At 39.1% G+C, this 144179-nt stretch overlaps 1 long non-coding RNA gene across 1 annotated transcript; it reads right to left on the bottom strand.

The window, feature by feature from the left end:
• Positions 1-52643: 52643 nt before the first annotated feature.
• On the bottom strand, positions 52644-136370 carry LOC120539793. Its single transcript, XR_005635683.1, has 5 exons — positions 136189-136370; positions 128085-128369; positions 105993-106066; positions 53245-53382; positions 52644-52807 (listed from the first exon to the last, which is right to left on the bottom strand). It is a non-coding gene; the product is annotated as an uncharacterized LOC120539793 (long non-coding RNA).
• Between the last annotated feature and the right edge of the window lie 7809 nt (positions 136371-144179).

The following is a 144179-nucleotide window of genomic DNA, read 5'->3' as shown; positions in this document are numbered from 1 at the left end:
CGTAACTAAAGTAGCACGTTAAATGCTTTGTTTTGTATTTGATCTTCTATGTGCTCTATGTGTGTGAATCACTACGTGCTTCTGGGATTTCTCTTCCTTTGACGGGACACAGAATCCATTACATTATCCATATTACAGCTCTCTGAATAATTAACATTCTGGGATGTATAAGTGATATCATTTTCATGATGATAGGAGTTAAAGCACGTTATTAAACATGGGAACACAGTGGCGCAGTGATTGTTCATGCCTCACGCAAGATGCTTGCTGTGCCGTGCACAACCTTTGATGAAATAATTTATTGCAGCAGTACTGTCTCATTCAAACGTACTAACCCCCAATTCTCATCCTTCCTTTTCTTTCTCCAAATACACATTTAGCTCTGTAATAAATGTTAAGCCATCTGTAAGCTTAGAACGGTAATTCTTTAAAACTTTTAAGGAACATTGAAATATCTTCGTAGTACATGTTTAATTATCCTATCCATCTGTCCTTCCAGTGTCGAGCCAGCACCAGCAAGAATACAGTGCGAGGCAGGAACAATCCGTGAATGGATTACATCACCTTGTTCTCACATGTTTAATTATTAACAATATACAGGGTAGATTATTTAAATGAAGTTAAAAGTTTTATCTGTATAATATAATAAACATATTTTGTTGCATTTCATCTTAAAAATGATATCGTCATCATATGTAAATACGCGCTTTATAAAGTGGCTCAGGTTGTGCAATATTATAACTGTAGTGCAAGTTTACAGTGAGGTAATTGTACTTATAAGTACAAAGCATTCTACAAGGAGCACTTGATGGACTGATTGACTACATTTAGAGTTCTTGGGATGAAACTGTTTCAGAACCGCAAGGTCCGTACAGGAAAGGCTCTGAAGTGTTTGCCATATGAGAGCAGTTCAATAGACAGCATGGCTGAGGCAGTGTGTGCTTGATGCTGTATACTGATTATTCTCTTTCCAATCAGCTGATGAGCTGTGATTCCACACTCAGATACAGTGATATAAATACTCCGAGTGGTGCAGTGAGAGTAACATGGAAAAAGATGATCCACTGTGGCAACCCCTAACGGAAGCAGCTGAAAGAAGAAGAAGAAGGTGCAGTGAGATTAACAACGCTAAAGCAGTTATGATATTGGAATAGTTTGACCATTCTGTGGACCATTATATTGTTACTGGTTAATTACAATCAGATGCATTAAACTAATAAACAATATGTGGTTAATTTCAGTGTATTTATAAAGCCGCGTCAGGGATGTGGATCTAAAAAAGAAAGGGTAACCACACGGGAACAGTAGCACTGCTGTGATGCTGGGCGCCGCCAGTCTGCAAAACTGAGCGCAGAACTTGCGTACAACAGGGTATGAGCTACTATGGAAATGTGCGTGGCTTGACGTCAAGTTTAGGTTTTATACATCGCGATTTGAATGTGGAAATGTTTGTACGCAACATTGTTGTGCGTACACACCATTTATACATGAGGCCGCTGGTCCGTGGTGATTATTTTCCCTTTTTCGAGTAATAATTTCCATTTGTTTGCGCTACTACAATCTTTACTTTCTTTTTTTATACTTTCTAATTTTCCTACTTTCATATTCCTTAACTTTTTCCACATCTCTATTGCCCAATGTTTTTTTTTTGAGTCTTTCGAATTCCTCTGCTTTCATAATCTCTAACCTGCTCTGCATATGTATAGTGCCAACGTTTGTGAACATCTTTATGAAGTTCTACTTTGTCTTTTACTTTTTATCTTTTAATTCTGAGCCCAATTGGACGTGCTTTTTTTTCAATTCCACTTGCTCCGGATTGATAATTACTTTCCTTATTTTCTGAATTTGCACCTAGATTTTTTTTTTCTCTCCCATGCTTTTCAGTCTCTTTTCTTTATGCTGCTCTTTCTTCTTCGCTTAGTCGTTGACGTTTCATCTATAACGTATTGTCCTTATATGCTTTATATGTGTTAAGAGCCCTGGATCTGTGTGCTCAAAGCCTTTACACGACTGAGTGTTTTGCTTCCCGTGGTCTTCTTTGATATTGGGTGCAAGAAGGGCGTGTCTTGCAAGAATCTCATGTTCTTCGTCCCTGCGAGACGGTCCTGGGTCAAGCTCTTGACACAAAGTCTCATGTTTAAGGTCCCCATGAGACACTCCGTGGCCAATCTGTTTCATCTCACAGGTCTTTTAAGTGTCTTCCGTGATCTTCATGTGAAGATCATGTCTCTCGTCACCCTAGTATTTCTCTCCAAGATTTTTTTTTTTTTATAATAGACAGATAAGATCGTTTTGAATATTTCATTTTAATCATTTTGTTATTTTACCTGCATCTGATCATTTCTTCACTTGGACTGAATAACCATGCAACACAGCTGAAAAACAAGGGACTTAACTTGCTGAACTAAAGTGTATGCCCACAGGAGCATCCAATGGTGTACACATTGTATTTGGTTGTGACGTCACTGCACCTCTCAGTACATATTCAGTTCTTGCCTCTATTACAGTATAATCAGTGTAATTCAAATTAAGCTTAGACCAATGGCACATGGACGGGATTTGGCCTGTCTTGTTACTGTTATCGGGGTATCAACCTTTTTTTTTATGTTTCAACACCAGTATACACCATCTTTTCAACTTAAAACTTCTTTTTCTTCTTCCTCTTCAACTTTTCCTACTTCTGTGTGGGGTTGATATGCTTGATCTTCCTTCACTAAACAGCTTGGTCCTACACCTCCTTGCCAGTCAAATCGTCTTCCTTCAGATCTTCTTTTACTTTCTCCATCTACCTCTGCTTTGGACTCCTTTGTTTTCTCTTTTCCTGTACATACATTCTCATCACTCTTTAGCTCACATTTTCATTGTCTCTCCTCATAACATATCCATACAACTTCAACCTACTTACCTTACTTTCTTAGATAACTCTCCCATTTTTGTTATACCTCTGATTGGTCTTTTATCACATGACTCAACACATCCATAACCAGATCAAAGAGGTAGGACTTAATGAAGATCTCTGGTAAAGACGTACTCTAACTGGGATCTTGTCGGTTGCCCCAGCACAACTTTTACCTCTAGTGTTCTTTCCTTCATACTGTACATATCCTGGACAATCCTCACATACTTCTCTGGTACTCCTTTCTCTCTCATACACCTTCAGAATTCTCAATTTTGCACTCTCTATCATGAGCCTTCACCAAATCAATAAACCATATGCAATCTTTTCTGTTTTCCCCAATGATTCTCTATCAGCTGTCTCAATGTCTCTCTCTGATATAAAACCAAACAGCTCCTCCCCTATGGTGGTCTCTTTCCTAAGCCTTCTCTATATAACATTTTCCCAGTGTCTTGTATGTCTGTAGTACTAGGGTGTTGTACCATGTTAACCATTATGAATGCAGAGAAAAGCCAAGTTCAATGACCCCTTTTATTGGCTAACTAAAAAGATTACAATATGCAAGATTTCAAGGCAACTCAGGCCCCTTCTACAGTTTCCATAATGCTAAATATCACCTTTCTCCTTCATGAATGAGTACAATTACTGTACACTGTTCTTCCACTCCTCTGGTATTCTCTCCTGTTCACTGATCTTCTGAATTTCATCCCACAACACATCTGCTCCTTCTTCTTCTTCTAAACTCTTCCACACTTCTGCTATCTCATCTGGTTTTGTTGCCTTTCCACTTTTCATTCTTTTCAGTGCCTCTTTAACTTCCTAACTTCTTATTCTTAGTGGTAGCCCTTCATTTGGTACTCCATCCCCAAATACTATCCTAGGATTTTCTTCATTCAACAGCTTTTCAAAGTACCTCTTCTTTAATTTATTCTTGATCCCATCACACTTATTTAGGACCACACCAAGCTAATTTTTTATCTGATTTATCTGACTAAAATCCTTTCCAGCCTTGATCTTAGCCTTTGCTATCCCAGAAATCTTTCTCTCTCTCTCCTTTAGTCTCCAATTTTTCATACACCTCCTCCAAAGTTTGTACATTGGCTCTTGGTACTGCCCTCTTTGCCACCTTGTCTGTCTGCCTATACACTTCTCTGTCTGAGTGGTACCATGTCTTCTTTGACTCCTTCTTAGCCTTTATCACATCCTACACCTCTCTATTCCACCACCATGCCTCTTTGTCCCCAGTGGGCTCTCTCCTGTCATTCTACATGACACTTTTTCACCTGCTCTTAATACAGCTTTTCTATTTTTCTCCCACCATTCCTTCACACTCTCAGATGATTACACTTCTTTTAAATGTTTCTTCCTAAACATGTCCTTAAGCCTTTCCTCTTTTAATCACCTCCTTCTGTAAGTCACAAGTGAATTTACTTTCTTTTCAAAAAATGTTTTAACTACTACCAAATTAGATGCCATGGCAAAATCTATTATCCTCTCCCCTTTGGCATTTCTCTCCTGTACTCCCCACCATCTGTGTACCCTCTCTATCAACTGCCTACTCTTTAACATATGCTCATTTAGATCACCACAATCACCTTTTCTCCCTCTTGCACTGCTCCAAACTCTTCATCCATTTGTGCCCAGAAAATGTCTGTCCTTCTTCTCTTCCTCACAGCCCACTGGAGGAGCATATTCACAAATCACATTAACTACAGTCTGACCAAGGCCTAGCTTGACACTCATTACCCTATAACTTCTACTATTCACACTGACAAAGCTATCTTCTAGTAATCAGGGGTGGGCAAAGTCATTCCTGGAGGGCCCCCGTGGCCGTGGGTTTTTGTTCCAACCCAGTTGCTTAATTAGAAAACAATCCTTGCCAATAATTAAATATCTTGGCTTGTTAGTGCTTTAACTCTGCTATGTCAAGTCATTCTCATATCCTAGATTTTTTTTTTCCATTCTATGGATATCATCCAAATACTTTTCTTTTGTCATTTGCATCTTCTTGTTAATAAGGAGCAATTAAAAACCGAGACTGCAGCTGTTTAAGACTTAAATAAGCAATAAGGGTTCAAAATCTTAATGAGGGAGACAACTAAAATAAAGCAGAAGTGTTTCTAGAGCAATAAGTGCTTCTTATTAGCAATTGGGTTGGAACAAAAACCTGCAGCCACTGCGGCCCTCCAGGAATGACTTTGCCCACCCTTCATTGGATACTACTATATCTACACCTTTGAATTTAAAACATTTATGTTAATACATACTGTACAAATATGCTAAATGTGAGATTAATTAAACAAAATAAATATTCTGAACAGCAAATACAATGTTACATTATTTCAATGGACATTGCACTCTGTAGTTCACTGAATGTATAGTAAATATGCTGTATATTTTGGAGCTGAAGTGATCTTTCACTAGACCCAGTGGAAATGTAGAGATGTTCCAGTGCAGTGTGCTTTACATTCAAAGCCCTTATGAGGAAAATCTTGATGTGCATTCTATTGTCTTTTCTAAAGAACATCCAACTCCAACTAGTTTTATAATAATAATTCTAGCAAATCTATGTCTCATCTATGTAATTGTCACCATCTGAGTCAATATTCATGTGCTTCATATAAAGCACATAAAATTTAACCTATATATACGCAGAGTAACAGGTAAGCCATGTCTACTACATCACTATTGGTGTTAGAGGTGAGCGTCTGCCTCAGGCAACATTTTGCTATATTTGTTTTTTTGTAGCATTACGAAATAAAAATACTGAACTATCCAGGGAAGTTAGAAGTCTTCATTCAGTTATTTCAATGTTCAGAGGTAACGTTTACCCATATCTTAGTTATCCTGCTTGTCATACACAGAAGGATTCTGTAGTTGACTTGTTGTGTGGTGCGTGACTAAAGTATTCTGTATCCTGAGCTAGAGCAACGGGCTGTAAAGAGGTGTCTGAACAGCTACAATGTTTTGTGTCTGGGTTCTGGATACTTCACAGTTATTCAATAAAGGCTTCTTGATGGATATCTTTGTTGTGGGCCCACCTTATGTGAAAAAACATGGCAATACAAAAAATGAGAGTTAAGTAAGAATCATAAGAATTACCTACTCGTGTGGTTCCTTATTTATTATACTGCTTTTAAAAACAGAGAAATATTTTAATGCTACTAAAAACTGTCAGAAATAATTTCATTTGAAAAGTTTTGAATTTCACACAACTCAGTTTATAGCACCTTTCCTCATATACAGCTTTTAAGCATCAAACAAATGCATACACATTTTGATGAGAAATACTGATACATGTTACTGGCATTCATTTTTTATTTTCACATATCATAATGTGTATACTCTATACTGCCTATGTAACCTATTAAAATTGAACTAATCTCTGGAATGATAAGATATCAGTCACACGTTTGATAAATGTCACTTCAATTGCACTGCACAGATTTAGTTATTAAGGGCAGACGCCTTTTACAGAAATGTACAGGAGGAGTGAAAAAGCAGCATATTGTTTCACATTCAATTTTGCAATTGGAAATCTCAATAAAAATAGTTGTTTTTTAGAAGAGGCAAACATAAGCAGTAAAGAATTTATATGTTTGTTGTTTTTAATGCTTAATTTGTATGTTTTATCGTTTTTAAGTAACATTTTTCGCTGTTTCACATTGTTTTCAAATATTATTTACTTGTTGTTTTGTCTGTTATTCTGAGGATGTGCATATATATGTAGTGTCACACACGTGTGTTTAGGAGACAACGCCAGATCAGAGGAGGGTGATGTGCACTAATTTTCTTTCTCGATCTCTTACAGACCATTCTAAGGAAATTTTGCCCGGCTTTGGGACAGCCAACGCCGTCACTTCCAGTTCCAGTCCTGATGACATCACTTCCCTTACTGGCCTTTAAAGTTGCCATCTTGTCTTTACTTTTTCAGTTCTATTTTGGACTCAGTCGTGTGAACATGTCTGTGCTATTGCATCAGTTTTTCAGCCGGGAAAAATGATATAGGTGGCTGCCCCAAACCTTCGCAATGTCTACAGTGATCCCTCGCTATATCACGCTTCGACTTTCGCGGCTTCACTCTATCGCGATCTTTTTCTCATACACGATTACGTCACTATGCATGCGCTTTCTGAGAACTTTTATATAAGCCCTTCGATGGCTCCTAAACGTGCTGCTTTTTCTAAGCCTTCTGACAATAAAACTAAGCGCCGGAGGAAAATGCTTACTATCCAGGAGAAGGTGAAACTCTTGGATATGATCAAAGATGGCAATACACTACAAACGCCTCCTCACGCATATAAAAAGACAGCACCAGCAACTGCCTATCAAGATGTTCTTCAGCCGCACACCCAGACACCCACTGCCTACTCCTAGTACTCCTTCAGCGGAAGAAGACAACTACGCACCTGCTGAAGATACTGCATCACCTCTGAAGACTCTCCTACTGAGGTCGTGCCTTCATAGGTTAGTGGTTGTGTGCAATTAGATGTACAGTACAATAATTTACTATATAAAAGCATTCGGGATTGTCCTTCCGTCCCATGAGTGCAAAGCGTAGTGGTATTCCGCTTATTACATACTTACTACTTGCGACTTGAGGTACGAAGCGACGCGATGTGAGCAGAGTTCTGGTGCTCCCAGCGTACCCTTGCTTTTGTGCGCGATGCGCTGGAAAAATAGACAAAATGATGTCTCTGGAAATAATTAATGTTGATGGAGTACAAATGCCTCACCGCATAGTAAATATCAGGGGAGATGGTGCTTGCTTATTCTCATCTATAGCTTATTTAGTGCATGAAACTCCGTCTTTAGCGGTACATTGTACATTGGCTGACATTGTACGACTTTGGACAGGCACTTGAGGGGATAGAAAAAAAAACTTAGGTTTCCGGGAGATGTTATGAATGGGCACTTTGATGTTCTCATTCCCTACACTTACATGCCTGATGTACACATGGAGCACACAAAAATTGAGGATAAAAGTCGGTCGCCTTAAAAGGCGAGTGCGCCTAGTAATATGATATTTGTAACGTCTAATATGTCTTATTTTCTCTTATTTTGTCTAATATATTACGAGTGTACGAGTGTAATGGTGACTAAAGGGTGTTATTTCATGTCTAGAGGGCTCTAATAATGTTAAAAAACGTATTTAGAAGGTCGTAAACAGGTTTTCTATACTCTAACTGCGAAAATATTCGATTTATAAATAAAGAATCCTACCTCGCGAAAATTCATTTATCACGGTAGAGTCTGGAACGGATTAACCGTGATAAACGAGGGTTCACTGTATTGGTCATTGTTGTTACAGTAGATTAAGTGTATCATCTAAAGACTAGTAAGGGATATGGGGGAGAGGGAGGCAAAAATATGTCTTTCCTCAAGTGACACTATTTAACGTACCAGCTCTGCTTAATATAAAAGAAAACATACAACTCTAGCATGAATGTGCATTATTTAAAACAAGAAGCAACAGGAACAGGCATTATGTTAAGAAATGTCTGAAAGGAGCTTCCTTCAAGTTACGTATCCTTTAGGAAGGTAAAGAATTGGAGTAGCGGTGTTTGACACTTCAATATAACAAACATGCATTTGCTCAAGACACAAAACAAGGAGTGATAAAGCCGAAAGCCAGAAATGAAAGGATCCATAGATCACCAGATTCTGTAACTGAAGCAACTATGTCTTCCTTTTAATGAAATAACACAGTGTATGATATTGTAGCCGAGATCGCACTCATCTCAGGGCCCGTTTACAACTTTTAGCACCAGCAGCATGCCCACAAACTTAGATGAAACTACTTCTCATTCTCAGTTTTGCTGTGAACAATCATACAGTTTTTCTGCCCAAAAGCATATGAGCAATTGTAAGGACAACAGGCTATAAAGCACCACATTACTCATACAGAAATCCCTATTCACCTAACTTCTGTATAATTTCATCGAGATTTACAGGTTCCCAAAGTACTTCTATCTGCCACACAACTTGATAAGTTGATGTTCTGTAGTTGACATTGCTATTGTATATCACCACACCATCACTCTAAGTTCTTAAATCAGACACTGGTACTATATGCTGCCTATTGGTGAGTTAAGGTATTCTAAAATTGACTTTGAAACCACTGCTCAAAGAACAAAGGAGAAAATGACAACAAAGGAAGTCTTTCTCACTTGGCTTATTTCCACATGGCATGAAGCCAGCAGAGGCACATCTAGTATTTAAAATGTTGAGTAAGAGAACTGCTTGATTATCCACTAAGAAGCTGTAATCATAGCATGTCAAAGCTTGAAGCTACACAGACATGCACCAATATAGGCACAGCATTTGTGGAAGGTGGATTTGTGGGGAATCAAGCAACATGATGGAATTTAAGAATTGAATTATAACCTCAAAACACTGTCAATAATAGGTGATGACTTTTCAAGGACATTCTCATTCAGACTGAAGATACATTTATTCTAAAACATAACAATACATCATGAAAAACATTAGAGGATTCTAGAAAAACAGAATGCGTGAAGAACAATGTAAGCAGTAACAAAAAGGCATTAAAAACACATTTGAAAGAATACACAAGAAACTTAAACTACTGTACTACATATTCAAAAGGCTAAGAGTAAAAATATCAACATTACTTCAACAATTAAAAAAATACAAGACTTACAAGCTGAATACCAAGGCTTTAAAGGGTTACAAGTAGAATAGATTTTAAATGACTACAAAACATTTGCAGATCTGGATTAGCAGAAGTGGAAACAAACACAACAAAATGGTAAAATAAGTCAGTTTTAATAAATAAGTCTGTTGTCCAAAAAAATAGTCAAAATGGATCAGAAAATCACAAACACAAACAAAAATCACTAAAATGACAAAGGAGCTTTTGCAAAGATTAACAAGACCAATTATAAAGTGAATAGCCTCCATCAAGCTCCTCCTACTATGTAAATGCCTCCTGAATTAATGTTGCTTGGCAACAGATACCAGTAGGAGGAGTTACAAGCAAATTGTAGACAAAAGAAGCAACTAGTAGTGGAGCTCCAGTCACATTCTGACACAAGGTTTATTTTTTTAAGATAAAACATAAAAGGCATTAGATGAACAAAAGTAAAGTTAATATTGTAGCTGAAACACTGTGAGTAGCAAGTGTCTGGTTAAATGCATTGTTGGAAGTTTTATGAATTATTTGAATGTAAAGAAATAAGGTTATAAGATTTTTTTGTATTTGGTATTTGGGCAAAACCAGAAATCATAAGCAGAGAAGGCAGACAGTATATAAAATTTCTTTTTTGACTTTATTTTTTAAGTATTGACAATAAATTACTGTAGACATGTCATCAGTTGACATGTGTAACAGAAACACAGCAAAAGGAAAACATTTTTGAAGTAAAGCATGATATTACAAAATTATGTCATCTGAAAAATCAACATAAATCAATTAACAAAAAAAAAAAATTAAAATTAAACATGCAAAGTAAAAAATACAGCAAAAAATGTATGCCTACTGTTGCATTGGAAAAAAGGAAAAAGCAGCAATAAGCAACATGCCTTTAAAGCATTGTAGGTAAAATACTGTTTACTATGATACTTAACTGCTATATATCCACAAATAATGTATAATAAATATTTAAGTGTTAGTTTGTGTGACTGTGGTGGGTTGGCACCCTGCCCAGGATTGGTTCCTGCCTTGTGCCCTGTGTTGGCTGGGATTGGCTCCAGCAGACCCCCGTGACCCTGTGTTCGGATTCAGCAGGTTAGAAAATGGATGGGATGGATAGTTTGCGTGATTTTACGACATGATAGACAGCTGTTCTGTCTGTGCACAAGCTGCATATACTGTATTCACTATTATGCCAGGTTCTCTAGACAGTTACATGGTTATTGGCTGTTCCTCACTTTCAATAAGTATTATGACATTTATAAAATAACTGTTCCACACACCACACAGCATTTTCTGCCTATCAACTAAAGTCAATTGCAACCATGCAAAGCAGCTGAAAACTGCTGGCAGCTGTGAAAATGTATCTCTGTATCTTCAGGTGTTCTTGCCAACTTTGAGAAGAACGAAGACAATAGATTTCAGTTGAAGGTTTCAGACTTAAAATAAGAGCAGTACCAAGACTTCAGAACAAGGTGGGGTTACATTTTTCATGAACAGTGTAAAAGGCGCTATATAGCACCTGACTCGGCACAGACTGACGCAGTGGCACATGTAAAAACAAGCATGCTTTTTATTTTTCTTCACCCGTGGGGCTTCGTCTTCTCCGTGAACCCAACAGGCAATACACAGTCCCAAAAGCACGTAAATACGACACCAACAACTCTCCACCTTGCACCACCACTCCTCCCAGGCAACCTCGTCCTCTTTCTCCCGATTCTGGCTCCTTAGAGGTGGATGTTGGCCTTTTTTTATTGCCCCCCTGTGGCTAACTGCACTTCCGCGCAGGACTGTAGAGGGGTCCATAAAGGCTCCAGGGTCCATACAGCACCCCCTGGCGGCCACCCCTGATCCTCATAGGGTTGTGGAGAACTCCATCTCCCATGGAGCCCTGCGGGAAACTGAGGCACCCACATCACCCAGGGAGGCTGCCACCAAACATCCCAGGGGAGGTACTGAGGAGCCCATGGATGCTCCCCTAGAACATATACTGAAGGGGCGTCCCGGTCGGGTCCTGCCACAACAGACATAATGTTATTAAGTATACAATACTTACAAAAACAATTTTAAAAATCAACTTATACTGTTTTAACTAGGGGCGTCATTTTTTTTTTTGCAGTTCACTCTAATTTAAACCTATTTATAAATGATTGCCTCATAAAAATAAACTAACCACCTTTTGATTTGCTTCACATATGCCATGAACTTCCAGCTTCTGAAATCCATGATTGAATATGTCTTCAATTAAGTTATAAATGTTTATGCAGCCTTTTTTTACATGGGTCGCTCACTACTCAGGGTTTACTGTAATGGGAGTTGGGTGTACATTTATGTAAACTAAGAACTGATATACTATATCTTATCTAATTTAATAAACTTCAAAGCAGCTGAAATTCAAATTTAAATTCCTTTTTAAAAACTGCATTAATTGCATCTGAATAGGTAAAAAGTACGTAAATGGAAATAGCCAGAATCAGCAGCATAATGAACAGAAAGATGTCTCGCAAAACATGCTACACATTGAAAACAGCGCTGACCAAAGTCATATTTTGCCAATACTACATTCCATCCATGCCCTGTACCTGCCCAGCTTATTAGATATAATGAAGGTTAGAAGATTCTGTCTGTGGAGTTGGTAGCTCACCCATATTGAACAAATCCATGGCCTTGGCCGATTCTTCAAAAACAAAGTTCAGTGCACTCAGAAGAAGTAAATTTCAATGCCGGCTTTCGGCTCTGAAACATTTTTTGTTACCAGTCAATCTGACTGTGTGTTCATCCAGGCTTAGGGGGCAAACAAGAGATGCAATGTGCAGGAGGAGGACTTCTAGGTGAATAACATGAGTCGGATGCAGGTGCCAAAGTACTGCATGCAGCTGAACAGCCAAGAAGGCATGAGTCAGAAGCTATAAGGATTTATATGGGAAGAAAGTGGATTGCAACAATGTTGCTGCATGTCAGCATGTGTGTGACAGAGTATGGTCTATGATGAACAAGTGCGCTTGGAGACAGGACAAGGCCAGCGGTTGCAGAATGTGCATATTTACTACTTTTGTGGCATTCCCCATTGTCTGTAGCAGTGGAGATGTTTCCTTAGGCATGCTAAGGTTTAGCCATCTGTTGTTTTTTTTGTGAAGTAAAATAATGAACACATAAACAGGTAGGTGTCAAACCTGCTTGCCTTGTATGATTCCTCTCTCTCTGTGTCTCTTACTCTCTCCCATCTCCAGGCATATTATAATATTTTACATTTATTCTCTCAGCAGACGCTTTCACCTAAACAGACTTACAAAGGAGATCAACATAATCGAGTAAACATCAGTCTGGGAGACTGTTTGAGAGCAAGTGTTACAGGACAAGGTAACAAAATTCATCATCACAAGTGAAGTGCTTAGAACAAAATGCAAGCAAGTTGCACTTTCTTGGCTGCAAAAACATAACAAAGCCATTATCAATTAGGCAAATATTCATGAAAGTGTTTCTTAAACACATTGTGGGAGTCAGCAATTTGGATGGAAGTGGGCAGTCTCTTCCACCAGCTAGGAACTATACATGAAAAGAGATTGGATTGAGATGTGATGTCACTCAGAAGCTACATCACAAAATGACATTTATCAGCACACTTCATTGGGTGAGAAAGAGCATAGAACCTCACAAGTGTCTCCATATACAGTGCATCCGGAAAGTATTCACAGCGCATCACTTTTTCCACATTTTGTTATGTTACAGCCTTATTCCAAAATGGAGTAAATGCATTTTTTTCCTCAGAATTCTACACACAACACCCCATAATGACAACGTGAAAAAAGTTTACTTGAGGTTTTTGCAAATTTATTAAAAATAAAAACTGAGAAATCACATGTACATAAGTATTCACAGCCTTTGCTCAATACTTTGTCGATGCACCTTTGGCAGCAATTACAGCCTCAAGTCTTTTTGAATATGATGCCACAAGCTTGGCACACCTATCCTTGGCCAGTTTCGCCCTTTCCTCTTTGCAGCACCTCTCAAGCTCCATCAGGTTGGATGGGAAGCGTTGGTGCACAGCCATTTTAAGATCATCTTTCCCTTTATCCTGACTAGTCTCCCAATTCCTGCCGCTGAAAAACATCCCCACAGCATGATGCTGCCACCACCATGCTTCACTGTAGGGATGGTATTGGCCTGGTGATAAGCGGTGCCTGGTTTCCTCCAAACATGACGTCTGGCATTCACACCAAAGAATTCAATCTTTGTCTCATCAGACCAGAGAATTTTGTTTCTCATGGTCTGAGAGTCCTTCAGGTGCCTTTTGGCAAACTCCAGGCGGGCTGCCATGTGCCTTTTACTAAGGAGTGGCTTCCGTCTGGCCAATCTACCATATAGGCCTGATTGGTGGATTGCTGCAGAGATGGTTGTCCTTCTGGAAGGTTCTCAATTCTCCACAGATGACCTCTGGAGCTCTGACAGAGTCACCTCCCTGACTAAAGCCCTTCTCCCCCGATTGCTCAGTTTAGATGGCCGGCCAGCTCTAGGAAGAGTCCTGGTGGTTTCGAACTTCTTCCACTTACGGATGATGGAGGCCACTGTGCTCATTGGGACCTTCAAAGCAGCAGACATTTTTCTGTAATCTTCCCCAGATTTGTGCCTCGAGACAATCCTGTCCCGGAGGTCTACAGACAATTCCTTTGACTTCATGCTTGGTTTGTGCTCTGACATGAACTGTCAACTGTGGGACCTTATATAGACAGGTGTGTGCCTTTCAAAATCATGTCCAATCAACTGAATTTACCACAGGTGGACTCCAATGAAGCTGCAGAAACATCTCAAGGATGATCAGGGGAAACAAGATGCGCCTGAGCTCAATTTGGAGCTTCATGGCAAAGGCTGTGAATACTTAAGTACATGTGCTTTCTCAATTTTTTTATTTTTAATAAATTTGCAAAAACCTCAAGTAAACTGTTTTCATGTTTTCATTATGGGGTGTTGTATGTAGAATTCTGAGGAAAAAAATGGATTTAATCCATTTTGGAATAAGGCTGTAATATAACAAAATGTGGAAAAAGTGATGCGCTGTGAATACTTTCTGGATGCACTGTATATAGGTTTTAACCCATTAACTACTCTGGAGACAAGCATAAAGGATTTGAACTTAATAAGTGCTGCTACAGGAGCCAATATAAAAAGGAATGACATGTGCCCGCCTCGGATGGTTGAACATCAGATGTGCTGCTGCATTTTGAATTCAACTGCAGCTACTTGGTAACACATGCAGGTATTCCTGCCACTGATCTTAGGGGATGTTGTACAGAGTGAATGTGCAGGCCCGAGAGACCACAGCAATATGGTCAGTTTAGGACAGCTGATTACCATCTCATGGTTGCATACAGACTTGGTGGGTGTTAACAATAATGAGGTGGGCTGTTCAACAGTGATGTTGAAACGACAGACAACCTGGAATAAACAAGGTCTGCCTTTGCTAGGATGAGCTGGAGATGGTGTTCCTTGCAATATAAGTGAGATATGCTGAGATTCTAGCTCATACTGTTTGGTTCTGTGGAGGGAATGAATGACAGGTACAACTGTGTATCATTGGCATAGCACCAATATGAGAAATCAAGGTACTGAATGAGAGTGCCTAGTGAGGAGGTGTATAGGAAGAGAGGACCCAGCACTGATCTTTGGGGCAACCCAGTTCTAGATTAGTGTACCTTTGACATCTCAACTTGCCAGGAGGCACGGTAAGAGTTGCCCAAGAGGTGCGACTCAAACCACCTTAGGCCAGATGCAATAATGCCAAGGTCAGACATGGCAGCAAGGAATATTTCATGGTTGATGACCATGGGAGATGCATATTGAAATGTATGTAATACAAGCTCATTTTTGTCGGATAAAGAAAAAACAAAACAAATCTACAAAACAGTGTGGGCAAGTGAGTAAAATGTGTGCTAGGCCTACCTGAGCCCAATACTGGCACTATAACTGCTTGGAAGTACCAAGTTAGTCGCATCAGATTTCAAGATTTCAGAGGTGAGTCAGGTTTGGGCATTGTATCAACAACAAACTCTGAACAAAGTTCTTCTAAACTCAATTCAGTTAAGTCCAAACACAAAAACCTATATGGGCAAGAATGGCTTTCTGATCTTCTGATTCTGTCCTTAGAGAAGATTATCACTATTACCACAGATGAAGACACTGTAATCTATGAAAACACGGGATGCAAAAGGAAGATTTTACTATAAAACCCAAAAGCTGAAAACACCTAGAAAGCAAAACTGTATTTATTTATTTGTTTTTTGTTTTTATCACTAAGAAATGTTAATACATTTTGTATAAGTAAATTCATTTTACATTATACTCCAGGGTCCTGGGTCATTAAAATTTTACCTTTCCTTAGTAAAAGTTTAATGCCAAACTAAAAACTAATAGTCATATGTGGCAACAGATGATACATTCTAGTGGCTTTTTAAATATCTGACCCACAACAGTGACTTTATGGAGGAAAAACAATCTTTGATTTGATGTGCTACGATATCAGTTCTTGCTGTTAAGTTGGTGTAAGTGCTATGAAAGAAGGACGGGCATACTGGCCAGGATGGAGAATGATTTCATGCCCAGCCAGGAGGCCATAACGGATGGAGCTGGGAGCAGTGTTCCTCAAGGCTGAACCAAATTAGGACACCCACAGGGTGGCATGGAAATTGGAGTCCAGAAACACAGCCACGTCTGGGCTTTTTGATACCACCAGATGCAGCTGCCAGGGAAGGACTGCCCTGGTTTCCACATGACCTGGAATTGCTCTGGATGACCTGGGGATGACAGGGGAAGCAGTTCTTATGTCTAGTTGAATAGAAGCCCACAGCCTCACGTTGGCGTGTTGGAAGGCAGTGTGCGAGACACATCAGGAGGATGGAAGGAAGAAGAGAATCTTTAATTATACTTGTGTGTTTTGGCTGGTGCTTATTTGGAAACATGTTGGCTACCAATAAAAACCTTTTAATTGAACCTGGAATTGTGTTGGGTGGCATCATGTCTGTGGTTTGGGGCTCACTGGTGCCCCCTAGTGGTCACAATGGACAGAAACTGCATTTGCAGTTGGTAGTGGGGGTCTAGTTTCTTTTCTGATAATCTAACATAATCAGCAATCATTTTTTTTTTTGTTAAAGGTTGTGAATTTTACAATGTGCCTTAAGTTACTCCAAATCTTCGATGACATTAAAAAAACAAGGGAAAAAATGGGCACTATTTTGTACCCTTAATTAAATTGCAACAACATCTGTCCCACCAAGTGCCTCTTCTCTTTCCTTTGACCCATTGCCAACCTCAAAACTTAAAAATGCAAAGTGTATATTTTTTCAAGGAATAAAAACGAGTTAACCAAAATACGATATAAGATTAAAGGAGACCAAAAGGCAGAGGGGTCATTTAAACTTAAAGATTCCCAGTGTACATTACCGGTAGTGTAAGAGGATCCAGTTGCACTGAAGGAATTAAGTTTTACCCCAGTAGACTGAAGGGATTGACCTCTAATCTCCTACACAATAATAAGACCAAGAGGACAAAGTGCCAACATCTACAAAGTTACCTGCAAATGCTTTTAAAAAGTCCAGCTGAATAATAAAATGCAAACTTGCTGTCACTACTAGAGAATAAGTAGAAGTGGTGTGTTTATTAGGTACACCTCCCAGCTTCATGGAAATTCTATATATTAACACATCATACTGCACATGACAAGATATTAGTGTGTGGTATAAATCAGGCATACCACCATTTCTAGCACGAGTAGTGTTTAATTTAGCATTGAAGAGGCCAAAGTGGTAACCACAGTGACTATGAAAGTGTCAGGATAGTTGACATAAGATATGTGGGTTCTAGTATCTCCCTAACAGCTGTTTTCATGCCTTTTCACACAAAACCATTTCAAGGGTTTAAAAACTACCAGTGATAGGCGAGTGCATGAGTAAAAACAGCTTGTGGAACAGAGGGGTCAAGATAATGGTGAGAATTGTACACACAAATAGACAGGCCACAATCGGGAAAATCACAAATGAATAGAGCGTTGGTGACTGGAATGACATCTCAGAATTTATCACTTATTGGACTTTGCTTCAAATGGGCTGCAACAGCCAAAGAGCATATTGGGTGCTGATTCTGTCAGCAAAAAAAAATAAAGCATGTCTCCAAATGGCAGAAGCATCAAAACAGTGTTGAAGAACCGTGGAAAAAAAATGTCTTGCCAGACATGCTGATGGAAGTAGCGGAATTTGGTGCAAGCAACAAGAATTCATGTGGCCAACCTGTCAATAGCATAACCTACTGGTTGCAATATGATGGTGCGGGCAATGCTTTCCTGACATATGTTAGGATCTCCAAGGAACATCTGAATGGCAAGAAGAGTACATGAAAATTATTGCTGACACTTGCACACTTCAGTTGGATGGACATGTTGGTTGCAAGATGAATTCATGCTATTCTAAAACCAAAGGAGATGCAGCACTCTACTAGACAGTTGGAACTAATAAACTGACAACTGGTGGCATATTAAAAAAACAAAGTAAATCTGGAAAAAGTACCGGAAGCAGTGTCTAGTCTAGAAAAAAAATAAGCACAAATGGATCAGAACAGTGGAGGCAGAGCTCAGCGTCTTCCGTCTCCAGACAACTAGATCCCAACCAATCTGGAGATGCCTGAAGCAGAAATTGTTATACTGAGATGCAACTCCAAAATTATTTTGCTAACACCCAACCAACTGCTGAGAAGGTCATAGGGGCCTCCCTCCCTGTCATCGATCCAGGACATTTTTCAGGCAGGTGGCTGTCTGCGTAGGGCCTCTGCCATTGTGAAAGTCATCTCTCACCAATTACACATGCTACTTGACCTCCTGCCGTCGGGTAGAGGATACCGCAACATTAGGACCAGCACAGCCAGGTCCTTTAACTTCTGTGCACAAGTTGTCAGATTTCTGAACTCCTACATGTCACCCAGTGCCACATCCCTTTAACATTCTCCCAATTATGTACTGTCACTTTACACGCTGCACTTTACTATGGATAATGAACATTGTTCGAGCTTTATAGTTTTGTATCTTTTATTTTTTTACATAGTATTGTTGCACTGGTTTTGCAGTGTTACGGTGTATGTTAAATGTATGTTTTTTTGCCTATGCACTGGGGACTGTAACAGATGAAATTTCATTTGACCATATACCGTACTATATATGTGAATAAATGACAATAAAAGTTGACTCCAGAAGATACAAACCATACTCATGTATGAGACAGTGGATATCTGCCATTATTTCAAGGGTCACTGATGAAGATACTAGGCCATATTAACTTTTAGTTGATGGATGAAATGGAGTCCTTTTGTTTGGAATCTTGATGTCCTTCTCCTCTTTTGCAGTGCAACCTAAACAGAATGACTCTGCAAAACATGGTAATTCTAGTAATACTCACACACACATGTGATTTCACTTCTTCCTGTTCATTTTTTGAACTTGTTCTTCTTTTAGGAAGTTACTTCTATTTCATACGTTGTATTCCCCTTTTAATCATGTTTTTAGAGATCCTGTTTAAGGAAGACAACTTTGCATACAATTATGCAATCTGTTCATTTAGCATATTTTTTCAAAACACCTTTTGCTAAACTCATTTGCTTTAAATTACTCATTCAGTATACTCCTCTGTTTCTGAAATCTTTCTGCAGTGAAGCTTATGTAATTATTTTTTTTCTCTTTTTCAAGACCAGCATTATTCTCTACCTGCAGCCGCCTACGTTTAATATTGAAAGCCTCATTTTGGGATAAATCTCAGATTTCAGAGTTCACGAGCGACTTTAAGTGATTGGAATTAAAATTCTTGAAGTGTTAAGACATCTTCATGAAAGGGGATTTCATTCGTTTCTGGTATCCAAGGTAACGACACGATGATCCGAGGACACCTGAGGTCTGTCTGCATACCAACTTGGTGCTTTATTTCATATCACCTTGCATGTACAATGGGGCACCTAATTTGATGGAGGCTGAACTGCCATGCACAAAAGCAGTTGACCTCAGACACCAAGTGCTTAGGTCACACAGTGATTCTTGGAGGATCCTTAGCAGTCTGGTCACATAATCACAGTCCATTCCTACCTTTAACCAAAACACTCAAACCTGTTATTCTCGTGGAGTGTCATTTAAGTATGAATTCAAAATGTTTCCATAAGTTTTGTTCTGATTTTAATAATGTAATAACATACCTTTGAGGCTTTCTTTGTCTACTTCCCTAGTTTGAAGGTACATCAAGGATTTTTGATCCGTAACAGGGTAGTTTGGGTGAAATTGTGGTTACTCTCTTACTATTTTCATGCAATATTTGTTTAATTTTCATGGTTGATTACTTTTATTTAAATTTCATAAACATTTGATCACAAAATGAATTTAACAGCAGGAGGTAGGTTGTTGGTAGCTGCATTCTCAGTATTTACCATTCCTTATATTTTAATGACATTAGCCTTTCCAACCATTAGTGAAAAAGCATCAGAAAACTGCATTCTGTTTACTGGCAGTCACTGCTAAAAGTTATTTTGTGCCTAACTGCAAAATGAGTATGTCCTGTCCCAAAGCACAAGAAAATGCCTTGTGGTCTGCAAAACATTAACCGTCTTCTACTCCTGTTCATTAGATGCCTGAAAACTGGTGTATAAGTAGGACAATGACTGAGTAAAAATCTTGATGAAATTTTACACCACAAGTTTGTTAATTTGAGACTGAGGGCAATGGGATCCTTCAGCCAGTCTGCTGTTGAACTGCTTGAATGTCTAACTGTTGCTACAGGAAAGTTTTAACATCTAATGTTCATTGTAGCCGAGAATATGTTTCCAAATCGAGCCCAATGTTTAACAACAGCAATTGTATATTTAAATCAAAAATATATAAATTAGAGATAGCACAAAGAAAAATAAAGTGCATAACAAAGTAAAGCTTTCTATCCCACTTGTTGTTGCTAAATAGACTCATGCCGTGTTTAAAATCTGAGTAACTCACCCACTTTCATAATTCCTAATAGCAATCTTCTTCTCAACCCCAATCTTTCTCTCTTCCTTTCAAACCTTTGGCTTCCCTTCTTACCAGCCTGTTAGCCTTTGCCACACCTCATCTCCTGACCCATGGTGCATTGTCTCTCTGGTACATGCTACTCCTTGGGCCACAGCTAGATGAAGATCTACGTTCTTATGCCCTCTGGTGCATCCTTCAGATATTAAAGGCCGTAAGAATGTTCTGGCTTTTCTATGTCCTTGAATAGGCAACAGAGTCCAATCTTTGCCAACAGTCAGCTGTCCATTGCCACCAGCCATTAATAAGTGGAAATGCATGCTCTCTTGTCTTTGTTAGTGGGCCAAGTACCTTTAGTATGAGCTAGGCTTTCTGATCTGTTCATTGGCAGGGCATCTCAAATCCCAGGCTTAGGTTAGCTGCTGGCTACAGGACCCTGAGAATATCTTGCCATAGTTTTCACAGGGTGTCAAGATCTCCCTTCTTTCACTATTTGGAGTGCTGTAAAAGAAAGAACTTTCTTCTAGAGCTCTTCCTACAACATATGGGTCCTCTAACTCTAACAGCCCCTGTCTGCCCACAGTTACATACATCTTGTCATCTATCGAAGCTGGAGCACGCTTTGTGGAGGTTGGATGGGCCCTTTCTTTATCCCTGACAACACCTTGCCAGCTTGCCTCCAGCTGAATAATTTTCCACCATTTCCTGGTGTTTTCTTTTAAATGCGTCACACTTTTAAAATGTTATCTTTGAAAAAATAAATTCCAGGATAATGCAGCTGATAAAGCAGGTGGCTTATCATTACAGATAAATATACAGCAATGGGTTTTTGTTCCTAAGTATGAAGCACAAGGTAATCCGTAGTACAGGAAGGACTTTCTAATTATTTGCTGCAGGAAGACCCTCCAAACTCTAAGATGACCCACCTTCTATACACACATCCTAGTAAACTCACCTGTAATAGTCCAAGGCTGTTTTCTGCAGATGTTCACCTCTAAGACACTGCCAAACAAGAAGAAAAACAGTGCGTGTGCATCTCAGTGATGAGAATACTGCCTTTTACCCGAGTCTGCTGGGATATTTAAAGTGTCTTTCATTCTCTATGCCTCCAGCAACAAGGGCAAATTTAACAAAGAGGTTGGTTGACCATCTTGCTTTGTGCAATAACCAGAAATCATATATTTGACACAAATTTTGTTTAGTCTGGACAAACTAAAACTTGTCTTGTCAACACCTGCTGTCTTGTTTAGATTGGTTTGATTTTCCCAAGGTAAATACACTTGCTGAAATATGTTAAAAGAAATGACAAATTATTATTGGCTAGGCAACAAAATTACACTAGGAGCATTACATAGGAAATGTCTTAATACAATAGGCCCCAGTTATAGTGAAGTCAGTTAATCGATGTATCAGAAGTATATGGAGTACTTATCTGTATACCAGGGACTCATTTTGTTAGGTCACTGGAGCACCTTACTCTTGAACATGCTATATACAATTGCCCTTCAGTAAAACAATCCTGCCGTAGATTATTTCCTGTTTTTTCCTAGTGATTGACTTTGGCTTTGTTGATGATCATTAGAAAACACAATTTTACAGGTAATTGTATTTTTTTGCATTTAAACAGGTAATTAGTGGAAATAATGGGAGTTTTTGGTATAACTAGGATGTCACCCTGTAGCACATCTTGTAAAAATGTAACTTCAATCAGATTTGAATGTAATGCTTTGATCTGTAATCATGCACTGTTACAGAGTTTTGGAGGGTTTAGATCAAAGGTAATATACAAAACTGAAGTATGGAAGCAACAGCACACCCCAGTGAAACTGGGCAACTAAAAACTGTAACCAATAATAACTGAAATAAATCCTAAATAACTTACAAACTTGAAAATGATAGAAAGTCAAATAAATGTAGAGCAAAATAAAAATCTAACTTTGTACTGCGCACTGTGTAAGTATCACACAACAGTAGTGAGGCAACTGAGCTAAACATGGTGGTGGCAATTTCCAGTTCTATAGTACTATAATTATTTGTTTTATCTTATTAATATGGCATTACCCCAAAAGTCACGGCAGTCAGTAAAATTCTAACACTAAGTCATGATTTATTTTAACTTATTACAAGTAGCAATGATGTTTACAGGCTGAACATTTACACAGCTCATTTGGTGAATTGGATGTTTTAAGTGTTGTACAGAAATGAACAGGTGATAAGAAATAAAATTATGAACCATGTACAGTGTTGTCCCCCCTCTCTGGCCAAGGGTCACCTGTTAACTGAGCTGTGCTAGCATTTAAACTGACCAAAGGATATCATTGTTCCCGGCTTGTTTTGGACCTGAGGACACCACTTTCTTCTCTGCTTCTCTCACCCTCCCTTTTTGCTTCTGGTGATGTAACATCTAAGCTCACAGCCACAGCATGTGGCACCCACACTCAAGCTTTATAGCATATTTACAAACCATGTTTTCCCTTTTGCTGAACTTTGCTTCTTCCACTTTGCAGCTCACTGCCCACACCACATGACATTCCATCTCTTTTTCCTATCCAGGACACTTTCCCTCCTTCACTCATCCATCCAATCTATTGGTCAGTGACGCACTTTGTGTACTCCATTCATTTCTTCTGCCGGCAGTCTTCAATTGCAAAAACTGGAAAGCCCCAAACATTGCTTCTTGCAGTGGTTCATTCTCAGCACTTTGCTGAAAGGATAAGATGGGGAATTTGCATGGCCTGATAACTATAGTATTATTAATTTAAATAAAATCTGTTGAACAATTTTTAAGATTTTGGGATATTTAGTTTTTCTATTGCAGGGGTTGGTTTTACTCCTAAATATTTATATATCACAATGTCCTTTTTAATGCATTTACAGTGCATCCGGAAAGTATTCACAGCGCATCACTTTTTCCACATTTTGTTATGTTACAGCCTTAAAATGGATTAAATCCATTTTTTTCCTCAGAATTCTACACACAACACCCCATAATGACAACATGAAAAAAGTTTACTTGAGGTTTTTGCAAATTTATTAAAAATAAAAAAATTGAGAAATCACATGTACATAAGTATTCACAGCCTTTGCCATGAAGCTCAAAATTGAGCTCAGGTGCATCCTGTTTCCCCTGATCATCCTTGAGATGTTTCTGCAGCTTAATTGGAGTCCACCTGTGGTAAATTCAGATGATTGGACATGATTTGGAAAGGCACATACCTGTCTATATAAGGTCCCACAGTTGACAGTTCATGTCAGAGCACAAACCAAGCATGAAGTCAAAGAATTGTCTATAGACCTCCAAGACAGGATTGTCTCGAGGCACAAATCAGGGGAAGGTTACAGAAAAATTTCTGCTGCTTTGAAGGTCCTAATGAGCACAGTGGCCTCCATCATCCGTAAGTGGAAGAAGTTCAAAACCACCAGGACTCTTCCTAGAGCTGGCCGACAATCTAAACAGAGCGATCGTGGGAGAAGGGCCTTAGTTAGGAAGGTGACCAAGAACCCGGTGGTCACTCTGTCAGAGCTCCAGAGGTCCTCTATGGAGAGAGGAGAACCTTCCAGACGGACAACCATCTCTGCAGCAATCCACCAATCAGGCCTGTATGGTAGAGTGGCCAGACGGAAGCCACTCCTTAGTAAAAGGCACATGGCAGCCTGCCTGGAGTTTGCCAAAAGGCACCTGAAGGACTCTCAGACCATGAGAAACAAAATTCTCTGGTCTGATGAGACAAAGATTGAACTCTTTGGCGTGAATGCCAGGTGTCACGTTTGGAGGAAACCAGGCACCGCTCATCACCAGGCCAATACCATCCCTACAGTGAAGCATGGCGGTGGCAGCATCATGCTGTGGGGATGTTTTTCAGCGGCAAGAACTGGAAGACTAGTCAGGATAAAGGGAAAGATGACTGCAGCAATGTACAGAGACATCCTGGATAAAAACCTGCTTCGGGACGCTTTTGTTCATCTTTCAGCAGGACAACGACCCTAAGCACACAGCCAAGATATCAAAGGAGTGGCTTCAGGACAACTCTGTGAATGTCCTTGAGTGGCCCAGCCAGAGCCCAGACTTGAATCTGATTGAACATCTCTGGAGAGATCTTAAAATGGCTGTGCACCGACGATTCCCATCCAACCTGATGGGGCTTGAGAGGTGCTGCAAAGAGGAATGGGCGAAACTGGCCAAGGATAGGTGTGCCAAGCTTGTGGCATCATATTTAAAAAGACTTAAGGCTGTAATTGCTGCCAAAGGTGCATTGACAAAGTATTGAGCAAAGGCTGTGAATACTTATGTACATGTGATTTCTCAGTTTTTTTATTTTTAATAAATTTGCAAAAACCTCAAGTAAACTTTTTTCACGTTGTAATATGGGGTGTTGTGTGTAGAATTCTGAGGAAAAAAATGAATTTAATCCATTTTGGAATAAGGCTGTAACATAACAAAATGTGGAAAAAATGATGCGCTGTGAATACTTTTCGGATGCACTGTATACTGACCTTGATGTGCAGTTCTGCCAAATTTAAGTTATTTTAACTAAACAGGAAATAGTGTTTCTGTTGATGAGTGAGTGAATAAGTCAGTCGGCCAACTTTCCATTTTATGTACATAAAGATACAGTATAACCACAAAGAGATATAGTAGTTTGAGTCTAAAAACAGGGATATCTGAATAGCTGCAAAGGTTACAGCATTCACATTCCAACTCAAATTACAGGTTTTCACCTCATCTTCAACAACTACCGCTATCCCACTCTCAAGGAACAAACAGGGGTGTGCGATAATATATTAATTGTTGTTTTAACAAAGTGTGAGCTCAAGTTATTGAGTATGAGTATTGAGTACAATCACAAAAACACACTAAGCAAACTTTAGCGGAATTATTCTGCAAAATAAGTGCCGTACAACAAGAAAAGTAGCAGATAGCATGACATAACAAACGCTGCCGCCAATTGCATCACAAAAGATATTTTGCCAATTCAAGCAAATGAATACTTTAGATCCAAGATACACTCTGCTTGAGTGAAAATATTTCAGTCAAACAGTTCTGCATAAATTGTATGACTTATATCACCAAAACCAGACACATAAAGTAAAGAAGGTTTTTACATTTTGTCACAATAATTGATTTATGGTCAAACCAAACATCTGAGCCATACCTCTCCTTGACAATACATTGCATTTTATGAAACTTGCCAGCTGCAAAGATACTGTTTGCAAACATCCTACTTCCCAGAAGATCACATAGGCGACATCATTATGCAAGGTCTGAAAGATACACTGGCATCATGGTCTCTTTCAGAAGACCGCATGGTTTGCATGACAACACACAGCGAGGCTAACGTTTTCAGTGCACTATGGATTAACAACTGGAAGAGGGTCCTTGTTTTGGACATTGGCTTCATACTGTCATTGGTGAGTAATTTGATTTCCACTATAATATGTAATTCAAGCGAAATTGATCTAGTATGGAGCCACATAGTTTGAACAAATTATTAATCCATTTGGACAAATCATTTTTATTTCTGTAAGAAGCATATGCCTATTGGGTTTGTTTTATTTTACAATAAAGTTGTCATGGTTGGGGGTCCTCGACTGCAAAGCATATTTTTTTTCTTTCATCATTTAAAACACTAGCACAGATCCCCTCCACCTTGCCCTGCTCCATCCGGCCTCTATGGCTACAGAAGCTGGAACAGATAATGACACAAGGAAGGGAGCAAAAAAATCCCTAACGCTAACCCTATCCCTAAGTCTTTTGGCAGCTAGGAATTCAGAGAAGGTGAGTCTCTCCATATTGCCATTGAAAAAGAGATCAAGAGCTACCTGATAATACCTGACGTGGACATTGACTTAAATCCACTTGAGTTGTGAAAACCACAAGAAATACATTATCCCAAATTGGGGGAACTTGCAAAAAGGTACATGTGTATCCCAGCCTCAATCAGCCTTACTGAAAGGGCTTTCAGCCCTGGAGGAAATGTAACACCTAACTGTGCTGCTCTGAAGCCAAATGGCATGGAGAGACTGGCGTTTCTGTCACAAAACGTGAAGTTTCCTCAGTAGAATTTTACAATTGTTTAATTTTTTCTGATGTCTTTGTGCAATATTGGACACAATGTTGAAGTTAGTAATTTGCTTAAAAATGTTATAGGTTTTGGGTATTTTTTGTATCTTTGTGCAATATATGACAGAACTTGTTTACAAATGCTTTAGTTTCTTTCCTGTGCAGTATTTAACAGAACTTTGGATTTTTACACAATAGTACAGTATGTTAGATTTTTGTTTTTGCTTGTATGCTGCACAATACAGTATATCTTACATCAGAGTAGTTTACAGTATGTTTATCTAGACTGTAATGTTCATGCCCTGTGTTCAATTCTGATTAGTATTTTGTTTCCTTTGGATTCATATCTTCTTTACATTAAGGTAAGTGTCTGTTTAAAATGCTCTCATTATAATAGTTTTGTTGGTCTTTTGTGTAAATCCTGTAGGCCACTTTTCATACTTGTACTGTTTGATCTCAGTAATAAATTGACTGGTGATTTTAATGTTTTTTTGTGTTATTTTACTTCAGTTTTAATAAATAAGACCTATTTTCTTTAACTGTTCTTTCCATTAATCTCATTAGTAAGCTACACTTAATATCCTATTAACAAGACCAAGCTAGATCAATAAGACAAACTCGTTTTTAAAAAATGCAAAATATTTTTATTATCGATGTCCTAGAAAGTATCTAGGTATAATTTTTTGCCAATATCGTATATCCCTAGGAATGAAACCATCGGTTAGTATGGAGATGTTTGCCAAACATAGCAGTATTATAAAAAACCTGGAAACATAGGGAGGAGTGGATGAGAGAACGAAAACACTTTGTAAAAAAAACAAAGCATAAAGTTATTAGGAGCTGGGGAGTCCTCTACAGAGCATCTTCAACCTGAGCCTGGAACAGGGGAGAGTCCCGAGGCTTTGGAAAACATCTTGTATCACCCCAGTCCCAAAGGTATCACGTCCTAGTGAGCTGAATGACTTCCAGCCTGTCGCTCTGACATCACATGTGATGAAGACTGCAGTTCGCATACCAGGAGAAGGTGGGAGCGGAGGATGCCATCATCTATATGCTACACCGATCCCTCTCCCACTTGGACAGAGGCAGTGGTGCTGTAAGAATTATGTTTTTGGACTTCTCTAGCGCCTTCAACACCATCCAACCTCTGCTCCTTAGGGACAAGCTGACAGAGATGGGAGTAGACTCACACCTGGTGGCATGGATCGTGGACTATCTTACAGACAGACCTCAGTATGTGCGTCTCAGGAACTGCAGGTCTGACATTGTGGTCAGCAACACAGGAGCACCGCAGGGGACTGTACTTTCTCCAGTCCTGTTCAGCCTATATACATCGGACTTCCAATATGACTTGGAGTCCTGCCACGTGCAAAAGTTCACTGACGACACTGCTATTGTGGGCTGCATCAGGAGTGGGCAGGAGGAGGAGTACAGGAAGCTAATCAAAGACTTTGTTAAATGGTGCGGCTCAGACCACCTATAATTGAACACCAGAAAAACCAAGGAGCTGGTGGTGGATTTTAGGAGGACTAGACCCCTCATGGACCCCGTGATCATCAGAGGTGACTGTGTGCAGAGGGTACAGACCTATAAATACCTGGGAGTGCAGCTGGATGATAAATTGGACTGGACTGCCAATATTGATGCTCTGTGTAAGAAAGGACAGAGCTGACTATACTTCCTTAGAAGGCTGGCATCTTTCAACATCTGCAATAAGATGCTGCAGATGTTCTATCTGACGGTTGTGCCGGCCACCCTCTTCTACGCGGTAGTGTGCTGGGGAGGCAGCATAAAGAAGAAGGATTCCTCACGCCTGGACAAACTGGTGAGGAAGGCAGGCTCTATTGTAGGCACGGAGCTGGACAGTTTGATATCTGTGGCAGAGCAATGGGCGCTGAGCAGGCTCCTGTCAGTCATGGAGAATCCACTGCATCCAATGAACAGTATCATCTCCAGAGAGAGGAGCAGCTTCAGCGACAGACTGCTGTCACCGTCCTGCTCCACTGACAGACTAAGGGGATCGTTCTTCCCTCACACTATGCGACTCTTCAATTAAAGTATCTATCTATCTATCTATCTATATATTGTCTGTCCAAAGAGCAAGTTTAAAGGTCAAGAAATAACTTGATTAGGTGGGGTTGCTAAAAGGAAATAAGAGGTAAAAACCTGTAACAGCAGAATGTCACAAAAGCCAAGCATAAAATAGCCAGCACCAAAAACTTGTTAAAATAAAAAGGCAAGTGGAGGTCAAGCAAGGTTTAGGTGATAGCTGAATAACTGCTGTCACAAGGTAATGGTAAACATGAAGTGTGGCTAGAGACAAAGAGCAAGTGTGAAAGTTTAATACTGTGTACCTTCCGTCCTCAGACAATCTAAATAAGCAACACTGCTCAAGGTCACCCAAAGTCCTGCTGCCATTACCCTTTCCTGGGTCAGACTAACACTGCTACAAAGAAGCCGATCACTTGTTCTGTTTTTTGTTACAAGAAGAGTTCATTTGCTGACATGTTTGCAGAAGAATGAAAAAAAAAATGCTTCCCGAGTATTTATTTGCTGATTATGTAGTCTATCAGCTACGTCACTGGGCTTTAACGCTCAGGAATGGAAAGGAAAAATGTACACATTAGCACAACACATGCAAGGAGTCAATGACAGAATGTGCTGTTTGTTCAACCATGCAGCAAGAAAGAAGAAAAGAAAGTTAATGAGATATTACTTTTTAAAAATCAGTGGTACAAGACTACTGTGTTAACAAAAATAATTACGGTCAAACTATGACATCAAGCAGCAGAATGGTTGCTACTGCAGGAGGAATATGCTAAAAAAGACCAAGCTGAATGATTTAAATACACATCAGACACCAACTTTAATTTTACTTTTGCTTTTTCCCCCTCATAGAAATCCTGATTTCTATATGTGAATACTGCAGGCTTTACTTTGGGTATAAGTACTTGGAGAAGACTTAACACAATATAAAGCAAAGACTGAACGACTTGTGCATTTTCCAGTTCCACCATACGCACCTCAGGCAAACAGCGAGGCAAAGAGAGTGATCTGCTGAACAGGAAAGCTGTATCACAAGCTAAGACTGCCAGATCTGCAGCTGGCTAATGGAGTTCTCATTTATGGGTCAGCAGTCTCAGACACTACTTCCGTATCTGGAAGCATGTGTTTGACTCCTACTGCTGACATTTCAGGGAGGACATGAGGCTGAAGGAGGGGAGCCTACACCCTAAGCAAAACCATTGCTAGTCGTATACACTAATAGATCACTTGGCAAACAAGTTCATTTAGAAGATTTGTTGGCTGGTCAAAGATGAAAGCAAATGTGCAAACTATTACTGAGAACTCCTTTTGCCTGTTCGCTAATAAAATGAACCAAATAATGAAATACAAACTTCGCTGTGCACATTTACTATATGGTCACAGGTGTGCTAGGTACTGCACATTCATTTAATTCTTCAAATATGATATTCACATCATCTCCTTGGCATATGGCAGTTTTATAAGCATCGGGTAGTTTTATGATGCATTTCTGTAAGATTAGGCTCTAGCTCCCTCTTTCCCAAAGAGTACACTGGTTCAAAATCTGATAAATGAACAGATGGGAATTTTTGTTTTTAATTATTTTTTGATATTATCAATTTCATTACAATGAATATGAAACAAATCAATCAAGGATACATTCAGCACTGCATTCCATAGATGAATCCCTTACATCTACCTCAGCACCCACTAGTACCCAACTCGGAGAGCTAAATATGAAGTGGTTCCTCATAGAGTAGTATTAATAACTTCCAGACAAACTGGGCCTTTTCTCATGCAGAAAGCTTGATTTTTTTTTTAATTTCAAGAGAAATAATACATTCTTTTATCACTTAGAAATTGCAGGTTGGTTCTTTGAACTAAGAAAGACTAGTTGATCAGTGAACAGTGTAGAGTAAGATATTGTCTTTCGCAGGAGACACACATTCCCTGAAAAACAGGTTTATCTTAACCCTAATGCTAGCCCAAAAAACATGCACAGGGGCAAAGTGAAACTATCTTTCAGCCCTGGAATGGCATGATAACACACCAGATCACCCGACTGGTTCAGGTTAGAAGCAGCATTATTATCAGGCACCATAGTAAATGCTAAAAAATAAAAAGAGACATACAACACCTAAATGAACCGTCTCTTGCTCTTTCCAGTCCACTTATGTAGATGTTGGAGCAACAACTTACCATGGTCAAGACTGTTGTCTTGTAGAGTATAGGTAGCTTCACCTTTGTACCCTTGACAACTAAGGCCACACTTTCCAATCACTTTTACCACATCAACAGCATGTTCTGTGTTGGGTATTGGTGAAGGTGAGAGCAGAAAAAAAAGATCAACAACTATGGACTGGCAATGTGCAAAGTAATCAAAGCTTGTAGCTACCTTATCTACGTTCCTCTCATCTGCCCAAACATCTCATTTATTCTCCTTAGCTGTTGTAGCTCCTGTCATGTATCCAGAAGTACAACCCTCTGTTGTCTCAGGTGTGGATCTGCTGCTGAACTTAACATCCTCCCTTTCTACAAGGCCAGCCTTATCTTTAATAACAAAGAAATTAAATAAGAGGACCACTGCTATGCAGTGTGTACCATGGCTAATTGTAACTTTGCAAAACATAACACCTGTATAGCTAGAATACAATGTTGCATATTTTGCATTGATAATTTTTTTATATCCTGCAGTCATATTATAATATATATTATATATTATATAATATTTCACACTGGTCATGTAATTTTCTATAATACTGAAAATCACCCACAACCTAACACAGCTTCACCATGTTGCACATACAGTTCCTGTTGCCACCCTTTCTTTATGACCTCCTACCCCTGCCTCTTCAGAACCACTGGACAGGGATACAGGGAAAAATATGACATAGTGCTATCAATCACTTCAGGAGTTGTCAGTAGCTGAAAAGGCCACTCGCAACCTACTGAGAAACCCTGAGCTAGACAACCAGTGTTAATAATGCTAGAAACTCAGTACGTTGTAGATAATATGACAGAATGTAAGGCCAATCCTATTTGTTACTATAGCTAGCTATGTTGTTGTCACCTAGTGCTACTGAAGTCATACTGTAAACGTAATGAATGACAGCTTTTCTGACCTGTTCTAAATAAAACTGATATTTTTGGTGCCCTTTTTAACCACTTAATCGTTGCTTTCTCAGTACCACCCTTTGTTCTTCTTTTACCTTTGGTGTCCATGGTCCATCCATCCATCATCCAACCCACTATACCCTAACTACAGGGTCAAGGGGGTCTGCTGGAGCCCAATCCCAGCAAACACAGGGTGCAAGGCAGGAAACAAACCCCGGACAGGGCGCCAGCCCACCACAGTGGTGTCCATAGTGAAATGGTTAAATGCAGTGAGCAGAAAAAGAAGATGAATGGGTGGACAGTTTCAGTTTCACTCACGTGGGCCTGTACCATTTGGGGAAGAGTTCCTTCTTTTTCCTCCTTGAATTACTCTCATGGGGCCAGACGCAACTCTCAAATGAAAATACTCATTAAACTGCTTGTAGTGAATAGCAGTGAAATCTGGCACGCAAAGGCAACATCCACAGGGTCTGTCCCTAAAACACCTAACCCCCAATTTCTCCAGTCTATGCACTTTAAACCACCAGGATTCAGGGAAAGTAGTGATGGGTATTTTGGTTAACTTCACTGATTTATCATTATTACTCATTTTGTTTAATTTCATTTGTTTGACTCATTTACAGTCTGGATGTCTCCTCTGATTGCATTACCTATAGATCATTTATTAATTCATACAATTTTTTGATAATATATGTATATATTGTATGTTTGTTAATATAAATATATAAATAGTAGCATTACTTTATATATAATTATATATAAAACTAGATGGGGCACCTGCACTAAGCGCTAGCCTCTTTGTGGTTCTGTCAGCTCCTGTCAATATCACATTGAATGTTGATTCTGTTGGAACTTTCATCATGACAACATAACGTATAATTGCCTGTGATTGAATTTTGTTTCTTTCTCTCTATTAAATGAAACCTTTTTGAATGTTTGACTCTGATATTTGTTAATTGTCTTTGCAAAAGCTATTCTAATGGGAAACTGTTAATGTTTTAATACGAATGGCACATCAAGATCTCATTTGTTGTGTAATGTTATCCATGAAATATGTACTACATTATCTTTCTTGGATACATCCTTTTCTCTACAGTTATTCGTGCGGTGGAAGACCAGATGGTGTTAACAGTTGTAGATATTCCTAGGGATATTGTAAGTTCATGTTTTCATCTTCCGTACGATCACCACCGTTTCAGCATAGTCTACTGATACGCATTTAACCAATTTGCCATGTAACCAATCGACATTTTTGGTGTTAATTCATTGACTTCATCGTTTCTTGGTGCTAAGATTGCTCACGTACTCATTTTTTCTTTTGATAATCCTTTGTGATGAAATTCTTCAATAAGATGTAAACGTAATATGTCTTCTTTAATTTGGAACTTAAAGTGAGGAAAACATTAAAATTTATAAGAGCTGAGAGAGAAGAAACTGTGCCTGTCAAAAGCCTTCACACAAATGAGAGATAAGAGTACCGTGTGCGTGGTTGAATATGGTTGAGCGGAGGACATGACTTAAATAAATCTCATGGCCAAAGTGAATATGGTTGAGAGGAGGGCGTGACTTGAAAAAATCTCAGGGCCAAAGTCTCATCTTCCAGGACTTCAAAAAATTTTCCATAAAGTCTTGTCTCGTTGCAGGATTTTAGTCATTGGACTGCATTTAATTTTGACACGATTTTATCATGTCATAATTAAAAACATATCAAACAAATGATTGATTGCTTTTCACTACATTTTAGTTCAGGATCATAGATGTTAGTGTGTCATAACTAATGGCAAAGCACACATATTGCATTTCGCTTAGCGGCTATTACGTCCATTTCTACTTGACATCACGCTTTAATCATGCCAAAACTTAATGTAATCATTTGTACTGCATTTTACACTGACAAAAAAAATGTGTGCTATAGCAAAATGCAATTGAATTTACACGTTGGACTGAAATTAAGTTTAAGGTGAAGAACAACATTTGCAGGTATCAATTCAGGATCTCAGTCACACAATGTAACTGACGCTTAATGATTCTTTTAATTATTCTTTTATTATTTCTGATCATTTGAAAAGTTATGGATGACAGCTCCATCGGCCCACCAGGAAATCTCGCAGTGTTCCAGATAGCCACTCTAGAGATGGGCGATATCGCTATTTTTGAAATCGATACAGGTATCGTATGCATCAGATTTCTGATACTGAGTATTTTTTAAAGAGTGTCTGTATTTATTTTCAAATGATAGTGTTTTTATATAGATAAAGTTTTAGAATTGCTAATATTAATGGGTCAGTCTATATTTAAATTAAAATGACACAGTATCAAGGTCACCATATCAAATTTATTACAAAATATATATTAATCAAATAAACATGTTGTGTAATTTTCTAACCTTCTTACTGCAGACCAGGGGCCTCATGCATAACGCAGTGCATAGAATTCGCACTATAACATGACGTAAGCACAAAAGCCGAAATGTACTTACGCACAGAAAAATCCAGTTGCAGGAATCTGTGCATTCGCCAACTTCCGGATTCTTCCGCTCCTTAAATCCCGGTCAGCGTAAAAAGTAACACTTGTGCTGTCCTGCCCCAACTCCTCCCAGAATTACGCCTCTTTGAATATGCAAATCAATATAAATAGTCCTTAAGCCCAGCCTTCTGTGAAAAGACAATGGGAAAAGCATGGGGGGAAAATATAAGAATTTCAGTGAATACCAAGTGGAGGCAAAGGAAAAACATACTATTTGTTGATTTAAACAGTGGTATAAACAACAAAAGGAAGTTGATCGAGTGACACAGCGTGTCGGAGAAACTCAAACGCTCAAGTTCACAAAATTGCACAGTGCCAAAATAAAAAAAGTTGTCAGATATCAAAGTCGCCATGAAAAGGGAGTCGTAGCCCACCGTCTGAGCTTATTAGGGTACACACAAAAAAAATAGGCACACAGTGGGAAAAAAGCACAAAATGTCAACTTTAATCTAGAAATTTCCACTTTAGTCACGTAGTTTATTTTGTCATTAAAGTAGAACATCATAAACTTCATCTTAAAATCATTTCATTTACTAGTTTCTCAAATCCCATCATAACTAAAGTAGCACGTTATAAATGCTTTGTTTTGTATTTGATCTTCTATGTGCTCTAAGTGTGTGAATCACTACGTGCTTCTGTTCTTTCTCTTTCTCCGACAGGACACAGAATCCATTACATTCGTGCTATTACAGCTCTCTGAATAATTAAAATACTGAGATGTATACGTGATATCATTTTCATGATGATTGGAATGAAAGCATGTTATTAAACATGAGAACATGATGGCGCAGTGATTGTTCATGTCTCACATAAGATGCTGCTGCGCCATGCATGACATTCGATGAAATGATTTATTGTAGCAGTACTGTCTCTTTCAAACATACTAACCTCCAATTCCTGTCCTTACTTTTCTTTCCCCAAATACCCAATCGCCACACAATCAGCTCTGTAATAGACGTTAAGCCATCTGTAAGCTTACAATGACGATTCTTCAAAACTTTTAAGGAACATTGAAATATCTTCATAGTACGTGTTTAATTATTCTATCCATCTATCCTTCCAGTGTCGTGCCAGCCTCAGCAAATATACAGCGCAAGGCAGGGATAATAAGTGAACTTGCTAGCGCTGTTAAATTATTAACAACACAGATTATTTAAATGAAGTTAAAGTTTTATCTGTATAATATAATCAACATATTTTGCTGCATTTCATCTTAAAAATGATATCATCATCATATGTAAATACGCGCTTTATAAAGTGCCGCAGGTTGTGCAATATTATAACTGTAGTGCAAGTTTACAGTGAGGTAATTGTACTTATAAGTACAAACAGTTCTACAAGGAGCAGTTGATGGACTGATTGAGTGCGTTCATAGTTCTTGGGATGAAACTGTTTCTGAACCGCGAGGTCCGTGCAGGAAAGGCTTTGAAACGTTTTGCCGTGGCTGAGGCAGCATGTGCTTAATGCAGTACACCAATAATTCTCTTTCCGATCAGCTGCTGCTGTGATTCACACTCAGATACAGTCATATAAATACTCTGAGTGGTGCAGTGAGAGTAATATGAAAAAAGATGATCCGCTGTGACTACCCTTAATGGAAGCAGCTGAAAGAAGAAAAAGAAGAAGATGAAGGTGCAGTGAGAGTAACAACGCTAAAGCAGTTATGGTATTTGGAATACTATGGCTATTCCCTGGACCATTATATTGTTACAAGTCAATTACAGTCAGATGCATTACACTAATAAACAATATGCGGTTAGTTTCAGTGTATTTATAAAGCCGCGTCAGGAATGTGGTTCTAAGAAATAAAGGGTAACCACACAGGAACAGTAGCACTGCTTTGATGCTGGGTGCCGCCAGTTTGCAAAACCGAGCGGAGAACTTGCGTATGACAAGGTATGAGGTACCGTGGAAAAGTGCCTGGCTTTACGCCAAGTGTAGGTTTTATACATCGCGATTTGAACGTGGAAAAGTTCTTACGCAACATTTCTGTGCGTACGCACTGTTTATACATGAGGCCCCAGGGTTGTGAGATGCCATAGACTATCCCAGCTGCCATAGGGCGCATGGCGGGAGCACACCCTGTAAAGGGTGCCCATCCATTGCAGGGCGAACACATCAATCACATGCCAAGGCCAATTTAGTTTTGCCAGTTCACCAAACCTCCATGTCTTTGGACAGTGGGAGAACATGCAAACTCCATGCAGGGAGAATACAGGTCTCAAAACTGTGTCTCCTTACTGAGAAGCAGCAATATTACCAGCGCACCACTATGCCACCTAGAATGAACAAGCAAATGTAATAAGGATAACATGCACTTTTACACTTTCATAAAAATATGGTTATTCGTTTAATACATGTAAAACAGGCAATCACTTCTATTATGTGTCCTCCATTATGCTAACAACAGCCTTTACATTTCATAAGTATTAATGAGAGGAAAACTGAAATGTCTTCAGTACACTCCCGTCTACATAAACCTGCTAGGAGCAGTTACCTGGATAACGTCTTGTGCCTCTTTGAAAACTCCCCTGCAATGTCCCTCATCTGGCACTATTGTAGCTAAATCGCTGTGCTTCAAATTTGTATCTTTTTGAAGTTTTACAAACATCTTTCTGTTGTTCAGTGTGTGTGCTTTTTTAAATGTTTAAACAGGCTGCTTGTTTTGCCACTGTACTGTAACAGCGTTGTTATGCTTTCAGTCTGTGATTGTCATCCACAGTAAGCGCTTGCGCAAGGGGCATGGGTGTATGGTATTCTTATGTCACAGCATGTCTGCTTTTTTCAGTACACTCTATGCCTTTGTAAGAACCTGTATCTTACAGAAAAAAATAGTAAGCAATATTTTTTAATGTTACTCAATACCAAATGAGTACAGTTTGAGTATCGAAGTATCGCTTACTGTGGTATCAATCTGGCCTTCCCTACTAAAATATTTGAGAAAAAGAGACAAAAAGCAACTAGTTCATCTCATCAGTAAACAGTGCAGAATGTACCACTTTAACATCATAAAACGAATATCTCAGCACCTGGGCAAAGCTATTTGAACTCAGGTTTTGTTTCTCCAGCAGAGAAAAGATCCAAAGGCTGGATTACTTAATAACGCTGAAAATGTACTACACTGTTGAAGACAAAATGGATAGCAATAACAGTCCCTTTGATCGTCTCATTTGCAGCATTTGTACAAGAAAATAAAATATGTTTCTGATACAGATGTGAGCAACACTGGAGCACCACAGGGAACAGTCCTGCCTTCTTTTCTCTTCACTCTGTACTCCTCTATAAATATAACACTGGGTCATGTCACTTGCAGAAATTCACAGATGATTCTGCACTTACGACATGTATTGATAAAGGGGATGTGACAGAATAAAGGAGTCAGGTGAAGAACTTTTCTTGGTGCAGAGAACTGTCTTCAACCTAATATCTGTTTAGTTTATTTAAATCAAATTCATCATGTATTACTTCATAATACAGAATATTCTCTGAATATTATATACCTTTACTGCATCTGTTCATTTACTTTGGTTAGGCAGTTAAGTTAGGGCAGTAGGGGTGGCACATACTGTAGTTAGTAGATCATTAGACTGGACAGTGAAAAGAGCCTTTCTCACAGCTTGTGGCCTGATAAGGTGACCCCCATAAAAAGCAGCCTTCCAGGAACTGTCCTGCTAGCCTCAATGGCCTGTCCATCCCTGGTACTGACTGAGTGTGTATATAGTGCATGCTTAGAATTAGGCTGCTTCTGGCTCTTTTAGCAATGCTCCATTACAGATATTTCCATCCATGAATGCGTATGCTTTGAGAGTGCCCTACATTCTGACCATATTGGGAATACATCTTTGTCACACATTTTTGGATTGACAGTTTCTCAAAATCCTCTAACCACATTATTATGAGAAACACCTACTAGAACAGTATTCTGTCATGGAGAGATCTGTTGTGATGTTTATAGAGTGTAGATAATATAATCGACAATTGACACATCCGGTGATTTATCTTTCAATTGGCTATGCAAACATATACAGTATATGATTTCTTTTTACATTTGTATATTTTAGTTATATAGTATATGCACATATAAAAGAAGTTTATACTAGGACAATGAGACAACATATGTACTGCAGAATATTTGTGAAATGTAAATACTCAAAATTAAAAAGCCAATTTTAGCTGAGGGCCTAGCATAAGACAATATTTCTGATCTTTGGGGAAAGAGGGTTGTATATGGACTTTTATTGCTTATTAGGCCAATAGATAGATAGATAGAGCGAGATTTATTTGATTCAGGGGGAAAGCTGGCAGGCGGCACAGTGGCGCAGTGGTAGCGCTGCTGCCTCGCAGATAGGAGACCCGGTTCGCTTCCCGGGTCCTCCCTGCGTGGAGTTTGCACGTTCTTACCGTGTCTGTGCGGGTTTCCTCCCACAGTCCAAAGACATGCAGGTTAGGTGGATTGGCGATTCTAAATTGGCCAGTTTGTGTGTGTCCTGCGGTGGGTTGGCACCCTGCCCAGGATTGGTTCCTGCCTTGTGCCCTGTGTTGGCTGGGATTGGCTCCAGCAGACCCCCGTGACCCTGTGTTTGGATTCAGCAGGTTGGAAAATGGATGGATGAAAAGTGGGCTTTTTACAGAATTTCAATAAATAAATAAATGAGGTAGATAAATAAATATACGGTACACAAACCAGAATTATTAAAAAGGAGGAAAATTAAAAAGAAAGAAAACTTCTGACTTGGCCATCATGGTCACAGTAAGGCATTATACAGGTGAATTGCTATTGGTGTGAAGAAGCCCCAGTAGCATTTCTTCACACACTTCTGCCGAATTATTTGTTGGCTGAAAGTCTTCAGTGTTAGTGTGTCAAACAGAGGCACTCAGTTTTGTTTTAATTCTTTCCTTCCCTGCTACCTCCAGGTGGTCCAGAGTGCGTCTCATAACTATGCCTGTCCTTTTATTTAGCTTGTTGATTTGGTGTGCCTTGAAGTGATGTTGCCGACCCAGAACACTAGCATAGAAATTCACAGAGTTGTATAAGATATGAAGGATGTCACTTCCCACATTAAAGGACCACGGTCTCCTAAGGAAAAGAAGCCTGCTCTGCCTGTTCTTAGTTCCTCTGTGTTCCCGAGACCAGTCCATCCTGACATTTATGTGCACCCCCACGTACTTGTAGGATCTGACCACCTCTGCATCCACTCCCTGAATAGTGACCGGACATAGAAACTCTTTGGGACAGAGAAAATCAATAACCAATTTCTTGGTTTTGCTGATGTTAAGATGCAGGTGAAAAGTTCTCCACCTGACTCCTGCACTTTATCTCTTCCCCTTAATCAATACACCACATAGCTGCTGAGTCATTTGAGAATTTCTGTAAGTAACATAAGCTGGTGTTAAAACTTATAGTCGGAGTTGTACAGATTGAAAAAAAGGAGACAGAACTGTACCTTGTGGTGCTCCACATCAGAAACACAGTCCTTGAGTCTGACAAACTGCATTCTGCCCTACAAATAGTCCATTATCCAGGACACCATTGGCTCATCCACCTGTATTTCTCTGAGCTTGCCCTTTAACAGGGATGGCTGGATGGTATTGAAGGCACTGGAGAAATCAAAAAACAGCATCCTCACAGTGCAGCCACCTTTGTCCAGGCGAGCAAATTCCTTATGGAGAAGACAGATAACTGCATCCTCCACTGCAATCTTTGCTCTTTGCTCTTAAGACCAATGTGTGGCTCATGCATGTCCTTTGTTTAACCTTACGAAAATGTCTTAGCATTTAACACCCGTTTGACATAATTAATCATATTACAAACTTACTAATAATTTCAAGACAATTCATTATTAGTATAACAGGTAAATATGCTATCATCAGCACATAATCCAAAAAGGAGGTGAACTGACGTGAAGCACACAAATGGTGTTTGAACAGTAATTGACTTAAAACCTTAAAACTTACGGCCACTGCAGCCATCTAGAAACTTGAGCACCCCTTCTCTACAATCTTAATTTTATGTAATTTTTTTTTTCTTTTTTCATGGGCCCCAACTCTCATATTTGTCTTCTTATCAGCTTCATCATGTGTTGAGGTTGTTGGTTTAAATATCAGTGAGTAAAAGTAATTTAGTGAAGCATGCACAGAAAGTGAAAAATAGTACCAAGTGTTAAATCATGAAAAAGGAGGTGGAGACATAAAAAGCAGCATTAACTGACATTGCAGTAAACTTAAGAGACAGAAAAATATAAAGTTAAAAAAAATGTGAAAGGTGCAACTCATAACAGAGGGATCCAGAAATATCACAATTTAATGACTCTAGAGGTGTTAGTCAGACATTCCTGAACAAAGTAAGTGATGTTTAAAAGCCTTTATCCAACCCGCTATATCCTAACTACAGGGTCACGGGGGTCTGCTGGAGCCAATCCCAGCAAACACAGGGTGCAAGGCAGGAAACAAACCCCGGGCAGGGCGCCAGCCCAATGCAGCTGATAAAGAGATGCGATGGAAAATTCAGCCTTGCATAAGGGTCTTTCATTCCTATTCACCTCTTCCTTAGTATGTTTAGTTCAAATACTTAAATATCCTTTTGGATGTAAATGACATTATAATAACAACGTAATGACAACAAAAGTTCAAAAGTCAGGAGGCTACAGGACAAATCTGATACGTTTGATGTTGTAAATTATTTCTGAACTTGCAGCAAAACAGAGAATTCTAAGCAACAAATAGGTCAGAGCTTTATTATGGCCTGTAATCAGCCTCCATAGATCCGACTTCCAACAGCGCCTCACTTTTCTGGTATGCTTAAAAAGAGCCATCCTGCTGTGTGTTTTGAAGGAGCGCTTTGAACCACAGAAAGCTGGATCGATTAACTGAAGGACGGCTTCTCATATTGCAGTGTCTTCAATGTATCCTTCAGTCACACTCTTGCTATAAAGCTATTTTCAGAAAAGCAATTCTTAAATTACTTAGTTTTATTTACTGTATGTAAGTACTGTATGTATCTGTCATCAGCAAACACCTTACACTCCCTTACAAAACTGTGATGTGTTTCCAGCATTGTTATTAAAACTGTTTATTGGATCTTATGGGTATAATGTTACGGTGAACTTAATAAGGAACATTCATTGAAACTTTAAATAAAAACCACAAAAGAAGGTAACATTCAATCCAGCAAAGCCCTCGATTTCAGTCCAATTTGTTAATCCCCTGTAGCTGTCTTTGTGATCGTAGGTAATGAAAAGCCGTAATGACATGCAGCCTTTGTTTCCACTGTCCTGGCTCACTGATGCAGGCACTTGCAATGTCTAGTATGGGGAGCTCATGTATTAAATGAACTCATTCACACAAAGTATCCGCATTAGAGAAAGATTATAGCTGAGTTAAGCACTGGTTGACATTGTAGGATGTCACCCTAGAACAGGGGTGTCCAACAGCTTTCTTAATTAGCTCTGTCTTTATTTTAGTTTATTTGATTTTTAAGAATTAGAACCCTTTTTTTCCATTAACAGCCACCCGAAATATAATGATATGCAAAGCAAGCCTATAGATGATCTAACCCAAGAGTCCCTCGAGTCCCTTGACACTTACTGTACATCCTGGAAGGTCCCACTTTTTTTGTAACCAAAATCTAAATGGAATTCTTGCTCTTAATGAGTCATATTATTTAATGCTACAGTTTCCTAATGCTCTGATTCTACAACACCCGACATTTCTAAAACTGAAGGTTTTTTTTTTTTTCAGGGAGCACCTCATAATATCTTTTAGAGTACAACAGATATTTCTCAGACCTTTACTTTTTTTAAAAAAAAAAATTAAAGAAAAAGATGAGGCTCTGCATCGGTCTGTTGTGGTGAAAATGGAGCTGAGCCATAAGGCAAAGCTTTCAATTTACCAGTCGATCTACGTTCCTACCCTCACCTATGGTCATGAGTTATGAGTAGTGACCGAAAGAACGAGATTGCGAATACAATGAAATGAGTTTCCTCCGCAGGGTGTTTGCGCTTTCCCTTAAAGATAAGGTGAGAAGCTCAGTCATCCAGGAGGGGCTCAGAGTAGAGCCGCTGCTCCTCCACATCGAGAGGAGTCAGATGAGGTGGCTCGGGCATCTGATCAGGATGCCTCCCTGGTGAGGTGTTCCGGGCACGTCCAACCGGGAGGAGGCCCCGGGGAAGACCCAGGACACGCTGGAGGGACTATGTCTCCTGACTTGCCTGGGAACGCCTTGAGATTCTCCCGGAAGAGCTAGAAGAAGTGGCCGGGGAGAGGGAAGTCTGGGCATCTCTACTCAAGCTGCTGCCCCCACGACCCAATCTTGGAAAAGCGGAAGAGGATGGATGGATGTTGTATGATGGACACATGCAAATTGGATTGGGCGAGCTGGTTATCAGTAGTCTCACTTTGCATCCTATTATTGGTTAGCTGCCAATGAAGGTTGTTGAATCATGCAGTGAATTCAGAAAGTATTCAGACCCATTAACATTCTGAGCACTTTGAGCAAATTTGCCACTTTTGCCAATCAGTTTACACTCTATAACTTATAATGACAAAGGGAAAACAAGTTTTCAGAAAGGTTTGTATATTTATTAAAAATCAAAAATTGAAATTTCTTTTTCATGTAAGTCTGGGCAAGGCTGCGTCATGATTTATCCAAATTAAGTGAGACGCGTTGTACAACTTTATCGTGGTGCAGTCGGTGACTTGCAGTGTGCAATCATATTAGTGCTCCTGTCAAGCATTCTACGTGTGTCACCTATGAATGAAATGCATGTTCTCGTGGGTTCCTTGCTGTAGGTGGGGCGTTTGTAAAGGTGAATAACTTGTTTTTAAGAGAATGGCTTTTGGACCTTGCAATGATCCATAGAGAAGGATGAGGTCTAGTATTGATTTGAATGCACGTCCTGATCATGTCACTGATTTTGAGGTTTGACATTTTTGCCGGGGGACAAGGGGGACTGAATCAGATGAAGCACCTTCTGCTTACATTCAGCGCATCTTTCCTGCTGGTGGTCCTGGCAATAACACAGACATTTTACCTGTGTGGTACATCTGTTTTTGAACTGCAGTGCAGGTGTTATTGGGCTACAAAGCTTGTCAACTGGCACCCATTGCTTCACATTCCTCTTCAATCCCTCATACTCCTCAGTTGTTGATCGTGTGTCATTTCCTCATGGTACTTGATATTTTGTGAGATTTTCCAACTCCTGGATCATCAATCGAGTGTTTAAGCTTCAAGATGTTGTGAAATTTTTGAGACCCTGACAACTCTCCAACTGCACTGTGCACCAACACTTTGTTAACACAGCCAGAGACTGGTTGTCTGCTGCTGGTGCAACTGCAAGTTCTCAGGCTCCCTGTGTAACGCGTCTGTTGCCCGCTGGTTAATGCAGGGAACATTTAAAAGCGGCTGCTGACCTGGCTGTGTGCTCATTTTCTGTTTCCTTGCTTGTGCGGAAAGGCTATCTGTTTTTTTGATTTGAGAAGGGAGCGAGTGCAGGAGGACATCATCGTCTCTGCTTGCATGCTGCATGTATTTGAGTGACAGCTCCCATTCGAAGAAATGCTTTGAGAATGTTCCTGTCTTCACAACAATAACGCTGTTTTTGCTGATGAACCTGGACTCACCTCCTTCTCTCCTGTTCTAGTCTATGACCCACACATCACAATGTTTTTAAGATTATTGAGATTCATAAAATTACTCAATTTATATTTAAATTATATGCACTGAGCTAAAAGCTTAAATTTTTTTAAGTTCTGCAGTACTGTATGTGATTCTAAAATTAGAAATTTTACTTTTTTGTCTTCAAATGTGATATTACATTTGTAGGGTGTGCGAAGATGAACATTTCCTACGGGTGCAGGGCATAGAAATGGTTGGGAACCACTGATAAATAGTAAGTTTTCAGACCCTTAATTCAGTACTTTGTAGAAGCCTGTTTAGCAACAATTACAGCTTCGAGTCTTCATCTAAAGTAAAAGCTTTGCACACCAGGATATGGGCAATGTATCCCATTCTGGCAGATCCTCTAAAGCTCTGTTAGATTGGATTGGAAGTGTCTGTAAACTGCCATCTTCAGGTCTCTCCACAGATGTTCTATGGGGTTTAAGTCTGGCCTTTGGAGGAGCCAGCCAAGGACAGTCAGAATTGTCTAAAAGTCACTCTTTCGTTGTCTTGGCTGTATATGTGGGTCATTGCTAATAGGTGGTCCGTCGCTCCAGTCTGAGGTAAAGTGAACTCTGGAGCAGGTTTTCTTTAAGAACCGCTCTGTATTTGCATGCATTCATCATTCCCTCTGTTGTGACCAGTCTCCCTGCCCCTGCCTCTGTATAGCGTCCCCATAGTCTGATTCTGTGCTTTACTGCATGGGATGGTATTAGGCAGGTGATAAGCAGTGCCTGGTCTTTACCAGACAAAGTGATTGGAGTTCTATCAAAAAATGTTCAATTTTTGTTTCATCAGACCAGAGAATCATTTCCTCATGTCATGTCATTTAGCAAAGGGCCTGTTCTGCCCGGTTACTCAGTTTGGCTGAGCAGCCAATTTAAGGAATAATCCAAGTGGTTCCAAATTTCCTCCCTTTCACAAATATAGAGGCTATTGTACTTCTGGGAACACACAAAGCCTTAGAAATGATTTGATACCATTTTCCTGATCTACAGAAAGTTTCTTGGACTTCATGGCTTGGTTTTTGTACTGACATGCAGTGTGAACTGTGGGACCTTATATGCACAGATGTGTGCCTTTCTAAATGATGTTCAGTCAATTCACTTTGCCACAAGTGAACCCCAATCAAGTTCTAGACACATCTAAAGAATAAATAAAGCAAAAAGGATACCCCTCATCATAATTTGGAGTGATATATTTATATAAATAACATTTTGATTTATATTAAATTTGCAAACCTTCCTGAAAACTTGTTTTCACTCTGTCATTGTTGGTTATTGAGTGTAGATTAATGGCCAGTAACTGCAAATTTATCCATTTAAAATTAAATCTAGAACACAATACAAGTATGTAGGAAAAGGAGTCTGAATACTTTCTGAATCCACTGTAAACTACAAATCAATTTAAATTAAAGAAGAAACGGGTGTTCCATTCACAGCAATAGTTGGCTAATAATTAATAAAGTGGCTTTAATAAAAATCCCTTCACGGTCAGAATGCGATACCACTGTCCTACAAGGTCAGACGTGGCATTTCCTCTCCCACCTTCAATTACAAAGTGTTAAAACTACATTGGTACCACAACAGAAATGAATGTATAGGGTGGTCCAGATCTAGTTATGCAGTTTTCATTACGCTATAACTTATTAAGTTTATTACATAGAAAATCACCCAAAAAATCCCGGACCATCGAGAAGTGTGCGAACTGACAACATGAAGAATGGTCTTTGCCCTGAATTTGAAAGAACCTGCCATAAATCAAAGTTATCCAGATGATCTGGATCTGCATAATTGGATCTGGACCACCCTGCAAAAGCAGCAAATTAAGCTGTGTCTTTATAAGCCACTTATTAGACTGTATATCTAGTTTATCATTATAGTTGGTAAAACCACAACTTTTTTACTTCTTTTCTTAGGGTCTCTTCAACCTTCACTTACTTGTGGCCTGTATGTGAAAGTGAGGTGTTTATAGCCTGATCCTGGAGTTACATGTTATGTTTTAGAAACTGTGCTTTATTAAACTGTCTAAGGTGATATCCACTAACCAGTTGGCTTACGTTTGTCAGATATGTCCTTTGGAATCCACAAGTTTTGGTTTTGCTCCAAAATATGAGCCATGCTGTATTTTTGCGTCAGTCATATCTGTCATCACCAGTCTTTAGCCTGAGGCTTTATGTTAGTTATTTACTGATTTTGTGTTTTATTTTGACTTTCTGTGTTAATTAATGATTTAACATGTGATGGTCTGTCAATTGCTGAGGCAATAATCTTTTCAAATACTACCATAATAACACTATGCATGTATTTTCAAGTCTGCTCAATTGAGTTGTTATTTGTAGTCTATCTGACAGAACTTGGTCTGAGGCAAGAGCTAATCTTATCGAGATGCTTTTCTACAATAGAGCACAGTCACGCAAATATTTATAATTACTCATATTATCTGTCTATTTTCTAAATTGTTTAATCCAACTTAAGGTAACAGGCCAAAGCCTGGCAGTATGGGGTTTTACTTATAAATCAAACCTAAACTGTAGAAGAAAAAATTTTATATTAGCATAGAGAATAGCAATTTAACATAAAGAGCCATAGAAAGTAATTAAAAGCTTCTAAAACATTAGATTAAGCATACATTAGAATGTTAAGTAAATAAGATAGGTCAAGCAAATAGTTAACTAAAAATCAGTCATATTGTATTGTTTTTTAAGCTTACAGCAAAATTTCTAGTCTGGAAAAGAACAGAAATTGACGTATAGAAACCAGCTGGATTTGGGGATCAGCAGCAAGGAAACAAATGGTTTTTGCTATAAGCAAGGTCACACTGATGTAATACATGAAGAGAAAATCTTAATAAATTCAGGCATTAGCAAAAATATTAGAAGAATATATTAGAAATTAGCTTTAGTGTAGAAATTAAGACAAATCAAATATGCCAAGCAATGATTAAATGAAAGCATATACTATATTTCTTTTTTTGAATTAAAACTTAGCTTTAGGCCACTATAATAGTATAGCTTGAAAGGCTAGAGGAGGAAGTGACACCATGAAAGACTAAATATGGAATAAAGGACATCTGCCCAGTTGAAGAACAAATCAAGAATAAGAAAAACAGAAACTGGAATAAACAATAGACAGTATGGCCAGGTGCAGAATGAGCTCACTGAACAAGGTTAAAATGATAAGAAATTATTATAAAAACTTCGATTACGGCAATGTTCAGGGCTCAGTCTCATTCGGCCGAATTGGGTTGAGTCCGTGTTGTTGATTTATTGCAATAAAGCCTTAAAACTCTGTCTGCCTATCCCGTGTCCTAATAGCCTTTACTTTTAGGTAAAAAGCCTTCTGATGATGAATTTTTCGCCACAACAGAACTTGCTCACCTCTGCAATGTAAAAGATAAACAAGGAGAGACAATGCACGCACATACAAATGCGTATTTTGATGTGGCCACAGAGAGCGGCAAATTGAATAATAAATGGCCTACAGTTTAGTCATCAAAATCTGCCTTATATGGGAGACTGAATTGTTAAAAAAAAAGAAAATCCCGTTAGACTGAGCTATTTGCTGATATTGGGTGTCCTGGACAGAATGGCAAAAGGGCAAAAGAAATTAAGGAGTTGTAAATTCATGACAGTCATGCAAGCTTTCCTCCTGTTAAGTCAAAGGGTTAGGGGTTACATGACCACACAAAATCGATGGACTGAATGGCTCTCCAGGCTCAGGTTCAGTTTGAGTAAGGTGGAAAGTTTCAGTATTTGCATGAGGCACAGCTATTAAACATGTGGCCTAGCTGTATCCCTCCAGGAATTCAAAAGTTTTCAAGGAGAACTTTACATATCAATATAATCCAGAGCTGATCTTTCAAAGTAAGAGAAACAGGGGGGAAGAGGAACCCATGTATGGGTCGCATTAACTCATTAGAGCACATTGTTCTCGGCAATGTCATCTGCCCCCAGGCCACTGCTAGTCTGCAGTTGTCTCATAATGGTCCTGACAATGTGAAAGGTCAGCAAAATGGCCATGATACAGAAACATCTGATAAGTCACTAGGCAACAGTGAGAACTGTGGACCCCCAGAATTTCACAGCAAACTGACTGGTGAATTCTTCTTGGAAACGTAATTTCAAATGTGGGGCAAGGACAGATTTTATGGTGAATATTTATGTAGACAGAGTCCCAGGGCTGGAAGGAATGGTGCCCCCCAGCTGCTTTCTCTGGAAGCTCCTCTTCTACCTGCAGTCAAACAAAGAGCAGAAATCTTACTAGACAAATTCATTGGATTCTTTCAGTTGGCGAATGTCTGCTATAAGAATCAATTGAGATGACAACCCTGTCTTTCAGGAAGGCATCTTCCTGACTGACATAAACCTATCCTGCTTCATTGTATGTACATTTTTGTTATCTTGGGTTTCAAAATAAGCACTTGTTTGTTCTACCAGGCCTACAGATTGTGGATGATAAACACAATGAAGCAGCTGGAAGATCTGTAGTCCTTTGCACACACATGAGTTTATTAACAAAATGTTCTGTCACTTAGATATCAAGTACAAGAGATTCCAAAGCACATAATCACTTAAATGAGCCAGAGTGTCTGTATTGGTTCTCCTGCGGTGGAAAGCCTGCTCCCATTTTTTAAACATGTTTATAATCACCAACCATATTCAGGCTGAAAATACTAGTGCATTTGCTTAGATAATTGGACAGCAGCATTCTTAATATGTACATATTAACATTTTTGACTTGGAAAAGGCTGTGGCAGGTACGTGTTTTTAAAGTATCTTATTAAACAATAGGGCAGCCATGTAAGGACAGACTGAGACACTATCTTAAGGCCATCAAGGAAGCACAACAGTTACAGAGGATCATCCATAATAGCCTTCCATAGCAGTATTTCTTTGCAGCTTTCGTAGCACAACAAGGTGAGCAAGAGCTGACAGCCAGACCAAAGAAGACAAAAGGCCCAATAGTAGATAGAACTGTCTAGCTGGTGTGGTAACCAGCCAAAGCATTACCTTTCAATATGTCATCTATTCCTCCAGGGTGAGATAAATACTTCATAACAGTAACAGAAAAATGTAAAATGACTGCAGATGCAAATGTAGCCACTAAGTGGTCATGTTTAGTTGCAGTTCAAGATGATAAAGTGAATCCCATGGATTTCGAGAAGATGCCAAAGTCAAGTAAAACATCAAAGGCATATTTAAAATGAGCAAGTATAATGTCGGTAGCGCTGCTGCCTCGCAGTTAGGAGACCTGGGTTCGCTTCCCTGGTCCTCCTTGCGTGGAGTTTGCATGTTCTCCCCGTGTCTGCGTGGGTTTCTTCCGGGCGCTCCGGTTTCCTCCCACAGTCCAAAGACATGCAGGTTAGGTGCTTTGGCGATTCTAAATTGTCCCTAGTGTGTGCTTGGTGTGTGGGTGTGCAGTGGGCTGGCACCCTGCCCATGGTTTGTTTCCTGCCTTGCGCCTTGTGTTGGCTAGGATTGGCTCCAGCAGACCCCCGTGACCCTGTAGTTAGGATATAGCGGGTTGGATAATGGATGGATGAAGTACAGTATAATGTCATGACAGTCACAAGCAAACATAAAACAGCAAATCATTTAGTAGCTTGGACATAACAAGAAAAAGTAGGCAAACTAATTCAAGACAAGACAAAGAAATATATATGGCACAGGCAGGTGACAGGGTACCAGTAGGAGAGCAAAGAGAAGGTTCATCTATAAAAAGCACAGCATATTCATTCAAAAGAAGTATACCATAAAAAGTCTTTGCAATGGCTTCTCTTATCTACTCTACTACTCTTCATGTGATCTTTGACCAACTCTACTACCAAATCTAACTCACCTGGCCAAGGTGAAGGAGCTTCTTTTTAAGTTGGACTCAACAGTACATGCATCCAGGAAATAAATCCCTCCTACCTACCTTCCTACCTACTGGAATTACAGCTCACATGCTGTTCTGGAGGTGTCCAAATGGGAGCAGCATGAGAGGGATTCTGCAACCTAGCATACCTGGGGAACACAGGTCTCCTAGGGCCAGTCTCTCTGTGCCCATCTGTTACGAGTGCCTTAAGGCTCCATCATAGTTTTTTTTTATTTCTTTTTACTTTTCTTTGTTTTTAGTCAGTTAGAGCAGGGGTGCTCACACTTTTTCGGCTTGCAAGTTAAAGACTTTTAAAATGACCAGGTCGAAATGATCTACCTATATTAAAATTATATATATATATATATATATATATATATATATATATATATATATATATATATATATATATATATATATATATACGGAGTATACTTTATACATAAAATATATGTTGTTGTACCTTACATAACTGAATAACCTTTATGGCACAATAACAATTCAATACAGTTATGGTCACTACAGTATTTGGATTTAATAATCTTCATGTGAGAAAAGGCTGACTCGCATAAATAAGTACAGCCGAATAATGCAGTCAAGGAGCTTTTGAATTCAGCCGAATAAAAAATGACGGCTGTCCGATTAACTTTGATTTTAGTTCCCTCTCCTTTTTCTTTTTTAGATCGCTTTTCGGAAGGAAGTCAGTTTCGTAGTTTTATGAACAGTTCGAAAGTGCCTTTCCACATTTTCCTTCTTTGAATTAACAATGATAGATTGACAGATCAGACAAACGCACTTCGATTGTGACATTGTGAGAAAAAAATCATCTTGCAATTCCACATCCAGCCCATACCCTCCCCAAACAATTTTTTTTTTCAAAATCCCTTCTTTAGTCAAAATAAATTGGAAGGCTAACTAGATCACAGCCGGAGTTTTGCAGTAGCTCATGCGTTTGATCATGCATGTGGGATGACCGGTGTGTTAGAAGAAAAGAGTTCTCAGACTCGCCGCCCTATACGTCAGTCAAGTGGCTAATGCCATAGGGAGGATATATGATAGACTAACGTTTAAAAAAATATTTTTGGAATGCAACGCGATCTACCTGCACTACCTTTGAGATTTACCGGTCGATCACGATCGACGCATTGGGCACCCCTAATTATTACTTTTACAGATGTTCTGGTCATTAGGACTGCAGTTACCTGAGGGATATTTAAGACAGTTGTTGCCACAGCTAGTATGCTGTCACATTGATGGCATGTGTAACAGTGTGTTTGACTCCCTTAGGTCTTCTAATAAGATTAGTGTTCTTTGCTGTATTGTCTTTTGTACTGCTTTAGCTTTTGGAATCAAGAAGATTGGGTGATGGGCTCAACATGATATATATCAGGTATCAATGTTTGTTTTCTTACTTTAGTTGGTTTGCCTTTTTGAATATAGTTAATTTTTGCATTATTCATTTTGAGACTGTTATTGAACATTTGTTTTGGTTTTCGTATAGTGAAACATTAAAATGCAAATTATTAAACATTTTTAAATTTTGATGGGAAAAGGTGTTTTGGGATGTTTTTCAGTTTGCAATTTGAAGATTAGTTCATAACATAAGAGGTGCACAATCAAAGGTTTTAAACAATAGGCCACTTGCTAAAATATGAGTGGTGAACTAAAAAAGTCTGTTTAAATGCAGTAACAACCATGGCTAAAAACAAACTTCATGTACGGCTAAATAATTACTGTTGCCAGGCAACAACAAGTGGAAGGTAACTGTATGGCTAATTACATGAGACATGGCTCCAAGAGAAAGACAACTGATAAACTCACAATAATTTCTTCAGTAAAATCAATATTGTAAAACTGTAGTAGTTTGAGTCTATACTATCTTGTTATGGCTTCAAGCTAGAGTGAAGTACGGGACGTTTGTAGGAAGCATTGAACTGCCTAATGGCAGCAGGCAGAAATGATCCCCAAATACGGCCAAATGATTGCACTGTTAGGGTATGAGACTGTGTTTTAAAGAACTCTAAGAAAGTATCTTCTGGAGAGGATAGGCATAATTGTTCATGGTATCCAATTTTACTACCTCATCAGAGCCCAGAGACAGTCCTGTGATGGCTCTGATCAGTTTATTCACACATTTTTCACTGCCTGATTCCTGCTTCCCCAGGGGACCACGGTGTGCAATAACACACTGGTTACAATGGACTGATAAAACATTTCCAGTAGCTTGCTGAATGCATCAAAAGACCAAAGTCAACTCAGTAAGTACAGTTTGCTCTAACCCTTCTTATACAGCACCATTGTGTTGTTAGACCACAGCAGTTCTCTATTCATGTAGATCCCAGGTACTTATACCTCTACACCACCTCCACTTCCAGGGTGACTGGTCTCAGGGGCTCCTTGACATGTCAGAAGTCCACAACCAACTGTTTGGTCTTGTTAATGTTGAGCTACAGGTGGTTCTCCCAGCACCAAATGACAAAGTACTCTACCAGCCTCCTTTACTCCAAGTCATCTCCATTATCAATACAACCTACGATGGAGGAGTTGTCAGAGAACGTCTGTAGATGGCAAGCTAGTATTATACTGGAAGCCCATTGTGTAGAGGTTAAATAAGAAGGGAGGCAGGACAGATTTTACTTTTTGAAGTATGTAATACTCAGTACTTCTTTGATGTATGAAAGAGTCATTAACACTTCAGTTAAATCCATATACAGGAGTTATTCTATTGTTTCTTACATGGTTGTGTAACTATAAGACAATTTAATATCTCAACACTTGTAAATATCATATGTAAATTGGGAATGTTAAACAACACATTGTTTTGACTTTTTACCTGCAGTCTTCATATTGATTGGATGATCTTGTGGGAATGCTGGGAAGGGTTGTTGATGAGGCATAAAATGACCGTGGGTTTACAGCATAACCTTTCATCTTCTACTGCTGTTCTAATGTTGCTTTGTTTGTTCTGTTCTAGTATTGCAGCATTTAGGAGTCTGAATAGACCTGCCATATAAGATATAATTTAATGAGTGTATTATCCTACAAAAAGGGTGCAAAAAATGTGTTTTTCAAATGCAGAGAGATAACTGGAAGGGAATGATTTTTAAATGCCTAGTGGGGCTTCAAAGGGAAGAATAAACCAAACTCCTTAATGTATTTGCTGACCCAAATTACTTATGACAGTTGCCCCCTGATATTCTTCCCACCAATGTTCAGTTTTCTCTTTTGATGACCCTAATTAACTTACTCAGATATAATGATTCCTGACAATTAGTTATTATTCTTTTAATCAATTTCAATATCTTCTTAAATAAAAGCCAATACTGGATATGTGTTTTGTCTATGGACTACAGCGGAGTAATAATGCCATGCAGAGTCACCCAAGTTGGTGTTTAAACTGCTAGGTGCAGTGAAAACCAATGAATATTAGAACATCTTACCTGTAGTTTGGCGAGGATGGATACTCTTTTGGCTCTGCGCTGATGTAGCCAAAAACAAATAGGAAAAGAGAGACTCATTCGAAATATTTCTTAGGATCCACTATGCCAGTTTGTGTTATTTGAGTTCCATCTAGCATGCTGAAAAAAAATGAAAAAATGTAAATATAAAAATCTATAACTTACTTACATTTTACCAATTATCATCAGAACTAAAATGCATTATTTATTTTTTTTTATTTAAAAAGAAACCAACAAACTACACAATAAAGAATACTGTATTATTTATAGATCTTTGATAAAAAAAATATATTGATCTTCTTTGGAGTTTTATGAAGCATATAGAGATTCATGTTTAGGGCTGTGAAATACACTGACGCTATGGGCAACTAGCCTGCAGGGTCCTTATTATGAGCCTGATCGCAAGTCATTCGTGACCAGGCTTACACAAGATGTGATAAAACATTTGGTTTTATTGACTTTCTAGATTCAGAGCAAAATGGATGTATAGCACTGCTGTTACAAATTGAGCCCATCTTCAAGTCTTGTTCATTTTTTCAGATTGAACAAAATCAAGCAGCAAATAGAAGCAGAACATAAAAAGAGATCTGAGAGTATAAAACATGTTTTCACGAGAACAAACCATTTAGCCTAACATGATTTGTCTCTTTCCCTTCATCATTTTCTTGTAAAATAAAAATGTAAAGGCATACAGAACAGTGTGTCGATAAAGTTACATTCTATTAGAAATGTATTCATAAAATGTAAAAACTTCATTAGCCTCCTTATAAAAATCATTTCAGTCAATTTGTGAAAAGCATCACCAAATAATTCTCAAATAAAACAGTAATAAAGCACATGTACAATTTATGCAAGTTTCCAAATATTTTTTTTATATATGGTATGACCTGAACAGTACCTTTGAATTGCTTCTTTATCTATACTAATAAAAGGCAAAGCCCTCACTGACTGACTGACTGACTGACTCACTCACTCACTCACTCACTCACTGACTAATCACTAATTCTCCAACTTCCCGTGTAGGTAGAAGGCTGAAATTTGGCAGGCTCATTCCTTACTGCTTACTTACAAAATTTGGGCAGGTTTCATTTCGAAACTCTACGCGTTATGATCATTACTGGAACCCATTTTTCTCCATATACTGTAATGGACGTTAGCTCAATGGCCTTCGGATGGTGGAGCTGCATGTCACATCATCACGCCTCCCACGTAATCACGTGAACTGACTGCGACCGCAGTACGTAGAAAAGAAGGAAAAGCTCCCAAACAGTGCTGAAGAAAAACGCCGAATACTTTATTCGTGAGATACAAGTTTAATGAGAAGACACGAGGTATAAACGAGACATTGGATCACTTTGTAACGGAGTTAAAATTGCTGTAGCGAGAAACTTTTAAGTGCCGGGTCTTAGCTAACATTAAATAAAGCCATGGACATCGCAACATCACACAAGAGAGCAGCTCACGTGAACTGACTGAACGCAGTACGAGTGATCACTTCCATGCATCAAACCTGTTCAAAAAACGCATTACACAATTGACAAGGTAGGAAAAGAATATGCTCCGAGTTGAGCTCCACAGCTAACGCGGTCTTGCGGAAGCAACTTCATCACGCTACCACCAAATACTCACAGAAAAATCCAGAAGTTAATACATATGCTGCCTCTAGAGTTTCTCCACACTCAATGTATTCCTCGCATCTCCTTTATACCCTCTGATCTCCCATTTCAGTTCAAATGCCTCAAATTTACAGTAAGGCTCTGCTGCGCGATGACAAGTAATAAGTCTCAGGGACAGACCCTACAAAATGATGCCATTGATTTCAGGCAAGATTGCTTTTCTCCTGGACAACTATACGTTGCATTCTCAAGAGTAAGCTTGCGCAGCTTCGTCATATTACAACCGGAGTGCTGAACTGTAACAATCGTAATAAACGAACAATAAAACAGCGGAGAACCCGTGGCTTAAATAAAAAGGCAGCTTCCTTGGCAAAGGAAGGAAGAAGGATGGCTTTATATGTCGTTCGTTTAAAAAAGAGCGGAGAAGCTGTGTAAAGGCTGCTTCACAAAAAAACAGAAGAGCACCACGCTCTGAATGTATTCCTGGCATCACCGTTATACCCTCTGATCTCCCATTTCAATTGTAATGCCTCAAATTTCCAGTAAGGCTCTGCTTCGTGATGACAAGTAATAAGTCTCAGGGACAGACCCTACAAAAGATTGCCATTGATTTGAGGCAACATTGCTTTCCTCCTGGACAAAACTATACGTTGCATTCTCAAAAGTAAGCTCAGTGCACAGCTTGGTCTTATTACAACCGGACTGCTGTACTGACAACATGGTATACAAAGAGATCCTTAACAGATAGTTATTGGTATATTTTCCCTCAGTTTAAAAAGGTTTATGTGTATATATATATGTGAATATGTGTATATATATATATATATATATATATATATATATATATATATTTATATATGTGTGTGTGTATATATGTAGATATGTATATATATGTAGATCTGTATATATATGTACAAGGTATATATGTGTGTGTGTGTATGTATATGTATGTGTATATATATGTTGATATGTATATATATGTATATATATGTAGATGTGTATATGTATATATATATAGATATGTGTATATGTAGATATGTTTATATGTGTGTGTGTGTATATATATATGACAGCAACACTCATCACTCACAACAGTGACAAAACAATTACATTGACAATCATGTTACATTATTTTTAAAATGTTTCCTTTTCTTTTTCATAACTTCTTTAACACACTACTTCTCCGCTGCAAAGCGCAGGTATTTTGCTAGTCTAGTATAAAATGGATTAAAGATGATCTTTAAAGTCTTCAGTAAGTTAAATTGATTAGCACACACCATTTTGAAAATTCTAGTTAATCTTCCAGGTTTGTTACAGATTAACATCTGTTTTCTTTTATCTTAAATTATTATTCATATAAGCACTACTGAGCTTTAATGCAAAAGTATACATTCTCTTAATGTGAACTATCCAGACCTCACTGCTGTATGTTACAGAGCTTCCCTTGTTTACAAATACCTGTGGTTTATAAACCACATTATTCTATAAAATTCTACCACTGCTGGAGTAAACCTTAATGAATAATGTATATCTTCCCCTTTACTCATGCACAAGTATAGCTAAATATTTATACAGAGCAATAGCAGCTGTCTTGTTTAGAAGGTCAGTTTAGGAGGGGAAGAGAAATTTTAAAATAGTGCAGCTGTCCAAGGTCCTGAAACAGTTACAAGTCAATATTTGTGCGATTTATCTTCATCTGCTTACTTAAAAGGAGTTCGACATAAAAGGAACTAGAAATGTATATTAATTAATGTCTTGCTTTCTGTTAGTTTCACTGTGAAACTATTTCTCCTTTGTTTCTGCTGAGTTGTTTGAAGTCTGTACACCCTGTTGTGTACCAAAGTCATTACTGAAATGCACAAGCACTTAAAACAAAACTTTTAACTGTTCAACTAATTTCTCAACACTCTTTTTCTGTTATCAGGTCAATTAGATCTAAAACCGCTCTTGACTCATTCAGACCCAAAGAAGAAACCAATCTTAGAAAACATGTAAGAGTGAACTGCATAAACGAATGACCTCATCCTCCTCAGGAAACAGACGTGACTCTGACCTTCGTGTATATTGCCTTTTTGTTGGTACTCCATTCAAGCCTGTCACTGAGATGATAGTTGAATGTCCTCACCACCTCAACATCAATGAGGACTGTGGGCACAGTGGGCTTGAAACTCCTGGACTCTATGATTAGCAAAGACTAGTGTTAATGAGGGAAAGGATAGTTGGTTAGGTTTACTTCATTTAGATTCGTTTTCTGAATTTTGGTTTCAAGTTTTGTTTTTAGTTCTGGTTGCAGCAATCGGTTAATTAAAACATAAACCTGCTCTGACACCTGCCTAACAAATAGCAATGCTTTATCCTTCTAAAGCCAGTTATTTCCTGGTTGGGTAGCAGCTTGTTGTTATGATCACCTTGCATTGCAAAAAGCAGTCCAGAGGAAAACTGAGAAAGAGATAGTGATCATAAAACTGAATTTCAAAGGTAACAATTTAGAATGAAAATCTAAGAGCAGATCTAAGGTCAGATCAATGACAAAGTCAAACTGAAACTATGGTAAAAGCCAGAAACAACGCTGCCAAATCCAAATATATTTTTGCTTTTATTTCTCCTTGACAAAGTTGTCTGGCATCCAACTTTTTGGATCCACAATTAAAACAAAGGCTATGCAAAATCTCATGTACACCTTCTAGAGAATGCATGGACCTATGCAACAGGAAGCAAGTTTCAGGCCAATGTCTTGTGAGCTGCACCCTCTCTTCAAGTCAAGAGAAACCTCTTCTCTCATATTAGCAAATATTTTCCAGTACTCTCTGAAAACTTGCCAATTTTATGTGTGTTCACATATAGTGCAAAAAGTAATGAAGATGGTTGCCAGTCTGCCTGTCCCTTCTGCATGAGACAATTCGGCTCCCAGGGGACAGATTTTGTATACATTTAGCACACTTATTCTTCAAAGAAATTTATCAGGAAAGTTCAGTTTTTCTGAGATATCTTAAATAGAGAGTACATTATGTAAATATCTGAGATTTCAAACTCTCCCATTGAAAAGAATTGGTGAATCTGCAAATTAATTTGTCTAAAAACAGTGAAACATTCCATTCCACTTCATTTACAGATTAGTTTAATGTTCCAAATTTCCCTTGAGAGGGGTCACTTCAATTTGTATTCTTTGTATAGTTTTCTCTTTTACTCCTCTGACAGCTGCTCCTAATGGCAAAATGGATCTCCAATCCAAGTTTTAAAAAAATTATACTGTATGTAATCTAGCAAATTAATGTTTTTTTTAAATCAAAATATCTCCAACTGTCTGCATGCCACAACTTGACCAAAATGGAAAAGAAATGGGATTTCCACCAATATAATAAGTCAAATAATGGAAGACTGGGGTGCGTAAATGCCAACAATGGCAAGGGCTTGGCTTCTTTTCAACTTTGTGCCAAGTTTCCATGCAATAAACTAGTAGGTGCCCTGAATTTAGAGATCAGGCTTTTAATTTGAGCAAAAGGAAGATTAGGTAGGGATTTAGAGGTTGCAATGTTGGAGTCAATAACAAGCCAGTGTGAGTGACTGTCAGGAGGGGAAAATCTAGAAATGAATGTAAGAGCAAAAGAATTACTTTTACTTTTGAACTGTTGCTGCATCCAAATGGTGACATCTTTCGCCTTAATGCCTGGTGCAGCTGTGTTGTTCTTATATGTGAATGGACGTTTCTTGTGGGCAGGGATTCTGTTCTCTTTCTCAGACATAAAACCCTAATTCCTCATCTGAGTTTACCTCCATTATAGCATGTCTTTATTTGAAAATAGCGGTGTCAGATCGGGGAGCATGGGAGCATGAACGCAACTGAGAGAATGAAACTAAATTTAAAAAAAAAAAAGCTAAACTTTACAAGTACCATACATTTACACTGGCTGTTACAGACTCAAATCAAATGTATGTTTTTATTGTACAAGCAGCAAAACCCTGACACACAACTAACTAGCCTATTAACCACTTCTTTTATTAAATTAAATAAGGAAATCTCCCAAAACTTAACATGTTAAAAAATATTCAAAAGAAACTACGTAAAAAAATTCAAGATTCTAGAGAAAATAATTACTAAAATTTAAAAGAAATACAAACTAAATTCTAAACACCAAATTATCAAGGCAAAGGATAACCAAAAGAAGGTATTTTAATCGGTAAGAGGAAAAAACGAAGTCAAAAACCAAAACCAGAAAATCCAAATAAAAATAGTAAAACACCAACAAAACTCAATAAGAGAGCCAAACAACCCGAGCCAGGAAAAGTTAACTAATGCTACAGCAAATAGTTGAGGCATTTAGGTTGACACACCATACCTTTGGGCCTTAATTGAAACAATTAGTGAAGTAAGGGAGCGGGGCAAAATTAACAATAAGATTAAAAAACATAAATATAGTACAGATGAGAAGGTGGGGAAAAATGACCAGATTTACAATAAACAAAGCAAACTACAAAACACAGATTTGAACAAACACTTGATGTTTCACCTTCTGATAATTCTTTCCTTTTTCAACTGAACGTTTAAGAATTGGGTCTAAGATAAACAGTTCTTTCAGTAAAAGATTATTTGACCTAAATTGCCCACTAATATTTCTGGTTTGTCCATTTAGTTAATTTATTTTAATTGTCCCTAACTACTGTGCCTCTTAAGTCGTCTGTTTTTACTGTGAATCTGAAAGCTTAGTTGAAAGGAGCTACATACCAACATCTTATATAGGCAGGAATCTATGACACAATTTTTCACAGGCATATGAACGTAAAAATTATGGATATGGCTGCCATCATGTGAGAAATGTCAAAAATGTGGTGATAAAATGGTGTCACCAAAATAATAAAAAAAAGTATAAACAATTGCAAAAAATGATAATAGTCTACAAATTAAATTAGACTGTATTACAGTAAGCCAAAACCAAAATGTATTACTCTCCTATACTTTCAGACATTTTCATTCACATGGAATTTTGAACAAAACCCAAATCTCTGAAGCTGTGAGGCTGATTTGTATGCCACATGACTTTCAGGAACTTCTTTAAACAAATGCTTTCTGCATAATTTAAAGTTGCAGATTGTTGTTTGTCTCAAACACCTGAAGTAACATTTATGTCTTAATTAAAAAATATATTTTATATAATTCTGCTCTGCCAAGGAGATGTTACTAGTAGTAATAAGGGACCACAAAAGGAGACATCAATAAATATTCTAAGCGATTGTAACCGTGAAGTCAAAATGATCTGTCATCAAGCCCAAAACAATAGTCCTAATGAGAAGCTGAAATCTGTAGCCTAAAGTTATTTTACCAGGATAAGCTAACCAAAATAATTCACATGCCGACTGTCAAGGAGTTTTGAACAATCTTGGATAATCCAGAAGTGTACCTTTACAGTGCATCCAGAAAGTATTCACAGCGCATCACTTTTTCCACATTTTGTTATGTTACAGCCTTATTCCAAAATGGATTAAATTCATTTTTTTCCTCAGAATTCTACACACAACACCCCATAATGACAACGTGAAAAAAATTTACTTGAGGTTTTTGCAAATTTATTAAAAATAAAAAACTGAGAAATCACATGTACATAAGTATTCATAGCCTTTGCCATGAAGTTCAAATTGAGCTCAGGTGCATCCTGTTTCCCCTGATCATCCTTGAGATGTTTCTGCAGCTTAATTGGAGTCCACCTGTGGTAATTTCAGTTGATTGGACATGATTTGGAAAGGCACACACCTGTCTATATAAGGTCCCACAGTTGACAGTTCATGTCAGAGCACAAATCAAGCATGAAGTCAAAGGAATTGTCTGTAGACCTCCAAGACAGGATTGTCTCGAGGCACAAATCTGGGAAAGGTTACAGAAAAAGTTTCTGCTGCTTTGAAGGTCCCAATGAGCACAGTGGCATCCATCATCCGTAAGTGGAAGAAGTTCGAAACCACCAGGACTCTTCCTAGAGCTGGCCGGCCATCTATACTGAGCGATCAGGGGAGAAGGGCCTTAGTCAGGGAGATGACCAAGAACCCGATGGTCACTCTGTCTGGGCTCCAGAGGTCCTCTGTGGAGAGAGGAGAACCTTCCAGAAGGACAACCATCTCTGCAGCAATCCACCAATCAGGCCTGTATGGCAGAGTGACCAGACGGAAGCCACTCCTTAGTAAAAGGCACATGGCAGCCCGCCTGGAGTTTGCCAAAAGGCACCTGAAGGACTCTCAGACCATGAGAAACACATTTCTTGAACTCTTTGGTGTAAATGCCAGGCGTCAGGTTTGGAGGAAACCAGGCACCGCTCATTACCAGGCCAATACCATCCCTACAGTGAAGCATGGTGGTGGCAGCATCATGCTGTGGGGATGTCTTTCAGCGGCAGGAACTGGGAGACTAGTCAGGATAAAGGGAAAGATGACTGCAGCAAAGTACAGAGACAGCCTGGATAAAAACCTGCTCCAGAGCGCTCTTGTTCATCTTTCAGCAGGACAACGACCCTAAGCACACAGCCAAGATATCAAAGGAGTGGCTTCAGGACAACTCTGTGAATGTCCTTGAGTGGCCCAGCCAGAGCTCAGACTTGAATCCGATTGAACATCTCTGGAGAGATCTTAAAATGGCTGTGCACCGACGCTTCCCATCCAACCTGATGGAGCTTGAGAGGTGCTGCAAAGAGGAATGGGCGAAACTGGCCAAGGATAGGTGTGCCAAGCTTGTGGCATCATATTCAAAAAGACTTGAGGCTTTAATTACTGCCAAAGGTGCATCGACAAAGTATTGAGCAAAGGCTGTGAATACTTATGTACTTGTGATTTCTCAGTTTTTTTATTTTTAATAAATTTGCAAAAATCTCAGGTAAAACTTTTTTCATGTTGTCATTATGGGGTGTTGTGTGTAGAATTCTGAGGAACAAAATGAATGTAATCCATTTTGGAATAAGGCTATAACATAACAAAATGTGTAACCAGTGATGCACTGTGAATACTTTCCGGATGCACTGTATACCGGTGTGGTGATGACATCATATGCCATGCAATTCAAGTCCTTTTCCCTAGTGACATTGTGGCAACCTCCACAAAATGGAGATGCCCCTTTAAAAACAAAATACCATTTGGGAGAAAATGTGAAAATATTTGAACTATGTGAATTCAATTTTCATTCCCAAAAACCATTCTCAAATTAAAATCCGTATACTTCAAACCCCAAAATAGATCTGAAAAACACCACAAATACTTGCTTTAAGTTTTAAAAGTTCCAGACTAAGCATAATACCTACTACTGTTTTTATTTTATTGTATTTGCCATTTTTAACCAAGTGAATAATATTCTCATCTCAATAGAAAATTCAGGTATTTCATATTGCAGCAGCTGTTCAAAGGTCATTTTATCACTACTGATGAAGCCAAATATTTTACTGTACATGTTCAGATGCTGGTGCAGCACCTTATAATTTTCATGCTATTTAATTTAGACATTATCAACAGATCAATATAAAATACAACAGTAAATAGTGCTGTGCTGGCATTAATATTATGCACTGGTGTGAAACCTCTTTGCTTCCAGAATTAATTTATCTATGCTATTACCCTTATGTTTGATATGTGCAGCATTGTTCCAAGGGCACTGCCAGCATCCTCTGCCAAAGCAGACTGCTCAGTGATAATGAGCAAATTTTGCTATTTGTAAATTTATGATCCCCTGGAGACTGCAATGATTTGGTGGTGACACCTCACCTTGCAAGTGTCACCATAGCAGGCCTTAAAAAGCTTTCTAAAGCCAGTGTTGTAAGAGCTTTTAGGAAGCTGAAAACAAAGATGGCTGTTTAGACAAGCAGTATTTCTTGCTTTATGGAGTTATGCCAGTCTTTTACTCACCAGTATACATCAGATGTTTTAATGAGATATGAAAATCACATTGAACAGCCGTTTAACATCCCACCAGTGAGCCCAATGATAAAAACATATTTACTCATCAATTTTCATGATGGGGTTCTGCTATTTTTTTCCAGATGACTTCACCTTTGTGGTTATAAGCTTTAGATCTCTAACCCTCAGAAACTGAAGCCAATAATACTTTTGATCTGGTTATACATCAGCTATGATCTCAATGTGACTTCCTCTGCGTATCCTTAAGTCCACAAGAAGCTTTTTTTCTCTTGACATTTTGAATCAGATTTACCACAGAATTCCAAAATTCATTCTTCTTGTTTCTGCAGATAAGTCCAATTGCTGTAGTATCACTGTTAAATTTAATGATACAGTTGTTACTTTATTTGAGTGTACATTCATGAGTTTTGAGTGCATACGTTCTGAGGCTGAGGCATGTAAAGTAGTTTAAAAGTGTTTAAGATCCAATATAGTAAAATCTCAATTATCCGTCACTCGATTAACTTATTTTCAGTTTCAATTAACCATTATGGCCAAAAAAAAAAAATTGCGCATGCCAGCATCTACCTATTACTGTCTACTGTATAGTACAGCAGTGTCAGTTTTAATAGCATTTCGGAATTTTTCTCTTTTGTTATAATTAATCTACTATACATTGTTAAGGCAGATAAACGTATGAGTTTTGTGTTGGAATTTTCGCCAAAATTTATGAATGGCAAAAAAGTGTTTCAAATATTGCTTCTATCTGTTCAGGCAGCTTGTGAAGCACTGTACAGGAGCAGAAAGGGTGGACCGAATGCTGTAAGTGATGGGACTGGGTGGAGGGCTTCTGTTCTGTAAGGAGCAGGCAGGCCTCTTAGTGGAGATGAGTGACAGGGGAAGTTAGGAGAAAAAGGAAGGTGCGGGGTAAGGAAGTTTTGAGTAGGGAGTCAAGAGACAATAACCAGGAGTGTTTGCGGTATAGAGTAAAAGAGAATGTAAGTGGCAGGAGTTAGACTGATTAGTAGGGAAAGCTTTCTTTTATTGTTTTGGAGGTGTGCTCTGTAACTCAGATAACAGCGTATAAGACAGGGCACCATTTGTTACGGAACAAAGACTCCAAGTAAGACATAGAAAACTCCAGTACCTCTGAGTTGTACTTGCTTATTATGCTGGTTGTTACATTAGTATATTAATTAATTAAGTTTGTTAATTCTATATTTTGTTTTGTTAAAATAGTTTTGTTTTGTAAATAAATACGACTATTCATTAAACTAATCTACTGTGTACCATTTTTAATGTAGCTGTTCTGTTATCTATCTTTTGTCTTATCCGTCACGGCCTCAGTCCCGACCCCTGATGGATAATCAGGGTTTTATTGCACTTTCATTATGTATCTTTATCACTTGTAGTCTGTATTTTACAGAATCAACATCCTGTTCTTGATCTTACACATAAGCCCAGATTTTCAATTTCAGGAAAATGTACAAGGAATACATGCTGAAGACAATCCATTGTCAAGAGATTTGGAATAAATGTAAGCATTACAGAAAAGTTCACAAATTAAACAAGGAAGAGAAAGATTTAGTTGGGGTTAAGTCCAATCAGATGATTACAAATGAAAAGGGAGCATCTGGCAGTATATTTACTATGGATTTTTCTATTTTAATTTTAATATCATTTTTGACCTGCATGAAAATACAGCACAATTCAGTATTTATTCTTTTCATATTTATTGCATTTTACAAGCCAGTTCTCCCTGATAAAAAGTATTATTGCATGTTGGACCTATGTCTTTTATGTTTGAAAGACTACAATATATCACTTACTTATATTTACAATTTTTCTTTAGTTTATATACTGCATTAACTACATTCTATGCAATGATGGTTTAATAATAATAATAATAATAATAATGCATTGTATTTATAGGGCACTTTACATTAGCAGTAAATCTCAAAGTGCTACATAAAAAGTTTAAACAAAGACAAAGCAAGATAAAAACAGAGATAAAACAACAATAATTTTAGCATATTTGTTAATAAGCTTCCCTAAATAGAAAAGTCTTTAGCTGTTTTTTAAAACAGCCCACAGTCTGCTGTGTTCTTAGGCTCTCGGGTAGGCCATTCCAGAGCCGTGGTGCAGCGGCTGAAAAGGCTTGGTCACCCATTGTATGAAGTTTGGTCACAGGGGGGCGAAGGCGGTGGGTATTTGCAAAACGGAGGTTTCTTGCAGTGGTTTGTAGTATAAGGAGTTCCTTCAGATATTGTGGAGCATTTCCATGGATACACTGATGAGTGAGCAGACAGATTTTGTACTCAATACATTGGATAGGGAGCCAATGAAGTGACCGAAGGGTTGGTGAAACACGTTTGTATTTCCGCACCCTCGTCAGCATTTTTACAGCACTATTTTGAATTTGTTGGGGATCGCGATGAGGAGTACATTACAATAATCCAGCCTGGATGAAACAAAGGCATGAACCAGCTTTTCAGCATCACAAAGGGAGAGGCAGGGATGGAGTTTGGCTATGTTTTGGAGATGAAGGAAAGCAATTTTACAAAGGTGATGGACATGTGTATCAAATGACAGATGGAAGTCTAACTTGATACCCAGATTTGTAACAAAAGGGGAGAGGGTAATGGTACGGTCAGAAAAGGAAATACAATTTACAGAGGAACGAAGTTGATGTGGGGTACCAATTAAAAGAGCTTCAGTTTTAGTGCTGTTCAGCTTGAGGAAGTTCTTGGACATCCAGGCCTCAAACTCATCCAAGCAGGAGGATAGGATGGATGGAGGTGTAACAGAAGTCGAATCCAGTCTCACATAGAGTTGCGTATCATCGGCATAGCAGTGGAATGAAACTACATGCTTGCGGATGATGTGACCCAGGGGTAGCATATAGATATTAAAAAGAGTCGGCCCAAGGACTGATTCTTGTGAGATTCCACAGGTGACAGTGTGGGTATGAGATTTAGCATTCCCCAAGGTCACATACTCAGCCCTATCTATAAGATAGGACTCAAACCACTCCAAAGCAATGCCAGAAACTCCGATTATATAGTGAAGATGATGAAAGAGAATATTATGATCTACCGTATCAAATGCAGCTGTGAGGTCCAGGAGGATAAGGAGTGATGGGCAGCCCTGGTCAGCAGCCATCAGGAGGTCATTGGTGACTGTGACCAGGGCTATCTTTGTACTGTGAGAAGTTTGGAAACCAGATTGAAATTTTTCAAACAGATTGAATTCAGGTGATCCTGAAGCTGAACAAAACAACCTTTTCCAAAACCTTAGACAAAAATGGAAGGTTGGAGATCGGACGATAGTTTGCTATCACTTCAGGAGCCAAAGAGGATTTTTTTAAATGCGGTGTAATTTTTGTGATTTTCAAGGGCAGTGGGACTAAGCCGCTCTGGACAGAGTGATCAATGATATCAGCAATAAGAGGGCTTACGTCTGATACATTAGCTTTTACTAGAGGAGTAGGAAAAAGGGTCCAATGAACACGTTGAAGGCCTCATCCTCTGTATGATGTCATCAACTTCTTTAACCGTGGTACAGAGGAACTGGGAAAGGCAGCCCATTAGCTTTGATGTAGAAACATCCTGCAATGGAGGGCTGGAGACAGACAATGAGGAGCCGATGATGTCTACCTTTGAGGTGAAATATTCAAGAAAATTATTGCAATGCTCCTCTGTGAAATTATTACAGGCATAGGTATGAGGATTGAGTAAATGATTTATGACAGAAAAAATTTGTTTGGAATTTTCAGGACTGTTGTTGATTAAATTTAAATAGTATTGAGATCTGGCGGTGGTCAGTGCTCTGGAGTAGTTTTTTTGGTGTTCCCGATAAGCTAATTTGTGGACCGTTAAACTGATTGCAACAAAAACAGCGCTCAAGGGCTCGCCTAGCTGCTTTCATCTGTCGAAGCTCACTTGTAAACCACAGGGCGGATTTTACAAAAGAGACCACTCGTGATTTAACTGTGTCATGGGTCTCAAGGATGTTCTGGAGCCCATTGTTGTAATAATCGACTAATTCATTGACGGAAGAAAGGTGTGGAGCAATAGAAAAGTTCTTAATGTCAGCATTTATATTAGTCAAGTTCCTGAAGCAGATACAGCGCTGTGGTTTAGAGTATAGTGAATATGTGGGTAAATCCATTCAGACAATTTTGTGATTGGAAACACCCAGATCAAATACTTGGAGGTCAGAGATGCAATGACTAAATCGAGGGTATGGCCCTTGTTGTGAGTGGGGACCTTGACAAGTTGCCTCAGATTTAGGCAGTCCAGGAGCTCTAAGAGCTGGGCAGCAGAATAATTAGAGGGTGTGTCCACATGAATGTTCAGATCTCCAAGAATCAGTATATTTGATGATGTTGTACAGAAAGATGCGAGTAGCTCATTCATTTCCGTAATGAAATCAGGGTTTGTTTTGGTGGTCGGTAAATAAGAAGTATTGTTATAAAAAGTGGATTCTTTGCAATTAATTGCCAGGCATTCAGAAGTTGAGAATTTAGGAAGGGGGAGAAGAGATAATTGCAAACCTATCCGATGGATTACAGCCAGACCTCCGCCACGTCCAAAGCTACGGGCCTTTTCGAGGTAGGTGTACCCAGTAGGGCAGGACTCGTTGAAACTGAGTATACCTCGGATTTATGCCAGGTCTCAGTCAAACAAATAATGTCAATCCCCCTGTCTACAATGTGATTTGAAATGAATGCGGAAGCTTATAAAGTCACTAGTAGGGTGTCCCAAAAGTGTTTTAATCCTTTATCTTATTCTTTTGTTCTTTTTTGTCTGATCTCATTTGTAGTTAATCAAAACTAGAAACTATAACAACTATTAACCAAGATTTTTGCAGGGTGTTGAGATGTTCCACAGTTATGAAGTGTAGTAGTAGAGAGGTTTAACTTCTTTTATGCAAGAATGAAATGGCCTATTAAGTCAACCAGATTATTTTACAAGTCTGCGTTGGGACTTAAAACACTTGTAATGAAACATATATACTGAATGTACAAGTGAACTAAAACTTATTATTCATGTTTGCCAGTCAAATACATTTTCTGCATTCCGTTTAATCCACAGTAAAGAGAGAAGCCCAACACGAGCCATATATTAGCAAAGAGATGGATATAGCCTGTATAGCCTTAGCTTTAGTGCTTTTCTACTCTAGATACATAAAAATAGTGAGAGAAGCCCTGAGCATGATTTAGGGTAAACCTATATTCTTACTTTTGAGAAACCTTGAGAAAACAAAATATAGTTTGGCATGTTCTTTGTTCTTGAAGTGTATTATCACTGTGTCTAGGCTGAAAGAGCTATCTGGGAGGCCTTCAAAAAGAAGGTTCTAGATCGCTATGAGTCTGTGAGGGAATTTAAAAAAATCTCTAAACAAATGAAAATCCAACATTTCACCGTAAGGAAGACCATCTACAAATGGTTCCAATTGGCTCAGGCCCAGCTGTCCCTGCAACTTTATCCCAAAAGCAAGATGTTGAAAGAAGTCTCTAAGAACCCCAGAATTTTATCACGGGAGCTACAGGTAACCTCTTGCCATTGTTAATGTGAATGTACATGAGTGTACCATTAGAAAGAGGCTGTACAAAATAGATATACATGGGAGGAAACCTCTGCACCCCATAAAGAACATCAGGGCAGGACTAATGTTTGCAAGCAGGCAAAGACCATTACCTGACACCGGGACACCTGAGGCAATTTGGCCACAGTACCAGAAGACCTGTTTGACGAAAACCAATAACAGCATTTAAACAGAAGAATCTGATCACAAAGTTTGGGGCTGCTTTGCCACATCACAATCGTATAATCCACTGAATGTATCAGAGGGTGCTTTAGACCATCTGTCAGAAGATTGAAGCTTAGCCCAAAAGAGGACCTTGAAACATGACAATGACCCTAAACATACCAGTAAATTCACCAAGGAAGGGCTGAAATGACCTAATTGAGTGTACTGGCATGTTTTATTTTTAAAATCAATTTAGACCACTTTGCAGAGATGTTTTAAATTTGACATTTTTTCTTTCAAAAAAAGCCAAATTAAATCCTTCAAAGGCAGTGAATACTTATTTTATAGGCACTGTTTATGTTTATACATATATATATAAATTAGAATATGCATACCGCATATGCTTAATATACTGTATTGTATATAAGGACATGAAACATATCAAAACCCAAGTCAAATGATGCCTAATAATATAATGACTAAACATGACAAATATGCAATTAGATAACCTGGTGGCAATCTGGATAATAATAAAGCACTATATACATAATAATATCCTCCACCTGTCAAGCTTTTATGATAGATTCCTACTGAGGTCTCTTACATATTGTCAAGCGTGAATACATGTACATAAAAAATAATGACCAACTGGATGAAATTAGTTCATGTTAACATAGTTTTGACAATTCTAAACTATTAAAATACATTGGTAAGAAAAAGAAGGCAGTCTGTGGATGAAAGCTTAGTTTGAGTAGTATTAAGGAATATACACACTTAATGGGGCACTCACATGGGCAATTTAAAAATGCCACTTGATCTAATGCTAAACAATGTGGGGTTTACATTTTACATCATGTATGAATACATCCATGATTTGGTTCCATCTTTCACTTTTTGCTGCCAGTGTAAGCTCTACATGGTGACTTATTTGTTGCTGAATAAACAACAAAATGTGGTTAGTGTTGTTTGTTACTTGAGGCTAAATTATGTTATTTTAGGACTTTGTGAGGAGTAAGAAGTAATTATTTATATGTTCCCTATTTACAAGGCCACAGAAGTGACAGAGTGTGCACCTACATTTTTTTACATCAATATATGTTTTAAATAATAAAATTTTTTAAAGCAAATATATAAAGGTAAATAAATTATTATTATGTTTTTCCAGCATAAAATACAGGACATCACTTTATAAAGTGTGTATATTCAAACAACATGGAAAAATGAACTGTAAACTAAACTTTTAAACTAATTTCACACAGCTTGTTGTGTGCCCTCTTCATCTGTCGCAAGTGATGACTAATTATTGATCCCTGAGGCTTCATTACATTCTGTTCTTCACTGTTAGTATTAATGCACTTCCTTAACGTGGGAGGTTTATTTCTCTTTACATTCAGTACACGGTGAGAGTCATGCATTTAGTTCATAATTTTCTTAGAATTCTCAAGAATATCCGCTTATTTGCATTACGCAGGAACTCAGGAGAAATAATTTGAATATTCTGTTCATCGTTCATTCTTTTTTTGTTTCCTTGATTTTATACTTTGCTATTCTGAGGTCATTCACTCCTGGGCGAGCATTTGAACTCCGAAGGTTAGAGGCAGCTGGGCTAACCATTTTGCCACTGTAAGACAAATTCAGTGATACCACTAACACCCAAGTGAAATCCAGTAATAAAAGTCATTCACCAGAAAATTGTGAAAATATGCATTTTTATGTCAGACATGATATGTAATATAGGGTGCTTTTTTTGCATAGTGGCATTGTTGTGTGTGGCATCTCAAAAGTCTAGGGAGTAGGGTTTCATAATCGGTCTAGTCACTGTTTGTGTGAACAGTGTTATGTTGGAGAGGGGTTTCTCCAAGTAGTCCTCTTTTCTGCAACATTTTAAAACACAAGTGTTTAGTTAATTGGCATCACTAAATTGATCCTGTAAGAAATAGTATGGTTATGTGAAATTTTAAGTTTATAAGAGGACAGGAAATTGTAACTATTTCTAAAATCAAATGTATTACCCATTGACACCACTGACCTCTCTGTTCTATCAAAACTATATTAGGCTCACAAGCACTGTAACTGCATAGTTTAGCTCACGTTTATTGAATCAGTTTCAGCATACATGGATTATAGACTCAAACTGGATACGGTATCTCACAAGGTGTATAGTACAGTTTCAACTTTACATGCCACAGTTGAAGATATCATTACAAAACATAATTTCTGCTTTCACTTGTATGCAGATCTTACTCAGTTTTAATTTCCCTTCTAGGCAAATGACGTGTCACCTATTGTGTCCTTAATAAGTTTATCATGTTGAAAGACTGGATGAAAGGGAAAAGGAAAAAAAAAGAAATGTTATATTATAGTGTTATGCCTGCGCATCAGAGTACCACACCGCAGGCTCATTCGAGGTATGTAATAACCTACAGAAAGAAGAGGGGGTGCTGCCGCTAATACTATCATCTCCTTGTTTCGCCGCAGTACCGAGAAGTTGACTGGTGAAGGCATTTAGCCCCGCCCCTTGTGGTCCTGCAGTCATAAATTACCGAGCATCCTGGAAGGAGGCAACACTTATGGCCAGAGTAACCCGCGAGATGGATCTGCACTAAAAACAGACAGACCTACTTACAATCTTCTCTTTGAATTTCCCGAGGATGGACATGTGCTAGCCAGTGCTTTTTTCAGTTCTTTTACTCTTTATTTTGCGTCTTTGGACAAATAAAAGGAATGACCCAATTGGTGTGTCAAAATTTCTTGCTGCAGTCCTGAACTCTCATTACCGCTCCTTGGCACAATAGGTGGGAGTTATACAGACAGTAAATTGCCCTGTCACTTTATCTTTAAAACCATTTCCTAAGTATAGAGAATACTGAGAAGTTAATTCATGCATTGATTTCTAGCAGGACTGACGACTGCAATGCATCATTCCAAGGCTGCTCAAATTGTTCCATTTGCAGACTTTGGTTAATTTAAAATACCTCTGCAATAATTATTACTATAGCTAGAACACAATTCCTGTCTTTAATTCTTAACATTGGCTTCCAGTTAAAGTTAGAGCTAACTTACATATCAAGCATTAAACAGCCTGGGTCCTACATATTTATCAGAACTTGCTGCAGGGACATTGAACTGTTGGCCGTAAGTTTGCGTCCCTATTACTTGCCCAGAGAGTTTGGACACGTCATTGTTGCTATTGTTTACATCCCTCCTCGGGCGAACGCGGAGATAGCGAGTGATGTCATCCATTCCGCAGCTGCTAAATTACAAACACAGCACCCTGAGGCACTTGTGCTAATCGCTGGAGACTTTAACCAAGTGACGCTGGACAAAACATTACCTGCCTTCTCCCAGTATGTGGATTGCAACATTTGGGGAAATAGGACTATTGACCTACTGTATGCAAACGTTAAAGACGCATACAGCGCCACCCCGCTGCCTGCACTTTGGAAAGCAGATCATAACCTGGTTCTGCTTCAGCCTCACTACAAACCAAGAGTGAAGGCGCTACCTACAACCACACGCTCATTTAGGAAGTGGTCCCCTGAGGCAGAGCAGGCTCTGAGAGACTGCTTTGGAACTACTGAGTGGGATATCCTGCAGAGGTCACATAGTGAGAACATTGAGGGGGTTGTTGACTGCACTACTGATTACATCAACTTCTGTATGGACATTGTAGTTCCAGTAAGAACAGTACGCTGCTATGCTAACAACAAGCCATGGATTACAAGTGACATCAAGGGCCTTTTGAACCAGAAGAAAAGGGCTTTTAAAGGCGGTGATCAGCATGAGCTCAGGCGTGCAGAAGGAACTCGAGTCCATCTCAGGGCGAAGGAGCAGTACAGGAGAAAGCTGAAGCAGAAGTTGCAGAATAACAGCATGAAGGAAGTGTGGGATGGGATGAAGTTCATCACTGGCTGCAGCTCGAAGTGGAGTGCCACCATCAAGGGAGACGTGGAGAGAGCAAACCAGATGAACAACTTCTTTAACAGGTTTGACCACCCTAACCCACACTCACCTCGGAGTACTGCATCCTCCAACCATCCTTCTGCTGATACCAGCATAGGAGAGACATCCCCACCCACAATTACAGCAGCGCAGGTGAGCAGAGAGCTGAGGAGACTTCGTGCCAGCAAAGCAGCGGGTCCAGATGGTGTAGCGCCACGACTACTGAAGACCTGTGCGTTGAAACTGGGGAGTCCTCTACAGCGCATCTTCAACCTGAGCCTGGAACAGGGGAGAGTCCCAAGGCTTTGGAAAACATCTTGCATCACCCCATTCCCAAAGGTATCACGTCCTAGTGAGCTGAATGACTTCCGGCCTGTTGCTCTGACGTCACATCTGATGAAGACCATGGAGCGGCTGCTGCTTCACCACCTGAGGCCACAGGTCCACCATGCCCTCGACCCTCTGCAGTTCGCATACCAGGAGAAGGTGGGAGCGGAGGATGCCATCATCTATATGCTACACCGATCCCTCTCCCACTTGGACAGAGGCAGTGGTGCTGTAGAATTATGTTTTTGGACTTCTCTAGCGCCTTCAACACCATCCAACCTCTGCTCCTTAGGGACAAGCTGACAGAGATGGGAGTAGACTCACACCTTGTGGCATGGATCGTGGACTATCTTACAGACAGACCTCAGCATGTGTGTCTCGGGAACTGCAGGTCTGACATTGTGGTCAGAAACACAGGAGCGCCGCAGGGGACTGTACTTTCTCCGGTCCTGTTCAGCCTATATACATCTTCTAATACAACTCGAAATCCTGCCACGTGCAAAAGTTCGCTGACGGCACTGCTATTGTGGGCTGCATCAGGAGTGGGCAGGAGGAGGAGTACAGGAAGCTAATCAAAGACTTTGTTAAATGGTGCGACTCAAACCACTTACACCTGAATACCAACAAGACCAAGGAACTGGTGGTGGATTTTAGGAGGCCCAGGCCCCTCATGGACCCCGTGATCATCAGAGGTGACTGTGTGCAGAGGGTACAGACCTATAAATACCTGGGAGTGCAGCTGGATGATAAATTTGACTGGACTGCCAATACTGATGCTCTGTGTAAGAAAGGTCAGAGCCGACGATACTTCCTTAGAAGGCTGGCATCCTTCAACATCTGCAATAAGATGCTGCAGATGTTCTATCAGACGGTTGTGGCGAGCGCCGTCTTCTACGCGGTGGTGTGCTGGGGAGGCAGCATAAAGAAGAGGGACGCCTCACGCCTGGACAAACTGGTGAAGAAGGCAGACTCTATTGTAGGCACGGAGCTGGACAGTTTAACATCAGAGTGACGGACGCTGAGCAGGCTCCTGTCAATCATGGAGAATCCACTGCATCCACTGAACAGTATCATCTCCAGACAGAGGAGCAGCTTCAGCGACAGACTGCTGTTACTGTCTTGCTCCACTGACAGACTGAGGAGATCGTTCCTCCCTCACACTATGCGACTCTTCAATTCCACCCGGGGTAAACGTTAACATTATTCAACGTTATTGTCTGTTTTTACCTGCATTTTTATTACTCTTTAATTTAATATTTTTTTTTGTAACAGTATGCTGCTGCTGGATTATGTGAATTTCCCCTTGGGGATTAATAAAGTATCTATCTATCTATCTATCTATCTATCTATCTAACTATCTATCTAAAAGAATTCTAGGTAAAACAAATAAAATGCACACTATAAGTCCAGATGTTTGTGGACACCTAAATATTACACCTATATGACATTCTTGGACATCCCTTATTAAAACTATGGGCATGAATATGGAGTTGACCGATGCCCTTTTGCAGCTATAACAGTCTCCACTTGTCTATGAATTCTATTCAAAAGATTCTTTGTCTGTGAGTCATTAGGCCAAATGAACATTTGTAAGGTTAAGTGCTGATGTAGGACAAGAGGGCCAGGCTCACAATCAGCATTCCAATTCATCCTAAAGGTGCTCTGTGCACACCACTTGAGGTCCTCCTTGTCTTTATGGACCAGGCTTTGTGTACAGGGGCACAGACATGCTGGAAAAGAAGAGGGCCTTCACCAAATTGTTGCCATAAAGTTGGAAGTGCACAATTGTCTAAATGTCTTTTATTGCTGTAGCATTAAGAGTGATCTTCACTGGAATTAAGGGGCCTAGCCCAGACCCTGGAAAACAGCCCAAATCATTATCACTCCTCCACCAAACTTTACAGTAGCACTTTGCAGTTTCAAAGGTAAAATTCACCTGGCATCTGCCAAAACTAGACTCATCCATCAGAGTGGCAGACAGTGAAGCAAGATTCATCACTTCAGAGAACACATTTTAACTGCTCCAGTCTCCAATGGAGTTTGTTTTCGTCCTCTCCATTACCAACTGGAGATATACCTTCAATCATATAATTAATAGACTTATGCTGTCATCATTTGTCTGTCCATCAATTTAACTTAATTTGTATTTTTACAAATCTGGAATAGCCTGCCAATAGGAATTCGCCAGGCTAATATAGTGGAGCACTTTAAAACACTGCTGAAAACACATTACTTTAACATGGCTTTCTCTTAACTTCATTTTAGTTTAATCCTGATGCTCTGTATATTCAATTAATTATCATTATTTTTCATGGTGGCTCCAAAATCCGTACTAACCCCTACTGTCTCTTCTGTTCTTTTCCCGGTTTTCTGTGGTGGCGACCTGCGCCACCACCATCTAATCAAAGCACCGTGATGTTCCTACTTTGACGAATTAAAGGCCACGTGACCGTCATCATAGAACCCTGAATGAAATGAGGAATGATAGAGGTCATTTATGTTAGGTAGAATGCCTAGAAGGGGCTGGACGGTCTCGTGACCTGGAACCCCTGCACATTTTATTGGAGTTTTTTTTTGTTTTTTCTGTCCTCCCTGGCCATCGGACCTTACTTTTATTCTATGTTAATGAGTTTTGTCTTATTTTAAATCTTACTTTGTCTTTTTTTCTCTTTTTCTTCATCATGTAAAGCACTTTGAGCTACATTATTTGTATGAAAGTGTGTTATATAAATAAATGTTGTTGTTTTTATTTGTTCACATTATGTAATTTGCAGTACAGCTGTAAGTGTGTTACAACCCTCAATGAAAAGCTCTTAACAAAAATAAATTTATGATGAAGATCCAAAAAATGCATATATTGATTAAATGCATGTATGGGAGCAGTCATAGTGAACTGAGCAGTTTTGGGTTTACCTGAAAGAACATATTTGAAACTAATTTCAACATTCTGAATGCTATTTTGGACACTGCTATCTTGAGGGTTTTATTAACTTCTCATCTGGGTTTCTTCCTGGAAATTCACTCTGTGTGACATCTCTAGTGTGACAAGATAAAAGGTCACCCCAAAACTCTTTTCCCTATCTGAGATTGTGAATAAACAACCCAAATAACAACTCTCTTTGCAAACTATGTGTTTCCTTTTATCTGGTTGAGATCTCTTGGTGCATCTTTTGACCTCATTTGCAGTTTCACATTTTGAGCTTTGGCACTATTTCTGTTAATTTTTTTGGTCTTGACCTTGGATTAAGCCTTTGATTACACCTCTTCTCCTGGCACTTTATAAACGTAGTTTTCATCATAGCAGCACAGGACAACAGCCTTAAAATTCTGTAGACTTTCTTTTATATCATTTTTGTAATGCAAAAATGATAAAAACTCTTAGGGTTACATTTTTTGAACACTGATAAAGAATATTCCCAGGAAATCATAAATTCTAATAATCTGTTTTTGTGCTAATAGCTTGTAACATGCCTACAGTGGTGTGTGTTTGTCCTCAAGTGGCGAACGGGTCTGCCACTGAGACTTTGTTCCTGTCACAATATCTAGGCACGAAGCCTTGACACTTCTTAAGCTAAGTGTTTTTTTAGTTATTTGAATTTTGCTCATGCATTTTTAATAGAGAAAGTGATGAGAGTCCCCAGTGATGAGCAGGACTGACCTTCAGCTTCCTCATGTTGCAGAGCAGTTAGTGTTTTTTTTCCACCTATTTGGTTTCCTTTCCCTTAGACAGACTGTAATTAGAATATGGAAAGAATGAGAAAGGAAGTTCAAATCTTAAAGGGAAAAAAGGGGTCAGTGAAGCTCCTTTTCGGCTTATAGTGGGTGTACAATGTGCGTGAAACTTGAAACGTTTGTTCATTTGACTCAATTTAATCCAGCTCCTCCTTTGTTAAGGACACACTTAAGGCCACTCAGTAGCTTGAAATGTTTAAAACACCCGACATTTGTTTCTTTTGCATTTTCTGCACAACACAAATATTTTATTGTTGCCTTTTTATCAAAAGAACCATTTAATAAAATGCAAAATAACTCAAATTTTGACTTTATTTTTATAGTGTGTCCTTCTAACAAGACAGGGTCTCAGTGTTGTACAGATTTACAAATATAGAGTATTGTACTGCATAGGATATTCAACACCATACAACACTGGCACTCATATATAGAGTACTTATTTATGTACAGTAAATAGGCAGTAAAACATTTATACAAAAAGGTATAAACGTCTCATTTTAGTGTATCCAATGGTGCCATATATTAAACAAGCTAATGTTAAGAAGAGGGAAGTTCCAAGACAGCATTCCAAATTGTGAATAAAATTATGTGAATAAATTCTTTGTTTTTTTAACAAAACATAGGAAATATGAAAATGTCACAGTAGGATTATATAATTTCAAGCACAACCTTATTGGCTTTTTAAATCTGATATTCAGCCAGCTTTCAGCCTAATACAATTTTGCATTATAATCTCCATCTTTTTCAGCTGTTGTTTTCCAGTTCCATTATCTTGTGAGATAAGCATGTATGACCACATTAGGAAAAAAGGTTTTTGAGTTTAATAAAAACAGAACTGAATTAAATCACCTGTTTACTCTGAAATGGAATAGTCATCCTCCAAGTAATGTGACTTTAATATCACAAAAAAAAAAACACTAATACATAGAGGTACTTAATATGCTGTAGTGTTAGGGGGATTTGACATCCTAGAATGCTCTGCCACGCTGCATCTAAAAACAGACTTTCAATTGCATTTTTTTCCATGTTCGCCTTAAAACAGCTTGTAGTGCTTGTTTTAGGATCTCTGTTAATGAGGGCTCTTCACAGAAAGTGGGTGCAGAGTTTCTTTACCAGCCCTGACAGATGCTGCCTGGTGTTTGTGTCCTGGTGACCAATTTAACTATTGGCAGCTGCAGTGATTTTCTGCAATAGTTGCATTTCTGACAATACTGTAAAAACAAATCACATAAACCTGCTTTTGTTAATAATTGAGTGTGTCTATTTGCCACAATATTGTTAAATAGTGCTGTACTCCGATTGTGTAAGACATACATATGGCAATAGATTCATGTACAGCACTTACATGCAGTATATCTTAACATATACTTGATTAAGAAACCGCAATATGAGTGTTTAGTCAAGCAAAAACTGGTAGATAGTAAATTCTGATTAATATCTCAACTTATGCTAAACCCCAAAGTGATACATAAATTAGACAATTATTCATCGATAGCAACTTGGATTTTGCAGTCACACCAGCCAGTGTTGCAAATGACTCTTACTGTCTGGAAAGAGAGTACCTGAACTTTAAAACACCACATTTTTTACTTAAGGATGGTTTTCTGTATCTGGTGATTTCTGATTTCATGGTTGATGGGCGAATCGAGCAGTTGGTAGTGCCAAGTGAGCATAGAGAGAAGGTTTTAAAAATTACTCACAATCACGTTTTGGGAGGTCACCTTGGCGCGGAAAAGATGAGGAATCACATTTTAAAACGCTTTTATTGGGTGAATATGGGCCAGGATGTGGAGTAATTCTGTAAGACCTATCCCGACTGTCAAATAGTTTCCGTTCACAGACTGCCAGGGCACCCCTTGTATCAATGCCTATTTTCGACGTCCCTTTTGAGAGGGTGGGATTAGATATTGTTGGCCCACTTCCCAGGAGTAAAAATGGCTTTCAATACAGTATATGCTCATATTAGTAGATTACACCACAAGATACCCAGAAGTGGCTGTGTTGCGGTGAGCGGAAGTCCGCTCTGTTGCAAAAGCACTCTCACAAATGTTCACACATATTGGTATCCCTTGCGAGATTTTGACTGATCAGGGAATGACCTTTATGTCTCGCATCATGAAGCAGCTATTTGAAAGCTTTGCAATTAAGCAGTTACACTCCACGGTTTATCATTTGCAGATGAATGGCCCGACTGAACAATTTAATAAAACCCTAAAACAAATGATTCGATGAGTCGCCCATGACGACCCTGTCTGCAATTGTGGTGGAATATCTTCAGCGTGAGCAGGAGGCGCAGAAACGTGATTACGACAAGACAAGTAAACTTTGCGACTTTAAGAAGGGGGATTGGGTGCTCGTGTTGATTTCATCGGAATCCACATAAATTTCGGGCTGAGTGGTTGGGTCCGGCAGTCATTGAAGTGCACATATCCCATGTGAATTATAAAGTTAGGATTCCAGGGCGGAGGAAGCCCATACAGATTTTGCATATTAACCTGCTGAAGGAGTGGCATGAACCATGGAAGGTCATGGTCACGTCTGCAGTGGTCCCTCAGAAGGAAATTGCTGCAGGTGAGGATTTAACCGACACTCAGAAAGCAGAATTGCTAATTGGTGATCAGGGGGAACTCTGACGTCTTTTCGGCCGTGCCTGTCCGGACAACAATTGCAGAACACAAGATCATAACTCCGCCTGGTATTACTGTAGAGGTGCCCCGTATCACCTGCCAGAGATGACAAGAAGGTGATACATGAAGAAGTGCAGCAGACGCTTCAGTTAGGTGTTATTCATCTGAGCAAAAGCGAATGGCAGAGCCCAATCGTATTTTTCTCAAAGCCTGAATTGATTTTAGGCATTTGAAAAAGATTTCCCAGTTTGATGCATGCCTGATGCTATGTGTGGATGAGCTGTTGGAGAAGCTTGGGTAGGGCACCCTTGAACTCACAAAGGGTTACTGGCAGGGGCCCTTGGAGGGGTCCAGTTGCGAGAAGACCACGTTTGCCATTCCAAGCGGGCTGTTTGAGTTACGGCGCTCCCTTTTGGTCTCCATGGTGCACCGTTGACCTTTCAGCGGATGATGGACTAGAACCTATGTCCCAAATTCTGCAATGCAGATGCCTATCTTGATGATGTTATCATTTTCAGTAATGACTGGGAATCTCATTTTGTCCATCTTCAGGCAGTGCTTGACAGTTTACAGCTGACAGGGTTAAAGGTTAAACCTAAGAAGTACAGGCTGGGTATGTCAGAAACCCATTATCTGGGATATTCCATCGGGAAGAGTTTGCTCAAGCCTCAAATGGACAAAGTAGGGGAGGTGCTTGCATATCCACATCCTGAAACACAGAGGCAGGCTGGTACCTTCCTCGGGCTTGTGGGATACTACAAGCAGTTCATTCCCAATTTTGCACATCGGGACACTGTCCTGACAAAGGGCAAAAAGAAAGAATAGTAGTTTTGTCTAGAACAACGCCTGTTACAGAGCCTTCTCGGACCTAAAAGCCACTTTATCCTCATTCGCAGTTCTGTGCAATTCAAATTTTTCAAAGGAATGTATTCTGCAAATGGATGCAAGTGCTTTTGGTTTAGGAACGGTGCTCTCACAATGTTTTGAGGGGGAAGAATACCCATCCTGTTTCTCATCAGAAAGCTGCTACCCAGGGAGTGTAATTATTCGACTATTGAAAAGGAGTGCTTATCAATTAAGTGGGTAGTGGAGGCCCTTCATTACTACCTCTGGGGACGGCGGTTTACCCTGGTGACTGACCACGCCCCGACTTCAGTAGCTGTACAAACAGAAGGATATAAGTGCCCGGCTCACTTGGTGGTCTATTAGATTGTAGGGTTTCTCTTTTTTGTTTGCCACCATCAGTGGAGCTGCACACACCAATGCTGATGTACTCTCCCGCCTGGACAAGCCTGGCTTGGATGATTGTTTTGCCCACACCCGTGTGGACAAAGCTAAGGAGGGGATATGAGGTTTCTGAACTCTTTTAGGACCACCACCCCCCCAGTGGGACGGGACGCCGAAGTGCAACTGCCACGTCTGTGGAGGACTGCTTATCCATCGCAGAGGCAACTGCAGATTTGCAGCACTACATTATAGCGCCCTTGGAGACAACTACGAGACAATTGATATCGCGCTATATGCACCTGTCACCAATGGGTGATACAAGGAACATTATAAATACATGGAACAATATAACTTGGTCACTGACCTGGCCCTGACTATGCCCATTTGCTGTGTCTGTGTATAGGAAAGTGGTAGCTCCCGCTGCAATAAATAACCCTGTTGTTCCTGTTTCAAGCTGAATAAAGCTGGTTTTGCTAAAGTACTGGGACTCAACCTCGTGTTTTGAGGTGCAAGACAGTGACTCACGCATCACTATATATATACACACATCTATACACACACACCCACTACCAGTCAAACGTTTTAGAATACCACGGTTTTCACAGTTTTTCTTCAAATTTAAATCTTTGAAATAATGCAATGAATGACCTAAAATGGAGAAAACGCAACCAGTAAACTGCCAGAGGTTTAAATTTAAAGTTTAGGCTAGCATAAATTTCAGAATACAGTAAAACTTCAAAAAAAAACATATGGCACCCCAGCGCCAACCCATTATTTATTTGTTTATTTATAAAGCACTTTAAAAACATATCAAGGCTGACCAAAGTGCTGTACAATAAAAAAAAGAAAACCCAACATATCAGACACATAAAACTGAAGGGTAAATGAAACAGAAACATACAAACACATAAGAACTGAAAAGATTCTTAATAAAAAGTATACAGATAGCCAACATATCACACTGGGTTAAAAGCAAGAGAGTAAAAATGTGTTTTTAAATAGGATTTAAAGACAGCTAGTGAAGGAGCCTGCCTAACATGTAACGGCAAGTCATTCCAGAGTTTTGGGGCTGCAACTGAACAAGCCTGATCACCTTGGAGTTTGCATCGTGTCTTGGGAACAAGTAAAAGCATCTGGTCTGCTGACCTGAGAGGGCGAGACGGTACATAAGGGTGCAGCAGTTCCGACAAATAAAGTGGGGCACAACCATTAAATGGTTTAAAAGCAAATACAAGGATCTTAAAATGGATTTGAAAATGAACTGAAAGCCAGTGAAGGGAAGCCAAAATCGGGGTAACATGCTCATGCTTTGTTGAGCCAGTTAAAAATCAAGCAGCAGCATTTTGCACCAGCTGTAGGCAAGCAATGGAAGTCTGGCTAATTCCAAAAAGAAGCGCATTGCAGTAATCTAGGCGAGATGTTATAAAAGCATGCATCACTGTTTCAAGGTTGCGTTTAGACAAAACAGGCTTGATTTTTGACAGCCGCCTTGACTGGAAAAAGCAAGATTTTACCACTGCGTTCACATGGCTAGCAAGTTTTAAAGTGGAATCCATTTTCACACTTAAATTTGTGATCATGGATTTCTCAAATTGAGCCACAGTGGAAAGGTTGATGCAGGGGGTCCCACTGGTGCTATTGGGTCTAAATAGCATGACTTCTGTCTTGTTCTCATTAAAATTTAGAAAATTTAATGCCATCCAACTCCTTATGTCAATAAGGCAATCAAGCAGGGGCTGGACAGAACATGGACCTTGGCACTTCAGAAGGAAATAAACCTGACAGTCATCTGCATAAAGATGAAAGGAAATACAGTGTTTCCCAAAAATAGCACCGAGTGGCAGCAGGTACAAGGAGAACAGAAGAGGTCTCCGGATGGAGCCCTGTGGTACCCCCCAGCGGAGGGCAACAGAGGTGGAAGTAAAATCATCAATGCTGACACAAAAACTTCTATCTGAGAGATAAGACCTAAACCATTGGAGAGCAAAACCTGTGATGCCCACCCACTGCTCCAGCCTGGAGATGAGGATCACATGGTCTATCGTGTCAAAGGCAGCTGTTAAATCCAAAAGCACAAGTAGTACACAGTCGCCAGAGTCCACTGTTAAAAGAATATCATTAAAAACCCTTAACTGAGAAGACTCAGTGCTGTGGTGAGTTTTAAACCCAGACTGGAACACTTCCAGAATTGTATGTTCGTCCAGAAAGGACTTCAGTTGGGTATAGATGACATTTTCCAAGAGTTTGGACAAAAAAGGTAGCTTGGAAATAGGCCTAAAGTTAGACATAACAGAGTAGTCCATATCTGTTTTTTTCAGTAGTGGTTGAACAACAGCATGTTTAAAATTTTTAGGCACCACCCTAGTGGTTAAACTACTATTAATAATTGTAAGAATAGAAGGACCCAAGGTAGAAAAGACCTCCTTAAGAAGTTGAGGAGGGACAACATCAAGGGGGGCGGCAGACGGCTTCATACTGGAAACCAGCTGCTTTAAAAAGGCGACAGTGAGAGGCTCGAAGTGATCAAACACAGCCAAACAGGGTATTAAAATGGTTGGATCATGAGAAGGTGGTGAAATGAAGGCCCTAGTGCTTACAACCTTCTTCAATAAAAAGTAAAGAAATTTATCGCAAGAGTCCCTAGAGGCTTCCAGAAAGACAGGTTCATGAATATTAAGTACAGAAGTCAATGTGTACATTGTGTACACGGGGGTTATGAGAGTTAGAGCCAATAACTTCTGAAAAAAAATTTGATCTTGCAGCTTTCAAAACTTTCTGATAACACCACCAACTTCTCTCAATATTTCAAAAGAAACCTGCAACCTGTCCTTCTTCCACCTCCGCTCAGCTCTCCTGCACTCCCATCTATATGTACGGGTATTAGCATTTAACCACGGCTCAGAGCAGGGCTTTGGTTGCCTGTTTTTTAATGGTGCCACAGAGTCCAGAGCAGTTTGGCAAACAGAATTAAATTGAAGGGTTAACTCCTCAGTATTGGAAGACACTGAGGGCTGTGAGGTCACTTCATAATTAAAAAGAGCAGAAAACTGAGCAGCAGTGGAAGATTTAAGAGCACAGCAGCGGCGAACAGGTGCATACGGTTTAGCATTATTGTACTACTACTACTTGCATGCAGTATGACGCGAGTTTTGCACGTTGGAACAACTTTCCCTTGTGCTAGTGCGTAGTATTCTTCCCCAGAACCACAGTGTTTTAATAGCTCTTTTGTTATGATTAATCTATCCATCCATCCATCCATCCTCTTCCGCTTATCCGAGGTCGGGTCGCGGGGGCAGCAGCTTAAGCAGAGAGGCCCAGACTTCTCTCTCCCCAGCCACTTCTTCCAGCTCTTCTGGGAGAATCCCAAGGCGTTCCCAGGCCAGCCGGGAGACATAGTCCCTCCAGCGTGTCCTGGGTCTTCCCCGGGGCCTCCTCCCGGTTGGACGTGTCCGGAACACCTCACCAGGGAGGCGTCTAGGAGGCATCCTAATCAGATGCCCGAGCCACCTCATTTGACTCCTCTCGATGCGGAGGAGCAGCGGCTCTACTCTGAGCCCCTCCCGGATGACTGAGCTTCTCACCCTATCTTTAAGGGAAAGCCCAGACACCCTGCGGAGAAAACTACTTTCAGCCGCTTGTATTCGCGATCTCGTTCTTTCGGTCACTACCCATAGCTCATGACCATAGGTGAGGGTAGGAGCATAGATCGACTGGTAAATTGAGAGCTTTGCCTTACGGCTCAGCTCCTTTTTCACCACGACAGACCAATGCAGAGCCCGCATCACTGCGGATGCCGCAATGATCCGCCTGTCGATCTCACGCTCCATTCTTCCCTCACTCGTGAACAAGACCCCAAGATACTTGAACTCCTCCACTTGGGGCAGGATCTCTCCCCCAACCCTGAGAGGGCACTCCACCCTTTTCCGGCTGAGGACCATGCTCTCGGATTTGGAGGTGCTGATTCTCATCCCAGCCGCTTCACACTCAGCTGCGAACCGATTCAGAGAGAGCTGAAGATCACGGCCTGATGAAGCAAACAGGACAACATCATCTGCAAAAAGCAGTGACCCAATCCTGAGTCCACCAAACCGGACCCCTTCAACACCCTGGTGATTAATCTACTATACATTTTTATGGCCAATAAACGTATGTGTGTGGTGTTGGAATTGTCATAAAAATTGAAATTATTAAACATTTATAAAATGGCGAAAGTGTTTGAAGTATTGCTTCAATTTATGGAGTAGGAAGAACAGTCAGTCAGTCATTGTCCAACCAGCTATTTCCTAACACAGGATCACGGGGGTCTGCTGGAGCCAATCCCAGCCAACACAGGGTGCAAGGCAGGAAGAAACCCTAGGCAGGGCGCCAGCCCACCGCAGGGCACACACACACCAAACACACACTATGGACAATTTAGGATCGCCAATACACCTAACCTGCATGACTTTGGACTATGGGAGGAAACCAGAGCACCCAGTGGAAACCCACGCAGACACGGGGAGAACATGCAAACTCCAGGTCTCTTTACTGTGAGGCAGCAGCACTACCACTGCACCACCATGCTGCCCAGGAAGAAGAGTGAATGATAAAATTGAAAAATGTGTTGAAAATGGAAACCACTGACGGTAATGTTATGGGACTGGGTGAAGGATTTCTGGAGTCAGGAGATATAACTAGATGTGTCTGCGGTATACAGAAAAAAAAGAATGTAAGTGGCAGGAGATAAAGTGATTGGTAAGGACAGCTTTCTTTTATTGTTTTGGAGGAGTGCTCCGTTACCCAGATGACAGCGTATAAGACCATGTCTTATGGAACAAAGACTCCAAGTAAAACATAGAAAACTCCAATGCCTCTGAGTTGTATTTGCTTATTCAGCTGGTCATTACTATATTATATGAATTAATTAATTTTGATAAAACCATATTATATTTTGTTAATATAGTTTTGTTTTGTAAATAAATATGACTATTCGCTAAACTAATCTACTGTATATCATTTTTAAAGTAGCTGTTCTGTTATTCGTCTTTTCTCTTATCCATCACGGCCACGTTCCTGACCCCTCACGGGTATCAATCAAGGTTTAACTGTAATTCCAGATCCCTTTCGTTGTCACAAACATTTGTCACAAACATTTTTTTTATACAGAAACTTGTGCTGCTTCAAAGTGGTCATATTTGGTAAGTTTTAAGGCTTTTATTTTCTGATAGAGCTCTGTGTCCCATAGCTTCCTTTATAAAATTCCAGGACTGGCTATGTATTTTTTTGCATTTATAGAAAACACATAACTTTAGTACACAATTTTGCGTGGCAAATACATATATACCATGTTTGTGGAAAAAAAAACTTCAGCTTGAAAAATACCCAACATATCCTTTAAAAGAACAAGGCCAATGAAGATTTATATAAATTAAGATTAAAAAATAACACAAAAATGCATTATTATAAAGCAATAATGAGGAAAAGACCAAAAAGAGGCAAAAAACTGTATGCCTTAAATGGCAAGGAAGTCCAATCCTTAGTCAATAAATCAGAAATAAAAACACAGTAGCAAAAATCCAGAAACCAGAAAAAAAAATACAATACTCAAAAGATATGCACTCTTCTGCAGTCAATGATGCTCTGCTCGGACTTTTTCCCCCAACATTAGTATAAAGTCTGAGATGGTCCCATAGTAGTGACATCGTGGTGGCGTTGCCTCTTGGGGTTCCATCCACAAACTACAGCGTGTCGTGACCTGGCATTTATCTTTCATTTTTACAGTTTACATTCTTCCATGATGTCATCTTATTTTCACTAAGAGAGCCTCCATACTGAGCACCCGTAGTTAAGGATGCATTCACAGGTTAGTGACGGCTACCAGAGGTCATAATGACATCAGCACGACAACACATAAACTGTTCAGCACCAAGCGTGTATTGTCCAAGTTTGTGGATACAATCTAATAACTAGCATGTTTTGTTTGAGTATTTAAAATAATCTCTGGTTTTGAACTCTTTTCTGCTTCTCAATAAAGACTGATGTCTAAAGTTTTGGGTTGACTCACTATTTTTAGTTTCTGGCATTCTTGCTACAATTGTGTACTTAATATTTTTGTCTCACGTCCTAGACTATGTTTAGAAAATCTTGTCTTGACTTTAGCTAGTTGTTTTTTTTTTTTTAACACTCTATCTTCTGATTCCATCTCTATTCAAAATGACTACTGCAATCAGTACACAAGGGGTAACTTCAGTACACAATATTTATATAATAAATTATAAATAAACACAACAATATGAGCGAAAATTGCATAATAACAAAACCTACAAATAATAAATAATATTTAAAGGAATATATACTTAAGCCAGAGAATAAACCCTGCATGAAAGATAACCCTTAAGTGGAGAAGTGCAGGTTAAGTTACTAGGGTGACTCTAAACTGACATGGAATGAGCCCACAGGGCTGCGTGCACAAGGGCACCCAGTAATGGACTGGATTCATGGACAGGCTTGTTTTGTAATTTGTACACTATTCTGACTAAATAGACTCTAACACAAAACAGAAAAAAGGACTCGAACATACAGGTATCTGACATAACAGCCAGTTATGTATAAGTTGTCTTAAAAAAAGATGTTAAAACATCACAAAATTTTCTAATGCCATTATTCCATAAGACCTTCCATCATTTTAATGAGAGTATTTGAAAACTCAGTCAGTGCTTCTGAATCACCCATAAGCTGACATCTGGTGACTGTTGGCCATGTGGAATACATAAGTGACATACCCTTCAAACCATTCATGAACCACTTATATCCAATTTATGAGCTCACTGCCAAGCTGGAAGACATTCTCAAAACACAGAAGGACAAGATCATTCACTTTCTGCCATTAAACCATTGCGCTTCTGCTTTTGTTGAGGTACAGAAGAAGAGTGCATTTGTTTTTATTGGTATTTATTTACCATAACAGCTATCACAATCATTCACTATTAAGGAACAGCTATGTGGACACCTTTTAATGTATACTATACATGTACTCATCTATCTGTTAACAGTGAGGGGAATGATGTCATTTTCAAAGCTCAGTGGACCACTGACTATGTTTTTTTTTGGTACACTTTACCTTTAAAATCTGATTGATGTAATAAGAATACATATGAAATTTGACCAACAAGAGGGGACCATTCAGTCCATCAAGCCTGCTTGTTTAGCTAATGGCTACACTATCCAAATATCTCATTCAGATTCATCTTAAAGGTTGTCTGGGTTTGTTCTTCAACTATGGAACATGTATTGGTAGTTTGTTCCAGATGTAATAAAAGTACTTAAGTATCATAACATTATCCTTATGGTGTCCCTCCCACCCCCAAGTTTTAGTTAGACCTTTAGACAGACTACCTTCAATTGGTATTTACACTGAAATGATGCTGATTTGACTTTCTGTTTTTCCCTCACATCTCAAGTCTCTTGTCAATGGACAAGAGAATTGTGCACATCTGTCCACTACTTAGTGACAAGCATTTGACTTCCTTGCTTTTGTGATGTGAAATTTTGCATACAACTTGATAAATATTTTGCATGTCTTTATTTGTAACTTAGACAAAGCAATGTAATATTAGTGATACATTATAGATAATAACAGCATTGGTTTGATGGTTTAAGAACCCCTTCCCCCCTTTAGGATGGAATCTCTTTGTAACAGGGTTGGGGGAAATGCCTCAAACAAGTTTGGTAAATGTTTCTCTGAAGTCTCTCTGTCAACTCCCACACAAAGCCAGGCTGCCTAACTGCCACGCTTTACCTTAACAAATAGTTTTGGTGGGTGGCAGGTTGAAGATGTTCTAATGTTCTATCTCCCCATTGGTCTTAAGTATGGCTGTTTGGAACTGGCTTATATCAGAAGCCTTTAAGTACCATGACACCCTATTGGCTGTAGGGGTTGGACAGAAAACCTACAAATTTGCTTGCTTACCTCACACTCTCTCTCTCTCTCACCAAACTGATGAAAGACCATCTCACACCATGAACTGAAAACGACAACACAATGAAGAGCACAGCTCGGCAGCCATACTGAGACAGGCATGTGGCCTGTTCTGAAGAAAGCTGACCACAAATGAAGCCTTAACTAGAGACATTTTAAGTAACTAACAAGTCTGTCTGCCGCCTGAAACTACACATCACCATTTATCAAGTTGTATGTATGGTTGGCAATATTCAAATGTACTTTGCCTATTGTTATTATTTATGAATATTATCAATAATACATTATTTGAATTGTAACTTAACTCCTGCTTGTCTTTTACTACACCTAATTGCCTGAGGTTATAAATGTAGAAAGGAAGGTGGGGAGAAGTTATATGGTACAATACCTTATAAACAGTGATAAGTCTGTGAGATTTGAGGCATTTGGACAAAGGCTACATATTAATAATACAAAAGGGGAAAGTAGAGTAAAATATTCCTCTACCAAGACAAAACACTTCATCTTTGTCACTGAAACAGCAAATGCAGCAGCCTTTGTTACTGCAGTTCCTACCAAACCTATTTCAACAAGCAAGTCAGATATCTCTTCTTCATGTCCTGGTGGCATATGCAATGAACAACTTAGTCTGCCTGGCGGTTTTATAGGTGATGTTAAGCAGGTTGGAATCTTAATTGTTTACTAATCCTGTTGACCACAGTTGTGAAGAAGCTTCTGCTTGCAGTTTAATTTGTATGCCTCATTTAAGAAGGTGTTTTTTTTCTATTTTGTCATTTACCTTCTTGTAAATAACATACATTTAAAAGGTTTAAAAAATGTAAAGTTTAATCTGAGTTGCAGACCTTAAATTGGTTTATGGGCCACCCCAGGGCAAACTGGTCCTAGGTGAGGGATGAGACAAAGAGCGGTTCAACAAACCTCCGATGAAGAACAAAAACCTTGGACAACATTTACCCTTGCCCGGACGCAGGTCACCGGAGCCCCCCTCTGGAGCCAGGCCTGGAGGTGGGGCTCGATAGTGAGCGCCTGGTGGCCGGGCCTGCACCCATGGGGGTCGGCCAGGCACAGCCCGAAGAGGTAACGTGGGTCCTCCTTCCCATGGGCTCACCACCTATGGGACGGACCAAGGAGGTTGGGTGCAGTGTGAGTTGGGTGGTGGCCGAAGGCGGGGACCTTGGTGGTCTGATCCTCAGCTACAGAAACTGGCTCTTGGGACGTGGAATGTCACCTCTCTGAAGGGGAAGGAGCCTGAGCTAGTGCGCGAGGTTGAGAGGTTCTGGCTAGATATAGTCGGACTCACCTCGACGCACAGCTTGGACTCTGGAACCAATCTCCTTGAGAGGGGCTGGACTCTCTACCACTCTGGAGTTGCCCCCGGTGAGAGGCGCCAAGCAGGTGTGGGCATACTTATTGCCCCCCGACTTGGAGCCTGTGCATTGGGGTTTACCCCGGTGGACGAGAGGGTGGCCTCCCTCCGCCTTCGGGTGGGGGGAAGGGTCCTGACTGTTGTTTGTGCTTATGCACCGAACAGCAGTTTGGAGTATCCACCCTTTTTGGAGTCTGTGGAGGGGGTGCTAGAGGGCATACTTTCTGGGATTCCCTCGTTTTGCTGGGAGACTTCAATGCCCACGTGGGCAATGACAGTGAGACCTGGAAGGGCGTGATTGGGAGGAATGGCCCCCCCGATCTGAACCCGAGCGGTGTTTTGTTATTGGACTTCTGTGCTCGCCACGGATTGTCCATAACGAACACCATGTTCAAGCATAAGGGTGTTCATATGTGCACTTGACACCAGGACACCCTAGGCATCAGTTCAACGATCGACTTTGTGGTCGTGTCATCGGACTTGCAGCCATATGTCTTGGAAACTCGGGTGAAGAGTGAGGTGGAGCTGTCAACTGATCACCACCTGGTGGTGAGTTGGCTTCGATGGTGGGGAAGATGCCGGTCAGACCTGGTAGGCCCAAACGTGTTGTGAGGGTCTGCTGGGAACGGCTGGCAGAGTCCCCTGTCAGAAGTAGCTTCGAGGGAGATGGGGGACATTGAGTCTGAATGGGCCATGTTCTGTGCCTCTATTGTTGAGGTGGCTGACCGGAGCTGTGGCCGCAAGGTGGTCGGTGCCTATCGTGGCAGCAATCCCCGAACCCGTTGGTGGACATCAGCGGTGAGGGATGCCGTCAAGCTGAAGAAGGAGTCCTATAGGACTTTTTTGTCCTGTGGGTCTCTGGAGGCAGCTGATAGGTACCGCAGGCCAAGCGAATGCGGTTCGTTGTTGCTGAGGCAAAACTCGGGCATGGGAGGAGTTTGAGAGGCCATGGAGAACGACTTTCGGACGGCTTCGAGGAGATTCTGGTCCACCGTCCGCGCCTCAGGAGGGGAAGCAGTGCAGTGTCAACACCGTATATGGTGGGATGGTGCGCTGCTGACCTCGACTCGGGACGCTGTGGGTCAGTGGGGGGAGTACTTCGAAGACCTCCTCAATCCCACTAACATGCCTTCCAATGAGGAAGCAGAGCCTGGGGACTGAAGTCACTGAGGTGGTCAAAAAACTCCTTGGTGGCAGGGCCCCGGGGGTGGATGAGATACGCCCGGAGTTCCTTAAGGCTCTGGATGTTGTAGGACTGTCTTGGTTGACACGTCTCTGCAACATCGCATGGACATCGGGACAGTGCCTCTGGATTGGCAGACGGGGTGGTGGTCCCCTCTTTAAAAGGGGACCGGAGGGTGTGTTCCAACTATAGAGGGATCACACTCCTCAGCCTCCCTGGAAAAGTCTATTCGGGGTTCTGGAGAGGAGGGTCCGCCGGATAGTCGAACCTCGGATTCAGGAGGAACAGTGTGGTTTTCGGCCCTGGTCGGAACAGTGGACCAGCTCTTCACCCTTAGCAGAGTCCTGAGGGTGCATGGGAGTTTGCCCAACCAGTCTACATGTGTTTTGTGGACTTGGAAAAGGCATTCGACCGTGTCCCTCGGGGAATCCTGTGGGGGGTGCTCCGGGAGTATGGGGTACCGGACCCCCTGATAAGAGCTGTTCGGTCCCTGTACAACCGTGTCAGAGCTTGGTCCGCATTGCCGCAGTAAGTCGAGCCCGCTTCCAGTGAGAGACTCCGCCAGGGCTGCCCTTTGTCACCATTCTGTTCATAACTTTTATGGACAGAATTTCTAGGCACAGCCAGGGTGTTGAAGGGGTCCGGTTTGGTGGACTCAGGATTGGGTCACTGCTTTTTGCAGATGATGTTGTCCTGTTTGCTTCATCAGGCCGTGATCTTCAGCTCTCTGGATCGGTTCGCAGCTGAGTGTGAAGCGGCTGGGATGAGAATCAGCACCTCCAAATCCGAGACCATGGTCCTCAGCCGAAAAGGGTGGAGTGCCCTCTCAGGGTTGGGGGAGAGATCCTGCCCCAAGTGGAGGAGTTCAAGTATCTTGGGGTCTTGTTCACGAGTGAGGGAAGAATGGACTGTGAGATTGACAGGCGGATCGGTGCGGCATCTGCAGTGATGCGGGCTCTGCATCGGTCTGTCATGGTGAAAAAAGAGCTGAGCCGTAAGGCAAAGCTCTCAATTTACTAGTCGATCTATGTTCCTACCCTCACCTATGGTCATGAGCTATGGGTAGTGACCGAAAGAACGAGATTGCGAATACAAGAGGCTGAAATGAGTTTCCTCCGCAGGGTGTCTGGGCTTTCCCTTAAAGATAGGGTGAGAAGCTCAGTCATCCGGGAGGGGATCAGAGTAGAGCCGCTGCTCCTCCGCAAGAGAGGAGTCAGATGAGGTGGCTCGGCATCTGATCAGGATGCCTCCTGGACGCCTCCCTGGTGAGGTGTTCCGGCACGTCCAACCGGGAGGAGGCCCCGGGGAAGACCCAGGACACGCTGGAGGGACTATGTCTCCCGGCTGGCTTGGGAATGCCTTGGGATTCTCCCGGAAGAGCTGGAAGAAGTGACTGGGGAGAGAGAAGTCTGGGCCTCTCTGCTTAAGCTGCTACCCCAGCGACCCGACCTCGGATAAGCTAAAGAGGATGGATGGATGGATGGATGAATTGGTGTATTATTGTGAGCTGTTGAACAATAATGTAGTAGAAGATACTGCTTTCCACAATGCATTTATTCATATTGTTAAAGACTGACAATGTGAATACTTATAATCTACATACTTGGAGACAGGAACCCCTTAATAATGCAATGCATAAGAATGTCAAATTACTCTATCCAAAACATATTGTTTTGCTTCTCTTTGTAGTTTTTGCTGTCATGGCTATTGAATGCAACTATATTTAAATTATTTTTGCCATCTTCTAGCACTACCTCACAACAAATAGTAGAAACTGTGTCATTACACAGTGGCCAGCAGTTTTTATCCAGATGTCTTAAAAATTAGTTCTGTCACCCCTGTGGCCCTTGGCAGTGTGGTAAACTAATGCGTTTTGCATATAGTTAGTAGTTTGATGTATGTAATAATAATAATACTTTTTATTTACATAGCACTTTTCCCATGCTCAAGGTATTTGTAATTAAGTAAAGTACTATATGTAAAATGCAGTAAGTAAAATAAAAGAAGTAAGTACTTGTATTATTATTTGTAAATAACTGGCATCTACTGTAACTCCATGCTGGTTTCTACGTTTTACCCAAATGTGATAAGAAATGGTGCACTGGTGGAGGAGAGCTCAGGAGATAAGTGAATTGATTATTTGGAAAAATATATATATATATTTTTTTTTAAAAAAGACTCATTGTAAATCTAACAGACTATATTTTTAACCATTAAATCACTGCTTTAGCATATCTTTTGGGTTTGGGTGGGTGATAGAGTAGAATACTACAATTATTTTTTTCATCATGATATCATTGATACATTAGGGCTAAGTATGATATTTTGCTTTTTTTAATATTGATGCAGCAGTGCTAATGTTCATAGTGTGCCATCTGTGTGAAACTAGAAGCAATGTATTTTAAATTGTACTTGCCTAATAACATATTTTGATTCAACATTCCCATGGATGGCTTACTGAAACCATTAACACTGTTGCAAAGATTGCTATATCTTATGGAGAAAGTCTTACTCTGAGACATGCAAATTTCAAGCAATGTCATATTGAAATTAAGTACTCTGACACAATACCAACTAGGACGGTCTTTCCAACTCCAGCTAACAGAAGTGCTTTAAGGCTAATTTATACAGAATTTAGAATTCATGGACTGATGTATCCAAACAGAAAGCAGTGAAGCAAAAAGTTTCTACTGAAATCACATGTCACATTTGGTTGCAATTTTTACAATTTCCTGCAGATGTTTTGTTTTTTCACAACAACAACATTTATTTATATAGCACATTTTCATACAAATGCTGTAGCTCAAAGTGCTTTGCAATATGAAGAAAAGAAAAGTTTATATAAAACAATATAAACAATAGGCAATACTAAGTCAGATGACCAAGAGGACAGAAAAAAAAACAAACAAAAAAAAAACTTCAGATGGGTCGGAGAAAACAACAAAATCTGCTGGGTTTCCAAGGCCAAGAGACCATCCAGCCCCCACTGGGCATTCTACCTAACATAAATGATCTAAATCAGTCTTTATGGCTTTCAGGCTTTACGTGGAAGAATTTGATGGTGATGGTCATGTGGACATCTGGGGTACTGCCTTCAGTCTATCAATGTAGGGACTGTATGGTGCATTGATCAGGTGGTGGTGGCGCAGAACGCCATCACAGAAAACTGAAAAAAGAACAGCAGAGAAACTAGTGGATTGTGGAGCCTTGATGAAAATGATAATTCAATGCACATATAACTTAACAAGTATACACTAAAATTTTACAAGCATACACTAAAATATAGCTATAAGAAAGCCATGTTAAAATATTGGGTTTTTATCAGTTTTTTAAAATGCTCCACCATAGTAGCCTGGCAAATTTCTATTAGTAAACTATTCTAGATTTTAGGTAACAGCAGAAGGCTTCCTTATCACTTCTTTAAAGTTTAACTCTTGGAATAATAAGCAGACACTCATTTGAAGATCTAAGGTTAAAACTTGGGAGTGTAAGGTGAAAGGCATTCCAAAATATAGGATAGAATAAGATTATTTAAGGCTTTGTAAACCATAAGCAGTATTTTAAAATCAATTCTGAATGGCATGGGTAACCAATGTAATGATATCAAAACTGGAGAGATGTGCAACAAAGCTCTCCATTAGCAAAAAAGTAAGCACAATTTCCTAAAATTAATATAAGGTAGTAAGCAGAGAGGCAGTAGTGCTGTAAAAATTATGTTTCTGGACTTCTCTAGTGCCTTCAACACCATCCAACCTCTGCTCCTTAAGGACAAGCTGACAGAGGTGGGAGTAGATTCATACCTGGTAGCATGGATCGTGGACTATCTTACAGACAGACCTCAGTATGTGCGTCTCGAGAACTGCAGGTCTGACATTGTGGTCAGCAGCACAGGAGCACCGCAGGGGATTGTACTTTCTCTGATCCTGTTCAGCCTATATACATCAGACTTCCAATACAACCCGGAGTCCTGCCACATGCAAAAGTTCGCTGATGACACTGCTACTGTGGGCTGCATCAGGAGTGGGCAGGAGAAGGAGTATAGGAACATAATCAAGGACTTTGTTAAATGGTGCGACTCAAACCACCTACAACTGAACACCAGCAAAACCAAGGAGCTGCTGCTGGATTTTAGGAGGACCAGGCCCCTCATGGACCCCGTGATCATCAGAGGTGACTGTGTGCAGAGGGTGCAGACCTATAAATACCTGGGGGTGCAGCTGGATGATAAATTGGACTGGACTGCCAATACTGATGCACTGTGCAAGAGAGGAGAGAGCCGACTATACTTCCTTAGAAGGCTGGCGTCTTTCTACATCTGCAATAAGATGCTGCAGATGTTCTATCAGACGGTAGTGGCAAGCGCCCTCTTCTATGCAGTGGTGTGCTGGGGAGGCAGCATAAACAAGAGGGATGCCTCACACCTGGACAAACTTGTGAGGAAGGCAGGCTCTATTGTAGGAATGAAGCTGGACAGTTTAACATCTGTGACAGAGTAACGGGCACTGAGCAAGCTCCTGTCAATCATAGAGAATCCACTGCATCCACTGAATAATTCTTTGCATATATATAGCGCTTTTCTCACTACTCAAAGCACTCAGCAATTGCAGGTTAAGTGCCTTGCTCAAGGGCCCCACAGACTGTCCCTTTTGGCATTTACAGGATTTGAACCAGCAACCTTCTGATTGCCAGTGCAGATCCCTAGCCTCAGAGCCACCAATCTGAACAGGATCATCACCAGACAGAGAAGCAGCTTCAGCGACAGACTGCTGTCACTGTCCTGCTCCACTAACAGACTGAGGAAATTGTTCCTCCCCCACACTATGCGACTCTTCAATTCCACCCGGGGGAGTAAACGTTAACATTATACAAAGTTATTGTCTGTTATACCCGCATTTCTATCACTCTTTAATTTAATATTGTTTTTTATCAGTATGCTGCTGCTGGACTATGTGAATTTCCCCTTGGGATTAATAAAGTATCTATTTATCTATCTATTGTCACACACATGCGCTTTGGAGGCAGTCAACAAGTCTTAAGGTGAGCGATCTAATAATGGATGAGGGTTTGTTTCAGAGTATTAACGCCTCTCTCTCTCTGACCTTATAGAATTAAAGAAGAAAAATAACACAATCATACCAACAATAAACAATAACATCGAGACTAAGACATCAATCACTTCCTCATCTGTGCTATCACTTCCTGTTCCTGGAGATGACGTCACTTCCAGTCCCTCCTTGATGACGTCACTTCCGGCTCATGGCAATGATGTCGCTTCTGGTCCCTCCCTGACGACGTCATTTCCAACTCTTGGTGATGACGTCACTTCCAGTCCCTCCCTAATGACGTCACTTCCGGCTTTTGGCGATGACGTCACTTCCGGTCCCTCCTTGATGACTTCACTTCCCATTTGATCATTTCCTGCAGCCATTTTGTCTCATGTATAAAAAGCCACCATTACCCATTAATGACTGTTGAATGTTTGATTTATTTCATTTACTTTTGACCAGCAATATTGCAGCAAGCAATATACGGGGCTATTCCCCAACTCTTTCAAGTTGTTTTGCAATGTTCTTTATCACACTATCTATCTAAAACCTCATATAATCACAGACAGAAGACAGGATCATGAAAATGTTTATCCCTGACTAAAGCTCATCTTTCCTTGCTGCCAGTTCTTAAATTAACATGGATTGCTACTGCTGACTTTTTTTTGGATCTTAATAGAAACGTATTCATTCTTCCTGGATCCAAAACAGGCAAGTACAGAAATTTTAAAGGAAAGTCAAGTGACTCATTACATGAAACTTCAACATTAAAAAATTCAGGAAGTATGAGATTTAAACACTATAAAAAGCCAAGCAGCAACCATTTCAAACATGGCTTCCTTAACTGGTTTTAACTGCAAAATGAGACAGGCACAGAAAACAAGTAGATAATGAAATCTGTCTGCTTTTCCTAATGCCACCCTCCCTAACCCTTATCCGAATTCTAACACAAATGCTTCCATTCGTACAAAGTTCTCACCCCCTACTCTTCTGCACACTAAAAGTTCTGGAAACTATAAATAGTACATAGTATAAACTAGTCTTCAGGAAATTGAACTATATATATAACTAGCAAAATACCCGTGCTTTGCAGCGGCGAAGTACTGCCTTAAAATTTTTATTAAGAAGAAAAAAAAACCTTTTTAAACTGAGGGAAAATATACCAATAATTATTTGTTAAGGATCTCTTTGTATACCACATTGTCATTTCGGCCCTCCAGTTGTAATATGACCAAACTGTGCGCTGAGCTTACTCTTGAGCATGCAACGTACAGTTGGCCATGTGAACAGTAAACATGTTTCAAATCTCACAGCTTGGATTGCTGCTGTCATAATCGGTTTGAGTTTCATGGTTTGTTTCAATTACGACAGTATTTGTAGGACTTGTGTTGAAGAGACATTCAGCATCTGTCAAGCGTTGTAAGTATACAACCGGTTTCATCGATAACTTTACATCCAGCTTTTGTGAGTTTAAACATTCATAAACATCAAAGTGTCCACTAATGAAATCGTCACCTGTCAATCTAAGATGTTTAAGAGGCATTGGTGGTTGTCAAAAGGTGTAAAATATTTGGCCATTTCGGTACACTTGAAAGCGACAACCGAACAATTCACCGGCAGACATCAACTCACATGCAGATGCATAGGTGAAGGGCTTAAGCATTTCACTCTTCTAGTGCTCCTGTGTAGAATAATTATCTCCTGTACCATCATCAGTCCACACCTTGAACCTGTCCCAGTCATTCAAGACACAATATTCTTCCAGATATCAAGAGTGAGCCTGATATGGCCGTGCAATATGTAACAAAGAGAATGGAAAAGGTAGGTGCCATCTCCGGGCATGGAAACTACTCGGTAAGTGACAGTTCTTTGATCGATGGTGATCACCTCGATAAGACATGTTAATGGGGGTACGGTTGGAATAATTAAGGAAATGGGTACCTGAACAATGTAAAGTAAGTCTAAAATACCTACACAATAACTATATTTGTAATAAATGAAACAGAAGAGAAGCCGTGGATTGAATAAAAATGCTGTAGTTATCAGCAGGGAGACGTGAATCCCGTGGCGAAGCAAGGAAGATAATGTATAGACTGGAGCAACGGACGGCCTTATATAGGCAGGCAGCCAACAACGTGGGAGGCGTTGGGATGGGGGACCCAACGGCGCCTCACACGGTGACTGATCTGCAGGCTATGGACGTATATATGTAAGTACGTAGGATTCAGTTAGCGTTGGGAACCCGCGTACCAAATTTCTTGAAGATGGGCCCATAAGTAAAAAAGACAGTTGAAAAGTTCAATATGGCGGCCTACAGTGGCATCATACCACCGAAATAAGTACCAAATTTCAGCCTTCTACCTACACGGGAAGTTGGAGAATTAGTGACGTTGGAAAGTTCAATATGGCGGCCGACAAATTTCATGAAGATGGGGCCATGAATAAGAAAGTTCAACATGGCAGACGTTGTTGACCGTTATGACCATTACGTGTAGAATTTTGAAATGACACCTGCTTAACTTTTGTAAGTAAGCTGTAAGGAATGAGCCTGCCAAATTTCAGCCTTCTACCTACACGGGAAGTTGGAGAATCAGTGATGTTGGAAAGTTCAATATGTCGGCCGACAGTGGCGTCATACCACCGAAATAAGTACGTACATCGATTTTGGTTAGCGCAGGGAAGCCACCTACCAAATTTTGTGAAGATGGGGTCAGCCTTCTACCTACACAGGAAGTTGGAAAATTGGTGACATTGGAAAGTTCAATATGGTGGCTGACAGTGGTGTCATACCATCGAAATAAGTACGTACTTCGGTTTCGGTTAGCGCAGGGAAGCCACCTACCAAATTTCGTTATGATGGGGCCATAAATAAGAAAGTTCAACATGGCGGACGTTGTCGACCGTTATGACCGTTACGTGTAGAATTTCGAAATGAAACCTGCTTAACTTTTTTTTTTAAGTAAGCTGTAAGGAATAAGCCTGCCAAATTTCAGCCTTCTACCTACACGGGAAGTTGGAGAACTAGTGATGAGTGAGTGAGTGAGTGAGTGAGTGAGTGAGTGAGTGAGTGAGTGAGTGAGTGAGGGCTTTGTCTTTTATTAGTATAGATATACTGATTATATATGTATGGAGAAAAAAATAATCTTTGCATTGATTCCAATTTTTATTTGTTGAAATGCTACATAAATCACAGTGTGCTCATAGAACAACTCATAATAAAAGTAGCTCTCTGCTTCTGATGTCCTGTGGAGTTGCTTAAGGTTTTCCACCTACCCTACTCCTCTTCACCATCTACACACTTCCTTTTAGTTTCCAAATTCATCCTCACAGCTTCACGCATACAGCATGCTAATAACTCCTGGATGTCCTCTGGCAATGCTTAAGCTTTCTGCTTTCCTGAACAAAACTGAGAAACAAATATCTGCCAACATTCTCCTTAAAACCATCCTCATGAGTCACTTTTTCTTTCTTGGCTTTCTCCTGTGTTCCTCTCAGATGACCTGACATTTAATACTGTTCCTGTTTTAGTAAGATTTTCTCATTGCCTTTACTTTCCTGGTTTAATTCTTCAAATGTTCCTTTTATTTGTGGGTAATTCCCATTTCTGTGTACCTGATGTGGTGTTTACCGAGCAAAGTGTTCGGTTAATTTATGTTTGTCACAGTTATATTTCAACTGTATTTCTTACAGTTGAAAAATAATATTTGCTTTTTTCTGCCACATATATTGGAATAAAAAAAATACTATGCAGGTGATGTTATGGATAGGATGGTATCACAGAGTTTATAGATGTTCTCTTGGAACTCTGGAAGACAATTCTAAACCAGTTGTCATGTTCTCCTTGTGCCTGCATAGGGTTTTCTCTAGGTGCTCAAGCTTTCATTCTTAACAACCTGAAGTTGTAGTTTTAAATTAAGATAAAATCACAATAAAAAGTTTAAATATAGTCATTTTCTTTATCCACTCTTTTGCCACAGATCAGCTTTGTAATCCGTTACATTTGCACCATATCAATCAATATCAAAAAATCAATTACAAATAAAATGAACAACACAAGCAACTCAGAGTAAAGTGTTAATAGGACACATATTGCATTAGTGGAATTTTTGTCATGGAAATTCTGGTAAAGCATTATGTCTGTTCTCCACAGATTGGCAGAAGGGTCAGACCAATCCTAAGAAACCATCCAAAAAAGATGCTGTGCTGAGGGTAAGTGTAAGTGTGGATGTATGAGAGAGAGAGAGAGAGAGAGAGAGAGAGAGAGAGAGAGAGAGAGAGAGAGAGACTGGGCAAGATATATGATCAAGTGTTTAAAGAGCAGTACTTGCAACTTTTACAAGATCTGTACTGCTTACACCAACTGGACTTTATATGTGGTCATTGAAAAGTATCAGGGAGTATCATAACTTGGACCATCTTACAAAGTTGGTGAAGGTGAGTGCAGATGGTGCTGCCTCTGACCCCAAGAGAACTATGTGAGGAGGAGTTGGCATAGACAAGGTTGAAAAAAGGTCATTGGGAGCAGCATTGGAGGAGCGTTGGAAGATATGTTTTGTTTTGGAGGGTTGGCCGGTCAAGGAGACAACTTTCAATAAAATTTGATTGAGGGAATGAGAGAGAGAAAGACACTGCATTTTACAATGTATTACACATCTGATTAATATCAGTATTGATAAAATGCCAGCCGAATAATGTCAAAAACAACCAAAACACATACACAAAATGAAAATCTATGAACATATTACACATAATGTATAACCACCAAAAAGCCAGTATTAAAAGATATTTCAAGATACCACAAAAACCCAACACTGATAACAGAAACATAAGTGAATATCAGTTCAGTAAATGGCACACTGTGCGGCTAATACTTCTTACTTATTACTTAATAATTCTTCAGACTGATGTGGTACCTAATCTTTATTTTCCACTTTCTGATTAATGGGCAAAGTTCTATTGTAATAATCAAAGTGATTCATAACAACGATAACTACTCCAAATCAATGACACGTCCAAGTTCACACACCCTTTAAATTACGTCAGAAAAAATTCAGTCACCTAAAAGGGCTTTATCCTTCAAGCACCAAGATGTAACTGAAAAGTTAATGCTGCACATGCAGACATGTACTAAAGGTATGGCGAAATACTTTGGGGCAGGAGAACCTGCCAGGCATGCCAGGCACTAAGAAAATTTCTTAAACTCCATAAAGAAATATTTTCTAGCGAAGAAACTGCATTGAGCATATCATAAAAAAAAATAATATTCACGGCTTTGTGTGCTAATTAAACATGTTAACAATACCTTAAAATTGTATAGAAAAGTTTACTACTTTTTTATTTTTTTAATAATACTTTAAAGATATACACATTTACTACTTATTTGTTTTTATATGGAGCTACTATTGTATAGAACACAACCATTAAAGTTTACCAGCATGCATTAAATGAACAAATTCTATTTACAGAGTAGAAAAAAAAGAATCAGGAAAAAATAAACGACACAACAGTAAGAAGACAGCATTTTTAACTCTAGGTTATTATGCCAAATATACAAATTGTACATTATTAAATGTGCACCTGATTCCAATGAGGCAATGGATATGAAGTTAGGATTTTTATTGTTGAATTTTCAACAGCTCATAATCGTAGCAATTCACATTTTATTTTTTTCTCTATATAAAGAAATGCATGCAACACAAACCTACATACCAAAAATTAAAAAATATATCTGAATAAAGATTGCAAAGAACCTTTTGAGGAAAAAATACATAAACTAAAGAGCAAGTCATATGAAAATAAAGTTGCGGGTTATTTGTATGACATTTGGTACGACACAAAAGAAGTTCACAATTGCCGAAAGAAGGGTAGTAATGTCACATAAATAGCAGTCAAAGCATAAGACTCATGGCTTAAAGAAATAAACTTTTAACTCAGTCGTACAAAAACATTGATTTTCAGTTGTTAGCTACAGGACCAGAAAACCACTGAGGTCACTGGTTCCAGCCACAACTTGCAAATGCAAAAGGATGGCAGCTAGCACTGAGTCAAAAAATATGTTCACATTCAATGTTGCCACATCGGTGGATTCATGCAAAATACAAAGACAACAAGTTAGATTTTCATGATTAATAGGGTTACTCTGAGCAGTGCATAAGAGATGTGGGTGTTGTTATCTTCCACATTCACCATTTTCTACTAAATATGGTGCAGCTTTCTACCTTACTAGTGGTTTGCAAGCAGCAATAATTGGATAAAAAACAACTGCCAAGTATTGGCTGCATTCATCTAGTCAATTTACTAGATATGCCCATTTTTTTTAATTTATTTTTAAAATTTTAAAACAACTGACAAACTTATGGGCATCATAAATACCCCTAACACCCCATGCATTTTTCTTTAAGGTCTCTAATACGTTAAGAACATGTTGAGACAATCTTTTTGGTTTCTACTCCATTTTCTTGCTCTACATTGACATGTCATTTTTTAGGATTTGTGTTATTGTATGGAATTGTTTTGACTTGAACTCATCAGGATTTTTGATTCTTTGACCTGTTGTTGATAGCTTTGATTTTCGACAACTCCTAAAACAGTTTTACTGTTCAATTGTTTTCTTACTTTTACAGGTATTGACTCGGACTCTGGGATCTCATGGGCATGCTGTAGAATAGAAGGAACTTTATAAGTTGCTAGGGTGAGCATAATTTATTGCTTCTTTCTGGTACAGGGTCATTTTACTGTGAACAAGGTCCTATTGCTACAGCATAGATTTTGATTAAAACATTAACTTGGTCAGTTTTTTTCAGTGTGGTGAAGTCCTGTGCAATTCTTAGTTCCATACAATTAGTATGAATTCCAGAATCACAATACCATCAGAAATTGCTCTTTGATAATTAGAAATCACCACCATAAGCTGAAGTATGTGTTGTTGCAACATGAACACTGCCTGAAATAGAGAACATTGAAAAATATCTATCTACCACCAGGAATACTCATCACTAGAAGGTATAAATCCATGAACACCAGCTTCATCACAACTCTGCTTTAATTGGATTTAAAGTAGTCATAGTCTGCATGACACATTTTGTCCATAAGCACAGAATGTTTGTGTGGGTAAGGGTGTAAGGGTTACAGCACTATTTCTGGTACCTCAGTAGCTTGGCACCATAAACAAAAGCTGAATAAGAGTTCTTTGTTATATATACCTCATATGTACCAATTACATATTGGCAAGAATGTTTCTGCACATTCCAGATGCCAATTTCACTATTTTGAATCAACATCAGAAATTCACACTTTTTTACAATGCCACAAGCCTTAACATTCATTCATATATATGCTCAAATGCTTAACTAGACACATGATGGCCCAACACTAAAAAAAGAGAGAATCTTGTCAAAAAAATGTCATCTTCTACAGCAGACATCTCAAAGAAATTACTTTAAGGTCATCCTCTTCAGAAGATATCTTTCTTAGCAGAGCATAGACCTGGGGAGATCCCATAAAAGCTACATGACCCTGCTACACCTATATATTCCACACTCTTAAAAGTAAAGGTACAGTGGTTTCTCTGAGCGACCCATCCACATGAAGGTTCTAAAATGAACCTTTATTTATTTATTTAGGTCTGTAAAAAGCTCCATATAGTAAATGACCATAATGGTATTTTCACAGATTTGTGAAATACCAATGGATTATGATTTCAAAAAGGACTTTTGCTGCCTACAGTAACACAATCGCTGTTGGTGTCCTATTTGCAAGCCTACAATGCATTAAAGATTTCAGGCTTTTTGTACATATTAGGAAGTTTTTCCAAGCTCAAGGAACCAACTTCATATGTAGAGAACCCATGCCAGAATGAGAAACCACACAACCCAGTAAAAAACATACATTGCTATTAAAGAACCAGTATTTTGAATACCATACAGAGGAAGAGGAGCTCTCTGCATCAAGAGAAGGCTGATAGTGACTGGGTATGTACAGTAATGGAAGCACATGTAATTTTGAGAGTGCACATTTATCTTGACTCTGTCAGCTCTTCTCTTTTCTCTTTGAATAAAGGATGTGGTTTTCCAGGGGCTGTGCTTTGGGGGATGGTGGTGGAGTGGAATTCTCAACCATTTTTAGAAGTCTACAATCCTCTCTCTCTGTGTCTCTGCTCCAATAACAACCTTATTTGATTGCTTAGTAACAAGACTCCCAGTAAATGTATACCTGCAGATTGTGACTCAATAAGATTCTGCTAAAAATGAACAATAATTATTTGCCTATGCCTAAGCTCAGATTCTCCACATTTCTTGTTCTCACCATGTAGCCCAACAATTATGATTTGTGTTTGCACAACTAATGGGGCTTACATGCGTACCAGCTTCTGTCGCTTGTCATCCTTCTATCCAGCTGTATCTGAATTGTCTTCCTACTGTTTTAAATGCACCTTACTTGTGCCTTTTTATGTTTTTATTGCACACCACATATGCTAAGTACTGACCGTCAATCTGCAGCTGAAATCAAATTGACAAGATATGCTATGTGTCTTAGTCTATAACCCAAGTACATACAAGTGAATTGATAAAACTAGGTTGAATAGCAGCCAATAGGGTGCGTAACCCATACAACTGAAAAAGCATATGTAAAACACATCATTTAGATAATTCATTCTAACATACTGACAATTCGATGTATCATTTGTGTTTATTATTTTCAATAATTATTATTTTGTATTGCATTATGGTACCAACCTGTGACTCATAGGTGATGTACTGGCAGCCCAAACCCCAGATACAACAATATACAATCACAAGTTCCAAGGGCAAACAAATGATTTATTGTACAAATACCACTCTTATACAAGTGTCTCCATTAAATACAATAAACACTTCTCTCTCTCTCTCCACTCCTCCTCAGTGAGCTTCATCCTCTTACCCCCTACTCTGACTAACCAAGTGAGGTGGAGAAGCTTTCTTTATACCAGACCAGGGAGAACTTCTGGTGCTACAATACTGTCTCCAAGAAGCACTTCCAGGTCAGGTGGAACCTTCCTAAAATGAGGAAACCTCCTTCTCACAGCTCCCTCTGGCTGCCCCCACGAGACCCAGCAGGGCTACCCATTAGAACTTCAATCAAGTCCTGCAGGTGTATATATGGGAGACTCACCAGAGAGCTGCTGCCACCTGTTGGAGCTGGGGGAGCACATGTCTCCAACTGGTTTTCTCTCTCCACCCTTCCATTACCAAGGCGTTCCGACTCTATGACAAACCGGAAAGTGCATGAACTTGGTACATAGTCGATTACAGTGTACCAAATACCAAACTAAAAACACAACGGGAATTTGATTTGATTAACTGTTTTTTGAATGTTTAATTCAAAACCTTTACTTTTTTTTTGTCTCTTTGGCTTTGGTAAAGAAAAATTAGTGCATGACCTGGGAGCATCCAATTACAATTAGTTTAGAAATCACAACTCTTATTTTTCTAAAGCTACTTTCCAATAGAGACCCACAAGACAATGAAGCCTATCCTTTCAGCATCAGGTACAAGGCAGAGCCAACCTTTCACACACTAACACTTACACAATTAACTGAATGAATACACAGTCGGTGTTTACCACTGTACCAAACCCCTAAACTATCTCTGCCACCTATTGGAAAGCATACCTTGGAGAGAGCATCACATAAGCAAAATATTATAGATTATTGTTCCAAAGTGGGAGGTAAATTGATTTTTAACATTATAATTACAATAAAATCCATCATATGTACAGTATATGTAAACTGCATTTTGCATTTGAGTTCTTGGTAAGGTAGTCAAGACCATTAACATAAATGTATCTGGTGTATTTGTTAAATGATTGCTTTTTTTTTGCTTGCTGCTTTCAAGCACAGTTGGAATGATGATACATTCAGTCTTTGTCACCGAGCAGAGAATCTGACAGCTTTTATTGAAGCAAATGTGACAAAGGAGACATCTCAGCTTGTTAGTTTTAGCTCCAGAATAAAGCATGTAAAAGCAATAGATGAATAACCACTTTACGATGCACAACCGTCAGACTCATCTGTTCCATTTAATATTGCTATTGTAAGATTAATCACATCTTACCTGACAGAGTTTTGGCTTAAGTTATTTCTCAAGGCTTTTCCCATGGCAACAGGAGCAGGCACACAATTAAGGCTCTAGAAAATGACATAGTGAAAATTAAATGCTGCATTCATTTATTTTTAATTACAGAAACAAGAAATATGCATAGAGGTAAATTATGTTTATCTTTGCAATGGATATACATATTTAATAAACATTATATGTTTGTAAGGAAGCCAACTATTATATTATACAGTATAGCACCGTCCACAGTAGGTTCCATTTCAAATCAGTTTAAATTGGTATGACAGCAGAGCTAAGTAGGGTAGTGTGGAGGAGTGTGAAGTTGCTAGGTCTGGCGGTGCAACTTTTAGCAACTAGATCATTCAATAAAATGTTCAGAATGTTGCTCTTTATTTAAACATTTTGGTAAGTGTTGTTCTTATCTTGTGAGTGTGAGAATGAGAAAGAGTGAAATTATGGGGCCGGAAGAACAGCTACAGAATTCCCTAGCAGTGGACACCCAGGGGTTCGTATATTGAATAGGTAGAATTCCACCTCTGTTTGTTTTAGCTGGCAGGCAGACCAGAAGCTGTTAGCAATCAAGGATGGAGAAATAATTGGTATCTTCAGAGTGCGCTCTGACACTTATAAACAGTGACCCAACTCTGTAAGTAATTCAGCTGGTCCTCCTGAAGCAACTCCTGTCTTGCCAACTAACCTTAAAGTCTGGGCAAGAGTTAAGGAAAAGTAATACTGTCTAAACAAATTTCACCTAGAATCAGTTCATTTTCCATCCATCATTCAAACATGTTCAGTCACATTCAAGTTCCTAGGGATTTTAGCCTATCTGGTGTAAAATGAGGACACAAACAGCATCAAAGGATTGGGGGGATCATCCATATACTGTAGCACAAGCAAAGGAGATCAAATTGAAACTGACAACAAAGGAAATGAAGGCAGTATATACACTCACCTAAAGGATTATTAGGAACACCTGTTCAATTTCTCATTAATGCAATTATCTAATCAACCAATCACATGGTAGTTGCTTCAATAAATTGAGTGTTGTGGTCCTGGTCAAGACAATCTCCTGAACTCCAAACTGAATGTCAGAATGGGAAAGAAAGGTGATTTAAGCAATTTTGAGCGTGGCATGGTTGTTGGTGCCAGACGGGCCGGTCTGAGTATTTCACAATCTGCTCAGTTACTGGGATTTTCACGCACAACCATTTCTAGAGTTTACAAAGAATGGTGTGAAAAGGGAAAAACATCCAGTATGCGGAAGTCTTGTGGGCGAAAATGCCTTGTTGATGCTAGAGGTCAGAGGAGAATGGGCTGACTGATTCAAGCTGATAGAAGAGCAACTTTGACTGAAATAACCACTCGTTACAACCGAGGTATGCAGCAAAGCATTTGTGAAGCCACAACACGCACAACCTTGAGGCGGATGGGCTACAACAGCAGAAGACCCCACCGGGTACCACTCATCTCCACTACAAATAGGAAAAAGAGGCTACAATTTGCACAAGCTCACCAAAATTGGACAGACTGGAAAAATGTTGCCTGGTCTGATGAGCCTTGATTTCTGTTGAGACATTCAAATGGTAGAGTCAGAATTTGGCGTAAACAGAATGAGAACATGGATCCATCATGCCTTGTTACCACTGTGCAGGCTGGTGGTGGTGGTGTAATGGTGTGGGGATGTTTTCTTGGCACACTTTAGGCCCCTTAGTGCCAATTGGGCATCGTTTAAATGCCACGGGCTACCTGAGCATTGTTTCTGACCATGTCCTTCCCTTCATGACCACCATGTACCCATCCTCTGATGGCTACTTCCAGCAGGATAATGCACCATGTCACAAAGCTCGAATCATTTCAAATTGGTTTCTTGAACATGACAATGAGTTCACTGTACTAAAATGGCCCCCACAGTCACCAGATCTCAACCCAATAGAGCATCTTTGGGATGTGGTGGAACGGGAGCTTCGTGCCCTGGATGTGCATCCCACAAATCTCCATCAACTGCAAGATGCTATCCTATCAATATGGGCCAACATTTCTAAAAAATGCTTTCAGCACCTTGTTAAATCAATGCCACGTAGAATTAAGGCAGTTCTGAAGGCGAAAGGGGGTCAAACACCGTATTAGTATGGTGTTCCTAATAATCCTTTAGGTGAGTGTAAGTAGATTTGCAGGATGTGATGTCATGGGTGAAAGGCATCCTGGAACCAGAAGTGACGTTATGCAGAGGTGGGGTCTTGAGGGTTGGAACCTTAAGTGATGTCACTGTGTGGATTTTTCAGTTGCTCTGCTGGGAGAGAGGAAAAAGTGTTAGAGGGCAGCACCATCCCCTGATTTGGCGGGTAACTGCATCTATTTGAGTCCATAAACTGTCTCCCAAACGCACGTGTGTGACACTGGGCAGGACTGACTACAAGGCAGGGACAGCAGCAACTTTTTGCAGGACACCAGTCACACCAGTACATGACTGAATAAGAAAATAACAGCTTCATTAATTCACTATAAAACCCTGTGAATGAACATCAGGGTCACAGTGGCTAAAGCATATGCCAGCAGCATCACTACTAGGCAGAAAGTTTAAGTCAAACAATGAAAAACAGTGAACTTATAGTGCTTCATTATCTGCTTGTACTCTACTCTAGCCTAAATCTTTTGCAGTATTTTTGGTGTTTATTTTATTGTAGTACAAACTATATATTAATTAAATTCTGTAGCATTTGAAAATTAGGATTTACTGTATTAGTTTTTGTTATATCGTCCTTAACTAATTTTACAAGATTTTGATCATTATGGCCAATGCTGTTTAAATTAAAGGCTGGAGTGACTGACTGCCTGACCCCAAGTGCATGGAGAGAAGTTTCAGGCTAAACATTACAAGTAGCTGAAAGACGAGCTCTGTTGAAAAGAATAAGTCTTTGTATGATGGAAATGTGGCTTGTGGATCATCATATGACTTCTCTGTAATCCTTCCAGCAGGCTTCTTTGCAGCTACTCTATTAGCATGCAGACTTTCGAATTAGTAACACTTAAAAGCTGCAATGTTACCACACAACTAGGTGTCTGGAATTCAGCAGGTTGCCCAATAATTAAATTCCTACAAATACAGAACAATGTAGGATAATTTTGTTTTATGATAATTTCACAACATTTTTTACTTATTGAATAAATCAAACATTTTAGTATTAAAAAAGAAAGAGATCTATTTGTTACTTTCCGGATCTGTACATTGCATGTTTTTCTTTTTTAAATATTTTTGATAAAATTATTTTCAGTGTCATAATTATAAGATTCTCAATAGTATATGTTTAAGACACTACTTAATAAAAATGATTTAATGTTTTATATAATGTAAATGATTTTCCAGTATTTCTCAACTGTTATCTTTCAGTGTTTACCACGTAAATATTGTGAGTAAAAATTCTACATTGGACGCAGGGTGGAGAACTGTTGAGGCAACTGGATTCAATTACTGATTAAGTCACTAACTACTCTGTATGGTGTTTGTATGCTTTCCCTCTGCCCACATGGGTTTTGTGACTTTCTCTCTCATAGTTCAGTAATAGATTAGCTTTCTGTTTCAGGTATGTTTACAACCTTCTGTCTCACGCTGCTAGGATAGATTGTGGCCCACGGCTCTCTTGTAAAGCTTGCTCAGAAATTGGATAGGATATAATGTGAAAGCTGGAGTGATTCACTACATTGAGACAGTAATGCAAAGAGATCATAACTGTGTGCACTCACAACAACAGTTTAAACAATTAATTAATGTCCAAATATTTCATGTTTTTAGTTATATAAGATACTACTAAAATTTACAAACAGATTTTCCTTGAAGCAGAGTATAATGTGAAAAAGAAACTTAAATGGGATGGGTGTGGTGGCATAGCGGTAGCACTACTGCTCACAACAAGAAGCCCAGAGTTCATATCCTGGGTACTCGCTGTGTGAAGATGGCTTGTTTCTTTTGTGCCCTCATGAATTTCCTCCCACAGTCCAAAAACAAACTGGTTAGGTGGATTGGTGTTGCTTAACTGTCCCTAGTATGTGTTTCCATGCGAGTGTGTTCACCCTGCCCCAGTGCTTGCTAGGATAGGCTCCCAGACCCACTCTGAAAAAGTAGGTTTGGAAAATGAATGGATAGTCTTCAATGGTATTACAACTTGCATATATTTTGGTCAATTCCTGTCATATGCTGTATTCATGTTTAACATATGTAGAAGGTCATGTACTGACTCCTTAAAATTCTACTTTTCTGACTGCTCCAACTGAGAGGCAGTGCTTAATTTTCTTTTAATTATACTTTGAATTACTGCTAACTTAAAGAAAAGTTAAGTCCTAGACTTGGACGTAAATGCTACTCTTCTATCTTATTACCTTGTGAAAGTTTAGTTGAAACCAATATGTAAAAAGTCAATTAGCAACAAAGTAAAAGTGCCAGGTGTAGTGCCAGTGAGGCTTTAATAACTATGTATTGCCATGGGTGGGTTTAGGAAAGTGAACGTCTGAATAGATGGGCACTGCACTGCAGCCTCTGTCTATAACTAAAATTAGGTTCTTTTCCACCACTGATTTTAGTTAGAAGTAAAACCTGAAAAAACTAAATCTGGTTCTTAAGTAAATACCTGTTTTATATAAATAAAATGGTAACTTTTTCACTTCATAAAATGGATCTTTGTAAATGGTAAGAATATACAAAGAATTCTTAAGCCAGAGTGGCAAGACAATGTATTGGTTTTAGGGCATAGGTAAAGATTTTCATTACATTGACTTGATTGCTGAGAGGATGTAATTTCATACTGATGCATTACGACAGCAATTACTACCAATTACTGGTGGAAGAATCCAATGCAATTTGACACCTTTTCAACTTGTGAATTTTGTATATGGCATCATCCACAATTGTGATTTCCGCATGAAAGATGCTTAGTATATTCACCGCTGACAAGACTTGTGCCAGTTTGCAGCACTGGGCGAGGAATGGTTCTTGCAGGTTTTTTTTTTTTAAAAGGAAAGATAAAGCTATAAACAAGATATAAATCCAGAGCTGCCTCTGTCTCTCATCATTCTTTCAAAGGGTATCTGAATAAACCCTCTGTTTCCCTTTATCTCCTAGACAGATCAGGTGAACAAATTCAAAAATTGGTCTCCATAAATTGCAGTGAATGAAAGTTCCTTTTCATGGCATCAGTGGGCATTGAATATCAGTCTCGGGAGGTCAAGAAGGGCTTTTATTTGCTGTCTTATGATCAGCTTCCTTTCTGTTGTTATTTTTTTTTAAAGAAGATTAACAAAAAGAAAAAAGGACCATTTGAGGCATCCGATTCCCAGCTGCTTTTGTCCTCTGAAGTCAGCATTGTAAAACTCATCTCCATTACAATCAGCTCCTTATCTTGCAAATGAAGCTCTGCCCCAGCTTGCAAGGGTTTAAAAGTGGTTTCACATCAACAAGCATCAAATATTGTTTACAAGCATTATAATATATATATTGCTTTTTAAAAAGTCTAAGCAAGCCATATAAGTAGTGAGGAAAATTATTTGCAGACCTTCTCAAAATCGATACACAAGTCCTGGCACACAGCAGATTAAAATGGCATTTTGAAGTTAAGGGAAGCAGCAATGTTATTTAACATGTGAGAGGTGCCTTTGCCATTTTGATAAAATTTAGTTTTTGCAGCAGTGTGGAGCCATCATCCTCACTTTCAATATCAGTTTACACAGGAAGTAAGCACAGATGCCAAAAATATTCAAAAACAGAATCTCAATAAAACAAGAACCTGCTATCTCAATGGACACCACACACTTCATGAGTCGTCACTAAAACTTCTGAGAGATGCATTCAAACAAAAAGATGTTTCTCAAACAAAAAGACACCAGCCATTTCTGTGCCAACCTAAAAACCCTTCTTATAATATGGTGATCAAAACAGCACATGGTTATCCAGATGAGGCTTCAAATTTTAGGTCATATGTAAGCATTTTCTAAGGATAAATTAACATTACTTTGGAAGGCCAAGCCTTAGGGCCGCAAAACTTTCCATTCAGCTACAATATGTTCCATCGATCTCAATGTTTAAATTCAGATTAAACAACTTTACTTTATCATATACCCTGTTTAGAGCTCATGTTGAGTTGTTCATATTGCAGCTCTGTTTGCACAAAAATAAGTGTGACAATCACTACAAACAGTTATTGACTCTCCTCTGTTTGGTTTCTCTGTTCCACATCCTACTGTGGCATTTAGTGTGATTGCTACACTGCCAGCCTGCTACTCCTGCCCAGAAGTGACACTGATAGTGAGGGACTTGGAAATCAACAGTAAAAGGATTTAATTTACTTCCTGTTCTGTTTTAGTGAATGAAAAATGGTGTAACCCTGGACACATTACAATTAAAGCACAGGTATGTGATCCGAGTGTTGAGATGCTCACGGTGGGCTTACAACATTATTATATGCCAAGAAAGTTTTTACATGAGATTGAGCTGGCAGTTTACATCCTCCCCTCAGTAGACGCGGCAATCACAGCAGACACAGTATACTCTGTAATAAGCAAACTACTGACCATCCCAATGCTTTTATCGCAATTTCTGGGGACTTTAATCCTGTTTCACTTTCTTCCACCTTCACAAATTTATTTTCTGCCATTGCTATCAGGCAATTTAATGCTTCCACCTAATGTCCTTGTTATGCTTACTTTTATTACTTATGAAATGGTTGATTGACTGGCTGTATTGTATGTCCTGTGAGTCTGTATTCTTGTTTTTTATGTTTATGCTCCTGTATGCATTTGAATTTCCTCATGGAATTTATAATAATGTTTTATCTAATCTAATATATGGCACTTTAAAGCAGGTACCTATGATATTAATATATTATGCACCAGCCATTCCCCGTGGCTCCACCGGTGTATTAGTGAAACAGGACAAACTTTAAAAATCAGTAAACAAACAGGTATCGCTAGCTAAGCGGAGGCAAGGTACACCCCAAAACAAAGAGGTACAGCAACTCGAACAGTGGCTGGTGTGTGAGTGAGGAGGGCCCTGCCTGGCTCCCTACTCTTGATGTCACGCTTCCCCCTTACCTTGGCCTGCAGCCTCTATCTAGGAATAGCGCGAATATTTCACTCCAGCAAGCAAACTATGAATCATAGCAAGATAAGAAAAGTCACAAAATCAACCAGAATGTTCAAGCAAATTATTATAAAAAAAAAAACCCGATCTAAATCCGTTAAGTAGTTTTCTCATTTGCTAGGTAAGCAGAAATAAGGTACACTGGAGCGTGAGTGAGGAGGGTCCTGCCCCCCACGCCTCAGTCCGCTGTGTCTCTCTTGGAATCCTGCAAATAAATTGGTACCGCAAGATACTTAGATGAGAGAAGTTGCAAAATCAACCAGAATGTTCAAGCAAATTATGAAAAAAAAGGATCTAAATCCTTTAAGTAGTTCTCTCATGAAAAGTGGACACACATACGGACAGACAGACAGACGTTGGATTTTATTTATATATATATATATTACTGTATATATAAATAGAGAGAGAGAGAGAGAGAGAGATGGCCATATACTCCCCAAGAGGTAAATGTTTTCAGAAATGTAGTTATCTGAAGTTGTTGCTCTCCTCCCCCTCTGGTAAACTGGCACTCTCATAATGTTGATACGACTTTATATTGTCACAATTTGTGTATGTTAATCATTAAGATTATCTATCAACCCATTATCCAACCTGCTACAGTATATCCTAACTACAGGGTCACAGGGGTCTGCTGGAGCCAATCTCAGCCAACACAGGGCACAAGGCAGGAAATAAACCCCAGGCAGGGCGCCAGCCCACCGCACTCATTAAGATTATAGATCATTTAATATAACTTGTGTGACGTTCATTTCTCACTGTAGTCTCCACCCTTCTCAATGCACTTGTGGCACCTGCCTGGAAGTGCCTGGATTCAAGTAGAATAACAGGTTTTGTCTTGTCCTTGCAACCACTCCGGCACCCGAGTTATTGTCAAACACTACGTGTCGAGGAATAGTACAGTCACTAGTGCAAGTTAAAGTGACTTGCTGGAGACCAATGTGAAGCCAGCTATTCGACCCAAGTGGCGGGGACAATGCCCATCCACACACTGCTAAGAACACCAAGGCTTGTCTGGAGAATCTGAAGTTTGAGGTATTGCCACATCCTCCTTATTCGCCAGATTTGTGATTTCCACCTTAATGGACCACTAAAAAAAAATCTGGGTGGTTGTCAATTCAAGACATATGACAACATAAAGAAAGTGGTGTACGAGTGGTTGCAAGGACAAGACAAAACCTTTTATTCTGCTGGAATCCAGGCACTTCCAGGCAGGTGGCGCAAGTGCATTAAGAAGGGTGGAGACTATACTGAGAAACGACATTATCAGTTCTGTTAAGGTTCATTCTCTAATAAATCCCATTTTCTAACTTTAGCCTGAGTAACCCTCATATTATTTGTTTAGTTATCTAAGTGTTGAATGTTTAAACAATTTACTGTTAATGTACTATAGTTGTAAATCTGTCTAAGTGCTCTATGACTATGCACAATGAAAGGAACTACACAACAATAAAGTTAATGTTATCCAACTCCATATACAGATATTTTTCCTGCTACTTCACTATAATTTACCGTCATCTGACAATTGATTTAATTTGTTGGTTAAACAATAAAATCAAGAAAATTAAAAGCAGCAGACAAAGCTTATGGGCAAGGACAGATTATTGGAGTTGTACAACCATTCACACACTTCACCTTGTATTGCAATCACTTGTGCTTTTATCATTAGTTTCTCATTAGGTGCTTTAGGAATTCTCATTATATTACACAACCTTATCGGCCGACAGCATAGAATCATACTGAAATCTTATAAGGAAAAGCAAGAAGCAAGTGCAGTCAGGAGAGGCATAGTGCTGTTAACTCAAGAGACCAGGAGTGAGTTTCCAGTATTTCATAGACTCACTAGAGTTTACACATTCACCTCATATCTACTTGCTTTCAGTCTACACTCACTGGCAAGGATGGTTGAGCACTGTTCACACATGAGTATGTGGTTGACTATGCCCTAAAATGGACTGGAGACTTCAATGGACTGACTCTAACTTCCCATAACTGTGTAACAGAAATTAAGGGCACACAAAACAGATGGATCTATGATATTAGCTTTGCTTCTACTAAACTCACATGTACAACAATTTAAATGAAACCAGCTTAAAAAGGTGTGCAACTCTCTACTGGCAAAAGCAGATTCTTAAACAATAAGCAACACAAAACAGATTGCAAATTATAGAAAACAAGAGGTAGATTGTTTAGTCTAAAGCAGCAATACACATAAACACAATGTCCGGTGGTTAACCTCACCAGATTGAGCAATAAACCCTCCCCAGGCGTTTAGAGTAAATATCAACCCTGTGGTACAATTCTGTACAATTTTTAATAACTGAGCAGGCCACCAGGACTTTGCACCTTATATTCTCTTCAAGCATTGCCTATATACATTGCAGTCATTGCACCCTTCATGGGGATCTTGGGTGGTCTGACAAGAAAGGCATCAAATTCTCTAGAGTAAGGCAGATTCACTTATATTTTTAAAATATATGGCATTAACAAGTCTAGATGATTGCAACTGGCTCTATAGTAGGATATGCAATTCAGAGGTAGTGGTTTTAGTGAAAACATGGTATGCCTCAACTCACATTCATTTTTATTTTTATTAAATGAAATTTATTCTAATTAAGCTTTTTTCCAATCAGAGCCATGAGTGTTAAATACAAGAAGAAAAAAAAAATGAAACTGCACATTAGTGTATGACTACATCATTAGGTAAAGGTTATTTCCACACAGAAACAAAATGTAAAAGAAGGAGACTCAATATTTCAGCCAATATGGTATACACAACAGAAATTGTCTCTAAACATTTTCTGGTTTTTTTCAGTGTTGAAATTACTTTTAACAAATTAGCTTTTTAAGCCCAGTTCCCATCTGTCCAAGGTCAGCTACAGTACATTCAGTAATAAGTCACTTTACACTACAGACAGTTTCATTTAGATATGCTAAGAATATGCTGCAATAAGACAATCATTTGCGACATTATATTAACTTTGAAATCCTGCCAATATCCCTATAACTTGCATCTTACAGAGTGTTTGGAATACCTTAATTGTTGAGGGAGAATGAAGGCTTGTAGATAATATGTATGGGAAGGTAAAGGATTTGTCAATTGTATGTTAAAATGAGCAGCATTTACCTCCCAGTTCAAATAAATCTAGATAGATAGATAGATAGATAGATAGATAGATAGATAGATAGATAGATAGATAGATAGATAGATAGATAGATAGATAGATAGATAGATAGATAGATAGATAGATAGATAGATAGATAGATAGATAGATACTTTATTAATCCCAAGGGGAAATTCACATAATCCAGCAGCAGTATACTGATACAAAGAAACAATATTAAATTAAATAGTAATAAAAATGAAAAATAAAAATAAAATTAATGTTCGCATTTACTCCCCCGGGTGGAATTGAAGAGTCGCATAGTGTGGGGGAGGAACGATCTCCTCAGTCTGTCAGTGGAGCAAGACAGTAACAGCAGTCTGTCACTGAAGCTACTCCTCTGTCTGGAGATGACACTGTTAAGTGGATGCAGTGGATTCTTCATGATTGCCTGGAGTTTGCTCAGTGCCCGTCGCTTTGCCACAGATGTTAAACTGTCCAACTTTAATCCTACAATAGAGCCTGCCTTCTTAACAAGTTTGTCCAGGCGTGAGGCGTCTTTCATCTTTATGCTGCCACCCCAGCACACCACTGCGTAGAAGAGGGCACTCGCCACAACCGTCTGGTAGAACATCTGCAGCATCTTACTGCAGATGTTGAAGGATGCCAACCTTCTCAGAAAGTATAGTCTGCTCTGACCTTTCTTACATAGAGCATCAGTATTGGCTCTAAAAAATCTAGTTAATTCTCTAAAGTGCTCATTCATTCATACAGGCTTACTTCTAACATTCTGGCACCAAATCATAAAACATGCAGTAGCTGAACAAAGAATCTGGTAAATACTAATTTACACTGAAGACACACCTCTTGTAGTCAGGTTAACAAATGCAATGAACAGGACTAATACTAAATCAATTGTGACCAAATCAATTTCTTGGAAGAGCACACTTATCTAGACAGACATTCTGGATATATGGGGGCATCTAAACTGTGCACTAGAGGGTGGCGCAGTGGTAGTGTTGCTGCCTTGCACTAAGGAGACCAGAGTTTGCGTCCCAGATCCTCCCTGCTTAGAGTTTGCATGTGCTTCTTTCCCTACATGGGTTTCCTCCAGATGTTCCAGTTTCTTCCCACTATCCAAAGACATGCAGGTTAGATGAACTGGAGACAGTACACTGGCTGTTTGGTGTGTGTGTGTGTGTGTTCACCCTGCGATGGACTGGCTCCATGGACAGCGTTTGTTCCTGCCTTGTGCCTTATGCTAGTAGGGATAGGCTCCAGCCCTAAATCCCAGAATCCTGGTCTGCTGGCTAGGCAATGACTTGTGCAGATAATGGTACAATAGCTACAGCTGCTGATTCATGGATCTAGTGATCTGGGTTCAAATCCTGTTGTCTGTATGGAGTTAGCATAAATCTGCATTGGTTCCTCTTGGGGTACACTGGTTTTCTTGATTATCCCAAAGACGTGTTGTTTATGCCAGTTATGAGAATATAAAGTGGCCAGACAGTTCTGCAGTGCAGTTGCCCACTGCACAGCTTTCTCTCCAACCAACTACCCTGGGTAATTTCCTGGCAATGAGTGTTTAAAAGCAATTTCAAACAAATTTAAAGAAGCTAACCAGGAGATGTTTATTTCTTTTGAGAACTAATACAAATCAACAACTAAAAATAGGAGTAAAACAGTAGGAAGGTTTTTATAAAAGTTTTTCACGCCAAAATGTTTATCTATGTCATAGTCAGTCAAGTTTTGCAAAGTCATGCTATTTTCTAAACCCCTTAGTCCAGACCAGGGTCGCAGAGGGGGCTGGAGCCTACTCCACCTAAAATAGGATTCAAGGTAGTAACAAATCCTGGATTGAGCAGAATTGCAGAGTTGTTCACAAGAATCATCATTTCACAAGAACCAAAACATGAAGCCAAAAGCCAAGTTGAAACAAAAGAGCTATGATTTAAAACCAGAGTATGGAGATCAAAACTATCAAACCACACTTGTTCACTGATCAGATTTGTATCTTGGACAAATGGGATTCTGTGCTGTACTGTAATTTATTAATGAGTCTTCATGATGTGAATCAGGCAAGATGCATTTATGCACAAAGTATAAATTGTCCTTTACTCAGAAGAACTGCACGCACGTAATAACACACTACCCTACCCTACCCTAGCAACCCATTATTCACCTATATTGGTTTCTGAAATAGTGATGGATGCACTTAAAATTTAAATGAAAAAAAAATGTTCCTCAAACAAAAAAATATAACACAACCTTCTGTGTAGAAATAGAGCTCAAAAATTAAAATTCCAAAATTTAAAATCTCATGAACTAAAAAAAAATTGAAACCCAAACACCACAATTCTAAATTGCCAAACCAGGTTTCCCAGTTCTTCACAGTTTATGTTAAACTAACTTTGAGTGGGCTCCACAGTGGACTAGCACTACATCCAGGGTTTATTCCAGTCTTGCATCCTGTACTAGGAGGAGACCCTGAACTGGAGTAAGCACATTTGAAAATTTAATGCTATACTTCAAGGGTCCCCAAGTTCAACTCTGGAATGCAGCAGCAGCTACGTGATTTTGTTAGAAGCCAATCTTTGCTGATAATAGAAGTTTGAATTTTATGGCATGCTATTGTTTTCAAAATTAATCTTTTCTAGGAGTCTCTACAAAAAATTTAAGGAGTCTTTGAAGCAAAAAAAACAATTAGGCTTTAAAACAACATGTACATTATATAATGAAGCTTGAACAATAAAAACATACTTAAGAGCAGTCATTAAGGCACATTAATATTTTAACAAAACATGTTCTACACATGGGAAGTAATTGATTACATTGATGCACCACCCTTTCCATTTTGCAAGTTAAAAAATTCCTGATCATGTCCATACTATAGCTTCATCTGCTATGTAAACCTTATTAAAGACCACCCATGAAGAAGGAGTCACTCTCATATACACTACTCTATTTCGCATCCTCATCACATGCTGTGCTCTCACCCTCACACCTTTTAGATAAAAATGGTTTCTTAGCTACACTGTCAGACGTTTCAACTAAACTCAATCTGTTGCTCATTTTAGCTGTAACACCTTTTATTATTATTTTTTCTCCTTATTCTTTGTTAAAGTCGGTTTAACCCACTCCTGCCATACCATTAATTCAGTTCATCTGTTCCATTTCACTGGTTTCATCATCCACGTTTTGTTCTTATCTAAGATTATTTTCCAGTTTGGCTAAAGGTAAAGGAACAGAGTCAGCACTGGACAGCATAGCCTTTTAAATAAAGATGCAAATAACATCTTCAGGTGTGCATGCATTACTATAAGGGGCAAAAAAATGCCCTAAATATATGTTTGCATGTTCATACATTTGGTTTATGAGCATTGGTTTGACTGCATACAACATTGGTTCAGTGGTTTAATTCAAATAAACTACATTTGTCTGTGTGATTATATTATTAGTATGTGGACATATCATTTTGGTTTCTGCATGTATATTATTAGTTAGTCCATGAATTACATAGGTTTATGTTTGTATACTATTGGTTTGCTTATGATATTGTTTCATTTATGTGTAATGCTATTGGTTTCCATGTGAACTGTACTGTGTATCACGCAGATGTTTTAAAGGCCTACTAGATGAACTGATGAATGAGTTCAGTTCCTGCTGACAACTGCAACCTGATTTTGTATGCAAGTAATAACTAACACTAAAATGTCTGATAATGGAAATATCAGCAAAAATACATAATACTTTATTACTTTAAAAAGTTTAAACCTTAATAAACTGACATAAAATTAATATTACTGTACTTTAAAATCACAAAACAGAATTAAACCAAAATGAATCACAGTTGTGTACAGTATTTCTCAAAATAAAGATGGAATGAAAACAGACCACTATGTGACAATTGATCCCTCATTTCAAAAGAAAAATTTCAGGACTTTACATGCTTGTTTGTATCTGTGGGATTACTATAACTTGAGACTGCCAAAACCGAAGACTTGTATATTGGTCCTGTGGAGTTAATGTATAGGGTTTGTGAGTTTTATTTATTTATTTTTGTTTAACACTTATTCTATTGGTTTTTATACACATGTGATATCAGCTCATACAGTTCTGTGCCTTGTAAAAGTATTCAGCCTACAAAACTAATTTTCACATTGTATTGGCTCAGATTCTAAAACTCTAACATAAGAATTTTCTACCTGATCTACAAAACAATGTACATGATTCCAAATCAAAAGAAATAAATGTGGCGATGTGGGTTCCGCTCCATGTTCCCATCTCCCTTCTGGGAGCTCTTGAACTCTACACCGTCAGTAATGTCATCGATGAGCTGGAAAGTGAGGCACAACAATGCAAGGGGTTGGTGCAAAAAGTGCAAAGTGCTTTTATCAGCAACAACAAAACAAAGTGTCCAAATTAAATAAAGTGCAGTGTATCAAAATAAGTCATTAAATAAATAATCCATAAAAACAAGTGAAAGGGTGGAGTTTAAAATCCAATAGAAAAATCCTTTTAAAACCAGAGGTTAAAATAATGGCTGGAAACAGTCTCTTTAAAAACACAAAGCGCAGCGTCTCCTTTCTACTGGTGACTCCCCTGCTTCTCCCGTCCAGGCTATGCACCAGGGGAGCCACCCTACCTACAGCTGACCTTGTTTCTAACTTCTCCTGCTGGTCTGTTCGCCTTACCGATTCCTGGCTCCAGTAGGCTTCACCAGACCGGGACTTGGGCTCCCCAGCGAAGAAATGCGCTCACACTGGGGCTTTCACGTCCCAAGTCTTGACTCCCGCTGCCTTCTTGGCCTTATGCAGCGAGCCATCCTGCACCTGGTCACTCCCCCTCTCTATGCTGTGAAGGCGGCGATTATTTATTTAAAAAGTGGTCTTTTTGACTTTGACTTGAGCTTTGGACCTGCTATACCACAATACACTGAAAACCTTCCAACCTTTGCCACACATAATTTTAAATTGTGAAATATTAATACCCCTTGTAAATATTATAAATATAGGACTTTGCTCAAGTGATGTATATAACCTTATCAACACATCCAGTTTGTTGATAATCTCCACCTGTGTAGAAAATGGGTGGATCACCTTTTTTATGAGGACAAATACCACCTTTCTCATGATGAGGTCTTGACAGTATGGTAGAGGTTTTCCACATAGCAAAAAAATTAAGACAAAACTGTTTGTTAGCTGCGTTTATCTATAAATGTGACAATTACCGAAAGCAGACATTGCTAGACCAACAATGGAGTGGCTTAGAATTCTAACCTTAACCTCATTGTACATCTGTGATGAAACCTAAAAAAAAATCAGGTCCACCACTGCTGTCCAACTATGTAAAAACAACCAGACCAATTTTACAAGAGGGAATAGGCAAATCTTGTCCATCACAATGTACAAAATTATGAACTTAGACAAAAACATACATGCTGTAAAAGCCACGAGAGGTTGCTCAACCAAGTACTAAATAGGGGGATTAATACACATAGATTTTTGACATTTTAGTTTTTGAAACTTAATTATTTAATGGCTGAAAATTTTCTTTTTTGGTCAACAAGACAAAAATTCCCAGTCAAATTGATCAAAATCCTAGGCTGAGAATGTTATTCATGTGAAAAAAGGGTTAGGGGTAGAATTACTTTTAAGCACTCTATATCTTGTACTTGTTTATCAGTATGTTAGTTTTGGGTTCATACTACTGTAGTATATTGGTTGATTATGTGATTAGTTGTAGTGAGAAGGGCAAAAAGACCACTCTCCTACTAGTGGAGGCAATTTCAGATAGAGTTTAGGAAAAGGGTCAATATGTAATCAGACATCAGCATTTTATGCGTGATACCTGAGAAACATGGGTTTAAAGCAAGCTATGAATATTCATCGGTTTCCCAATAGTAAGTTATAGCTCTGGATTGAATATCAATCAATCACAGGGTACAACAAGAACAAACCCATACTCGGTAACACATTTGCTTACAAGGGGACAAATAACTTAATGCCGCTGTCTCACAGCTCACAAACCAATACATACACATGGACCAATGTAGTTTACTTTGTAATACTGTATACATTTAAATCAATAGTGTATGTATACAAATTTTCATAAACCAATAGTACGAATAATTCAAAATATGTCAAGCAAAAATGAATGTTTAATGACCCATTTGGTCCCTCAAATATTATGATTCGATGACAGGTGTCACAAATGATTTGATCTCTTGCCACCCAATAGTGAAAATGTTTAATTCAGAAATGAATAATGTTTCATGATCAGCTCAAACTTAGAAATTATCTTGTGAGAATGTGGACCACTACTATATCCATGCTAGATTGTTGTAAAAAAATTAACCAAATACAAAGTATATATATAAAACAGGGAGTGGTATCCCCTAGACTTTCTCATATACTCAGATGAGTATATGGGGGTGGATATTTGAAGAGTAAACCATAAGACAATAATTATACTGTATTTCTATATTATGTATATTAAAGAACCCTCAATAACAAATCAAATCAAATTAATAATATATCGAACAATTATTATAAAAGTAAAGTTGAATAAATCAGACTCTGCAGATGCATGAATAAAAGGTAAAGCACCAGTTTCAGATAACAGAAATAGCCCAAAAGCTGACAGAAATCTACGCTTTGTACCTAATATTTGTATGCAAAATTTGGTTGACATAAGTGAAAGTGTACTCAAGCTATCGTGTTTACATACACACCCACACAGACACACAGACATAATTCCAAAAATGGTATTTTCGGAATCAGGGAGGTCTAAAATGTTGAGTTTCATCCAAATCTCAACATTGAATCCTTGGACAATTACAATACTTTCCCTATACTTCGTACACAAAAAAGTAATAAAAGGACAAAAGTCGATCCATGTGCTCTTTCATCCCCTATCACACATTCTGTCCACTTTCTTTTTTTCTTTTCTTACATATATATGTCTCTTCTGCCCCACATTGTTCACTTCTCTTCTTATTACATACCTGTACCACCTTAACCTGTCTTCCTGTATTTGCTTAGATATTTCTCCAACTTTAACTGTACCTCTACCTTTTTCATTCCTGATCAAATTAAGCTTTGTTGCTCCACACCTGCATCTCAACATTCTCATTTCTTTAGCATCTAGTTTCCTAGCATGCCCCTTTTTAAATTCTCCAGGTTTCTGAACCATACAACAATGATGGTGCGACCACTCTTTTAAAAACTTTACCCTTCACTCTTGCACTCATTTTTCAGTCACATAACACTTTAAATACATTTTTCCAGTTCTTGCAACCTAATTGAATTCCATAGTTTATTTCCAAATCCAGCTACACATCCTTTGATATTGTTGATCCTAGATTTTTAACTTTTCCACCCATTTAAGCCAGTCTCACTGGAAAGTTAACTTCTTATTCTTATTCTGGTAACTAAAATATAAGAATAATCTATATATATATATATAATTCACTAAGGCAAGACAACCATGGAAAGCACGCCTGAAGGGGCGTGGATTCACTAAGCCGACAAGTGAGACACCTATGGCGCACGCAGGAAGGAGACACGCCCACCAACTCGGACGCAACGACACAGAAAAAATGGCATCATTTATATTCGTCTGTCGTAGAGGCCACATGCAGTGCAGGTCAGGTTAATGTCATGTGCATGTCATGCACCTCCGAGCTACGTTGACTGTTCATAGAGGCATGTTTCTCGCGAGGTGAATCGCCATATGCAGCGTGTGAAACGGTTTGCGAGGGGTATCCCATGGGATCCTTAAAAAAATCCTTTACAACTAAGGTTAAAGCACAATGAAGTAAGCAGTCTTTAAAAACCGACTTTACGTAAACCGCTACGACGCACGACCGCGTGCACCATAGCAAACTGTTTTACACTCTACATACAGCAATTCGCATCCGCGACAAACATGCATCTTCCTAAGATGCTCCTGCAGGAACACGGAAGACGTTTTCCTGCCCACCAACACTCCTTTTTCACCGGCCGGCATCTACCCTCGCTCTCTAGGCATTCACACTGCCTGCCCATTTGCCCGGACGCAAAAACTCACCGACCACCCAGTTAGTCCCTTTCATCTGTGGTAAGAGTCCATATGCACGTCTGAGCCACGCAGCATTTGTTATGCCGCGGGTTCACTATTGTGTTGTATTTTGCTCTCTCCAGAGTTCCATCTTTTCATTCACTTACTGTTGTATTCTCACACCAACCCGTTTTAGACATCCGTGTCTTTCCAGAACTGTTTAGCATTCAATAAATAATTATGCATGAGATTGACCGTGTGTCTACCCAGCGCAGACAGGCGTGGGTAAGCCGTGGAATTCCCACTAAGTGTGACTCATACGCTCCCACTCATTACGTCCCTACCCTTTGTGCACACCCCCCCTCTTACCGTGGTCGGGTATCTTGGTGGATTATATATGGAAAAGCAGCCAAAACCAAGGGGTATCCCATAGGTTCCTTGAAACATTCCTTTGCAACTGAGGTTAAAACACAATGAAGTAACCAGTCTTTAAAAACCGGGTTTTCGGTTACAACGCATGACCGCGTGCACCATAGCAAACTGTTTTACACGCTACATACAGCAATTCGCATCCGCGACAAACATGCGTCTTCTTAGATGCTCCTGCACTTTGTTCACACAACCCCTCGCTACTACCGTCGTCGGGTGTCTTGGTGGATTATATATAGAAAGGCAGCCAGATCCGCACAGAGCAATGAAAAGTCTACGTCAGTCACACGTACATCTGGACTGTATAAAGACGACGACTCAAGTGACGAGTTGGAGGTGGGCACATGAGCGGGCAGTGCATACTGAACAAGAAATCAGCAGACTAGCATGACGGACGGAGCTTAATGGATGTCCTTCTCCTCTCCTCCCGTTCCAGCCTCCGCGCCGTGCACCCCCATCCCTCCGGTCCGCCAGTTTTCAGTCACAGACAATTGTGTGTTGGTTCGTTCCGTGCATTGTTACAATGTTGCTTTTCTTGCTGATTTATTACATTACCGATTTTTCAAATGTTACTTTTCTCCCTGTGCTTAAAAATCATTAAAAAAAACGGCCTGATTATGCGGCGTATGGTACGCCGCGGGTTGGCTAGTATAAAATATAACAATAATATAATACAAAATATAAGAATAATTAATATTGATGTACATTTCTAGGAGTAGAGTTGGAATACATTTTATTTTAAAATACCGAGCATAATCCGTATTTACATTGTTGTGTAACAATTATTTTGAATATTTTATTTTGTATTGCTAGCATAATCTGTATTTACAATGTGTGTAACAATTATTTGCATTAATGTCTATTGTGAAAAAACTTTAGCGAAATACACTTGATCCAAATACTGTATTTAGATTCAAAGGAATTACTTTTGTCAACCTACTTCATGGCATTATGCACTGTTTGAATTTACAGAGGCACCTCCTGATGTAATAGTTCACTTTACAGTAATTGCAAGGGTTTCAACATAGCTTGTGTCAGTCTTTCAGAAATTCAGCTCTGAACAGGTAAGAAACAATTTCTCCTCATTATATTAGATTACAAAGACTAAAATCAACTGTACAATGTACAAGAACAGCTTAGTTTAACTAGTGGCATGCTGATGTGCACTGAGGATTCTCATGAAGCAAAAAAAAAAAGAATTTTGGCAGCCTTTGTCAATTTTTGTAAAGCGTTCAACTCAAATGATTGAGCTTCCCTGTGAGACATCCTGAGACTTCATGGGATCCTGCCTGTACACTGGTACTGTGAGCGCTGTGCAGAATGGTGGCAGAACCTCTGAGTTTTTCCCAGTTGATCCTTGGGTTTGTCAGTGTTCTTGTTCCTACTCTTTTCAATACATGCATGGACTTGGTGTTGGGTAGTATTGTGGGGTCCAGCCTCCGTAGGGCATCTGTTGGTGAAGAAAGATTCACTAATCTTGACTTTGAAAATGATGCTCTTCACAGAGACAATGGAGGCTCTTACTGGGACCTTTGAGAGACCGAGTGAGGAGTTTGAGTGTCTGGGCTTGTGAGTGTCCTGGATAAAAACCAAGATCCAAGCCTTTAATGGCCTTTTGGGCACAGTCATCATCAGTGTTTCTTTCTGCAGAGAGTGTAGACCTAGAGGAATTGAGAGAGGTTTGGGGGATCATGATGTCGCTGGAAAGGGGTGTGTGGCACTCCTGATATCCTTGCAAAAGGACGAAGGTCCAAGCCTTTAGAGTGCTGGTGCTTCCTATTTTGCTATATGGTTGCAAGACATGGACACTATTAAGTGAACTGCGATGAAGAATGGATTCCTTAGGTACTGTGTCTCTTTGGTGAATCCTTGGGTACCACTGGTTTGACTTTGTGTCGAAACTGTCAGACTCCTTAACACCATGCTGCCCCCTGGGATCTTCCACACTGCCTCAACCACCTCTAAAAACAGAACTTTTATACATGCAAGCCACTTTCCTGCAAAGACTAGTGTGCATGGAGAAAAGAACTGAAAATCTCTTACTGACCTTTAAGTATTTTGCACACTGCACTTTGACATTCTTTGATACCCATCTGCTGTGAAACATTTTGACCTGTCATTGTTTACACATGTCTTAAACAACTATTATCATACACTGATAATTTCTGTATTATCTATATCTGTTATTTATTTATTACATATTTATTGACTATATTTATGTATCTAGATTGCATAATACCATTCATTGCATCAATGTTCATATTGCTTACTACACATCAATATTGCTGCTACTTCTTTTTTTTTTTTGCACTTCATGTTGTTACACTGTGGACGCTGAGCTTCACAATTTCGTCTATCTGTATACTTGTATATGATTGATATTACAATAAAGTTCCCTTTGACTTTGAATGAGTGGTTGCTTACGGAGTCCCGAATGAGACACATTACCTGCATTGTGAGGAAGCGCCAGTTACGGCACTACGGCCATGTGACATGATTGCCCAAAGTGATCCGGCTCACAGGATCCTCCTTGTTGAGGACCCGTGCCGCTGATCCAGGCCGTGTCTGCCTGGGGGGTTGCCAACCAGAATCCCGAGCTGCTTTGTCATGTGGTTGGTGCGGCCTCATGCTGTACCAATACATGCTCCCCAACCTGACCTAAACTGGCATGAATTTACATTCACACAATTTTTTTAAACAGCCACCTAAATAATGATTTGCTTTTTCCCTTTGCTTTATAAGTTATATTATAAATTATATAAATATATAAATATTTATATTCATGATGTGGAAATGCAAGTTATGTAGGTTAGAATTCCTACAAAAGGCACATCTTCAAAACTTTACTGGCTGTAGCATGAGACAACTGGTCATGGAAGCTGTATACCTTATTTGTGTTCTGGTTGCCCATCTTTGTTTAAAACTTGGGAAGCACTCAGGACACATTTATCCATATATCAATTTTAGGAGGGAAAAACAGACTCAACAGAACCTTTCTTTTACATGTAAGGTTTGCATCAGCTTATAACCGTGCATGATAGGACCAGGGACTCCTTTGATTGATTCTACATGGCAGATAACTATGATCCTGAAAGACAGTACAGTATTGGCCTAACTGTGCCACCTGTCCTCATTGTACAAAGTGTTTATCTTGAGATGAAGATAACTAAACACCACCATAAATAGTCAGAAGTGTTTCAATAGCAGTGATTATCTCCCAAACAACATTTTCAGTGCATTACCTGTACTAATTGAAGCTTTTGGACCTTACTTTGTAGACCATATACTTTGAGTCCAAACACAGCTTCTTTAAATTAGTGCTTACGCACAATTTCAAGTAAACACCAGCTAATGTTGGTTTACTACTCACAAAAGCAATGTTACCACACCTACCTTGTGTGTCTCAAAAGTGTCTTCAGTGTCAGTCCATGTTTTGCATCCAGAACTCTATTATAGAAGCACACCAAAACTGAAGCATTGTATAGTTGTGAAAAACCATTTCCTTCCATGGAACACGATATTCTGTTGCAATGATGTTGCCTTATGACTCTACTGGTGGCCTTCTAGATTTTGCTGAGATTGTCAAGGCTATTATTCTTGATGGTCTTCTCAATTTCATTATGAAGAAATGCAGTGCTTGGTCCGTGGAGCACCTAAGGCTCTTTCATTTGGAATACACTGGAAAAATATTGATGGTTAGGAAAGTCAATTTCAAAACAGGTATCTCGTTGGGTTTAAAACATTTTAGCAATGCATATGGTTACAATGAAACGTTACATCATTTGCCCTAATTAGGTAATGTTTTAAACCTTAAAATATCAATTTTCAAAAAAAAAGTGAGTAAAAATTACTCAGTTTCTTGGTAAATCATCAGAAAACATTTAAAAACGCAGAATGTACCTTCTGCACTTAGTAGATTCATAAAACATAAAATGAATTTAATTAACCTAGTGAATTCAAGTAAATTTTAAACTTATTTGTTTTCCATCCCTTAATAGAAACCATTCAGTCTTTTGCAAAATGTTCAAACAATCGGAGTATAAACTCGTGCCAAATTATTAAATCTCTTATCTTTTTTTCCTTTTTCCCCATTTTACTTTGAATGCCAACATGAAATTTGTGGAAATGAGAGTGATGTTTCATCACAGACCTGAAAAGCTTACTCTCCTATCAGGAATTCCAGCGACACTGAAAAATCTCAACCAGGCAGTGAAGAATGCTTAGAACACTGTTGGTGATTTTACTCTGCAATACCCGGATCCTCAATTTGATGATTATTTCACTTGCCATAGAACTGATTAAATCAAGAACAAGACTACAGTCAAGGCTGTGAGTATTACTCCTGTGGTCTTCACACTGTATCCCGAAAACGAAACCTCTGTGACTGAGCAGCAGTCTACAAGCAACTAAACTTTCCTGTCCTTTTCCCCCCGAGTTCTGAGGATGGTCACTGTTTAGATAACATGGTCAAATGCCAGTAACTAGTAGCCATAAAAGACTTCCCTAGTTGAATGAGTTAATATTTCCACATTTTTTTCTGGAAACACAACTTACCCTTGAACGTGGAAACAATGACGATAAATGCGATGGTAGTCTTTGGAATCACCAAAACATAAAGTCTGATATCCTTAAGAAGCCGACACACTGTATTTAAATATTCAGTTCCTATCCGCTTGAATGTTATTCTGGTTACTATGTTTGGATGGAAAGCATCTTCAAGTATAAAAAGCCAATTATCGTACTAAGCTTTCAGAGATATACTGTATATAACATGCAACTCCCTAAAGCATAAACATCCAGATGACATAAAATCTCACATAAACATTAAGAAACCCTTGAAGGTTAAGTTCAATTATATCCAGTCTTACCCAGCTAGTGAGGATTAAGATAACCTTGAACAAGAAAGGATCAATCAAATTGCTGGAGCAAAAAAGAAAGACAACATGAATGTTGTCAAAGAGCTGATGGGAAAAACGTAATCAAATGTCCAAGTATTTAAGACATCAAAGACAGATGCTCAGCCCTATTTAGGATATCTCAGGTTAGTTTTAAACAGCCAGTAAAACTTCTGTTGTAAAGATGGCTGACAAATTCAAGAGATTGAACTTAGAGGTCCAGTTTATATTATTACTGGACTGCTATACCCCTAAATTGCTGTCTATTTTTGGGTCCAAGGGTGCAGCACACAGGCAAAGATTCAAAACATGAATGATGGTCTTAAAGATGAGTGTTGTTTTTTGTTTGTTTGTTTTTGCTTACATTTATCTTAAACTTTTCTATTAAATTCAACAATTACATGGACATTACTTTAGAGTAACATGATTGCTTAGGTGCTCACTTATGTAAACAAATATTTAGTCAATGTATTTAACTGCAGAGCCTAAACACAAATGTTGAGACAATAAAAAGTGGTTATACAATATGTTGACAGTTTTCGAGTACTTGGGAGAAGATGTTGGGAATCCCATCAAACACTAAATGGTAAATATTTACTTTTTTCAATTAAATTTACTAATGTAAATAAAAATGAATTAAGTAATTTTAAAATAAGTGTTAAAAAATGCTTTAGTTGCCTCAAATTTTTATGCAATCTTTTTGTTCAACCCACTGAATTAAAGCTGAAAGTCTACATTTTGTCAATTATTACTAAAACATGAAAAACCTTTCTGTTTTAACAATGTGTTTACATAGATCGTTGTAGACACGGAACATGCATGAAATGCAAGTGTTCCAAATAACGATATAGTATTTATGAAATGTGTCATTTTGCTTGACTTCTCACTCTGTACAACTCTAAGCAACTGACATGAAGGTAAACAGACTTGAGCTGAGAAAACTGTGCGGGGTGGGGGGATGTGACAGCAGGCTGCTTGCTGTTTGCTGCTTATCTACACATTTAAAGGGCAAAAGACGCTGACGGAGAGGTGCGAAGCGATTTATGGTGGGACAGATCTATGAGCTTTTTCGTAGGCTCTGGTAATTCTAGTGTTAAAAATGTAACCTACAAATGTTTATTGAATTGCTTAAAATGTACTGAAATTCATATGTAAGATACAATTATTTTTAGCAAAAGCAGTTAAGTGCAGTAAATAAAGGACTCCAAATATTTTACTACAATTTGAACATTGTCAATATATTTTTTCCTGTTTTCAAATTATTTTATATCATTACTTTTTACCCAATACAAGTTCATATCATTCAAAAACCATATAGTTGAATTTACTCAGTAATATTGCTTGTAAATTGCTGCCATATTGTTATTGAGTAAATCCAATAAATTATTTTAAACAGGAAGGACAGCACTGCCCCCATAATATTTAAACCCAGAGAATTGCAAAAACTAACACAATTAGTAGAATCCATATACAGTATAGCAAAAACTGTGCGCATTATTTTGATGGGGGTTGGTGGTGGAGTTGAGTGAATCTATGTGAATCTAATTATCTACTGTTGTATCAATGACACTGACTAGATGATATAATTTAGGCACAACCACGCAAGGCTGACTGTGTAAAAACAAAAATCATTCTGTAGCATCCACGCACAGGTAAAGCCAAAGTTACATTATGTGACTTTTCGTCGTAGGACATCACTGCGCCATGGCAAAAATGAAACTCGCTGCCCATGTCAGATTTAGATAGATAGATAGATAGATAGATAGATAGATAGATAGATAGATAGATAGATAGATAGATAGATAGATAGATACTTTATTAATCCCAAGGGGAAACTCACATAATCCAGCAGCAGTATACTGATAAAAAGAAACAATATTAAATTAAATAGTAATAAAAATGAAAAAAATGAAAAAAATAAAAATAAAATTAATGTTAGCATTTACTCCCCCGGGTGGAATTGAAGAGTCGCATAGTGTGGGGGAGGAACGATCTCCTCAGTCTGTCAGTGGAGCAGGACAGTGACAAAAGTCTGTCACTGAAGCTACTCCTCTGTCTGGAGATGACACTGTTCAGTGGATGCAGTGGATTCTTCATGATTGACAGGAGTTTGCTTAATGCCCGTCGCTCTGCCACAGATGTTAAACTGTCCCAGTTCTAATAAATCTAGATAGATAGATAGATAGATAGATAGATAGATAGATAGATAGATAGATAGATAGATAGATAGATAGATAGATAGATACTTTATTAATCCCAAGGGGAAATTCACATAATCCAGCAGCAGTATACTGATACAAAGAAACAATATTAAATTAAATAGTAATAAATTTACAGACTGTCAATCACCTAGTGCACTCATCTTTGCCCCTTTTTCTGACAGCCAATAGTGTGCTGCCTGAACAACAGAGTGCTGTTCAAATGGGTTAACAGCTGCAACAAATTCAGTCATAGTTTCTGCCATTTTATTCTCTTTTTCTCCATTCTGTTATGGTATGTAAAATACGAGACTTCAGACAGATGAGCTTCTCTTGTTTCTGATGTTCAAAACACACGTGTTCCTTACTCCTCATCATTACAGTCTACTCTATGCATTGTAGTTCCAGATGAGCACTCATTGGTTCATTTGGTTGTCAGCTCTCTTGCATAAAAAGTCCGCCTACATGTTTGACTTTATCAAAGCCTGTCACTGGTCTCAGCAATGATGGGAATTTCAATTCAATTTACTGAATCTACTCTTTCAAATTACTTGTTAAAGTGATTCTTTTGATTCATTTTAGGATAGCTTATGCTGTAGTTTGGGTGGGTGGGGAATCTGATCGCATCACGTATACAGACGGCTGGGGTTTTGACCGCAATTTCTTAGCGGAAATAAGATTACAGTAATTTAAGAATATGGGGTTAGCGTCATAGACATAGACTAAACGCCACATGGCCAGCAGCATCGTATGTCAACATCGCCGCCATATTGCGAGTGGCACTGCTGTGGAGTAAAGTAATGAATAAAGATGCCTCATGCATATGCTGTTTGGGATTGTACAAACTGCGGTATGCTCCAAACCAGATCCCGGGGGATTACATTTCATACTGTAGGTAAGGCTGAACAATTGTTTTGGTTATATTTGGCCATTAGAAAATCCTGTGTTATAATCTTAACTTTAGCTACGCCAGGCTAAGCTAGCAAAGCTATGCATTCATGTGCTCAAGTGAGCCTCCAGACAACATTTTGGCTAAACGTATTTAGTCACTAACTATGTAGATTGTTGTTAACTGTTAACATTTCTCAAACTGTTAAGGTTTCCCAAAGAAATACACCTCAGGAAGCAGTGGAAGATAGCCCTTAGACGGGATTTTCAGAAAGCTGTCCTGTGATGTGTGCCATGCTAGTTTGGTAACAGATGCTGTACCGACATCATATGATCAAAGCTACCACTTGCTCACATTAAAAAAACAAAGGAGGTTTGATGATTCCTTCTGAGGGTACAGTCAAGGTGGTCAAAGTAGCTGTGTGTGTTATCCGACAGTTGACATTAGGGCAAACTGTCAGTGTATCTTTGATCAATCAGTTGGTTCAGGCTGAGATTGGTTCAGATGGCGTGTTTTTTTCTCAAGGAGCACATTGAGGAAACAGTTTGAAATTGACAACCACCATTTCATGCTAATGTCTTTAAGTTGTGTCTGTCTTACACAAACTAAGGCGGCACCATATTGCCAGACTGAATACTCTCAAATTACAGGATCTGAGTGAGCGAGTAAATCTGTAGGAGATCAGTGAGATAGGGGGGGGCTTTAAATGTTAAGAGCGGTATTTTGTATTGTATTCAGTAGTGAACAGGGAGCCAGTGAAGTTGAGAAAGAATAGGTGTAATATGTTCAGTGGATTTAGAACAGGTTATTATCATAGCAGCAGAATTTTGAAGAAGTTGTAAGCGATGGATACGTTTTTGTGGGATACCAGATAGAATAGCATTACAGTAATCTATACGTGTGGTGACAAGGGCATTAACCAACACTAAAGTACTGTGTTGCTTAAGAACAGGACGAAGTCTAGAAATGTTTCAGAGATGGAAGAAGGCAGTCTGAGAAATGTTACTTATATGGGAGGAATTATTTAATAATAATATTAATAACAATAATATTAAATAAGTGCCATTATTAGTGTATAAATGGATATAATTAATTGCATGTAAACGATTCGCCAAAATCTGTTGTAGGTAAACGATACAGTTTTAAACGTTATTGTTTTTTCATCAGAAAACCCGGTTTCCACGTCTACCTGCATTAGTTTAAATGGCACTGTTGCCACTCGCAATATGGCGGATGCGCTAACGTATCGTGTCGACTGGGCAAAACAGTGAATGCAGCGTCTATCTATATACAGTATGTCTATGGTTAGCGTTGTTATGACGTCACGCAGTAAACGCATGCGCTTTAGCACTACTTCAGTTGCGCATCAATGAACCGACTCGATCATTTCTCTAAAAAGAGGTGGACAAAGTCGTTCACGAATCTCCCAGCACCAGGTCCCAGTCGTTAGGCTTGTCACGTTGGACGATCAGCTTTATCCGATTGGCCAAGAATATGTAGAAGAATGCTACGACTGATAAGTCTTAATATGACACAGCCTTAAGTCTTTTTAAACATTGTCGTCTATGGCCAGTCATACTGTGCAATCAGTCTAATGAAGGCAAACTCCTTTATTAAACGTTGTTGTGTAAACTACGGTTTTTCTTTTTGGTTGCGCAATATATGTCTGCATATGCTATAGATTAACATTCTAGCTATGCTTAACTATATTGCACATAATTTTCACTTGTTGCCAAACACGACTCACAATACTATTGAGTACGTAACTGTTTTAAGCGTTTCAAGTATGGCGTTCACAAACGACTACGTTTACAATTAAACTGGACAACTTAAAAGAAACTTTCTAAAACCTGAATAGTTACAGTAATATTTAATTATGTAATGCACTAATTCAGAACGGCACTTTGGCATTTAACTAGAATGGTACAGATGCTAGTGGACGCATTTCATGTATGTTATCATTTATTACAGACCAAGTGCCATTTCTTGTTCAACTGCTGAAAAGAACGTCACTGTCTTTGTTAAATGTTTCTCTATTTTCTAGCAAATAAAACTCTGAATTTCCCCCAAGCTCTCATTTGTACCCCAGCAGCTACAAATTTTAAACAGCAGGTATCCAGTCTATAAATGTTACACTCCAACGATCGGTTACATATGTCACCAACGATCGGTTGTCGGGGCTGCTTAAACATGCCGAGTGCGTGCATAATCGCGGACGGGACTTTTCAGGACAGACTTATTCAGTTTGCTGTCGATTTCATAAGTGTGCTTCGTGAAATTTATTTTCACTTAGTACCACGACCTCCGTTTTATTTATGACTGAAACGCATTTGAATGTTTTTACAGTCTCAATCAAAACGTTCATATAGTAAACGTAGCCACCCATAGTAGAATTACCGCCGCCATAAAAATAGTATACTGTACATCATATTGACCCATAAAGTACGCTAAAATACACCAATGATTTTATACACATAATGTATTTACCAAAAGCCTAGGAAAAGAGATCTGCAGCTTAAACAGGAGTACCCTACTCACCGCCAAAACGCAAATGTGGAATCAGGAGCCTCCACCCTGGAGCTCCAAGTAGGTGGAATGGACTCCAATGGGCGGTCCAAGTAAGATGCTATAATTTCCGTGGGCGACAATAAAAAGTCTACCTCGACACATACCGACCTCTGCTCTGTTAAAAATTCCAGATACTGTACTGTCATGTACTGTTGTTTAAATCCATCAAATTTGGAACTCAAGGATGGAGCCTTCGGGCTATAGCCTCCAATCACCCGCCAAAATCACAGACGCCGGAGTCAGTCCGAACGAAGAGGACGGCAAACGGTAGGACAGAGAAGAAGAGCACTATGTGAGTGTTAATAACAATCCTATGGTAGTGCAGTGACTGCAGGGTTTTGTTCCAACACATTTGGTTATATAGAAACCGCTCCTTGTTGTTAACAGAACTTGTCATTTAATTCCATGGCTTTAATGTAATTTTTCTTTTCTAAGATGATTATCCAAATGACTGAACCAGTTTAGTGAATCTCAGTCCATCACGTTTATTCTCATCCATTCCTGTCCAAATAGTTTTTTTTTTAATAAACAATCGTCAATGTTGAACCAACAGATGTTTATAGTGGGGCGAGTTAGACGGCAAGCGGATAGCTCCTTTTGTCATTTTTATCTCATTGTTATTTGATAACTGGTTAACAAAACAAGAAGTAGTAAAAATACATAGTGAGTGCAGCTGAATAAGGCTAACATAAGCAATTAAGGATTGTAAATCTTAACAAGCAAGTTATCTACGGTGGCCGGGAGGTGCAAAGAAACAGCGTGCCATCTACTAATAGTGTATGCGTGACGTCATTTCTGGCATACATTTTTATTTCCAGCAGACGCCTTTTGAAAAAAAAAAAGGCTACACTCTCTTCTAAATGCTGCTCAGCCTTGTTTATTAAAATCTGCACCTTTCCTTTAAAAAAAAAAAAAAAAATCGCACTTATTTTGAATTTTAAACGCACCTTTTCTCTTCTCGTTTTCCACTCGATTCTTTGAATTGTTGCTGCCCACTTCCACAATCCACACGTCGTAGACAGCGTGTGTGTTCGGGATGTGCACTCCTAGACCACCGTATCGACTAAAAGGAAAGAAAATTTTTTACTTGAACAGTAACTGGCTTCTAATTAGGAAATTGAGTCCATAAAAAAAATCTGCAACCACTGCAGCTGTCGAGGATCACACTTGATCTAAATTGCTGTAAAAGGCACACGTATCGATAAATAAGAACGCCGCTTCATAAAACCGATCGATGTGAATACACTTTGTAAAACAGCCGTTTCACTTTGGTGGAATGGTTTTTATTGTTAATCCCTGCTTCAGTGAAGAAAAATAGACTGGCAATCTATTGGTCATCTTTCAAGTTATTTCTAAAGAAACTCCCAAACTAATGGCTTAAAAATATGCTGCTGATCGGTTACCTCTGTACTAACCTCCCACTATCCACATTACACTGTACTGTACTTTTAGCACCTTCCTGCACAAACTATGGTGCGAGTTATTTTTTACAGTAGCTACCCCACATTAATGATTTTTTTTTATATTTATGGAGTAATCTGCAGATTTCTTGGTGTACTCTGTGCATTAAGGCTTATAGGACCGAAAGATGCCTATTTCTCATATGCTGGAGTGTAAAAGTGGGCAGCCCAACTTTAATGCAGACTGGCAAAAAAGGCAAAGTTGCTCAGCAAATAGAAAGAAGACCAAAGGAAGAGTAGGAGTCCTAGTTTCAGGACATCCAGTTGGAGTTTCCATATAGTCCAGTCTTCTGCATCTTGCTCTGTTACACCCTAATGCTGTTTTTATTGTTTATTTTGTAATCCAAAATAATTTGGTTTTTCTTAGTTTTTACTTTGACTTTCCGTGTGCCTTTATTTTTGTTAAGTAACCTTGAGTTTGAGATAATATGCTATATAAATAAAACATGTTATTTTTCAGGTGTATTATATAGAAATCATATGTACAATCAAATGTTTGCATCCAGCCATCAATCCTGTGGGCCTTGCACAATCTCCCTGCCTGCCAAAGATATGCAGGTTAATTGGCAGCTCTAAATTGCCTCCAGTTTGAGTGCCAGTGTTGGTGTGAGTGGGCTTGGCACACTGTAGTACTACTGTAGTAGGCTCTGGACTTTTGTGATCCTGAATTGGATTAAGTCGTTTTAAGAATGACTGTCTAAATGTTCCAAAGAATGATTGATCAGTTTCAAATTTACCATTTCATATCTAATGTCTTACAAATTGCCACCTACCCTTAAACGTTACAACGCACTCTTAAAAAATATACCTAAACATTTATCCCAAATACAGGACAAGAGCTGCCTTAATTTATGCCGTTAACAAAATTCTAGGTTTGTATGATACAGGGAATACTGCAGTTTTACTTTTAGGGAGAAGTCTAAAATTTGGCACAACAATGACTCTTTCAGTTGCACAGAGCAAATTATGTTGAGCTGCTAAATTCCTAACTGGTTCACTTCATATTTACCAAAAAGTTTTCAGTATGTGCAGACTTACAATGACAATACCCTCTCGATTGCACATTCTGTCTTCTCTTTATGTGTATTTGCTATGAAAAATAATTTAGAATATTCAAAATGTTCATTTTTGCAGATGATATTTCACTGAAATCTTTAATCAAATCTAATAATTGCTGTCCCATTGTTTCATTAATTAATTTCTTTAGTGTGGTGAAGCTCTGGATGAGTGAAAATAGTGTATGTCTAATCTCTGAAAAACAACATACATAAGAATTATCATGAAGTACAAATTCTATAATGAGCATCCTACCACTGTTTACAGTTTTAATTTTGTTGAACTTTACTTAGAATTCAGATGTTATCCTTGGCAGAGATCCACATCTATAGACAGTCAGGCACACAAGTGTGGCAATTCCTTTATGAGGATTGATACAGGGGTGGTGCTTTGGGTATTGGGAGGACGGGTGGCTTGGAAAGTTTCACCGTATTCTTTTCCACTTATGCCCCTATAAAGGAGGAGAACAGCCTGGAAGAAAACCAGTCGCATCACGTCCGGCCCAACAACGCTGAAGATTATATAAAAATGGATCCAGACATAAAGTTGTTGCCACTCAAAGAACAGATGCTCTGAAGGACACAGCAGAAAGTTTTTCTTGTAGCATTATTTAAGTTTTCCTTCACTGTCAACTGCAATTAACATGTTTTTTTCCATTTAGGATCCCAACTTGCTCTGATAGTGGCATCCTCCATTAAGACGTATCACACTGTGCAGAATGCAAAAAAATGATTCTCTCAGCACAGCTCCTGATAAACGTAGAGACGGATGTTTGTCCACTCCTGTGTCAGCCTCTGAGAGTTTCTTTGACAATGAAAACATGTATTGTGGGAAGCCAATTCTTCCAACATGGGGTCATAAGTAGACTCGATTCTAGTACAGTGCAGGAACAAACCACATTATAAGGCCTATTTATAAAGTCTTTCTGTTCCTCCTCAAGCTAACCTAACATGTATTAAGCCAAAGAACTCTGAGTCCCCGCTGTATAGCTCTAATATTGTGCAATGAATACCAAGAAAATATACAGTATACTGGGACCATAAGAAAAAAATATAGCCGTTGTTAAGGTGAAGCAAGTGTTGGTTTATTTTTTCTCTTTTAATACAACTTTTTAAAGTAAAATACAAAGGTAATGATTGAGCTGGAATTCAGAACAATAAGATAATGTTACATGTGTAGTGCGGTCAATGAGCTATTAAAAAAAAAAAAAAAAGTGTGTACTAAAGTAAAATTGAAAGCAAATAATCCATCCATCCATTATCCAACCCGCTATTTCTACCTACAGGGTCACGGGGGGTCTGCTGGAGCCAATCCCAGCCAACAAGGCACAAGGCAGGACACAAACCTGGGCAGGGTGCCAGCCCACCACAGAAAGCAAATAATTGTTAGAATATTTTTTATCATGTTCAGTTTTGTATGGCTTAGTTTGTGGGATGTACAAAGGGACATAAAGATATTATATATACAGTTTAAAACAATTCCAGTAATGAATTGTACAAAACAAATCCATTAATACATTCTAATATAAATGTATTGTATACTGTATTATACTTGTATAATGAATTATGGAATCGTCAGTGCACCGATATTGATATAGTTTGAAATCCAAAGAAACATAAGTGAAGCAAGTTGAGATTAATGATTCACGTAGTTCTTTTGCTTGCACTTTAAATATCTTCCAATGTTGGCAAAATAAAAGACACCGATGCCATCATACACGACATGGCATGTGCTTTAGTATTCGCATTGCGCTTCACTGAATTGATTTGTACATGCTTGCGAATGGATTCATATGATTTGATGAAAGCAGTCATTCAAAAAGTCTGAATTGCACGCAAGTTTCCCATCACTGCTATTAGATTGATTTTATTAACACATGTCGGCGATAATGCAAAACGAAAGAATAGTCTTTGATATTAGCTAAAGCTGTTACACAAGGATTTGTTAGTTTGTTCACCAATATCTTTAAGGACTAAACCAAAGTTGAAGTTGGAAACCAAATCTTAACTACAATTCTAAATTTTAAATGAATTAAAGTTAAGACATTGTTTAATGTGGATGTCCATCTTATATATCATGAGCTTAGCAGCCATGCAACACCCATGGTGACCAAACACACAAAACACCCCCATGAAATCCAGAAACTCAGCATGCAAATAAACACATCAAACAGCGTAAATTGATGCTAATATATAAAAAATAACACGTTGGAGCAAAAACAAGCACAATAATTAATTAACAACCCATTCTTGATAACTGTTTTCTCTTCCAACCATTTTTTTGTAGATGAAAGGCCAAATCATTCAAATCTAGTGGCTTGCCGAGTTATATGCATTCCCTGCTTATTTCCACATTCTGTCAGTCAGTTAACAAAATACCAATGATCGCACTCAACAAGGTCCCGAGTTTTCTGTTTTAACAGACTTATTGGTTGTCTTGATCGTCATTCACTCTTGACTGTCATTTATTCCTTTTTCAAATGTATTTTTTAATCAGCCACTTCATTTTATATGAGAAATTACACAGGTGCAAATGACACTGACTTAGCTGCTTCTTAGAATACAATGTTACTTGCATCTGCATCTGCTCATTGCTAATTGACTGCTTTAGAAGAACAAAAAAAAAAATGGAAATAATTAAGGAAGCCAAATGTTAACATGCTAATGAATTTAAATGAAAATCAAGCAATGAACAGGCACTAAAAGAAGTGAAAAAACACATTTTTCTAAACTGCACTGAAGAGCAAAAAACATGCACTCTGGTGTATTTCCGATTCAACAGAACAGCGGCAGGAAAACAAATTTTATGCATGCATAAAGCATATTCGGGTAGAAAAGTGATGCTACATTAGTAAAATTTTCAAAATTGATGTCAATGTGGTCCCACTTTTAAGAATATGACCCATAAATGATGAAAGGATCTTTAAACTTGAATAATATTAAATCATTGGAGATATGTGGAGGACCTTTGTGAGTGCTCATAACACGTTAGGAGGATGGTAGCAATGAGGTGAGGTGGAGGTAGCTGGAACTGATTGACAGTGAGCTCCCCAACAGTAGCTAGTTTGTTGATTTTTGAGCATGTTATACAGGGATGCTCGGTAAAGACCAGGACTGCAGGTAACAAGGGTCACTGCATTAACAAGGAATGGACCCTACCAAAAATAAGTTTATGTCCGCTGGCAGGACTTATAGCATGTAGTCATTCAAAACAATTAGTTGGTTTACTGTCAGAGGACAGCAAAACTGATAAATCGAGCCTTGAAAGTGACTACTTCCTAGGCACTGAAGATAAGTAATTAATCAGCATATGTTCTCAGTCTGATAGGTGGCAGCAAGGAGGCTCAACACATTATGTGAAACATGGCTGCGGATTTTGGCTGGCTATGAGCCCACTTCAACAGTACCTTTGAATGCTAAGCAGAGTTCTAGTAGGATGGCCCCAGTAGTTACGCAGGGCATTCTTGTTTACTAGGATGTTCCTAGAAAGTTCATTCTGGCCAGTTCATTACTAAATTTGGAGCTGGGAGGTAAGACAAGACTGGTGGATGATGACACAAGAGTGTTACTGCTCATGTTAGTGGGCAACCAAGTGGACCAGGGCTTTGGACCGATTAGGTAGGCCCAGAGAGGCTGCGGTGTTGTCCTTTATTTTGAGCACTCGTTTTTGTATCACTTCATTTGTGTTATTTTCTTAATGAAACCTTTTCATTCTTTTTATATTTTACTCTTTTCTTGGCATCTTTCTGGGTTTTACGGATGACTTGTCTGCACCCATTATCAATCCATATTAGCTGCAACTGAAGGACTGAATAACCTCCTGTGTACTAACTGCTAAGAATAAGAATATGTGTCATTCATTTATGAGAATGTGTTTCATTTTTAATGGTATGGGAAGCAACATATGGTTCAAGTCAGGAATCAACCTTAGATGGTATAATAGTTTGCACTTACTCACTCAGCAACACCAGTGCCTGTATACAGTTGCCAATTAATTTAATGGACACCTTCAGGATGTTAGAGGAAAATCAGAGCCCTGGGAAAAAACCCTCATCAAAAGGGAGAGCACAGAAATTCTGGACAGACAGAAACTAGACTAGAATTCAAACCCTGACTCCTGGAATGGTGCAGCAAAAGAGATAACCATTGTACTACTGTTCTAGGGCAGGTAAATCAATTACAATGTTCCTTTAGCATTATGAGATTGAGGATGTGCAGCCACCACAGTTTTCTTGGAACCAAGACCAATCTTTTTTATATACCATTACAAATAGCACTGGCATTACTTGATCTTATACTCTAATACAGTTCAATATGAGTTCCATCTGTCTTTAATTTTAAAAACATTTTCACACTCAATTTTCTGAAAACCATTTATTGGAACTTGGGTAAATTTCAACACATAATTTCAGCAAACCCAGCGTATAACAAATACAGTGCCAGCACCCACATTTTTAGACAAGGATTGTACAATACCTTTTCTCATTATGTCTAGCAGGATATCAGTCAAACTATAAACTTCACTTCTCCAACCCACACTGTGGACCTTTATGCCTCCATCAAAAGTGTTTACCCGATGCACATTGGTACTGAGGTTAGAGTACTTTAACAACCCAGAAGGCACACAATCAGGTTCTGAAAGCATTATGGGTATGAGAACAAATAGGGAATGGACCAATGTGGGAGAGGTGTTCCCAAAATGTGTTTGCTATAAATACCAACATACTGTAAGTAAGCAATTTAACAATAGATGTAAAAATCACACACTTGGAGCTGCAGGGGGACTTCAGTAGTCTATTCCTGTCCCACAAAGCATGATTCTAAGTGGACAAGTGGGGGCGGATTGGCTAACATTTACTCGAGCCGATTAAAATGTAAAGATATCAGTTTTGGTAAGTTCAAGTTCAAGTCCTTTGAGTATCTCGCCGTTGTTATCCATGGAGATTCTCAAGTTCTAGTACTATCCGTGTATAGACCTCCTAAATATAACGCGTCTTTTTTGAGGAATTCTCTGACTTAATGTCAATTTTAATTACTAACTATGACACACTCCTAATAGTTGCCGACTTTAATTTTCATATAGATAATCAGTGTGATCTAAAAGTAAAAGAATTTATGAACCTCCTGGATTCTTTTGATTTGAGACAACTCATAAATCAGCCTACACATAAAGCAGGTCATACGTTAGACTTAGTGATTACTAAAGGACTGAAAGTTGATATAAAACAGATCATTGATATTGGTGTATCAGACCATTTTCTTCTACTTTTTAATATAGAAATAATGATAAAAAACACTCATGAGAAGCATATTGTTAAAAAACGCTTCTTTGACTTGGCAGCAGCTTTAAAACTTACAAACATTTTAAGCAATCAGTCCGTTTATAGTGCCAACTATAATAGCGAGGATAATGTAAATAGTAAGGTGGAAAGATTTAATACTAAAGTGAGAGCTGCTGTTGACATAGTTGCACCTGAAAAGACAGTGAAAAAATCTTCTAGCATTGTTATACCATGGAAGACCCAAAGAGTGTCTGATTTAAAGAGAACATGCCGTAGAGCTGAGCGTCAATGGAGGAAGACTAAACTTACTATCCACCATGAAATATTAAAAGTCAAAATAACAGAATACAATCACACTGTCCGTCTTGAGAGACGCTGCTATTTCTCCAAGATTATAAATAACAATGCTAGTAATCCCAGAGTCTTATTTTCTACAATTGATCGCCTACTAAACCCAGGTAACTCAAAGGAATGCCTCCTAAGTACTTCCAGTAAAACCTGTGAGGCTATCGCTGTATTTTTTAATCAAAAATTAATGATATTAGAAATAACATAGTATATCTCCCCAACACTAAGGATCCCCCTAAACCCCAACATCCTGTTATAAACAAATTAAACTCTTTCACTAGGATAGATTTACCTGATTTACAAAAAATAATCTCAATTAAAACCTCCACCTCGTCCTTGACCCAATACCAACAAGGTTTTTCAAAGAAGTATCAGGCGTACTAATTGATAATGTTCTGGACATAGTAAATTCATCATTAGATACGGGGGTCTTCCCAGACTGTCTTAAGACTGCTGTAGTTAAACCCCTACTTAAGAAACATAATCTTGACCCTCAGCTCTTGAAAATTTTAGACCCATCTCTAAGCTAGCCTTCTTAAGTAAAGTTCTGGAGAAGGCAGTCATTATGCAGTTAAATGACCACCTCAATAAACATGCTATTCTTGATAAATTTCAGTCAGGTTTTAGAACAAATCACAGCACAGAAACTGCACTCATTAAAGTAGTAAATGATTTGCGAGTGAATGCAGACAGAGGCCATTTATCTGTTCTCATCCTCTTAGATCTGAGTGCTGCATTTGACACCATTGATCACAACATTCTTAGAAATCGCCTTAGTCAATGGGTGGGCCTC

This window comes from Polypterus senegalus, chromosome 11, assembly GCF_016835505.1.
Source record: "Polypterus senegalus isolate Bchr_013 chromosome 11, ASM1683550v1, whole genome shotgun sequence".
Taxonomy (NCBI): Eukaryota; Metazoa; Chordata; class Cladistia; order Polypteriformes; family Polypteridae; genus Polypterus; species Polypterus senegalus.
Note: the sequence above shows the minus strand (reverse complement) of the source record. Positions and strands in the feature narration are given on the sequence as shown.